Source organism: Littorina saxatilis, linkage group LG3 (genome assembly GCF_037325665.1).
Source record: "Littorina saxatilis isolate snail1 linkage group LG3, US_GU_Lsax_2.0, whole genome shotgun sequence".
NCBI classification, from domain to species: Eukaryota; Metazoa; Mollusca; class Gastropoda; order Littorinimorpha; family Littorinidae; genus Littorina; species Littorina saxatilis.
Genome location: NC_090247.1, coordinates 19,531,774 through 19,636,143, shown reverse-complemented (window position 1 = coordinate 19,636,143; position 104,370 = coordinate 19,531,774). Strand labels below are relative to the sequence as shown.

Here is a 104,370-nt window from a genome sequence, read left to right as displayed (position 1 = left end):
CTTGAGGGAGTAGCCTCGGGTCTCATCCCAGGTGAAAGTTCTGAAACATCGGCTGATATCCACCGCTTAGTCGGGGTGTCAGTGGGTGCGAAGAGCCCTGACAAGCGAACAGATGTTCCTATTCTTCCTGGCCGTAGTCAGGTTGAAGGGCATCTGCTTCCGCCCAGGGGGCAGGAAGTTGGTGGTAGTATGGCTGGCTCTGGACTTGACTCTGTTAGTCAGTACGGGGACCAGTCTCCGGAGTGCACGGAAGGGCACGAAGGCTACCTGGATGACGGTGCCGCCTCTCAGGCTGAAGGTGCTGGATTCTTTTTGCCACGGCAGCTGCCAGATGCGGTGGCTCTGGCGGCTGGAGTGGCTTCGAAATATCTCGAGGAGGAGGTGGCGGTGAACAAATCTCAGTTTGTCCATCCTCCTTCTGCCTTAGGGGATTTCAGGAGTGCTAAGGAACCGAAAAGTTCGTTCCGATTCCGGGAGTCCCCCTCTGTGGCGGTCGAGATGTCGAAGGTTTTTGCGAAAGGTCGAGCTATGTCCGATGCCTTTCCGCTGTTGTCACAGCATGGGGAGGCGCCGGAGGTGGTGGGCCCCTGGTTGGCTAAAGCGGGTCAACACGTTCCTTGTTCTGCGCTCTCAAAGAGCTCTAAACTGTCGGTTCGTCCCGTCGCTCTACTTGACTCTTTCGCTTTGCCGAGATCAGTTCTACCGGTGACTCCGGAACTGCTTTCTCTGCGGGAGGACGGGTATGCCAGGGATAGATCAGTCCCTTACACGGAGTCTGCTCTTCAGGCTTTGGAGGAGACGGGTAGATCTCTGCTCGAGTTGGGTTCCGTCTCTAGTTCTCTCCAACGCTCTTTGTCTAGGTCTATCGCTTCATCGTTAGACCCGTTTGAGTTCCGTTACGACGCCTCCCAGGAGGATGTGACAACTCTGTTGGCGACGCTTGCCAAGGTCTCTCAGGAACAATTGAGCTTGGCAGCCAGGCTTTACGGGCATGCTGTACATTCCCGCAGAACTGCCTTTTTGGCGGGTTCAAAGATCCGAGACAGGGGTACCATTGACAGACTTAAGGTATCCCCGTTTACGGAAGGGTCGCTGCTGGGTACTTCCTCTTTGGACGCTTTGCAGAAGGAAACCCAGGACGCTAGGGATCTGGCTATTGCAAGGATTGCTCACCACGGCTTTCAGAAGGTTCAGAGCAAGCCTACCTCCCAGAGTAAGGCTCAGCCTTCTTCGTCTGGGGGGGGCAAGATGCAAAATCAGTCCACCTCTTTTCGGGGTAGGGGGCGAGGCGCGCCTTACCCGAAGAGAGGCTCCTTTGGGGGTTCTCGGGGGTCGGGGCACAAGCCTCACCCCCAATGAGGGTCTCCCGAGCCACTATTCCCAGTAACCCCCGCCGTGGTGGCGGCGGGTGGCCCCTCCAGGGCCTTGGCCGCCTGGACACGCCTGGTGTCCAGCCGGTGGATTTTGGGAATAGTGCGTTCGGGATTCCGTCTCCTCTGGGCAGAGGGGAAGGCACCTCTGTCCAGGATACCTCCGCCTTTCAGATATCCCGTGGACCCGGAAGCCAAGTCAGCCGTTCATGCGGAGGTGGCTTCCCTACTCCTGAAGGGTGCGATAGAGGAAGTTCGAGATCGAGAGTCCCTCGGCTTTTACGGCAGGCTGTTCGTGGTGCCCAAAGCCTCAGGGGCATGGAGGCCTGTTTTGGACCTGTCCACCCTGAACAAATACCTACGGGTAGTCAAGTTTGTCATGGAGACTCCTCTCTCTGTAAGGGAAGCTCTGCGTCCGGGAGATTGGGCCACGTCGGTGGATCTCACCGACGCATATTTCCATGTGCTCATGCATGTTCAAGACAGGAAATGGCTGCGCTTTCTGTGGGGCGAGAAAGTGTTTCAATTTCGGGCACTCCCCTTCGGGCTTTCCCTGGCCCCCTGGATCTTCACGCTGGTCGTTCGCCAGCTTTGCTCCCTTGTCAGACAAGAGGGGGTACGCCTACGGGCGTATTTAGACGATTGGTTGAATCTGCATCAGGACCAGTACATGTGCAGGACTCAGACTGCGAGGGTTCTCGACCTGGCGGCTCAGCTGGGCTTTACAGTCAATCTAGGGAAGTCAGAGTTAGAACCATCCCAACGCTTCACTTACCTGGGCATGGATTTCGATACGGTGGAGTGGTTAGTCCGTCCCTCTCAAAAGAGGGTGGACAAGCTTCAGAACTTGGTTCGCTCGTTGAAAGGAAAGAGTGTGTCCACGGCCCGGGAGTTGTCCTCCCTACTGGGGCAGATGGAATCGATGGCTCCCCTTGTGCCTCTAGGCAGGGTCCACAAGAGGCCGTTTCAGGCGGCTTTGAGGAGGCAGTGGGACCAAGCCTCTCAGGGCTGGAATGTTCGCATAGGACTGGGGAGTTGGTTCAACAACACTACAAGTGTTTGGCTGCTCCCCTGGGTCTCTCAGGGTGTTCCGATCGTTCCTCCGGCGCCGGAGAACATTCTTGTTACAGATGCATCCATGACAGGCTGGGGTGCTCATCTGGCCGATCAGACAGCCTCAGGTCTGTGGGATCTTTCCCTAGCTCCACAGCACATAAACGTGCTGGAGCTGGAGGCTGTGTCTCTGGGTTTACAGGCTTTCCTGCCGCTTCTGGGGGGCAGTCATGTTCAAGTCCACACGGACAATACGACTGTGGCCGCTTACATAAATCGGCAGGGGGGCACACGCTCGCAGAAGCTGTCGGAGAGCGCTTGCCGTCTGTTGGTTTGGTGCAGCTCGCACAACATACTTCTCTCAGCCAAGTACCTGAAGGGCACGCTCAATGTTTTGGCGGATGCCCTCAGTCGGGGGGACAAGGTTCTGCACTCAGAATGGACCCTCTCCCACCAGGCGTTGGACCGCCTTTGGGTTCAAGTAGACAAGCCTTGCATAGATCTGTTTGCAACGAGATTCTCCACCAGGCTTCCCCTTTTCGTCTCACCGTTCCCGGACCCTCTGGCGTGGGCGGTGAACGCGTTGGATCTGGATTGGTCAAATCTGCAGGCGTATGCTTTTCCTCCGTTTTGCCTGCTAGGGAAGGTAGTAAGAAAAGTGGATCTGGAAAAGCCAGCGCTGGTGCTGGTTGCTCCTCTTTGGCCCAGCCAGCACTGGTATCCGGACCTTCTGCGGCTGGCAGTGCGCCCACCCATTCCTCTAGGCGTTCGAAGGGGCGACCTGTTACAGCCCAGGTCAGGGGTCCCGCACGAGAATCCGCAAGCGTTGCAGCTTCACGGCTGGATTCTGTCAGAATCGCTCTGCGTCGTGCCGGGGCCTCGGCCACAACTTTGAAACTGGTACAGAAAGCACACAGAGACTCAACTAGCTCCGTTTACTCTTCTCATTGGGCTGCATGGGCCAAGTGGTGCTCTGAGAATAAGGTTCAACATCTTTCCCCAAGGTCCATGGAGGTAGCCAACCACCTCTCTTGGTTGGCTAGTAGGGGGGTCTCTCCTTCTTCACTGCGAGTTAGAAGGTCTGCGATTTCTTCCACTCTTAGACAGCTCGGTCGCAAGATCAATCTTGACGGCGTCATTTCAAGCATTCTTAAGGGAGCTGCCCTTGACGCAGCTCTCTCAAGATCACAGCTCCCTGCCTGGGATCTGTTTGTGGTTCTCCGTTTCCTTGCATCGGAGGACTTTGAGCCTCTCCGGTTGGCTAGTTTACCTAATTTGACGAGAAAAACTCTGTTTTTGGTCTTGCTGGCCACGGCTAGGAGGGGTAGCGAGGTGCACGCACTTTCTGGTCTCGCTAAAGATATTTCCCTGGAGAGGGATGGCTCCTACTCTTTGAGATTTACGTCTAATTTTCTCGCTAAAAATCAAAAGCCCGGTCAGGCTTCGCCTTGCATTCGTATTCCACCCTTGAGCGATATACTCGCCCCTGGAGACCCCGATCTGTCAAATTGTCCTGTCAGGGCGTTAAGCAGCTACCTGTCTAGGTCTTCGCCGATTCGCTCGGAAACTCAGAAATTATTGTTTATATCCCTCAACACTGTGCGAGCGAAGGATATCTCGAAGGTCACCTTGACTAAATGGGTTTCACTGACCATTAAGCAAGCGTATGGATGGTGGCAACGCCAGTCTGGCGAGGTCAGGGCGGTGCTTCCTCTTACGTCAGCCAGGACGCACGAAGCGAGGGCTTGGGCGTCTTCTGTGGCCGTGCTTCGCTCAGGGCGCCTATCAGAGGTCCTGGCGGCGGCTTATTGGAAATCTGAGGACGTGTTCATCAATTTTTATTTGAGAGACATTGCTGCAAGGCGGCAAGATGGCAGTGCGGCTTTGCCGGCTCTCGTGGCTGCAGGGCAGGTCCTGCGGTCTTAAGTTGGTAAGTACCCTCCTCCTATAGTAGCAATCTGCTATATGTGAGTTGGGTAAGATATGTAATTTAATTAAAAATTTTAGTAATAAATTTTCATTTGATTAATATACTTACCCAACTCACATCGTTTATTCCCTCCCGCCTCCCCGCTGTGGGGGGTATGGGGGTCTAAAAAAGTAGTGAGTTGGGCTTCGTGTAGAATGACAAGATGGCGGCATATGCGCGCGCATATGGAAGGCAGCCTCCCTTACGGGCTGGCCTGGATACCCTTACGGGTCTCGGTCACTCTTTTTTAGAGGCGTCTTCCTTGTTGCTAAGGGGACGCGTACAGCGGTATCAGCACTGAACTATGGGTTAATTGCTATATGTGAGTTGGGTAAGTATATTAATCAAATGAAAATTTATTACTAAAATTTTTAATTTGTTTTTAATTTATTTGTGTGGCTTTTGTTTTTTGAGGGGGGGGGGGGGGGTGTTAGGTGAATGTTTTTGAAACTATTTTTTAAATTTAAATTTTGCTTTGCACCCAAGTCATTTATTTTGACCATGGAGGTATATGAGGGGATAGTCAGTATCTTATCTGACTGAAAGACAACGACCAGAATACAACTTCTCTTGCATAGACAGGGATTGCATTAACTGTAAATTTCCAGTTTTCCTATATATATACAACCCAAAATGCCAAAAATTAAAGCAACAGCTGGTCATACTGTTAGTATTGTATTTGACATATTTTTTCTGTAAATATGGTCACAGTGTAATCAGATGTGATCACTTGGCATGAGAAGAGTGACTGGGCAAGATTCTGTACTTTCAAAGCAACACCGTTTAAAAAAAATTTAAAAGCTAGCGTCATCACTGCAATAATTATGATAACTTGGTAGTTACTTGATTTTTACTTGATAGTTACTTGATAGTTGCTTGCATGAACATCAATCCAAAAACTGGAACTCTATGGTAACCAAGAAGTGTTTAAGTCTTCATAACTAAGGAAAAATACCCACTGTTGGTTGCTGTTCTTTTGTCCATCTCTGCAGTGAACTACAGTGGAGTCCGGGTACAACGAATCTCAAGGGAGATACATTTTAGTTTGTTATATCAGCAATTCGCTGTAGAGTTTTCAACCCTAAATGGCCTTAAGACAAGTTTTCCCACTCACCTTCAATTGATCGTCCCATCGATCTTTTCTTGGAGAGTACAAAAAAAGTAAATTGACCAAGGTTTGCTACCCTTCGCCAAGGTAAGTGATTCCCGCTGTTTGTTGAGTTCGCTCATCAAGCGATGTGCACTTGTGTTTGTGTATTTTTGTCTTTGGAGACAATTATTGACATCAGTTCGTTGTAGCCCTGTGACTTTTAGAGACAAAACGGCTCTGGGGCGATGAAAACGTGTTTGTTAAAAGAGGGGTTCTTTATGCAAATGAGTTCAAAAGGTTCGATGTAGCCGGAAAGTAACAAGTAAGAAATAGAAGGCTGTCTGCCGGGAAATCAATGGCAGTTTGTTAAAAGAGGGATTTCTTTATACCCAGGTTCGTTATAGCTGGATTCCACTGTAATAACACAAACAATTTTCCTTTGAACCACTTATATTTGACAACAATTTTGAAAGAAACTAAGTAGAAGTTATGGAATACAGGTTTCCTCTTTTTGTGCACACCAGCGCTTATTTGTTTTGTAGTGCAGATAATAATAAAATTATATAGTACACATATATATTTATGAAAGTAAGAGCATGTGTTGATTTTGTTAGTATCATATACATTGTAGTGCTGAAATCTCTCAGGTATCCGTGTTGAAATGCCTCTTTTCTTTTTTTTTTTTTAACAAATTTGATAAACATAATCTTTTATATCCAATGTATCAGTTACCAGATTTTGTTATAGTCATATCATTTTGATTTTATATTTGAACATTTATACAAGTTTGAAGACATATTTTAGCGGGGTTTTTTCTCTTCTATTTTGTATCAAAGAGACCGTGATTGGTGGCTAATTCTGAATCTTCTTACAAGTATTTTTCCCCCCCGCGGGTTAGGGGGAAGAATTTACCTTTGAGCTTTCCTTCACAAGCTGATATTACTTAAAAATAATAGACCGGCACGGTTGGCCTAGTGGTAGTGATCGGGAGGAAGAATTTACCCGATGCTCCCCAGCATGTCGTAAGAGGCGACTAACGGATTCTGTTTCTTCTTTTACCCTTGTTAAGTGTTTCTTGTATGGAATATAGTCAATGTTTGTAAAGATTTTAGTCAAGCAGTATGTAAGAAATGTGAAGTCCTTTGTACTGGAAACTTGCATTCTCCCAGTAAGGTAATATGCATGCTGTAAGCTCTCAACTTATTCAGCCCCAGGCACCTCCTTATTTTATGTGTGTTGTAATCTGTATCATAGTGTATGTTTCGTTTGTTCACATGAGTTTACTTTAAAAAAGGATTACCCACCATATGCAGCATGCCTTCCTGTGTGTGATTTAAACATAAGATTTACTTTGTTTCTTTGTTTGTTAATTGCAAGTAAATTTATTCACAGACCGCTAAGGTGGCATGCTTATTTCATTTTCACTTCTGTCTTTTCTGTCTGATTGTTTTTCGGCTTGAGTTCTAACAGTGAAAGTTTCACTAGTGTAGTTTTTAATTTGCTTTTGTTACTGCAAGAAAAATCTTACAACGCATTTTGTTTAGGATGCCTTGCATGTCACATTATGTGGCAAGTGCTGCTGTTATGCTAAAAAATACCCTGAAAAGCTATTTTAATAAACCAAACAATCCATGTACACCAAAATTGAAAAAGAAGTTTCATGGTACATGTAGTTGCAATCGACAATTTTCAGAAATATTACCCAGTCAGGTGTGTATGGGTTGTGAAAGAGTGAATGCCCTTGCTTTTGCTCAGACAAATAACTTCACACATGCTCCTTTCCACAAGTTTCTAATACACCCCTCTACCCCCCGCGGGTTAGGGGGAAGAATTTACCTGATGCTCCCCAGCATGTCGTAAGAGGCGACTAACGGATTCTGTTTCTCCTTTTACCCTTGTTAAGTGTTTCTTGTATAGAATATAGTCAATGTTTGTAAAGATTTTAGTCAAGCAGTATGTAAGAAATGTTAAGTCCTTTGTACTGGAAACTTGCATTCTCCCAGTAAGGTAATATATTGTACTACATTGCAAGCACCTGGAGCAATCCCGCAGTGGGGCACTGCGGTTATGAAATTAAAGGCCCCTCCTGTTTTTGGAACCGCAGGAGCTTTCTAGTTTGCTGTTAGGTAGATTTTTGGTTCCTCTTTCCTGTCATGCTCTCTTTTTCTTCATGAATTCTTTTCTTTTTTCTGCCTTCTTGCTCATTCACCTGTATTTTTTCCAAAAAATCTCTTCTCTTGCCGCTTGTCTCGCGATTCATGTATAGTTTAATCTGTTAGTGTTCTGATGTAAGCCCAGCAGTAGATAGGTTAAGCCTATTTTAACATACTGGAAACTGGTAATCTTCCAGTAGGTATTAATTTAGTTTTACTAAAGCCTGCTGGGACACAAGTAATGGGTTAGTGCATTTGTAAACAGGAATCGCTTGACAAGTGGCCCCCTTCATCCCCCCCTTCCTCGTCCTGATATGGCTCTACGTGGTCGGCTGGACGTTAAGCAACAAATAAACAAACAAACCTGGAGCAAATTTTTGATTGGTGCTTTTGTGAACAAGAAACAATTGACAAGTGGCTCTATCCCATCCCCATCCCCCCTTTCCCCGTCGCGATATAACCTTGAACGGTTGAAAATGACGTTAAACACCAAATAAAGAAAGAAAGAAAGTAATATATTGTATTATGTTGCAAGCCCCTGGAGAGCAAATTTTTTATTAGTGCTTTTGTGAACAAGAAAAAATTGACACGTGGCTCTATCCCATCTCCCCCCTTTCCCCGTCACGATATAACCTTCGTGGTTAAAAATGACGTTAAACACCAAATAAAGAAAGAAAGAAAGTAATACACCCCTCTCTACTGATTGGCCCCTCCAATGTTCGTCCAAGTAAAAAGCAAGGGCACTCACTCTTTCACAACCCATACAACCCCACAGAGTTATTTCCGGAGTAAGTGAGGTGGGTGACTTGTCTGGTTGAAGTGGTCACATTTATCTGGCGGTGATAGTTTCACCAAGCAAGAGTCGGTGAATGTGCACTTTTTTTTTTTTTTAACAAGATCATGCATGGTTCAGTAGTTGAATGAAATGTTTTTGTGTGTATGTGTTGAACTTTTGATGGTGCTTCAAAAATGGCAGTTTTTCATAAAGCTTGTAGGGGTTTACAGAGAAGAAAGTGCTATTCAAGACATATTTTAATCAGAAGTGTTTTATTTCTTCTTTCAAGTGAACGTAATATCAGTGAAATTGGGTTGTACATGTATTACTTTTTTCTTTTTTTTTTCGAGTAACAATTGAAAAGCATAGATCAACTGTGCCCAGAACGAGAGAGAAAAACGCATCCTCTAACTAAGCTAATATTGGTGTGACAGTGAAGAAATCTTTTTCTTGCGTCGGATCAAGCAGTGATTGTGTTTATGCTGCTTTAGGATACATGCACAGCCAGGCAAAGCTCTACTCAACAACAGTTTTGTTTTTTTTTGTGTTTTTTTTTCCCAACAGCTCTCTTTGAACGGCTTGTAATAGGTCCATAGCTCAGAGCGGAAGCAGAGATTTTTTTTTAATTTTTTTTATTTTCTTTTCAACAACAGCTCTCTTTGAACGGCTTGGCTTGTAAGGTCCATAGCTCAGAGCGGAAGCAGAGATTTTTTATTTTTTTTTTTTTTTTTTTTATTTAAACAACAGCTCTCTTTGAACGGCTTGTAAGGTCCATAGCTCACAGCGGAAGCAGAGATAGTACATGTAGAAAAAAATGATTGCCCACTGTAGCCTGAAACAGAAAGTGAACGGTCTCAAACATCTAACAAGTCAGGTAATAGACCATTTTCGGAAATAACTCTGTTGGGTGTGTATGGCTTGCGGAAGAGTGAATACCCTTGCCCAAACCTGACAAAAATTAGAGGGGCCAATCACTAGCGTGGGCTTATTTATAATAGCTCTACGTTTCTTGTACATTACATCGCTGGTTAGACACCTGTCAAGGTAGATAACTGTGATGGGGTCTGGCTGCTGTTGTTTCCTGGTATGCTCTTGCAAACCTTCGCTTTCACATAGAAGTTTTTATCCGGTGATTACTTTAGCTCTGAAATCTCTCTCCTGTTTCACTGGCTTTGCCTCCAAAGGTGATTTAAGAGTTCCGCGCACTTGGGTACATACAGTCTCTGTTGGAAGAAAATCTTCATTGTTTATGTTGGGAATAAGAGCACTTTTCTTGATCAGCTCTAAACTTGCTAGTTGATTTGCTGCTAAACTTTGGCTTCCTGCTTTTCTACATGCAGTGGCAACAAACATTGTGAACTATGACGTATGAACGTAAGTATCAGTGATGCCTCTGTATTAATCTCTTATTTTATCTGCAGGGACAACCCCTCTCTCCAGCCCACCCCGTTAACCAACTTTGTCACTATTTATCTGCCCTTGACAGACGACGATGCATCTTGATCATAATATTATGCAATATCATGCGTGTTGAATTTTAAGTTCATTGCAGTAAATGAGTTTATGCATGTGATTTCCTGGTATTTTTGACTCACATGCGAAGCAAAAGTGAGTCTATGTACTCACCCGAGTCGTCCGTCCGTCCGTCCGTCCGGACGTCCGGACGTCCGGACGTCCGTCCGGACGTCCGGAAAACTTTAACGTTGGATATTTCTTGGACACTATTCAGTCTATCAGTACCAAATTTGGCAAGATGGTGTATGATGACAAGGCCCCAAAAAACATACATAGCATCTTGACCTTGCTTCAAGGTCAAGGTCGCAGGGGCCATAAATGTTGCCTAAAAAACAGCTATTTTTCACATTTTTCCCATTTTCTCTGAAGTTTTTGAGATTGAATACCTCACCTACGTATGATATATAGGGCAAAGTAAGCCCCATCTTTTGATACCAGTTTGGTTTACCTTGCTTCAAGGTCAAGGTCACAGGAGCTCTTCAAAGTTGGATTGTATACATATTTTGAAGTGACCTTGACCCTGAACTATGGAAGATAACTGTTTCAAACTTAAAAATTATGTGGGGCACATGTTATGCTTTCATCATGAGACACATTTGGTCACATATGATCAAGGTCAAGGTCACTTTGACCCTTATGAAATGTGACCAAAATAAGGTAGTGAACCACTAAAAGTGACCATATCTCATGGTAGAAAGAGCCAATAAGCACCATTGTACTTCCTATGTCTTGAATTAACAGCTTTGTGTTGCATGACCTTGGATGACCTTGACCTTGGGTCAAGGTCACATGTATTTTGGTAGGAAAAATGTGTAAAGCATGTGAGTCGTATGGGCTTTGCCCTTCTTGTTTAAGTATGGAATGAAAACTAGGTATATGTTATCAATATTTTAGTTGAAATTGTGCATGGCTATGAATTAGTGTGTGAGCTGAAACAGATATACATGTATACAAGTATGTTTCAGTCATGTTTTTGACATTGTCCTACGCTATAGTCAGAGTCCTGTTTATCTGTTTTTGATCATATTAACCCCTTCACTGCCCAGCACGTACTGGATACGTGGTCATGTTTGGTTTGTCATACCCCCATACACAGGTACGTGGCATTTACATCAGCACTTTTCAGGACATTTGTGAAAACTAAATGGGAAGTAACCACTGTCCAACTTCTTGTAGGGGTTTAAACACAGTTCTTTCCCATTGACCGTTCAGATAAGTTAGTACCACATGGTAAAAACATTTTTAGAAGTTTTTTCCGATCTATAAAAGTCAAAATGGCGGCCGAAAGTCGGACATCAACTCGTAGACCTGTTTTCAAATGATACAGTGTTCTGGAAGCTCTACAAGAAGTGATTTATGGATTACCACACAGAAGAATACTGTTATAGGCTGTAATGTGAGTACCTGATGTTTGACACCAGTTTTAGCTGTGTTTTCTGCGGTTTTACGTGCTGCAGTGTGTGTGTGAAAGTTTGGAAACTGTAATTTTTGACAAAAATGGTCATATCGATTTTTACTATAACAATCACAAACAAAGTCCAATGATCATGTTATCAGATAATAGCCAAGGGTGTAAGCAAACCACATGCCAAAGATCTAAGAGATATCTCAATAAATGATTGAGCAGTGAACAGATTAGTGAACCTACCGAAGAAAGCGAAATTTGCCCTGGCGCACAGCAATACCAAAAATGCTGTTATACTGTGGCAGTGAAGGGGTTAATGCTAAAATTAAGTTCAGAACTACAGTGTATGTGATGAAGTATTTTCAGCTGCTATTTTTGAAGCTTGAATATTTTGCTAAACCCATGTACATAAACTGCAATACCTTAAAACAGAATCTTACTTTTCTCATGTTCCAAATCTGCTGCATGCAGGTGCAAGTATTGAAGCATGCATGAGAATCTCATTTATACAGTTTCATTGTTACTTATTTGCACATGCATTGTTAGCATTTACTTTTTTCTAAGTTGCATGCTTTTGTTTCTGTTATTAATAAATGCTTGATGCTGAAGTTTGGTTCTTGTATGACATTTTGTTGGACAAGAAATGTGTCAGACAGTTAAAGTTGAATGTGGAGATTTTATTTTGTTGTGGCTAAAGAAATTAGGAAAGCAGAAAAAGAACACTTATACACACACACAAACACACACACACACACACGAACATGCTATCACACCAGTGAAGAACAGTGGGCATTTAAACAAATGTACATTTGAACTTGCAGAACTTTTTTTTGAACAAGCCAGTAGATGTGCACATTTTAGAAAACAAACATGTTTAAGAAGCTAAACAGGAAATGTTAGGTATTATTTTGTTCATTAATAAAGACTATCTGACGTGATGTTGATGAACACTTTACATACTTTGAGCGACACAAAAGCAGCGCATGCTCACCAACCCCCCGCGGGTTAGGGGGAAGAATTTACCCGATGCTGCCCAGCATGTCGTAAGAGGCGACTAACGGATTATGTTTCTCTTTTTACCCTTGTTAAGTGTTTCTTGTATAGAATATAGTCCATTTTTGTAAAGATTTTAGTCAAGCAGTATGTAAGAAATGTTAAGTCCTTTGTACTGGAAACTTGCATTCTCCCAATAAGGTAATACATTGTACTACGTTGCAAGCCCCTGGAGCAAGTTTTTGATTAGTGCTTTTGTGAACAAGAAACAATTGACAAGTGGCTCTATCCCATCTCCACCCTTTTCCCCGTCGCGATATAACCTTCGTGGTTGAAAACGACATTAAACACAAAATAAAGAGAGAAAGAAAGAAAGCATGCTCACCACAACCAAATGACTCACTATTCTTTGCGTCCTCGTAAGCCTCCAGACCTATTATGGACACTGTCTTGTGATACTCATTTTGAAAAAAAAGATGCAAAATGGTGCAATCTGGTGCATTCTGAGCATGATCATTACCAGTTTCAGGCAGCAGATTTTGTCACTGATTAATACCCCAAAATTTGAAACTCAATGTAAAATAAAGAAATGCATACCTCATTCAACATAATTATAGTCTTTGCTGTCACTCAGCACTAAGCACCCAGAAACCCCCCCCCCTCCCCCCCCCCCCCCCCCCCCCCCTCGTCCGCCCCTGGGAAGGGAGGAACGCATATAATAAGTCCTAGACTGGGTGGAGATGAGATTTAAAGATCTGCACAGATCCTGCCAGAACTTGATCGTCCTCTAGATGGTTCCAGTCTACGATCGTCCTGGGAAAATAAGAATTTCTCTCTGCTGTGACATTATTCTAATGACACACATCATGAATTCATCACATTTTCGATTTTATCAAAACATATGCGACGACATAAACAAGCACGCACACACAAAAAAACAAGTAAATAGATTTGTGTGTCGTAAGTTTCTTCTTACAGCAAGCACAAGTACCGTACTTGGATTATTAGTCAGCCCTTGCTTAGCTCCCTTGTCACAGCTCTTGCGCGCGGTGAGACACGAGGTGTCAACGGTTGCTAACGCGGGTCGACGGCCATCTCTAAGGAAGCCGCAGCAGTGAGCAGACTGAGAGGAAACAAAAGGGGTTCCACTCGATAACTACCCGACCCCGTCGTTTCTTATCTCAGGCGCAGGAGGGGGAAAGACCCGTAGTTCGTCAGCCGGGCAGAGAGAAAGGCGTGTAAAGCGTGAACAAGGCCAGAAAAGATGGAGGTTACACGCGCCGCGAACGCGCTCCGAAGCACGATAAGAACAGTGAATGCAGACATCGATGATATTCTGACGAGTGGAAACTATTATTGCACGGAGGAGATCGCACGCGAGCTGACGGCCATCAAGAACGGCATGGATCACCTGAATCTGGATGGCACGTTGCTGACATCGGATGAGTGGCAGGGATCATTTGACCCTCGTAACACTGGGGCGACCCTGGCAGGTCTGTGTGTGTCTGTCTGTCTGTGTGAACTGAATGTGTCTGTATGAATATATGTATATGTCATTCTGTCTGTGTGCTTGTGTTTGCCAGTGTGTGTATGGAATCTCAGACCTAAGGAATCCAACTCTTCCTTGAGACTTCCTTGACTTCACTCCTGAATTCATGGCCGCCCCAGATGACGTCCATGGACTGTGGTCTCTTCTCAAGTCCAAGACTCATGAGATCATGGAGAACCGAGTACCAAGCAAGATGTCTGCCAGCCGCTACTCCCACCCATGGATGAACACTGACATCAGAAGAGCCATACGAAGAAAACAACGAGCCCACAAGAAAGCAAGAAAGACGGGGAAAAAGCGTGACCGCGACAGGTACAGGCGACTACAGCAAGAGGTCAAGTTCCACATCAGAGACGCCCACAAGCAGTACATGGAAGACATCGTCAGTGAAGACTTCACTACAAACAGCAAGAAGTTCTGGGCCTACGTGAAAAGCAAGGGGCAAGACTCTGCTGGAGTTTCACCACTGAAGAACGCAGATGGCTTCCTGCAGAGCGACAGCGCCAAGAAGGCGGAGATCCTGAACGAACAGTTCCAGAGGGCGTTCACCACCGAGGACACATCTCGCATCCCCAGTATGGGCGACAGCCCTTTCCCGGCGATGGATGATATCCACATTGACGAAGGTGGTGTCCGCAAGCTCCTGAGGAACCTGAAGACGGACAAGGCAACTGGACCAGACTCCATCCCAGCCTTCATCTTGAAGATGGCTGCTGACCAACTGGCGCCCATCCTTGTTCGACTGTTCCAGCTCTCGTTGGATACTGGGGAGGTCCCGCTTGACTGGCGCCAGGCCTGGGTGGTGCCTATCTTCAAGAAAGGGGAACGACACCTTGCAGCCAACTACCGCCCTGTCTCGCTCATCTCCATCACCTGCAAGATACTCGAGCACGTGGTGCACAGCTCCATCATGAAGCACTTTGACCACCATGCCATCCTTACCAACTGTCAACATGGCTTTCGGCGTAAACGCTCATGCGAAACCCAGCTCATCGTCACAGTCCATGAAATTGCCCGGCAGCTAGCAGAGGGAGCCCAGGTCGACGCCATCCTGTTGGACTTCTCCAAAGCCTTCGACAAGGTGCCCCACGCCCGCCTGCTCACGAAACTGGCTTACTACGGAGTGAGAAACGACACCCTCAAGTGGATCTCTGCCTTCCTCAGTCAACATCAACAGCAGGTGGCCCTGGAGGGCGTCCTATCGTCTCCAGTCGGAGTGCAGTCCGGAGTTCCGCAGGGGACCGTCCTGGGTCCTCTCCTGTTTTTAGCCTTCATCAACGACCTCCCTGAATCCGTTCAGTTCAGCAGCGTCAAACTCTTTGCAGACGACTCCCTACTCTTCAAACGTATATCCTCTCCAGCGGACAGTCTGCAGCTCCAACAGGACCTATCCAGCCTCGAACAGTGGGAATCAACATGGCAGATGGAGTTCAACCCCAGCAAGTGCACCGTCATCCGCATTGCCCCGAACAAGAAGAAGCCCATCCTGCCAACTTCCTACAGCCTCCATGGACAGACTCTGGAAGCAACACCATCCAGCAAGTACCTAGGGGTCTTAATCTCCGATGACCTGTCCTGGAGCAGCCATGTGCAAGCGACTGTCAAAAAGGGCAACAGAACTGTGGGCTTCTTGCGGCGGAACTTCCGGGAGTGCACCACCACCGTCAGAGCTGCTACGTACAAGGCCATGGTCAGACCGGTCCTTGACTACGCCTCGCCAGTCTGGGACCCGATCTCTCAGAAAGACGTCACGGAGCTTGAAAAAGTCCAACGCAGAGCAGCCCGTTACGTCCACAACAACTACAGCGATCGGACCCCAGGCTGTGTGACCAGCATGCTGAAGACCCTCCAATGGGAACCACTCGCCGACAGAAGACTCGCCAACCGCCTCACTATGCTCTACAAGATCAACAACGGCATAGTCGACATCAACAAGGCCGAGTTCTACACCTCTGGCGACAGCCGCACCAGAGGAGCCCAGAGACTGTTCCAGGAGAGGGCATCCCATCCTGTTCTCTTCAACTCCTTTTTCCCCCGAACACTGCGTCAGTGGAACAAGCTCGACACTAAGACCACAGTTGCTCCTTCACTGGAGTCCTTCCAAACTGGTCTGGGTCGTACCCACGGACTTGCCTCGCTGACACAGTAACCCTGCAGCTCTTCGTGTAAATAGTTTTATACTTTTAACCATCTTCTCGGAGTTATTGGGTCACCCACCACCAGTAACCAATTACTCAGTACTCCGCCGCTGGACTACAGACGTTCGGATGAACCCAGTCCATACCAAGAAAGAAGAAGAAGAAGAACTCCTGTTTTTAATTTTTAACACCACACTGTACGAATAATATGTTTTATGAAACAAAAAGTTTAGGACCATACATATTCGAGGTCTTTTTAAATGGCGATGCGCACACCACCCATTACCCCCCGCGGGTTTGGAGGAAGAATTTACCCGATGCTCCCCAGCATGTCGTAAGAGGCGACTAACGGATTCTGTTTCTCCTTTTACCCTTGTTAAGTGTTTCTTGTAGCCTATAGAATATAGTCAATTTTTGTAAAGATTTTAGTCAAGCAGTATGTAAGAAATGCTAAGTCCTTTGTACTGGAAACTTGCATTCTCCCAGTAAGGTAATATATTGTACTACGTTGCAAGCCCCTGGAGCAAATTTTTGATTAGTGCTTTTGTGAACAAGAAACAATTGACAAGTGGCTCTATCCCCTCTCCCCCCTTTCCCCGTCGCGATATAACTTTCGTGGTTGAAAACGACGATAAACACCAAATAAAGAAACACCACCCATTGGGTGGAGGCCCTGTGTACATGAGTCCAGCCATCAGGAAAATGACCTGCTACTACGGTGCCCTGAAGATTTGCTATTGAAGGCCAGTATGTGGTTCACTAGTGTAATTTTCTTATAAATACATGTAATGCAAACACTTTCCTGCTTTGGTGGGTCAGGGATCAGACCCAGGTCAGTGGATTATCACAAAGCTAACAATGCCTCCAGTCATCCACATCCACTAGAATCTAACCTACATGCTTAATTTTACAATTTACTTATTGTTCACAGTACAGAAGACATCCAGGGATCACAGTTCGTGCAGTTTCTGGCCAATACAAGCCGCATGCTCCTGTGTAAATGAAAAACAAACTTCAATCAAAACAGAACAAAAGGAAAATGACCTACCAACCCTTAATTTTGGGGCCTTGTCATTGGTAACATATAAATATTAATTTAGGTGGGCGTATTATACCTACTGTTTATGATTTCTTCTCACCCTAATTCTTTGATTGCTTTTAGTGAAATAATAGGTACAGTAATTTATCGACTCAAGGCAGAAGCATATCATTTTTTATGCCTACAATTTTCTTTTTCACTTTTATTTTCTGTTCTCCTAGTATCTTAAAGAGTTTGTATTTCAAGTTTCATGAAGATTGGTCCAGTAGTTTTCTCCAAATCGTTCTACACATACACACAGACACATACACACCCCAACCCTGGTCTGGATCCCTGGTCTACCTGAAAACATTTAACCAAAACTTGACTAAATGTAAAAAGATTGTATCTGAGTAAAATCCGAAAGACGATCACATTGAACTTGTAAAGTGGTTCAAGCTGTGGGGAAGCGCTTTATACAGGGTCCCCACTGGTTTTTAGAAACAAAATTCCATGACTTTTCCATGAGCCTCAATAACATTTTCATGACTTGATCCACAGGTCGCCATTTCCAAACACGCAAACTTTTTACGTCTTGTCACTGCCAGTTTTGACACTGGCTTGCTTTGCACTGAATTTGGGTCAGTTTCTACGCAGTGTCTCTTCGACAAGCAAGTCAAGCATTTGCTACGCAGTCAGATTATTGGTAATGTTTGCTGGTCCTGTCATTTCACTAAACTGAACCAGCCACTGTTTGTATCCATCTGCACTTTCGTAAATTCCGTTTCGTAACCGTCACTGTGAGTGTTACTTGACGAACTGTCATTTTTTTCACCGCGATACACAGTTCATTGCGAAGATCTTCCTCGGTAATTCGTTCCAATTCCGCATACTTTTTGTTGTCAAGAAACAACTCGAAAGAAAGTTTCAAACTCATCATCCTCCATCTTGCTTGTTGAAGCGCTAAAGTACTTTATCGATGCAAAAACAAAAGCAGAAAACTTCGACGAAACCAACTCAAATGCAGCGCAGATGACACGACAAGATAACGGAAGGAAGTGAGCCTCGCTTTGGCTCAAGTGCCGTTAAAAATACCGTTATTCATATGCAAATACGAACGAGAAGTTGGTAATACGAACAAGCCTTGTGCTGGCGACGCAAATCGCCGCTGGCTGGCAAGGGGGGGGGGGGAGGGGGGGAATGGCTGGGCGACGAAAATCGCCTCTGGCGTGCTAAAGGTTAATTTTTTTCTTCTTTCTTATTTTTGTTAAATTCCATGACTTTCCATGGCTTAAATTGAAATTCCATGACTTTCCAGGTTTTCCATGACCTGTACGAACCCTGTTTATAAATGTTCCATTATTATTATCAGCCCTGAAGGTCTAAAGAAAAGAGCATTAGCTTTTGGCTAGTGCTTCTCAAAATTTACCAGCCAAAGAGCAAATTTTACTTTGCCAAACCAACCATTTGTTTCAGCAGCTTAACTCGCATTTGGCGAGCAGATGATCACTTCTAATAGCCAGTTACATGTTTCTACTTACCATGGCGATTAAAATACTCGCCACTTTCAGGTAAACATTATCATTATTATCAATATTGTTATTTTACTCAACGTCATACAGTAGACCATATAATGAATTCCTCATGTCGATTGACCCACACAGGAGCCACTAGTGTGCTGGACGCGACGGCTGCGCGGCTGTTTGACTACAAGAGCCAGCTGGCGGCAGTACCCATGGGCCAGAAACAGGAGAACGAATCCCGGGAGCTGCACCAGTGGGCCATCACCACGCTCAAAGCCATCCAGGACGTAAGAAATAAACACATTAACAAATACAGTCGAACATGGGTACAGTGGAACCCCCATTTAAGACCTCAAAATATCTGAGAAAATCAGGTCTTAACCCTTAGGCTGGTTGTCGCCACATATGTTGCGCTACTTTACGTATACTGTCCCCTGGTTGTCACAACATCTGTCGCGCTACTGGCTCTGTCTGTTTGGTCTGTTCCGATTACCTCCCATGGATGCGAAAACCTATATGACCATTTTTCTTTATTTTTCTCTCTGTTAATTCACCAGTGGCTATGTAACATGTGTTACAGAATTGCACCAGTGTAAGGGTTAACAAGGAGGGAAGCTTAAAAAGGGGGTTATTCTACCCAGGTTACAACAGAAAGTTTGAGAAAAACAAGGTCTTAAAAAGGAAGGAGTCTTAAATTGGGGTCTTAAAAGGGGGGGGGGGTTCCACTGTATAATGACCATCCAAGGGGCCGCCAAAAGTGTTTGTCATTGATAGGTCGCGTTGTAAAAGTGAATAACATAGGAAATAACTCGTTACGGATCAGTATGTGTGGGGGCGCTGTGGCGGGGTGGTAAGACGTCAGCCTCTTAATCGGAAGGTCGAGGGTTCGAATCCCGGCCGCGGCCGCCTGGTGGGTTAAGTGTGGAGATTTTTCCGATCTCCCATGTCAACTTATGTGCAGACCTGCTAGTGGCTTATCCCCCTTCGTGTGTACACGCAAGCACAAGACCAAGTGCGCACGGAAAAGATCCTGTAATCCATGTCAGAGTTCGGTGGGTTATAGAAACACGAAAATACCCAGCATGCTTCCTCCGAAAGCGGCGTATGGCTGCCGAAATGGCGGGGTAAATAAACAGTCATACAGGTAAAATTCCACTCGTGCAAAAACATGAGTGTACGTGGGAGTTTCAGCCCACGAACGCAGAAGAAGAAGTATGTGGTCGTTGTGGACAGGTGGTAATTTAAATTATGGGGAGGTGGTCGGCAGGGCAGGTTTGATTGTAGATTTTTTGTTAGAAAGAAAAAGAAACAAGTCGGGTAAGGCGAAAATACAACATTTAGTCAAGTAGCTGTCGAACTCACAGAATGAAACTGAACGCAATACAACGCAGCAAGACCGTATACTCGTAGCATCGTCAGTCCACCGCGCACGGCAAAGGCAGTGAATTTGACAAGAAGAGCGGGGTAGTACTTGCGCTGAGAAGGATAGCACGCTTTTCTGTACCTCTCTTCGTTTTAACTTTCAGAGCGTGTTTTTAATCCAAACATATCATATCTATATGTTTTTGGAATCAGGAACCGACAAGGAATAAGATGAAGGTGTTTTTAAATTGATTTGGACAATTTAATTTTGATAATAATTTTTATATTTTTAATTTTCAGAGCTTGTTTTTAATCCAAATATAACATATTTATATATTTTTGGAATCAGAAAAGGATAAAGAGTAAGATGTACGTAAATTTGGATCGTTTTATAAAAAAAATAATTTTTTTACAATTTTCAGATTTTTAATGACCAAACTCACTCATTAGTTTTTAAGCCACCAAGCTGAAATGCAATACCAAACCCCGGCCTTCGTCGAAGATTACTTGACCAAAATTTCAACCAATTTGGTTGAAAAATGAGAGCGTGACAGTGCCGCCTCAACTTTCACGAAAAGCCGGATATGACGTCATCAAAGACATTTATTGAAAAAATGAAAAAAACGTATGGGGATTTCATACCCAGGAACTCTCATGTCAAATTTCATAAAGATCGGTCCAGTAATTTAGTCTGAATCGCTCTACACACACACACAGACAGACAGACAGACACACACACACACACACACACACACACACACACATACACCACGACCCTCGTCTCGATTCCCCCCTCTACGTTAAAATATTTAGTCAAAACTTGACTAAATATAAAAAGAATTCTTGAATGGTCCATGGGTTAAATGTTGTTTTGATATTGCTAAATGATCATTCCTTTTCATTATGGGGGTTAAGATGTTAGTGGTTTCCCGCAGTGGGGCACTGCGGTTATGAAATTAAAGGCCCCTCCTGTTTTTGGAACCGCAGGAGCTTTCTGGTTTGCTGTAAGGTAGATTTTTGGTTCCTCTTTCCTGTCATGCTCTCTTTTTCTTCATGAATTCTTTTCTTTTTTCTGCCTTCTTGCTCATTCACCTGTATTTTTTCCAAAAATCTCTTCTCTTGCCGCTTGTCTCGCGATTCATGTATAGTTTAATCTGTTAGTGTTCTGATGTAAGTCCAGCAGTAGATAGGTTAAGCCTATTTTAACATACTGGAAACTGGTAATCTTCCAGTAGGTATTAATTTAGTTTTACTAAAGCCTGCTGGGACACAAGTAATGGGTTAGTGCATTTGTAAACAGGAATCGCTTGACAAGTGGCCCCCTTCATCCCCCCCTTCCTCGTCCTGATATGGCTCTGCGTAGTCGGCTGGACGTTAAGCAACAAATAAACTAAACTAAACAAATGTTAGTGGTTGGTTAATAAACGCATGCACAAAAGTGTGGCATATATGTCATCAAATATTTCATCTACAGTCAAACCTGTTGATAACGAACACCCAAACATGCTATATGCCACGTTTGACTGAGTTCATCCAAGTCTTGTTTTAACTTTGTCTGCAGAATTTGGCGGCCTACACATACGGAGCCACAGACCGTATCAAGCAGTTCGGCGACCACATAGGCGTGACAGATCGCTACACTGGTTACCGTAACAACTTGACCCGAGGGTCGCGCGACCCCTTCAAAATGGAAACATCCTGGATGGACAAGGGCCAGGTCACTGGGTTCATGAACCCCCTGTCCAGGTCTCATACAAGTGAGTTTTTACCATGCTGATTTTTAAATGTTGTCCTTTTTGTGCGTGTTCTTTCTGTTTGTGTAAGCTGCATGAAACCAAACTGATAAAAGAAATTAATTTTGATGTCAGGAGTGGTGGCTTTGGAAAAATTTCGATTGTATTGACTGAGAGCAGGCAGCTTCTTCTTCTTCTTTTTCTGCGTTCGTGGGCTGAAACTCCCACGTACACTCGTGTTTTTTGCACGAGTGGAATTTTACGTGTATGACCGTTTTTTACCCCGCCATTTAGGCAGCCATACGCCGTTTTTGGAGGAAGCATGCTGGGTATTTTCGTGTTTCTATAACCCACCGAACTCTGACATGGATTACAGGATCTTTTTCGTGCGCACTTGGTCTTGTGCTTGCATGTACACATGGGGGTGTTCGGACACCGAGGAGAGTCTGCACACAAAGTTGACTCTGAGAAATAAATCTCTCGCCGAACGTGGGGACGAACTCACGCTGACAGCGGCCAACTGGATACAAATCCAGCGCACTACCGACTGAGCTACATCCCCGCCCTAGAGCAGGCAGCATAAGGTGATCAGTGGTACCTGCAATGAGAGGACACCCTGGGGACCACGTGAAACTGTCCCTACATTGGCCTGTCATGACAGGTATGTTTTGGTCAAGACAAAGGGACTCTGGACGGTGTCCTTTCATTGGAGGTGTCCACTCATCAGAGGGGCCTCACATGGCAGGTACCACTGTACTACAAAAATAACTGTTGTGAGAGGGCACCCTTTGTGCGCCCAGTGTGTTCACTGAAGGTGTCCTTTCATGAGAGGGACACTCTCTGAGCAAACAGACCTGCAAACTACACAAAGTGTCCTTCATTGTCAGGTTTCCTTTCACCACACCAAGTGACAGTCTAATCAGTTTCAAATGATTGCTGCACACACAAACACACAAGGACAGAGATTAAATTGGAGCTGATACACACGAACAGAAATTGAATACAGTGTTCAATATAAACGTAATTCATTCATTTATTCTGTCCCCTTTTTCAGGCCTTGGCATTGCCAGCAGAGAGCGTCCGCAGCTGGAGCAGTCTCGATGGGGGAGCGTAGAGCCCGACAACTTTGGCTCTCTCCAAAAGGAGGTTCGCTTCAGCGATGACCGCCCGCCCATGACAGTCTACAAAGGTAAAGAATCAATGTGTACTCTCCTGTCTTGAATATGAGTTGTTATTCTTCCAGTAGCACTTTTCACCATGCTGTGATCCGGTGATAACCGTAAGTTGAGTAGATTTCAAAACCCAGTTGCTCATGCTCAATTCAAGCTCTACTGGAAATGTCTAGTGTATAACTTTTCACAATTCTTAGTAACTATCAGTGAACCTACTTCAGACAAGCATACCATACAGTAACCCGAGTCTTTGTTGTGCCTGAACACAGAAGTACACTTGCAAAGTGTGTGTTTACATTTGGCATGCTTGTGGCGTACACAAAAAACGTGTTTTTGTCACCGTTATTTAACTGTCAGCAGACAGTAATTTGAATCTGTTCATAGTTTACAGTGTTGATCTTTATTTCTGGAACAAACGCACCTTTACTACTGGTATTGGTATTGGGTATCACAATATTATCCTGTGAGGTTACACTCATAGAAATCCCGGTTGCTTTCTCACTGGGAAAATCGAGATGCCATACACTACAGTACTGCGCTACCCATTTTTTTTTCTGTATGTGGGTATTCATGTTTCCAAGCCCTGAGACTTTCGCTGTGATCTTGGGATCTTTATCATGCGCATGCCTTGTGTATTGTTAATTTGTGACTATAATTAATGTCTTCGACATATCTTAGACATTATAGTGACAACAATACACAAGGCAAAAGACATTATGGTTGCTGCCCTACATACCAACCGGCATGACAGGCAGTAAGTAAGACATTATGGTTGCTGCCCTACATACCAACCGGCATGACAGGCAGTAAGACATTATGGTTGCTGCCCTACATACCAACCGGCATGACAGGCAGTAAGTAAGACATTATGGTTGCTGCCCTACATACCAACCGGCATGACAGGCAGTAAGACATTATGGTTGCTACCCTACATACCAACCGGCATGACAGGCAGTAAGTAAGACATTATGGTTGCTGCCCTACATACCAACCGGCATGACAGGCAGTAAGACATTATGGTTGCTGCCCTACATACCAACCGGCATGACAGGCAGTAAGTAAGACATTATGGTTGCTGCCCTACATACCAACCGGCATGACAGGCAGTAAGTAAGACATTATGGTTGCTGCCCTACATACCAACCGGCATGACAGGCAGTAAGTAAGACATTATGGTTGCTGCCCTACATACCAACCGGCATGACAGGCAGTAAGTAAGACATTATGGTTGCTGCCCTACATACCAACCGGCATGACAGGCAGTAAGTAAGACATTATGGTTGCTGCCCTACATACCAACCAGCATGACAGGCAGTAAGTAAGACATTATAGTGACAACAACACACAAGGCAAAAGACATTATGGTTGCTGCCCTACATACCAACCGGCATGACAGGCAGTAACTAAGACATTATATAGCTATTCTGATGGACACGTGGGGGAATTCGGGGGCTGTGATTGGATGGTCTCACACATCCCTTTTCCGATCATCAAAGCATAACGATACAAAAGTTGGCCATTTTTGCCGATATCCAAACGATATCGGCAATAACAAAGACGCGTGGTTCCGGTTTCTTCCACGTGTATAAAGTACACGCATACCTCGCCAGGTTTGTTTCTGTCACTCTGTGACTAGTCGACAGACGATGCCATTTGCTTTGTGTGTGTTTTTGTTGTTGCTTACTGTACATGACATAGGCCCTACATTACGTGTAAAATCCAGTTCTTTAACAGGCAACAAACCTTGCAAATTTCCAGAAGCTGCAATCTGAAGCGACCTATCTCGGATTCTAGCAGATGATCTCTCCAATGTTTAACACAAAATCAGCAAACTCTCCTGTCACATAGAACGTCCATTGTATAGTGCAATGTTGAAATGAAGTTACCGGTCTGAAACATTTCGTCGTTTCTTCTGAGACAATCCTTGTTCTCTTATCATCTACAGATTTACCGCTGTCTTCACCACGCGAATTCCCAACAGAAGTCAGACTTTCGAACATACAATCTACGTAGGCAAGCATGATACGTCATGACGTCATATGATTCCTAACATATTGACGTAATGCTAAGCATCCGGTTATCTCGAGTTTTCTCCGTAATACATGTCCGTGGGTTTTTCAATGTTCGGTTATTTCCGTGGCTTCATGCGGAAAGGGAACCGTCGTCTGCAATCAACGACATGGACCATTCTGGTACTTGTCGCTGACAAAAACATGATTCTAACACAGAATTTAATGTCAGAATAGCTATATAAACGCTATTGTGTTTTCAGCGTAGCAATAGGGTCCGATATTTAGACTCGAACAAGTATAATGCGACTCGTCTTCGACTCGTCGGCATTATACTTGTCTCGTCTAAATATCGGGCCCTATTGCTACGCTGAAAACACAATAGCTGTTAATAGTGACAACAATACACAAGGCAAAAGACATTATGGTTGCTGCCCTACATACCAACCGGCATGACAGGCAGTAAGTAAGACATTATGGTTGCTGCCCTACATACCAACCGGCATGACAGGCAGTAAGTAAGACATTATGGTTGCTGCCCTACATACCAACCGGCATGACAGGCAGTAAGTAAGACATTATGGTTGCTGCCCTACATACCAACCGGCATGACAGGCAGTAAGTAAGACATTATGGTTGCTGCCCTACATACCAACCGGCATGACAGGCAGTAAGTAAGACATTATAGTGACTTGTGTGTGAACAAGCTGCCCTGTACCTTGCAGGTTACCGCACCATCGACAGCCTGTACCCTCGCAGCAACTCCTTCACAGCGCCCGGCACTCGGGCTGGCGGCGCCCCCGGCTACAGCGAACATGTCGACAACGTTCGCTTCCTCAATGGCATGAACGCCACGCTGGCCAGCCGCCCCGGCGAGAAGAGCCAGGAGATGATGTCCACCACGGCCCGCGGCCAGCGCACCATGACTGTGCAGGAGCAGGCCGGGATCAACACCACCTTCCCCGGCCGCACGGAGTACATGCAGCGCTACGGTGCGCCCAAGAGCGACTGCAAGACCAACGACTTCCTCATCAACCCCCGCCCCAACATGAACATTCATGGCCGCCCCCTGGGGAAAGCGCGCTACGACCCTAGCTTCACGGAATACCAGACGCGCTACGATTGGCCCGACGGAGAGAAGATTGTCAAACTTCCATGGATGCGCAAGTAGAGTCGGCATTCGCACCGCTGGTAGCGGGGTTCACAAACAGAAACTCGATCTTCCGTTTTGTGTTAGCGAGGTTGACTGCTAGTGCCCAGCCTGGAGTTGTCATCTGATGTCCTGTTTGGTCAATGTCAAATATTGTGAAATCTTAAAGGTAGCTTCATGGTCTTGTTGAAGTATACTATCGCTTTGAAAAAGACTCATTACATCAGTTATCTTAGTATGATCCACACATTTAAAATGTAGCTTGTTTGACCAAGAACTTATCCTGTAGCATAAAAAATGAGTTTAAAAAGAACTTGCCATTTGCCAGGCCAAAATGTAGGAGTAATATTTTATCTTGAAAAAAACAATCTGTATTGTAAGTTATCGACCTGTAACATCCGAGTGTGGATCAGAGTTATTTGTACTTCTTTTTATGTGTGTACATACATATTAGACCTGAGAAGTTTGGATACTCTTGCTCCATGCTACATTAAAACCCAATGTATCGATTGGAGATTGGATTTCCCTTCTTTGAGTCATGTGACTTCAGAGGCCTACAAAACTTTATAATTGGGCGTTTCAGGTTGACCGAAACTTTAAAGGAACTACAAAACACACGTCATGTGTTTGATTGCATGTGTGTGTGCTGTTCAATGTCAAAACAACAACAAAGTCAGTACACGACGTGTGTTTTGTAGTTTCTTTGAAGTTTCGGTCAACCTGAAACGCCCAAATATGAAGCTTATGTGTTTGATTGCATGTTTGTGTGCCCGGGCTCGTTCAATCGTCAAAACAACAACAAAGTCATAGTACCTGAAAGGAATTCGATCGATACATAAATGTTATTTGCGTGTTTGACCAAAATATGACATTTTACACAGATCTCGACAGTCATTGTTCATCGGAGAACAATGACTGTCTCGATCTGTGTAAAATGTCATATTTTGGTCAAACACGCAAATAACGTATAATGTGAATATCCCTTTGTACTCATTTTCTTGTGCATTTTTGTTTTGTCTTGTTGCAAGATGAAAGGCAAGGGGAGGAAGAAGATTGATTTTAGAAATTTTTTAGAAAGATATTCTCCAAGAAACCTCTCATGCACTGTAGTATAGTAAAATATTCACAACTACAATCAGTATTATATTCTCATTCGTTTGTGAGAGCAAGGAGCTGACATTAAACTGTACTTGGCCATATTTTGAGAGCATTTCAATGTGTCTTTTAAAATTGAAGCAATGTGCAAATCGTGACAAAGTCTGTGATAAAATTACTGTGGAAACATGAAGTGATTGCTAACATGAACTCAATCAGAAAATAATTGGGTTTATGCAAGGATATAGATACACGTACATGTATCCATGGAAAAAATCAACAAGTTTTCATTTTATTTTTATCAAGCAAGTTTTAGACTATGCGAACAGTCCCCATTACACATGTCAAATTAAGCAAGAGTGTCTAAAATACAAGCTCAGTAAGTACTGCTTATTATTGACAGTGTGATTAAAGTTTTGATTCTGACATTAAAGCATAACTAAATATCCTATTTGATTCGTGTTTTTATTCGTTAGAATCAACCACATTTCTTTTTTTTCTGATCCCATGTTTTCCACCTGCAACATAAAATGTTTTATTTTATCTTTCTGTGTTTGTGTGAAAGTTCATGTGCTGTAATGAGATGTAGCAAGATGTGTACAGATACGTTTCCCATCCTTGTCAGCCACATGATGACATATTCCTACTCATTTCAGTGTACAGAGTGTCCTGTGTAAAGTATTGGTTTAAGTTTCTGTTCTTGTGTAAGCAGTATTGATCAAGAATTGACCGCTATGAAATAGTGTCTACTGCTGAATAAAGTTGCCAAATTAATAAGTCTTCATGTGCCTGAAAATGTTTCATTTTGTGTTTGTTTTTAATTTTACAGTAATGAATGTACCATTGTGTGCATTGTTCTGGACTGAAAAGTTGGGTGTATGCCTTGTACAGAGAAGCGCCTTGTAGTCCCACAAATAGTTGAGTGCGTGATTCATTTTCCGCAAATAAATCACGCAATCTCGCCATTCTCTTTTCCCCACAGTGTACATGTGTAACATTTTATGTCAATACACTGAAAGGAATACACTCACATATATGTGGGCGCACGCCACATTTGTTTGCACACACACACATGCATGCGCATGCACACTCTCACTCATATCGTACAGCAGTACACAGTAATTTACCATTGCATATATTCAACTGACATTGCATAAAACACATCAGCAAATACCTAATTTAAAACTATGCTGTCATTGCTTTAGTATGCAGTTTGACCATGTTGAATCAAGCTGTTCAAGTAGAAGAGACAAACACTTACATTGGCAATTTCAATTCACGCAATCTACTCTGACAAATGCAACAACATTCTAATCCAATAAAATAATTTAACTATCTGTACAATCACTGTACATTGCACTAAATAGCAAAACATTTGAAAATAAAGGAAAAGTGTACAATGTACTTCTAAACAACGCCCAAACATCATATCAACACATGACATATTTGAATAAAGTCAATACCTTATATTTTTGCTTGGATGTGAAACAGATCTTTATCTTCATATCCCAAATTGCAAAACAAAAGAATCAAAAATGGGAGACCTGCACTTAGTTGCTGATCAAATAATGTGAAAAGCAACATAGGTGGCAGCTAACAGTATGGCTGATCATGTTAATACACAAACTGAAATAAACAGTCTGAAAATACTGATATAAAATGAACTGATTAAAAGCTAGTTTAAGTTCTAAAATACGTAATGAAGCAGTTTAATTATGCTTCAACTTAAACAAAAATTACCAGTCGAATGATTGTGCATGTGTACAATTTGCAGGCATTGCTTTCACATGCATAGAAATGTGTCAGGTGATCATTTCTCTGCTCTTCACTCTTCACAAAGTTTGATACCACTGTAAAAACATTTCTTGTTAAAAGAATTGTAGATTATTGTAACATTTAATTATTGACAAAACACAACGTTACATTTACAGTATGTCGACTCGGTGATCTTTAAAGTAACCATACAGACAAACAAGTATGATACAAATAACGAACTTATCTCAAAATCGTCGATGAAACTCGCTTGCAAGATGTTGGCATCATCATGTGTATCATATGTGTTTGTCCGTCTGCCTACTTAAAAGACCACTGGGTGACGTATTGTAACTGTTATACGTTATTTGCGTGTTTGACCAAAATATGTCATTTTACACAGATCGAGACGTCGAGGTGAACAATGACTGTCGAGATCTGTGTAAAATGTCATATTTTGGTCAAAAACGCAAATAACATTTATGTATCGATCGAATTCCTTTCAGGTACTATGACTTTGTTGTTGTTTTGACGATTGAACGAGCCCGGGCACACACACATGCAATCAAACACATAAGCTTCATATTTGGGCGTTTCAGGTTGACCGAAACTTCAAAGGAACTACAAAACACACGTCATGTACTGACTTTGTTGTTGTTTTGACATTGAACAGCACACACACATGCAATCAAACACATGACGTGTGTTTTGTAGTTCCTTTAAAGTTTCGGTCAACCTGAAACGCCCAATTATAAAGTTTTGTAGGCCTCTGACGTCACATGACTCAAAGAAGGGAAATCCAATCTCCAATCAATACATAACGTTTTGTTTTGTCAGAAATTAAACTTTCCAATAACCTACAATTCTTGTTTTTTTTATTCTGAATGTCCACAACCCATACAAACCCGATAGAGTTATTTCCACACTTCGTCTGTTGTTTACAAGAGAGGTGGGGAACGGCAGTGTTGCTGGGAAGGGAATCCCTGTCGTTATGCCACTCGCCTGAATGGCACACTCAGCAGTGTCAACGCTAAACACTGTCACGTTGTTTCGTTACATATCCCAGCATGCTAGGACTCGCTCTTACAACAGACACACACAAAAACCGGGGATGTACAGTGAAACCGCCCCTTTTAACTCATTTTCTCCCAGACCCACTCATATGGCTCTATCTGACCAGGTAAGGATATATCCGCTCAGACTGTTAGCTTCAGTCGCTTACTGTAACATCCATCTAACGCCTGCATTCCAGCGTGTTGATACACAGTTTCTACACAGTTACTACAATTCTGAGTGACCTGCTGCAGCACAGCTGGTCTCGGCCAAACAAAACTTGGTCAACATAGGTGGGGTAGAAAGTGTTAAGACCCCCCAATTTCAGACTCCCTCCTTTTTTAATTTAAGACCTTGTTTTCTCAGACTTTCTGTTCTTAACCTCTGTAAAATTACCCCCATTTTAAAACTCCCTCTTTTTAAAGACCATATTTTCTCAGATTTTTGGATGTCTTAAAAGGGGGGGTTCCACTGTATCTCGAAAAGGGAACACTGCCCGTCCACAACAGTCATGCCCTTTCATGCCCACATTTCTTAATCTGCTTTTGTTCATACATCATACGCTGGCCCGAAACTGTTACTCAGGGTCACTGTGCTTGGCTGAGGGAAGTTATCAGGAGGGTGGTACCACATGAAAAGCTTAGCGAAACTCAGCCATATTGATCCTAGCTCTGGTTTCATTAAACGCACTGTGCATGCATTCTGCAAATTTTTCAGTCATGAAAATAAAAAACCACATGGCTGAACAATAGACGAATTCTAAAAATAACTCTGTCAGGTTTGTATGGTTTGTGGAAGAGTGAATACCCTTGCCAAAACCTCTGACAAACATTGGAAGGGCCAATCACTAGCGATTGGCAAGGGTATTCACTCTTCCACAACCCGACGGAGTTATTTCAGAAAATCGTCTGTTTCAACCCAATCATACATTCTTGAGGCTATCCAGTGAACAATGTTGTGTTTCTGTTGGCTAATCCTCACAGATTGCTCTCAGTCTTACGGCTTGCTTTGACGACAAGGACACTACAGTGGTACCTGTGAGGAAAGGACAGTCTTGGGACCTGCCAAGTGTCCTCACATTGCAGGTGGCCTGTCATGACAGGTAGATTTTGGTCAAGATAATAGACTATGGGACAACTGAAGCTGTCCTTTAATGGGAGGTGTCCTCCCATAGGTGGGGCTTCACATCACAGGTACCACTGTACTTGAATGAGTGCACAAAAAGGTAACAAGCCGGTGCTGCCAGAAACACTGTCCCTTTTATGTACATGCCAGAAACACTGTCCCTTTTATGTACATGTTATCACACACACAGGCATACAACAGTCTATCCCACACGCAGACACGTCTGTGCAGCTATCACCGAGGAACCTCCTTATCTGTGTTTTCCACTGCAGCCAGAGACTCTGTGCCAGGAAACACCAGTTTCTCATACAGTTCAACCCTAACTGGAAGGTGCTTGGAGATTTCGTTGGGATCTGTTAACACGTGGGCTGGAACCTGCAAAAACACCACATCATGAAGCATTAAGGGGGCACATGGCGTGATCATTTGTCAAAACCTATCACTGGTAGTTATCAATGCATCCTCATAAATCTGATAAAATAATGCACATTAATGTCAATATGTTATATGAGCTTTCTTTCTTCTTTCCATACCATCCCGAAGAAGGCAGTTACATGCCGAAATATTGATTTAAACTTACCTAACCTGGTTACTGGTGTGTTTTCTTTTTAGTTATATGAGCTTGTATGTAAAAAAAAATTTTTTTTAAATGTGCGCGAATTTGTAATTAATGTCTCCAAAACACACACTTTGTCTGACTTAACCCCAGGAATCCAAGGCTGCTCACAGTGCAATCCGTTGACAGGTAATTATTGCTGCTCCAAGCTTAAGCTACATTTGGCTTGTACCATACTCAGATGTAACTTGAGCAATTTTCACTTTTCAACAAAGCTATATCCAGAAAAAGAATAAAGCAGAACTATCTTACCCCGATACCTCTGGTTTAAGCAAGTTTAAGTGATAAAAGAATTGTGGTAAAATGCAAACCTTTAGCTTATCTGTGGTTTCATCCTTGCATGTGTACTCCCTTAAGATGTAATTCCATGAAGTCTGCACACAAAAAGAGCAAACTGAAGTTCAGTATTCAACTTTTTCCACCTTAGAAAGGAACAACCCACAGACTCCATGTAGTCATGCACACATTGCACCCTATTGTGTAGGTGTATAAACACACACACACACACACACACACACACACACTCACGCACGCCCACACCTGCATGCGTGCAAACACACAAACACATATCTGGAAACCTGAGCACTCTCTTTCACTCACTCACTCACTCACACGCACACACACTCACAATCTGGAAACCTGAGCATGCTCTTCACTCACTCACTCACTCACCCTCTCTTCTCTCTCTCAATTGTCTGGTTTTCTCTTTAATTACATCAAATTTCCACCACGATTGTGAATGGGTTGTTGGCCTATACAATAAAATCAGTGTTAGTCTCTCTCTATCTCTCTCTCTTCCCTTCCCTTTTACTTTTCCCCTTCCTAATCGTCCAACTCCAATGACGACAAAGCTTTCCACAGACCAGTCCACCCAATGAGACGTGTTTCCACTAGGCTAGCTCACCTCGTGGTAAATCCTGGTGTCAGCGATACGAACCATCACCTGGTCCACACGCATGAAGAAGCGCAACAGGACGAAGAAACTGGTGGGCATCACTCGCTGCAAGCAAACAACACAGTGTTGGTCTTACTAAAAAGAAGTGGGTGAGGACACCCCCGTCCCCCTCTCAAATAGTTCTGCAAGATACATACAAGCTGGGAAAACGTAGCATTATACACAATACACCACAACACTCTTGCTGATGGAAGCTGTCGTATCTCTCGATTGCAGAACTGATTTCAAGCGCAAAATGACTCTTCAACCAAAAATGTCAGATGAAGAAACATGGCTTTTTAAAATAACCGTAACATGCAAATCAAGTGTAGCCCCATTCTTGTGTGAAACTTTGGATTTTGTTAAAAGCGATTTGGATTAAGAGTTAGTTTCAAGTTGATTTTTCTATTGATCATCTGGATGTATTATGGGTGATTACCTGTCAAATATGTTGGAAAACATCGCTCAGTGTTCTGTAATTCTCAAGAACACTGTCGTTGATTGTCCGTTGATGTTCGGTGGTCTAATAACTCACAGGCCATCTTTGCCAGTGAGATGATACAACCACCATGAGAAGCATCTTTAACCTAAAATTCAACATCCACTCTCCCACACTTCAAGCTTGTATTCTCTTACCTCCCTTTATAGTCACCACCATTTCTCCACACCAAACCCTCACAAAACTAGTGTCCCTCTGGTTATCTTCACGCTACAGGATATCATCAAAATCAGCCTCTTACCCGTAAGATTTTCATATTTCTGTACTCACTTTGAGAAAGCTATACCCTATAAAGCCCCGTTAGAAAAACACTGACCAATGTTCTGAGACAAGCAAGAACACTGCAGTGCCCTTACTCTTACAGCATACAACAGGTTTATTTTGTTCAGCTTACATGAATACAGTGATAGCCAAATAGACCTGTAACAAAGGGTGTCTCTTTTTTGGAGGTGTCCTCTCCACAAAGCCTGACATTCCAGGTACCAATGTAATTTAAATATTAAAGCGGTCAGTGAAACTCACAATTTTGACACTTAGAATGGAGCAGCCATTGTCAGACAGTTCATCCTCAAACAGCACGATGTCATCGTAAAAACAGATACGTTCACGCTGCTTTAGCTTTTCAATGTCAATGTGTTCGGATGTTTCTGTCACCTGAAAATACAAAATCAGACACAATAAAACAAATGATCACATACCAATTTCTCAAACATCAGGCTCAGGTTTAATAACAAAATCGCATTCAGCTTATCATCTCCCTAGTACAGTCATTCACTTTGAAAACAAAACATAAACTTACAGATGTGACAGACTTTAACACCAGCAACAGGAAATATTAGTCTCCAAGAAAAAAGGTTCAAAGTTTTCCTCAACATATTCTGAATTTGTTGAGGAAAACTTTGAACCTTCTTTCTAAGAAACTTACATTGTTCTTGCACCCAGACACTGACTGATTTTGTGTTAAAAGTGATAAGGATCCATGATCAAATTTGAAGATCAAAAACAAATGCAGCATTACTTTCATTGCAGGCTTCCCACAGAGTGTGCCTTTGTAGTGTGTGCTGAACGTCCAGTCGAATGGCTTCACCACGTTCTGAATGTGTTCACAGTCAGCCCTGCAGTCATAAAACAAGCACATACCAATAGACGAATTCCGAAAATAACTCTGTTGGGTTTGTATGGGTTGTGGAAGTGACCCTGTCTTGCAAAACCTTGTACCAATAATTATTGGAGGGGCCGAAGGAACGAAATTGTACAGTAGTCAAACCCTACTACTGCCGGCTCCTGAACCACTCTGTTGACGGCATCAGGGTTTCATTCTTCTTCTTCTTCTTCTGCGTTCATGGGCTGAACCTCCCACGTACACTCGTGTTTTTTGCACGAGTGGAATTTTACGTGTATGACCGTTTTTTACCCCGCCATACGCCGTTTTCGGAGGAAGCATGCTGGGTATTTTCGTGTTTCTATAACCCACCGAACTCTGACATGGATTACAGGATCTTTTTCGTGCGCACTTGGTCTTGTGCTTGCGTGTACACACGGGGGTGTTCGGACACCGAGGAGAGCCTGCACACAAAGTTGACTCTGAGAAATAAATCTCTCGCCGCACGTGGGGACGAACTCACGCTGACAACGGCCAACGGGATACAAATCCAGCGCGCTACCGACTGAGCTACATCCCCGCCCACTAGGGTTTCATTTACTAGTGCGGCTTGCGCCATTGGCGCATAACATCTCAAAATTTCCCATTGGAATTCCCTTCAGTGTGTCAAAGGACGCATTAAGATTACGTACCACTGTGCCATCCAAAGCACACTTTTCACGGGAGTACAGTGTTCGAAAAGACCTAAGCAACAAGAAGAGCAAACGCTCGATCGAGTCACTTTCGCAGTTCTGAATATTATATGAGGCATCAGATGGACAGGAAGAAATTGCTATTCACAACACAATGAGTCACGTTCACATAAAATTTGAGCCCGGTCACTTTTATAGTTTCCGAGAAAAGCCCAACGTTAAGTTGTGTGTTGCCGAACAGAAAAGGCTAGTTATCTCCCTTGTTTTTCTGATAACGTTCGTAAAAGGCTACAGATGTAAATACTTTGATGTAAAGAATAATCCTACAAAGTTTCAATCACATCCGATGAACTTTGTCAAAGATATAAAATGTCTAATTTTTCCTTTGACGCTGACCTGTGACCTTGAAAAAGGTCAAAGGTCAACGAAACCATCGTTAAAGTGTAGAGGTCATTGCAGGTCACGACTAAACAAAATATGAGCCCGATCGCTTTGATAGTTTCCGAGAAAAGATATAAAATGTCTAATTTTTCCTTTGACGCTGACCTGTGACCTTGAAAAAGGTCAAAGGTCAACGAAACCATCGTTAAAGTGTAGAGGTCATTGGAGGTCACGACTAAACAAAATATGAGCCCGATCGCTTTGATAGTTTCCGAGAAAAGTCCAACGTTAAGGTGGTGTCTACGGACGGCCAGCCAGACGGCCGGACAGACTAACACTGACCGATTACATAGAGTCACTTTTTCTCAAGTGACTCAAAAACGCACGCCAAGCCGATCAACTTGCGAGTTTGTAAAACGCGCTGTGATTGGCTTTTAAAATGTAATTTATTAGTATTCAACTAATCCTGCGAACTATCTGTGCGGGACCGATCTGTGCTTGCGCGTTTACCTCTGTGGTATGCCCCCACAGAAAATGTTGATACAAACAAGGAAAATGGAGCAATCTGAGTCAAGAAACTTCCCCTAATACAACTTCCAAAAAGTTAATTCAAGAAGACAAATTTGGATCAAAACAAGGAAAATTGACCGATCTGGTGCAACCTGAGCCAACAAATTACCAAACTAAACCTTCCAAAACCGTAATTTAGAAGACAAAGGCCGGCTCCTAGGGGGATCCGGGTTCATGCCGCCCCATACCCAACCAAGATATGGATTAAGTCAAGTCAGAGGTTTTGTTTCACACAGCAGACCAACTCGCAATGCATGGCTTCCAACACTTTTTCCTACCACCCGCACTGAAGCATTGTGATGGCTTTTACTGAGACCCTCACCTTGCTTCTCTCCAGACCTTGGCAGCGGCGACCTTGAGGGGGTCATTGTGAGCGTCCACCATCTTCAAGGCGTCCAGCGCACTGAACTCGATGCCAAAGCCATCTTTGTGTGTCAGCGTCAGCTTGTTGCCGCCAAACACCATCTCAGGAAGCTGGGGTAGCTCAAGCTCTTTCTCAAACCTAAAAAGTTATTGGAACAATGGAATACCCCAAGTTATTGGAACAGTGGAATACCCCAAGTTATTGGAACAGTGGAATACCCCAAGTTATTGGAACAGTGGAATACCCCAAGTTATTGGAACAGTGGAATACCCCAAGTTATTGGAACAGTGGAATACCCCTTTTAAGACTTCTAAAAAAAACACGAGAAAATCAGGTCTCAAAAAGGAGAGAGCCTTAAATTGGAGGTGAATTTAAAGCGGGTCCAAAGAGAAAATCAGGTCTTAAAAAGGAGGGAGCCTTAAATTGGAGGTGAATTTAAAGCGGGTCCAAAGAGAAAATCTGAAGGTCTTAAAAAGGAGGGAGCCTTAAATTGGAGGGGAATTTAAAGCGGGTCCAAAGAGAAAATCTGAAGGTCTCAAAAAGGAGGGAGCCTTAAATTGGAGGTGAATTTAAAGCGGGTCCAAAGAGAAAATCAGGTCTTAAAAAGGAGGGAGCCTTAAATTGGAGGTGAATTTAAAGCGGGTCCAAAGAGAAAATCTGAAGGTCTTAAAAAGGAGGGAGCCTTAAATTGGAGGTGAATTTAAAGTGGGTCCAAAGAGAAAATCAGGTCTTAAAAAGGAGGGAGCCTTAAATTGGAGGGGAATTTAAAGCGGGTCCAAAGAGAAAATCTGAAGGTCTTAAAAAGGAGAGAGTCTTAAATTAGGGAGTCTTAAAAGGGGAGTCCCACTGTGTCATCACAACTGAGTGCTATCAGTTCTCTTGTTGTTGTTCATTTCACTACATGCATCTATCTGCTGTTCTTACAATTACGTGTTGACAGAACATAACATGACTGCCTCTATCACAAATATTCTTCATAGTTTGAGAGGATACCTGCTGATGTTATCTGGATATTTATTTTGTGTTTGCACATGCCTGTCTGTGTGCATGTCCCTCTCTACCTCAGAACCAGTACACCTGTGTAGAAGTACATTTGTCTGAGTAAGTACGACCATACATAAAATACATTAGCATCATTCATAGATGTGAAAACAAATGTTTTCAATGTAGTGTGTACGTCTGTGCATCAACAGTTTATGATGAAAGAGTGCCCCAAGCGTCAGACCTTTCTCTCTCAGCTCCGTCTGACTCCAGAATGTGGGACTTGATGGAAGACATTGTCCACGGGCCGAACTCTCCCTGCTGCACCTCCGGCTCTTTCCGCTGCTGCTGCTGCGCCAAGTTGTTCTGTCGACTGGCCATGGCTGTCTCCCTCACTGTGATTGGTCCTTAACTGGACATCAAAATCCACCATTAGTAATGGAGCATGAAATATTGAAAGTTCAAATCAAAAATCCTATGCCCGTTTCGTACAGACAGGAAATGCTCGGAGGCTAGCCACACGTTAGTGAAGCTATCCATGAAACGATTCTGTGCTTGCCAGGTAAGATTAAGAATAAGAATCAAATAAGATTGATTGAAATCAAGCGTTTTCAGTGTACAGCCAACAGGATTGCATCCATGGTCATCGCTATAGAGAGATGCTTGCCTATTCTCGCCACATCCTAGCCTTGCATAGTAACCACGAACAGTCCCAAAGAAATGCTTATTGAGGCCTAACGAATGACGTCTCACAACGTGCGCGGTCGTCCTTGGCGGTCAAGAAAGCCGCCGCGATCATTGCGCAGACAACACTTCTAAACCGCCAATATTTTTTGTGCGCATCACGTGCTCCACATAAATCGGCCAGAAACGAAGCAATTGGGAAAACCTGGATACATGCGTGTACCTAGCTTTACTGCCAAAACCAAGTCATTTTGCGGCTAAAAAAAAAAAGGGGGGGAGGGGGAACCTATGTCAGTATGTGTCGGGGGTTAGCGTGTGTGAGATACACTACGGTGGTTTAAAATGAACGGTTTGAATGACTCAATGAGAAAATGTTGTATATATATATCCACAACAACACATTTTGTATCCAGGCTTCAAGGTTTAATGTGGACTTTTTTAATATAACATAATTCTAGGAACACAAAAAGAAACACACACACGTGCGAAACCTTGATAAATTCTGACTTAGCATGATCGTCACCCACAACTTCACAATGACTGAGATGGATGTGTGACTTCTTAACCACGCACCAAGGATAACTTACCACAAACAATGAATGTAAATCTACGGATGAATTTTATAATGTCAATACGAAGGACAAGACTTTGTCAGCAGCCGAAAAACAACAACGACCATGCGTATCCTTCGAATATACTAACTTTGTAATGAACTTGCTGTACAGGCAACCAGGCGGAACCTAAAGCAGGCAGTTGCAAGCTCCACAGCGAGCCATTTGAGAACATATACTTTTGGAGTTAAAATTTCAGCACGGATAAAACCTTTCTCGGCAGAACGAAAGAAAACCCTTTTTTTAATTATGTGTGCAAATACGTATAAGGGAACTCTTAGAAATAATCCACAGTTGCTCGGTTTTTCTTGTTTCCCTTTTCGCAATAAAATATTTGATGCACTGCTGTTTCACTGATAAAATCTCGATCCACATTTTTGCATGACCGATGTAAACAAACAGCTTTCTACGTTTTGTGAGTAAACCTATGACCTTCTTTGCTTTATATTTTATGTAAGTAATGAGTGCATACATTTTAAGGAAAACTGAATCGGTGGTAACATGTGACGCTGATACTGGTCTCTTAGTTGATTCATATGCAACAAAAAGTTTGTTATGCAGTAAAGTCGGCCCACAGGCGGAAGGTATCGTTCACTGGACCACTAACTAAGTAGTGGTCCAGTGAACGATACCTTCCGCCTGTGGTCAGCCACTGTGCCACAAACCACACTTGGTCAGTTTCAGTCATGTTGCGATGGTTGTTTCCATCGGATAAGCTTACCAATAAACCATACGTAAAAAGTCTCCGTTCAGCTGTAGTATCATGTACGTGGTTTTCGGCATCAGAAAGCCCGAGGCGGCAGGACGTCAAGTTTAGCGTGGGCAGTGCCGCTGACGGGCCATTTTAGTTTGAGCGTGCATAGTAACGAACGGAGGTGACTGGAAAGAAATCGGGATTATATGCATTTTAATCAAGAACGCCTTTAGAGTCCAGAGGAGTCAGTGATGGGGAGACTAAAGGTACCAAGTGTTTTCAGGGCCGGACTAGGCGAAGAGGAGGGGGGGGGTTGCCAGTGGTGGCCCAGGGGGATGTCCCCCCTGGCGGCAGGGGCGGATCAGTTCATTTTATGACTGTTTTTTTTCAAAAGTATATTGTGAAGATATGGGTGTGAAGGCGCGAAGCGCCGAGCCGACGGCGCGAAGCGCCGAGCCGACGGCGCGAAGCGCCGAGCCGACGGCGCGAAGCGCCGAGCCGACGGCGCGAAGCGCCGAGCCGACGGCGCGAAGCGCCTAGCTTGCTAGGGGGGTCCGGGGGCATGCCCCCCCGGAAAATTTTGAAAAAAAGGATGCAAAATGGTGCAATCTGGTGCATTCTGAGGATGATCATTACCAGTTTCAGGCAGCAGATTTTGTCACTGATTAATACCCCAAAAATTGAAACTCAATGTAAAATAAAGAAATGCATACCTCATTCAATATTTTTATTTTTTGGCTGGGGGGGGGGGGGGTCCGGAAACCCTAGAACCCACCACCCCCTCCCCCTCGTTGTGGGGGTCAGGGGGCAAAGCCCCCTGAAGCTGACGGGTAGGTCATATTCTGAGATAGGAAAATGGTCGCTCCTTGCATGAAACGGCATAAAATAAGCAATAATAAAAAAAAATTAAATAAGTAAGGTACATGTTTAGGCTAGGGGGGGGGTTGCGCAACCCCCATAACCCCCCCGGTAGTCCGGCCCTGGTTTTCCACACAGCTCAAGCGCGACGTCTGGTCACGAGGAACAACGGTGTTAGTGTCGGAAATAAGAAGTTAATTATTTTGCGAGTAAAAAAAAAGTCGACTGATTACCTTCGCCGGAAACATAATTTCAAAAATACACTTGGAGAAGCCGAGATAACGCGGAGGGTGATCCGCACGTACAGATAACTATTGTCGCCATTTCACATCGCGCGGAGTCGGAAAGTGGCTGTGTGAAGTTGAAAATGGACTCACAAAAAGCAAGAGTATTCACTCTTTCACAATAAGCAAGTGTGAATAATTCAATACTCTTGCTTTTTATGAGTCCATTGCTCTCAAGGGTCATTGTAGGCCAATCCCTAGCGAGGGGTGTGTCTGAAACACGTGGAAACATGCGGAAAGCTTGCCTCAATAAAAGCATGAGTATTGGGTCACTCTTTCACAGCCCATACAACCCGACAGATTTTGTATCTGGAGTTCGTCTAGAGCTTCTAAGTTCAGCGGACCTTTCAAGCGTGACAGTGACTTAGGTTGCACATACATCACGGAAAAGCAGCCGACTGATTCTCATCAGTGCCGTAAAGCCGCGTTCTCAGTTCTGATCCCAACATGACTGTTAGACTCAAGGAACAGCTTTAGTGTAGTTCGCCACCCCACTATTACGTACTGAGCACGGAGTCAAGTTTTCTTATAGTTTGTATTGTATGGTCAGAAAATAAAATGTATGTCTTATGTCACGTCGTCATCGTCGTCTTTCACGCCCTTCGCAATGTTCATGTCATTTTCAGACACGATTAAACCATATTCCGAACTGACGCCCTCTAGCCACTCTGACGCAATCATGTCGAGTGATGACGTCACCGACTCTCACATCACCACCCTTCTCGATGACATCAAGCTAAACGTTGACACAGAGATGTTCAAACGTCACTTAGAAAAGTGCTCCCGCCGAAAACTTGAAACCTGGCGAGACAAAGATGACCTTGACCTCATGCATCACGCCATCATGGAAAGCAACTTCGTCGTGGTAGGAAACTTCTTCGCCCTGGGCTTTTTCAAACCTCCACACGAAGTGATGACGTCATGGCTATATGTGCACGTGGCGGCTGTGCTGGGCCAGAGGACGATCGTGTCCATGCTGCTGCAGGAACGCCCCTACGACAACAGGAAGGTGGTGCTGGACTGGCCACTCTTCCACAGGGCCATCGCCCCCAAATTGGACGTCAGCAAAGTGACCACTTCTATCGTGCCCACCGAAGAGAAAGAGAAGACTTTCGCCTTCCTGCCCCTGGATCTCGCGGCACGTTACGGGCACGTGCAGAGCGTCAAGACCATCCTAGACTTCCACATCTTCCGCGCGCACCAGTCACAAGGCGGTGTGGCTTACATAAGGTCGTCCGTTGCCAAGACAACGGGTCATATGAACATGGCGTGTTTGCTGGACTCGCCCTTCGCTCTGAGGCTCCTCCTGACGGATAAACCGGAGGCCGAGGACGCTAAGAACGCTCTGGACATCTCTCTGAAGAAGGCCAAGCCGGAGTGCGTTGATGCCTTGCTGAGATTCGGGGTGGATACCAAGCGACTGTTCGGTGGGATGAATCTCTTCCACGTCCTGTTTGCATACAGCAAGTCTTTCGAGGAGTCCTGGTTCGAGTCCTTTGTCACTGTGACGTCCGTGTTGCTACGTCATCACCATGACGTCAACGAGTGCAGACCGTCACGAACCTACCCTTTATACAGTCTACTGCGTTGCACGCGCATTGCCAAAATGAAAAATTCGGCGCCTTTTGTCATCGCCGCACTTCTTCTGCTTCTACAGGTTAGTGACATCATCATCGGACATCGTCGTCATCGTCATTGCCATCACCAACGCAACCATCATTATCGTCATCTTGTTCTTCTCCTCATTTCTTCTTCTTCTTCTTCGTCGTCGTCATCGTCGTCTTCATCATCATCATCATCATCATCATCATCATCATCATCATCATCATCATCATCATCATCATCGTCGTCGTCGTCGTCGTCGTCACCATCGCCGTCACAACCATCACTACCTCCACCATCATCTACATCAGTGAGTAATAGTAGTACAGTATAGACCGGTTGTAAGAAACCCGTGTGGACCCAAACTTTAGGTTTCTTATATCCGGTGTTTTCTGTAACCGGTTTGACCGGATATAAGAAAATATTGCAAGTCGACTTCCTTATAACCAGTCAATCGTTTTTTCTATGTAAAATTGATGAGAGAGAGAGAGAGAGAGAGAGAGAGAGAGAGAGAGAGAGAGAGAGAGAGAGAGAGAGAGAGAGAGAGAGAGAGAGACTGCAGGAGAGACGATTCACTGAACGATAATAGTTTGGATAGTCAGTCAGGGAGTTAACTGGAAGAGATACCGTCAGACATTATGACATACAACCACGACAAAAGATTGCACGTTATGAGTCAGAGAAAACGTTAGACCAACAGACCAGACCAGTCATTCTGGGATTGCAAAGGTATTGCACAATAAAAACAAGCTCTCTTGGATCTCACAAAACAGCACAAAGTAAGCATTTAGCGACAGCCTTGATGGTATCGATTTTAAGTGGGCGTCGAAACCAATAAAGGCTCGGGCGCTCGCGAGCACTGATTTTCTGTCGGAACAGACTACAACAATGAAGGCGTGTTCGCTTTTGCAATTCAGAATTCCTCCCACTTGTTTCGATAAACACCTGCTCCTCACTCACTCCTTATTTCAGGACAAAATAAAACATACACAAGAACTTCGTCCTAACGGCTCTTACGTGGACTAACAAGGGACACAACTGACAAAAAATAACTTTTGATGTGATTTATTTAAGAATGTCCAAAGAAGGTCTTATCAAATAACCAAAGGGAAGTAATCGCTCTTTATGCATACGACGTGACATGTGTAATAGAGTAAGCGAGAGTTGTATGGAACCTTTTCTCCTGGCACCTGAGAGAATAACAAGCATTGAAATGAACAAGCGACTTTCATCCTCAATAAATTAATTATTAATAATTTAAAAATAAATATTATTGTTGTCTGTTTTATCCATTTTAAAGGCCGTTAGGACGAACTTCTTGTGAATGTTTTGTTTTGTCCTGAAATAAACGTTCCAAACAATTAACCTTTCTTGTTCTAGTTTTTGTTGTCGTTGTTTTTGTATCCGTTTTTATTTTTGTATTTACTTACTATTTATTTATTTGTGTGTGTGTGTGTTGTTGTTGATTTGGAACGTTAGCAGTGTATCTGTGTCGGAACCTTGCAGGGGGGAGCAGACCCCAACTTTGACGAGCGTTTCGTGGAGGAGGCGGTGCGGGATAAGGAGCACAACACCGCGTTCGGCAGACAGCCCTACCCCTCAGCCCTCCACTGTCTCATCGACGCTGCTGTCAACTACATGGAGGAGGTCAATAACAACCTTTGTTAGAATGTTTCCGTGATTTTTTCTTGATTTTTTTTTGGGGGGGGGGGGCGGGGGGGGGCGGGGGGGGGGGGCGGGGGGGGGGGGGGGGCTAAGCTGTATAGCGTTGCAAACTGTAAATTAATAAATCAATCGTACATTTTAAATCTGGTTCCGAACGATTTTCTGTGTGGGCAACAGGTGAATGACGCAGAACACGTCATCAAATACGTGTACAAGTGTTCAGAGCTGCTGCTACGTCTGACTTTTTGATTAGTGTGTATTAAAATAAGCGAAGGCTGAATGAACTTTTCACTTTTGTATTCATCGAGTGCAGTCATTAAGATAAATTCCGCTCAGCAACTTACAGAAGAATGTCAAACCTCCTTCGCGCACACAACGCTGGGACAGCACGTGCAAAGTATCCTGACACAGATGTCAGATACTGCTTTTCTGGTTTGAGATGTAGAGGTTACATGCCGAGTCTCAGTGATTATCAAAAGTAATGGTCGAAGTTAGCGGATCATGAGAAGCTCGCTTTTTCATGACCGCGAACTGAGACCATTATTTTTGATAATCACTGAGACGAGGTATGTAACCCCTTTATTCCTCCTTTCTTCAGTTATTCAAAGAAAAGAGGAGTTTTTGTGCGAAAGTTTGATCGAATCATATTCACCCAACCAGTCTACCTGTGCAGGCGATCGATTAATGCGCGGTTGTATAGTTCCATAGTTCCGTGCAAATCATTCAATTCTGTTAACACTTCTTATCAGTTTCCATGTTTTGAACTAAAATCAAGTACACAGTTATGTTGTCATTCTGCTGTGGTGGTAAAGGCAGATAGTGTGTGTTCTGTTCATGTTTTGGTATCGCTCAGGAAATGTTCTTTCCTCGAATGTGACTAGCAGACGAAGTTTTACACACACGTGTTCCAACGTTTAAAACTGTATGAAGTTCAGTTTTCTGGGGCAAAATAGTGTATGAAACCGCGGCATGTTCTTTACGTTGATTAAATGTTTGCAATTGTGATCTGTTTATAAAATGAAATATTGTTGAAAACTGACCGTCGGATTGCAGTCTTGTCGATGCAGCCGAAATCTGGAAGGGGAACTACTCGTGTCGCTAGACAAAGTATGAGAGTTACTTTTCCTTGGAATCTTGCTAGCGATAAACGATTGTGCGCGGCAGATCTGAATTCAGAAAACAACCAAACTCATGGATTTTATATTGAGATTCATGTGTTCAAGCCTGTAGTTGCTGGTTTAAATGCGGTATGGTTGTATTGTTTGCTCCAGAAATGTATATTTTGTACATTAGAGTGTTCTGAACTTTTGAGTCGCAAAAAGTAGATCCACAATGTGTACAGTCTCTACCCATGAGCTATCGAGGATTCAGGCCCGTTGTTGGGTAAGTGATTTTGGTTGTTGGGTAAGTTACCGAAAAATAACTAGCCCTACAAGTTTACAGAGAGAAAGAAGCAGAGGGGGGAATAAGGCTCGTTATTGGCTCTGTCTGTCTGCCTATCTGTCTGTCTGACAGCTATAATTAAATTTTTTTAAATAGAACGACCCACAGGCTAAGCTGTATAGCGTTGCAAAGTGCAAATTAATAAATCAATCATACATTTTAAATCTGGTTCCGAACGTTTTTCTGTGTGGGCAACAGGTGACTGACGCAGAACACGTCATCAAATACGTGTACAAGTGTTCAGAGTTGCTGCTACGTCACGGTGCAGATGCGTCATACGTGGGCAAATACCGAGACGCGTCAGGCGAAGAACGAGAGAGACGCGGCAACGTCCTGCACGTGCTGTGTGACGCTGCGCCCCATCTGGGTCGAATGGACAACACGCTGCTGCTTCTGCTGCTGCGTCACGGTGCAGATCCTGACGCATGCGTCGACGGACGGTTCCCTCTGACGTCATACTTGGACGCAATGTTCGGTGGGTTTGAAGCCCTGGAAAGTGACAGCCATGAGAAACAAGTTTCCCCTGCAGTGAGAAGCCCCAGATCTGTTGGTTCACCTGCTCTTCAAAGGCGAGGTAACAGCACCTCAACGCTAACGAACAGGCCTGCCGCTGATGACGTCAGCGATGACGCCGAGCTGATCACTGACGTCAGACGAATGTGTCGCATGCTGGGCTTCATGTCGCTGAAGAACCAAAATATCTGTGCGAATATTGTTCGCGCGAGACTGACGTCACAGGCAGGGGAGTCGACTGACGTCAATAGAGGACTCAAACGCGCACTGGAAGAGATGGAGAAGTACACGCTGACTGCCCCGTCATTGCGGCGTTGTTGCGCCATGTTGGTGTGGCGTCACTGTCGACGTCATGTGGGCAACGTGTACGCGCTTCCCGTGCCTAAGCCTCTCATCAACGTCGTCATGAACAACCTGTGACGCATGCTTTTCACTCACTATAGTCATTCACATAGCCAATAGACCATTCACGAAGAGTGCTTTTTAGACATCATAGTGATACATACAGCCAATACACCCACCATTCAAGAAGAGTGCTTTTGTGATAGGCCAAAAATCCAGAATGATGGATCACTTGTTAACAGTGTTTTTGAAACCGAGAGCATAATCTTTAACAGCGTAGAATCAGCTAGCGATTACAGTTCTCGACTTGTGTGTGCTGAAGGGACATTAGCTTGAATGATTGCTTTCTTGCAGAGTCACAGTGAAGCACACACAAACACACACACACAAACGCGCACACCGTGCACACACACACACACACACACACACACACACACACACACACACACACGCGCGCGCGCGCACACACACACACACGCACACACACACACACACACACACACACACACACACACGCGCGCGCACACACACACACACAGGCTGACACACACACACGCACGCGCACGCGCACACACACACACACACACACACACACACACACACACACACGCGCGCGCGCGCACACACACACACACACACACATACACACATACACACATACACACACCCGCACACACACACACACGAGGATAAAACCCACTGTCTTGGGGGGAAAACATGAGGATCTTGTGACCGTCGGACAAGCTGTCATTAAGGCACGTAAGTAGAGGTTACATGCTGAGTCTCAGTGATTATCAAAAATAATGGTCGAAGTTAGCGGATCATGAAAAATGCGAGCTTCAGCGAGCTTTTTCATGACCGCGAACTGAGACCATTATTTTTGATAATCACTGAGACGAGGTATGTAACCTCTTTATTCCTCCTTTCTTCAGTTATTCAAATAAAAGAGGAGTTTTTGTGCGAAAGTTTGATCTTTATTCCTCCTTTCTTCAGTTATTCAAAGAAAAGGGGAGTTTTTGTGCAAAAGTTTGATCGAATGCGCGGTTGTATAGTTCCGTGCAAATCATTCAATTCTGTTAACACTTCTTGTCAGTTTCCATGTTTTGAACTAAAATCAAGTACACAGTTATATTGTCATTCTGCTGTGGCGGTAAAGGCAGATAGTGTGTGTTCTGTTCATGTTTTGGTATTGCTCAGGAAATGTTCTTTCCTCGAATGTGACTAGCAGACGAAGTTTTACACCCGTGTTCCAACGTTAAAAACTGTATGAAGTTCAGTTTTCTGGGGCAAAATAGTGTATGAAACCGCTGCATATTCTTTAAGTTGATTAAATGTTTGCAATTGATTGCGTGTGATCTGTTTATAAAATGAAATATTGTTGAAAACTGACCGTCGGATTGCAGTCTTGTCGATGCAGCCGAAATCTGGAAGGGGAACTACTCGTGTCGCTAGACAAAATATGAGAGTTACTTTTCCTTGGAATCTTGCAAGCGATAAACGATTGTGCACGGCAGATCTGAATTGAGAAAACAACCAAACTCATGGATTTTATATTGAGATTCATGTGTTCAAGCCTGTAGTTGCTGGTTTAAATGCGGCATGGTTGTATTGTTTGCTCCAGAAATGTATATTTTGTACATTAGAGTGTTCTGAACTTTTGAGTCGCAAAAAGTAGATCCACAATGTGTACAGTCTCTACCCATGAGCTATCGAGGATTCAGGCCCGTTGTTGGGTAAGTGATTTTGGTTGTTTTCTTTATTTTCATTACTTTTTTGTCCGATCGCTGGGAAATTCGGGTCGCTTCCTTCCAGTTGAAAGCTAGCAGCAACGGAGTCGCGCTACCCAGGTGTGCGCGTGTTTAGGTGTAATCAGCCACCTGCACTTATGGCAGAATGACCAAGGTCTTTTACGTGCCATTGTGATGACACGGGGGTGGGACATGGCTTCCGTCTCTGGGTCTGCACATAAAGTTGACCCGTGTCCGTCCCGGCCCGAATTCGAACCTGCGACCTTTCGATCACAAGTCCAGTGCTCTACCAACTGAGCTACCGGGCCCCCGGTTGGGTAAGTTGGGTAAGTTACCGAAAAATAACTAGCCCTACAAGTTTACAGAGAGAAAGAAGCAGAGGGGGGAATAATAGATATACTTATGTAAAGATGGGTCATTGGACGTCTGCGGTTTGACGTCAGGTCGGACAAGCTGACGTTAAGGCATGTTATAGATGTACTTATGTAAAAATGGGTCATTGAACGTCTGCTGTTTGAAGTCAGACCACCGTAGCTTTTGGTGCCAAATATATTTAGTCAAGTTTTAACAAATATTTTCAAATAGCCCACGAATCCAGACGAGGGTGGTGGTGTTTGTTGTGTGTGTGTTTGTGTGTGTTTGTGTATGTGTGTGTGTGTTGGTGTGTGTGTGTGTGTGTGTGTGTTGGTGTGTGTGAGTGTGTGTGTTGGTGTGTGTGTGCGTGTGTGTGTGTTGGTGTGTGTGGGGGTGTGTGTGAGTGTGTGTGTGTGTATGTTGGTGTGTGAGTGTGTGTGCGTGTGTGTGTGCTTAGCTAAATGTTTTGATAATGCTTAATGCTACTCTTTCTTTTTTTTTCAAGAAGTCTTCCAAATTTTTTTCAGGAATCATTGAGTCACTTGAGAAAAAGTGACTCTATGTAATCGGTCAGTGTTAGCCTGTCCGGCCGGCCGTCCGTAGACACCACCTTAACGTTGGACTTTTCTCGGAAACTATCAAAGCGATCGGGCTCATATTTTGTTTAGTCGTGACCTCCAATGACCTCTACACTTTAACGATGGTTTCGTTGACCTTTGACCTTTTTCAAGGTCACAGGTCAGCGTCAAAGGAAAAATTAGACATTTTATATCTTTGACAAAGTTCATCGGATGTGATTGAAACTTTGTAGGATTATTCTTTACATCAAAGTATTTACATCTGTAGCCTTTTACGAACGTTATCAGAAAAACAAGGGAGATAACTAGCCTTTTCTGTTCGGCAACACACAACTTAACGTTGGGCTTTTCTCGGAAACTATAAAAGTGACCGGGCTCAAATTTTATGTGAACGTGACTCATTGTGTTGTGAATAGCAATTTCTTCCTGTCCATCTGATGCCTCATATAATATTCAGAACTGCGAAAGTGACTCGATCGAGCGTTTGCTCTTCTTGTTTTAAATTTGAAACTGTTTCTGAATGTGCTATTCATCACGTGTTTGACGTTGGATGGTGGTGCTGTGTTCGAAGCATGTATGCTTGATTCAAGATGGACGAATCGCAGCTGTGTAAGCTAGATCCATCAATATCTATCTGTAATTAACATATATAATTGTGTATACTAACTGTAGGATAAGGTCCCGCGAGGTTCACGACGCGGGTCTGATTAGTTTAAATTGATTTTTTTTTTTTGGTCATTTCAACCAAACAGACAATGCGGCGTAATTGTTCCCACCCAGTTGGGTGGTACCCAGTTTCGCTTCGTGCACCTGGGTGGGGACTGGGTGGCCGAGTGGTAACGCACTTGCGCTCGGAAGCGAGAGGTTGCGAGTTCGACCCTGGGTCAGGGCGTTAGCAATTTTCTCCCCCCTTTCCTAACCTAGGTGGTGGGTTCAAGTGCTAGTCTTTCGGATGAGACGAAAAACCGAGGTCCCTTCGTGTACATTGGGGTGTACACGTTAAAGATCCCACGATTGACAAAAGGGTCTTTCCTGGCAAAATTGTATTGGCATAAATAAAAAAAATAAATGTCCACCAAAATACCCGTGTGACTTGGAATAATAGGCCGTGAAAAGTAGGATATGCGCCGAAATGGCTGCGATCTGCTGGTCGATGTGCTTCGTGATGTATTGTGTAAAAAATTCCATCTCACACGGCATAAATAGATCCCTGCGCCTTGAGTCCGAGTCTGGAGATACGCGCGCGATATAAGACTTCATATAACATAACCTCAGCTCAGGGCCTCGACTTTAATTTTTATCCGCTCTAAATACAGCTAAATTTAGCTTGAGGTGTAACATCCTGACTGATTCGTGTTCAGAGTTGGACTTTTGCGATGAAGTAAGCCTAATTTCGCAGATTGAGATTTATTAATTCACAGAAAAATTCCCACTCTGCACAGAAAACATCTCGGTGTCTTAATTTGGGAGTATGTTTCCAAGTGGAATAATTGCTTCAACGCATGCTCGTAAAAGATTGGTAAGATCTAAGATCTAAGATGGTGAAATCAAAAGTTTACACGTTAGGGAGTGTGCTTTTTTCATCACCTCCTGCCTTAAAACAAGTTCACATGATGATTCAACGTTTTCATTTTTGAAATTCAAAACCAACTGCGGAAGATAATTTAAAGTAACCGATGCCGATTTTTTTGATTTTTTAATGCGTAATGCATACAGCTGAACAAAAAGTGGTTGACATGGGTATCATATTACAACATGTATTCTGCACAAAATCCAATTTCAGCACAAAGAGCAGACAGGCTTTTGATTTTCAAAGTGTGTTCCCTTAGAAGGATGCCTATAGTGCATGGAAAAGCCCAGACAGAGCTGTTGGTTTAAAGGCACAGTAAGCCTCCCGTAACTTGACCATCACAGATACTGTCAGGCTTTTACACACAGTACAAACACCCTTTCATTTAAACACTCGCCGCTTGAGAACATCCTAGGTGCCCTCCGTAAAGAGCGAGCAATTTTCAAAGAATGTATTTTTGCGTGGTTTATCTTACCCCTGAGCCATCGTGAACCCGTGTGATCCAGTTTCCTTTTTTCCACAATGTAGTCGTCAGTTTGTGATTTCAATGCGACTCGCTGTAAGCTTATCTGCAATAGCATGTTATTATGTACCTCTGAATCTAAACGCAACAAACGGCTGCGATTCACACGAACTCTAGCGATGGCTTTTGACTGTTCAGAGGAACTGGCGATAGGCATAACCGTCGTCTGCTACGAGAACCACGACCTTGCGTGACTCTGCTTCCGGGCTTTTCTTTTTTCAAACTTTCAAAACTTCGAATTGTACTGATGTCTTGATGGAAAAAAAAATCTTTTATGATTTAAGAATGTTTGTGTAACGAGCTGTCAATTTATTATTTAGATTTTAAAAGTTAGGTCTAGCGCCAAAACGCACCGTCCAATTGTCTGATCAGACAATCCGCAAAATTAATTCTTTGAAAATTGCTCGCTCTTTACGTAGGGCACCTAGGATGTTCAAAAGCGGTGAGTGTTTTAACGAAAGGGTGTTTGTACTGTGTGTAAAAGCCTGACAGTATCTGTGATGGTTTACGGGAGGCTTAAGGATTCATCAAATGTTTTGCGAAATAGAATTCCGCTTAGCGTAGGTTGCATGTAGCCGGGACTAATAGACGAACTCCGAAAATAACTGTCTGGATTGTATGGGCTGTGGAGGGGCCAACCACTAGCAAGGGGTGTGTCAGAAACACGTGCTCCTGTCCGAGGAAACACAAGGGTATTCACTCTTTAGGCCCCAAAAAATAGGTCTGTTTACGGTAACATAGGGTGAAAAAATAGGGTCAGTAGGTCGGCTTTTTTTTTTTTTTCTTTTTCTCCCCTCTCTATGTTTCACAGTTCATTTCTTCTCATCAATCCCTGTTTTTGCCCAACATAACTATAAACAGTACTTTGAGCTTACCTCCCTTCTGTCGTCTGCTGTTTGAGCGCAAACAGCTCTATTTTGGATGCGTGGGGGTTTTTTTTCAGACGATCCAAAAAAAAGATTAGGGTCGGGCCTAAAAACTAGGGTCGGTCGGGTTACCGTAAACAGACCTCTTTTTTTTTTTTGCCTTAACAACCCATAGAAACTCCACTGTGCTATTTCCGAATTTCGGCTGTTGTATAAGCTTATGGGTGTGATCTAAAGGCATTCCTTCACTTCTCGAAAGTCTTTTTACTGAAAGTTCTGTGTCAAAGCTTTGTGCAGCGAGCTTCGTGAAGTAGACTTCGCCCAATTAATACCAGGCTTTAGGAATAAAGTACCATTTTGTGAACGACTTTGGAGATGCTTTATATAAGGGTTTGCTAGAATACGATGGTATCTTCAACACGCAGATGAGATATAGACAGGACCAGCTCAGCCGAGGGTTTTAACGAGAGACTGAGCTGCTTTGATGTACCCGATAATTCTGAAGAGCTGAAGCTTTCAAGACTTTTGAATAATTCTGAGACAGAAGCTTGGCGTACCACACCGTGTTTCAAATAGATATTCGCCGACATCGGCAGAATGCTTTTTGTGCTGCCCCATATACACCACTCCCAATCAATTCTCCACCGACAACGACGAAGCCTAATGACGCAAATGGCTTTGCATTGACGTCACTGCAGCTATGGCGACAAAATGGCATCCGCGCTTCTCTCTTCGACCCGGCGGCGGCCTGGTTTTGCTTTTCTTTCTCATTTCTCTTTGTACTTTCTTGTCCTTTTTTGTTTGTCTCTTTTGAATTAATAACGTATGATGACAAGCATGTTGCTGCCCTTAGTAACTTCAATCGAAAACCATGTGTGTAGGCTAATCAATTTGAAATGATGTCAAGAACTTGTTGCTGTAGCAACTCCGTGAGATACTGTATGAATCAGAGAATCAATTGAAAGCCTGCCCATGCACTATATTGTGCAACCACACCTATACTACAGTTGGCAGGGCCGGACCAAATGAGTTGTAAGGGGGGGTTCCTCCTTTTTTGGGGAGGCAAATCAGCGAAGTGGCGAAGCCACAAATAAGCGCGCCTGCAAAGCAGGCGCGCGAACTAGGGGGGTCCGGGGGCATGCTCCCCCGGAAAATTTTTGAAAAACGGTTAAAATCTGTGCAATCTGGTGCATTCTGGGCCTTGTTTTGAGGGTTAAGAGCAGCATTGTTTTGGTGCTAAAACTAGTAAAAGTCAAAGCAAGGTACATGCTTTTTCCAGGGGTGGGGTTCCGGAACCCCTGGAACCCCCCCCTGGGTCCGGCCCTGGTTGGGATAAAGGAGTAGAATACTTCGATGGCCGGTGCTTTGATACAAGCTCCTGCGGGTCTAAAAATAAATCAAAGACTATACACAAACGGTTCTTGAGCGGAATAGCTTTTTTTTTCCTGTTTAAAAATCAGGCACACAGTGTGTGTGTGTGTAATGATTTGTGTGTTTGTAATTATATGATGTGTGTGTGGGTGGGCGGGTGTGTGTGCGCGCGCTTGTGTAAGTGTGTATGTGTATGTATGTGTGTCTGTGTCTGTGTGTAGGTTTATGTACGCCCTATGACTGTGTTTGCGGACTGCGACTGTACGTAGAGTACGTGATGTGGTCTGAGTAATATTTTCTTGGCACTGATTATTTTTCATTGACATTGATGCGGCGAATGCCACCACCTGCTCCCCCAAGGGGGGGTTTGAATCACACCTTGGCCAAAGATACAGCTGCTCCGACACGTGGGATGATCGAGGTTGAAGGAAGGCACAACGCATATTATGCAGCCCTCGTGTCTTACCGCTGAAAACAACCGGAGGGCATTTATTGCACTGGAGAAAAAAATCAATCAAAAAGACTGATAACAAAACCACTACCACTCCTCAAAAAACAAAACACAACAACAAAAACAAACACACACACACACACACACACACACACACACACACACACACACACACACATACTCTCTCTCTCTCTCTCTCTCTCTCACACACACACACACACACACACACACACACACACACACACACACACAAGGGGGAAAACAACAACGATTGAAATAGAATGGTGAACAACAACAAAAATAAAATCAATTGTACATGTATATTTATATTTATATGCTTTTTTTTAAAGGCCGATAATAATTAGAAAAGACACAAGCATTCAAACACAAAACGACGTGACAGAGAGATGAGGCGGCCTACTTTAGACATAGGCATATTCAAATGAAAACACACACGAGACGGTAACCGAACCAAAACCTCTAGGTCAAAACATTGAGTATTTTGTGTATGTCCAGCCAATAGTCGATTTGTTTGTTTGTTTGTTTGTTTGTTTGTTTAACGCCCAGCCGACGGCCACGAAGGGCCATATCAGGGCGGTGCTGCTTTGAATAACGTGCGCCACAGAAGTCGCAGCACAGGCTTCATGTCTCACCCACTCACATTATTCTGACACCGGACCAACCAGTCCTAGCACTAACCCCATAATGCCAGACGCCAGGCAGAGCAGCCACTAGATTGCCAATTTTAAAGTCTTAGGTATGACCTCCCGATCACGGGGCGGACGCCTTACCACTAGGCCAACAGTGCCGGTTTTGTGAAAGAGTGAGTACTCTTGCTTTTATTCAAACTTTCCCACGTGACGTTTTAGGCCAGTCACTAGCGAGGGTTGTGTGTGAAACACCGACCTGAACATGGAGCACGTGTGAAAAGTTTGCCTCAATTAAAGCAAGAATATTCACTCTTTCACAACCCAACAGAGTTATTTCTGGAATTCATCTACTGTTGAAGGAGAATCTATTTTTATCTTACTCACGCGTCTATTGTTAGTTGCCAAAGTTCTGACCGGTTGGTCAAATTATCACACAAACTCAAGTGCTCTACGTCCGCACGCCGGAATACAACAGAGACACTGAGTCAGTTACATACATGTTACACTGAGATATAACAGTGGACAGATCAAGGTCCAGACTGATCACGTTGCGGTCTGGCTTTCGTTCTCATTTTAATGTGCATATGACGAGTGCAAGAGGCCAGAGGGCAGTGTCTTTATTGCGACAGTGACGTCAACCGGTAAGGCCGCGAACCGTTATTCTCTGAAAAGACTTCACCCACAGAAAGCGGAAAGCAGCGTCAAAGAGAGCAAATGAGTACACACTGTGTCCGAGCCGTTATTCGGATCAATTTCACAACGGTTGCGTAACCGGTAGGCCCTACAATTTATTTGCAACTCTCAATTCTTAGCAAATGTTATATGTTTTAGTGTTGTTGTTTTTTAGTGCAATAATTCTTCATTCTTAGTAAATGTGATGTATTTTATGTCTGCAACCGCCCGACACTGCATGGCAATTTTTCTTGTTTTTATAAGGACAGTAAAATTTTGAGTCTATAAGACGCCGGTATTTTGGATTCACTTTCTCCTGTTGAATCTTTCCAGAAAACACCGACAAATTTGTAGACAAAGATACACGACTTGCATTGCAGGACGTGTGTGACTTGGAAAAGCAAGTGCCAAACAAACATATACAATTACAAGTGTTACTTCAAGAAACAATACACTAGAATGATACATGTACGCAGGTGTAAAGCAAATACACACATTCACACACACACACACACACACACACACACACACACACACACACACACACACTGACACAAACACACACACACACACACACACACACACACACACACACACACACACACACACACGCATTCACACACAGACGCATTCACACACACACACACACACACACACACTGACAACAACAACAACATCACTCAACAAACATGCGAACAGATTTGCTTTTGAAACCACTTCTTGAGTAACTCAAATTCTTCAGACCTTGGAATCAATTGATTTTGGTAGGAACATGGTGATATTTTTGTCTCGTGTGAAATCTAATTTGCCGCTCCTTAGTTTTAAGTACGTTGAAATTATTTCAACACTATCGCACAATGTGTTTGTGACACTATTGTCATTTCATAACTACGCATCGTAAACAAAAAGAAAATGAGAGCGCTATCGGCGGGAATTATACTCCGCCACGTGTTTGTTGTTGAGGAAAATGAATGATTAATAAATCAATCAATATTCTTTAAAAAATAGAAATAAAAATAAAAGAATGATAAATAATGGAAATCTGCTGTACGAACTCTTACAAAATAACATGTAAAATGACTGAGCTACAAAATCTTTAAAAAGAATATGCAGAGAGGAGGGGGGGGGCAGAGAGAGAGAGGGGGGGGAGAGAGAGGGAGAGAGAGAGAGAGAAAGAGAGACTGAGGGGGAGGGGGCAGAGAGAGAGAGAGAGACAGGCACAGAGAGAGAGAAAGAGAGAGAGAGTATATAATAAATGACCGTTACTTGTGTGAACACTGGCTTAAAGTTACACCGTCATTTTGAGGGCACAGCCCGTGTCCATATCAATCAAATTATACACCACACGCTGATGTCATGAACAATCAGTTGAATGAGACAGGACACACGTACGTGACCAGACCACAGGTCACAATGACTGGACTCATCAATCGATTGACCGCATGCAGGTGCTCAGGTAAAGAATGACCAAACCGGACAGGATGACGTGCGTAATAGTGTGAGGATTGGTGCTGACCGCAGCACACTGGAGTTTTAATTATCGACTGAGCCTGCTGTGACGTAGGCGTGATAAGCTATCGGTGACGTCAGCTCGGGAACGTCAAACTAAACTTAGGCATTTGGACATTCTTATTTCACAGAAGATGACACTGCGACGGAACTGTAAGCCTTTGAAGAAAGCGGTCACTGACTGAAGCCTATCACGTACCTTAGATTAAGGTCTTTGCTTTGATGAATAATTATGACAGTAATCATGACAGGCCGGCCTCCACTGAAACACGTTGCAGTGAAGTTCAGCTTTTGCTGTCACGATAACATTTATTTGTAGATAGATATAGAAACTGTTGAGTACACAATCTATAGTCTTTGGTTAATATTTCGATTTTATTCAGTATATGTCAGACACAAGTCAACATAGATAATTTCACCTATGAGCTTTGAGTGGACTTTAGATTCTGCCATATACTGAAATTACTAACAGTGAGCAAACCTTTGCTTTATACGTTATCATTTTTTAGTGACCGTAAACAAATAAACACACACAAAAGGCAGACACAAACGGCTAAACTATGAGTATCAGTATCAAAATGTACGGGAAATCGTACGTTTACGTAAAAACGCTTCAAAGTTGACTCAGCCGGTCGTACTTAAAATGTTTATCTTATTTCCAGCATAGACACTGCGTCCGACGGGGAGAGAGAGAGAGAGAGAGAGAGGGAGAGAGAGAGAGCGCGCACGCCGTAACAGAACGCAGCGAACTCAAGACAGTTTCCGGCTACTGGATAAGGAATGCCCGGGTCCTGGACCTGAATGAAGCGGAACGGGATTGTGCACTTGAATAACCCTGAACAATTATTGTCAATGAAAGAAATCAGTTCGTTGTACGACTCTGCTGGCGTTTGAATGATGCACTGGGCTTGATGACTGCGCGCCTGGGTGAGATTTCACGTGTTTCCAACTCACAGTTACAATGTACCGTATAGATCATGTACGTAGTACATATCTCTGCAATGTCTGAGTAGACGATAAGATACGGAGAAGTTATCACCCGCATGTGCGTCGTCGGAAAGACTTAATGTTGCTCTGACGTCACTATGATGACACTCCCGCGACATTGATGTTACTGCCTGAGCTGCGTGACGACTTTACGTGTCGAGTCATGATGCCAAGTCCCGATTATGCTGTAAAGCGCGGTTGTTCTCTACTAGCTGAAAAACATACACCACAGGCGCTAGAATTAATCAAAATAACTTTTTATTGTCACTACAAGCAGATAAACAGGTATATACGCTTAGATTTTGTGGTTCATGAAAAAGGTAATCCACCACTGTCCGAGTCGGATTGTGAGTGGTTTATGACTCAAAGCTAAAACGTCGTTGTTCGAGTGCGACCCGGTCTTTGGCCCGAAAAGTGTTCCAGATAGCCTTTAACGGCATAGAAAGTGTGTAAGAAATGATAGGTAAATGAAAATGTTAGTTGGGGTCTGAAAAATGTCGCAATGATTTATTTATATTTTGACAGAGTTTAAATGGCAAGACAAAAGCACGAGCTATGTAAGCGGTACAAACAAAAGTGGGTTAAATACTTGATAATATTACTTGCAATATAGACTATAAGGCAAGAGTTGGAGCCACTGAGTTGAATAAGTTGTAATCTGTGTAGAACTCAATGGCTAGAGCATACCCCCCCCCCCCCCCCCCCCCCCCCCTCAGTGTCATGTGCCTGTGGTACAGACAGCCCTATGACGATCTGCAAAGAAGACGACCGGGCTCAGCCTGCTAATGTCATCTTAATATTGACCGGTAAATTGACACGTAATTAAACTAATTAGTTTGTCTGCTGACTTCCTTAGAGGCCTGTGCCAACTCATTCGGATGAAAACACAACAAATGTCGGAAAGATCTAACAGACAAACAACCACACAGACAAACAACCACACAGACAACCAAACACATACAAACACACACACACACACACACACACACACACACACACTGCACACGCACAGGCACACACTGACACTGCACACACACACACACACACACGCACACACACACATACACACCGTCACACCGGCACACACACACACACACACGAAGAAGGTACAGTCAGGCTGATCATCATGCAGTAAAACTTCAACAACAAGCCCGCATCCTTGAAACACCAGCAGCCTCACAAAGCATTGCTTTCTTTTATCCTTAGTGCTGTGCTGGTTTTCATCAATACTCCCTTTAAATACCAGTCAACAACAACTATTATCACGACCACAGAGTAAGGCTATTTCACATCTGCGTGGTTCAACTCTTTAACAAAAACACAAAAAATCCTCCGGCGAAACCAAAAATGCCATAAGCTCCAAACGAAAAAAAACCGTACGTATTTAAGTTCTCTTTGTGTACGTTTTCTCAACAAGCGTGGGATATTGTTAGCTTTGCGAGATTCAGGCTTCTGGCACACATTGTTCAAAGAAGATTGTATTCGAAGTAAGTATCATGAAACAATAAGAAGCAAACATCATGATTAGGGAAGCCGGTCAAGCCAGACCTTATCTTACATGGCAAAAGAGATCCAGAATTGAACGAATCGACAACATAATTATGCCAGACAAGGACAGTCACTACACTGAGGGTAAAAACAAAACAAACCAAATATAAAAACAAAACGGAAAAAAAGATACAAAAAAACACCCCACAGAAACAACCATCCATTTATGAGGATGAATGTCGCTTGTTCATTTCAATGCCGCTTGTTAATGTTATTCTCTCAAGTGCCAGGAGACTGGTTCCGTATAACTCGTACTTACTCTATTACTGACATGTCGTTTGCATTTAGAGCTCTTCAAGTACTTCCCTCTTTTTATTAGATCACAGAAACAACCGACAAACAGGGATGGAGCACCACGCATTGACTTCAGGGCCGGACCCAGGGGGGGGGGGGGGGGGGGGGTTCCAGGGGTTCCGGAACCCCACCCCTGGAAAAAGCATGTACCTTGCTTTGAGTGTTTGTTTTTTTGTTGTTGTTTTTTTAAATAAATTTTGTGTGTGTCTCTAACAAATTTTATTCAATGTGAAATCCGATGAGAAAAAGGTACCCCCCCCCCTCCACCAACTCACACTGACAGGCCTTAACCCTCAAAACAAGGCCCAGAATGCACCAGATTGCACAGATTTTAACCGTTTTTCAAAAATTTTCCGGGGGAGCATGCCCCCGGACCCCCCTAGTTCGCGCGCCTGCTTCGCCACTTCGCTGATTTTCCCCCCAAAAAAAGGAGGAACCCCCCCCCCCCCTTACAACTCATTTGGTCCGGCCCTGGACTTGTCGGTGTCCGTTTTCTAGGCCGCAGCTGAACCTGGTCAGTGGGCGTCTTTAAAAAGAAGGTGTGATACTGACATTTCACTGGATCGGAAGAGAAAAGCCAATGGGGGCTCGGAGGGGGCGGGGGTTGCCCGGCACAACCTGATGGTCTGACTTGTGAATTGATGACTCATAGCGTAAACATATTACAAATAAAAATAAACTCAATGGAAAGATGAGGGCCCCAAAGGGTTTAAAATCGTGATCGTGATTGGCGTTTTTTGACCTTTCTGTGACCGTGATTGCCGAAATGTCCATTAATTTTTCTGTGATCGTGATGTGACTTTTCTCGTGATCCGTGATGACAAAAAAATCAAGTCTCGTGATCGTGATCGTCATTTGTTTTCGTGATCGTGATGGGCATTATTGCAAAGCATTTTATTTTCAACGTACATTTTTCACAGCTGTATCACTCTATGATCCTCTATTCGTTAGTCAAGGTGTTTGTGATCCGCGTGAAAACAAAAATCAAGGTAACTGTGATCGTGAAAGCTAAAATTTCCCTTCTCGTGATCGTGATGATACCCCCCCTTTGGGGCCCTCAAAGATTGATAGGTTTGGTGGGGAGGGGGGGGGGGGGGTGAGACGGTCAATGTAAGAGTGCCGGTGTAATGCTACACCGGCCCCGGGAGACTGCCGGAAATGTCAAAGTAGGGAAAAGAATCCAGATGTAACACTAACAATGAAAACGTTATGACAACGTATCATGCTGCGTGGAAACAACTGCAAATTAGCAAGACATGATGATTTGCAGAAGCGGAAGCCAGGTTAGCTCAATCAAAACAAGTCGCGTAAGGCGAAATTACTACATTTAGTCAAGCTGTGGAACGCACAGAATGAAACTGAACGCACTGCATTTTTTCACAATGACCGTAGTCCGCCGCTCGTGCAAAACGCAGTGAAACTGACGAGCCTGTTTAGCGCGGTAGTGGTTTCGCTGTGCTGCACAGCACGTTTTTCTTCCCCATATCATATCTACTATAGTTTTTGGAATCAGGAACCGACAAGGAATAAGATGAAATTGTTTTTAAATCGATTTAACAGAAATATACCTCCCCCCCCTCCCCTCCCCCCCCCGTTTTGTCTCCCACCACGCACACCAATCACCCGGAGGCCATAGTCCTTCTGCGACTCTGAAATTGAAAACCAACCCCAGCCGGTTTGTAGACGAGGTTTATTATGTGATTCACTGTTTCCGCTGTATGTAAGGCACATCGATATCTGTGTGTGCAAACAGTCGGCCGATTCGCGCGATCAAAGGCCAAGCGTGACTCAAATCATCGATTTTCCTAGCAAAACGTGTCAAGGGCAAATTTCAAGCGCCTGTGATACATTATGAATGGCCTTTCGATTTCGCGCGGCCACCGTCAGACAAACACACCCCACTGCCAAATATAGGTCGCCTGTTTCGTCGCTGACCGAACAGACTTGCAACAATATCAGCGCTACACCTACGACCTATGTCCTTTGTGCTCGATATACCAACACGCCACTATTAGAGCGGGAAAAAGCAGAAGGCTATTTCACGGCAAGTCTACATTACTTACTTGCCGCAACAATTTTGTCGCGAAACGAAGTTATGACGTCAGATCTTTGTTCATAGTTGCGCACAGAGCATGCGCGACTGAGTCAGTACTGCATGACGTTCGCCAAGCACTTCGCACAACACGAGGGCGTGGGTCATGTAGAAAGTGGAAGTCAAGTTTTCAATGGTAGATGTTCAACTGATAAAATTGGATCGCTGGCACCTTTATGTACTCAAATATGAAAGAAAGATAATAACTTCACTCTCAAAAGTAAATTCATATGCTATTTTAAGCCGGCTGACCAGTTTCTACGCCTACTGCTCAAGGAAAACATAAGCTGACACCCCTCTCCGCTGTGAATGGGCTCTACCAGTGTTTGGTCAGAGAAGGCGCCAGGGTTGACGTCAGACGATTATCAACATGGCTCAGACGCAAGGCAGCAAAAGTGACGGCAAAACACATGTGATGGAGACACGAAAGCGGATACCGGCTCACATGTCTCCTCAGACCTCAACAGAAATGACTTACGACGATCCCAATTCGCCCAGCTTGGAGGCTACAGCTACACATATCCTGCTGGAGTTCGGTGTGACGAAAGGTTTCACCATTGATACGTTGACTCATATGACCAGGCAGCAGCTATCGGAAATTCTCAGAGACTTTTACGGCAAACTGAAGTCGAGACAAGACGATCTGCCTGTCTCACTCAAAGATCTCAGGGAGGGCCTTCACAGGTACTTTCTTAGAGAAATGGCGGTGGATATTTTTCGAGATAAAACTTTCGAGTTTGCAAACGCAACATTTGACATAGCATGTCGAACCACCACGGGCTCGCGCAAGTGTCATCGCATGCGGATTGAAATGGAGGATTTGCGCAAGATTTATTTTGGTGACGCCATGGACTTGAACAAGCCGGACAGCCTCCAAAACAAAGTGTTTTTTGACGTGAACTTGTACATTTGTGGGCGTTTCAAACACCATTTACCGTTGATGAAGAAAGACGATTTTGAAGTGTCTTCTGATGTGACGGGGAAGAGATACGTGTGGTTGAAGGAACACCCAAAGTTCAACACAGGCAACGATAAGGATCTGTTTGACGGGTATCAAGTGGGAGATCGCATGGTGGAGAGGCCAGGTACATTTTCCCTTCCGTTTTATGTCTGAAAATAAGTAATTAACTAATTTGCATGCTTTGTGTCTGTCATTGTCAAAGTGTCATGCTTGAGTCAGCAACCCAAAATAGCATCGCTTTGCAAGCGCCTGTGGTTGGCCAGGGGACAGCCCTCGCTAAAGGAGGCTAAAGCTGGTGCCAACATTTAGATCTGATGGAGATGCAGATCTTGTTGAATGTTACACACGGGATTATGTGGGTTGAGGGTGTGTCAGGTTCACAATGATTTGTTGACAAGGCACTGCATGGGTATGTCACTAAGTGACTTACTCACTATGTGTGATGTGTGCCTGTCTCAGTGTCTGCAACATAACAATTGATGTATACTGTTCAAAAAAAGAAACGCATAGTTGCTACTTGCCAAATTTGTTTTATTTTTCGAAAAAATTAACAGAAAATCCAATATTTAGATTATTTGTTTGAAATTTGGTATGGACACAGTTGAATGCACACACAGTTCATTTGCATCTTCAAATCAATCAGTCAATCAATACGATTGGGTGCCGAGGCTGTCAAGTCAGTAGGGGGTGTGACTGCCTTGAGCAGCAACAACTGCCCGGCACCTTCTGGGCATGGACTGGATCAGATGCCGGATATCTTGCTGTGGGATGGTGTCCCACTCCTCCTGAAGTGCCTGCAATAGATCGCGGTGATTTGCCGGCGCTTCTTCTCGCCTGCGCACACGTCTGTCCAATTCATCCCAGAGGTGTTCTATCGGGTTCATGTCTGGCGACATGGATGGCCAGGGAAGCACCTGGACATGGTGGTCGGTGGGGAACTGGGTGGTGAGTCGTGCTGTGTGCGGGCGAGCGTTGTCCTGCTGGAATATGGCATCCTGGTCAGCCAGAAGAGGAAGGGCGTGTGGGCGCAGAATTTCCTCCACGTATCGCTGGGCAGTTATGCGCCCTTGGACGTGCACCAGGGTGCTCCTTCCAGCGGTATTGATCGCCCCCCACACCATGACGCCTCCACCACCATGAACGGGTGCCTCATCCACACAGTTGGGCGCGTAACGTTCGTTTACTCTCCGGTAGACCCTCCTCCGACCATCATGTCGCTGGAGCAGGAAGTAGGACTCGTCGCTGAACCACACGTGTCTCCAGTGATTCCGGACGGTCCAGCGAAGATGCTGGTTGCCCCACTGCACTCGGTTCTGGCGATGGCGGCGGGTGAGGACAGCTCCTCTGTGAGGTCTGCGAGCTCTCAAACCAGCTTCATGCAGGCGGTTCCGCACGGTCTGGTCCGATAATCGGTGTGGCCCGGGGAGAGCCTGGACAGAAGATGAGGCCGACAGGAAACGATTCCGGAGGTGGCGGAGCCGTATGAAGCGGTCGTGAGCAGCAGTTGTCGCCCTTGGTCTTCCCGCTCGTGGCAAGTCAGCAACGGAGCCAGTGGCTTGAAACCTGACCCACAGTCTACTGATGGTGCTCTGGGACACGTGGAAGTGCCTGGCGATTGCACTTTGACTTTGGCCTGCTTGTAAACGACCCAATGCAATTTGGCGGTCTTCTCTGCTCAATCGGGCCATCTTTCGTCGCTGAATTGTCGTCTGATTTCTTTGTGGCGAACAATCCGCTTTTATGGGTTTTGGAAGACATGGTGAGAGCTCAATATTCCCCGAGTTTCACGAGATTACACTGAAGCATGACGAGTGGTCATGCCAAATGAGCAATTTTGACATTGTAGCCACTGATAACGCATGCGTCACGTGCAGAGCTCACTTGTGGCAATGGACGAAAGGTCGACGACCAGATAAACATTTTCTGCAGTTTGGTGGATATCCTTGTAGCCATATAACTAAATTAACCAAATATTACAAGCTATGCGTTTCTTTTTTTGAACAGTATAGATGATGAGAAATTCGAGGATGCACTTTTTTTAATAGAAATTTGTGACCAGTTAAACTTACAGTTACACTGTCACAGTTTCAGTTATACATTTAATTGAGGTTCTTCATTTGATGTTACAGTTGATGTGTACCTTCCCTTGGTGGGCAAAACGGCAGTGCTTATACAGGGGTGTTGCTAGAAATTTCATGTTGGGACATTTGGCCGAAACTGTCAGAGAGCTTTAGGACATTTCGGAAAATTTTCGGCTATCATTTTGGCTCATCGAAAGTCGCCGTAACATTGAAGCACAAGAGGTGAACACCAACACAATCATTGTCTAATGACGCACAGAGAATATTTGCATACTGCAACTAAAACAATTAACTTTGCGAATTTAACTAAAATGTACACCAATTCTCTGAAACTTGTTCAAACCTTTCAAGTTAGTTTAACTTAAATTTCTTGAAAGTAAAACAATAAAACTCTTCCAATTTTGTGCAAATCTTGACAATCCTTGGGAAACATGACTGGTAAACATCAATAAAACATAAACACAGCCTGACACTTACACATAACAAATTAACATTGTGACAGATTCTATCAAAGTTGACAAGAACAAAAATAAGAATGGCAGAACATCAGTAAAACGAAAACAGACTGTCACTGATGTGTGTCCAAAATGTGAGTGTTCTGGAGTCAGAGAGGTGTACCATGACTAGGAAACATGTGTTTGAAGAATAACGCCAGTAAAACTAAACCATGCTCAGCTGTTAGTGTTAGTCACACCATTACTGCATTGTTTCATTTTCCATAAAGATGCCATAAAATTCCCCGCGGCCACCCCCCAACCCCCTCCACCAAACCCAAATCAAAAGCACTGACTGACTGAGAAACTATCACGAACTGGCGGAGGCAAACGCTGAGAGAGTGGGAAACCACTCTGGCAGCTATAATTTTCGTAAATGGCTTCCGTTCAAAACATTGTTTCGTTTTTGGCATTCGTGAAGAAAATAAACTGCAGTAAGCTGACTAACTACATCGGCAGCAGAATTAAGCAATCAAAGCCTGATCAATAAAAAATAAAAAACCGGAAAAATCATGGCCAAATGGCCCGATTGAGACGAATAATCCTCGGACATTTGGCCGATAAGGACATAAAAGTTTCGGCCAAAGTAAAAAAAAATCGGCGAAGGGCCGACCCAAACGACACCCCTGCGTATATATATTATATCTAACTGTTGGATAATATGCTGACCTAAAAGTAAAACGTTGTCTAGGCTTTTTGTTTTGGTTAGCACACTTGGCGACTGCCTCTTTTGTCCAAATCACTGAGGCATGTGACTTTGCCCTCCTACTTCCATGTGATACTCACGGAGGAGTCACGGCTCAAGTATGCTAACTGCAGTCCTTTCATGTTCGATGCAGCATCCGCAGTGGGCATTGTGATTAGTCCAAGGTTTGATCTTGGACCATTGGCTCTCCTGTGTGGAACTGGAAGGTTCAGGGTTCAAATCCTGGCTGTGTCTGGTTGATTAAGGGTGGAGATTTTTCTGATCTTCCAGCTCAACTTATGTGCAGACGTGCTAGTGTACACAGAAAACACAAGACCAAATGTGCACAGAAAAGATCCTGTCATCCATGTCAGAGTTTGATGAGTTAAAAAAACACACTAACCATGCATATCCATCCCCCCCAACAAAAATGTATGTGACTCACTGCCTAAATTGCTTGGGGAAACCAGCCATAGAGTTAAATTTAATTTAAAACAAAACCCCACAAGTGTATGCTGGAGTTGCAGGCAACAGACGCAGAAGAAGATGTTGGCTAAAGTAGGAACAATGCTTAACGTTTTGTCACTGGGTAGCTGTCGACCTGCGTTTGTTGCAACTTCATTTTGACGTGAGTGCACACTGTAAAGAGTTTGGGAAGGGAGCGAAAAAGAAATGCATGCACACAATTCTATTTTCCACTGAGATGTGTCATGATCATTCCCAACCCCCACCTGCTATCTAAAGTTTTACACGCACACTATAGACTTCTGTCACTTTCTAACCATGCAAAAGTGTTTGTTAATGTAGTACATGATGCCTATCTGAGTATTTCTGTCCATTTTTGAGTCACTTGAGAAAAAGTGACTCTATGTAATCGGTCAGTGTTAGTCTGTCCGGCCGGCCGTCCGGCCGGCCGGCCGTCCGTAGACACCACCTTAACGTTTGACTTTTCTCGGAAACTATCAAAGCGATCGGGCTCATATTTTGTTTAGTCGTGACCTCCAATGACCTCTACACTTTAACGATGGTTTCGTTGACCTTTGACCTTTTTCAAGGTCACAGGTCAGCGTCAAAGGAAAAATTAGACATTTTATATCTTTGACAAAGTTCATCGGATGTGATTGAAACTTTGTAGGATTATTCTTCACATCAAAGTATTTACATCTGTAGCCTTTTACGAACGTTATCAGAAAAACAAGGGAGATAACTAGCCTTTTCTGTTCGGCAACACACAACTTAACGTTGGGCTTTTCTCGGAAACTATAAAAGTGACCGGGCTCAAATTTTATGTGAACGTGACTCATTGTGTTGTGAATAGCAATTTCTTCCTGTCCATCTGATGCCTCATATAATATTCAGAACTGCGAAAGTGACTCGATCGAGCGTTTGCTCTTCTTGTTATTATCTTCCCCGGGGCCCAAGGACTGTTATGCCGGGGTGGAAGTAGAGATAAGCGCCTACTTCCCAAGAATTGCTCCATATGGCTTCGTGTCTCCAAACACCTCTGACAGTCAAATCCAGCTCCTGGCCTTCACGTGGCGGGCCCTGTCTTCGACTAACAGGAGAAGGGATGCAGGCGGGTCCCTGGCGCCTTAAAACCAGCTGCTTTGGGCAGATGGGGCTCGTCAACCTTGGATGGTCGCTCATCTAGGAGAAGGACAACTCCAATTTCAAAACCCGCACTGCCTTGTGTGCGCCTTGGGAAAGGCAAAGGCTACGAGAAGGAAAACTTCGACAACAAACCCGGGTAGAGTGGACTCGACAGCCCAGCAAGGCAGCTACTCTTGGGGAGGAGGCAACCCTGAGTAAGAACCTCAACCACCGAAGACGGAAGACAGCAGCCAACTTGGCGTGGGGAGAAAATCGGCTGTCTACGCTTCCACGATAATATGGCCGTACACATCAAACGCAGAAGAAGAAGATTATCTTCCCCACATTAATAACTCTAACCCTGTTTGCTGAACTGTTCCATGACTGGTTCCAATTGGTGTTGGTTGTTGCGTATCTTGACAAAGGGTAAACGGCACTATAAACCAACAAAATCTAAGCAACAAATTAAGTGACTGTGGGTGAGATTCAGTGCCAAAGTTAAGAAACAAAAGAATTCTGTACTCACCAATACAAAGACAGCATTCATACATGTGCTGTCCTTGTATCAATTGGTGAGTACAGAATTGGTTTTTTTTTTTAACCTTGGCACTAAACCAGTCAATTCCCTTGGACTGATGTATACTGCCAGTAGATTCCAAGCTTAATTACTTGCTTTATGGCTGAGCAAACTGATGGAGTGATAATTGAGATAACTGATAAAGGTTCCATTGATATTTTTTTCTTGGATTTTGTGAAGTGGCGCATTACAATGTACAACTTTACAAGTGAACGTTTACACCTCTTGACATGTTGGCCAAGAGGTACAGTGGAACCCACCCAATTGGAGAACCCAACCCTGTCCTTTTGAAGTCAAGATTGTCTGTCCATGACTTCTGTAAGTTTACCTCCATTTTAAAACGCCCTTTGGCTTTCTCAGACACCACCACCCACCCCCCACCCACCCCCCACACACCCCCCCCCCCCCCCCCCCCCCCCCCCCGCGGGTTAGGGGGAAGAATCTACCCGATGCTCCCCAGCATGTCGTAAGAGGCGACTAACGGATTCTGTTTCTCCTTTTACCCTTGTTAAGTGTTTCTTGTATAGAATATAGTCAATGTTTGTACAGATTTTAGTCAAGCAGTATGTAAGAAATATTAAGTCCTTTGTACTGGAAACTTGCATTCTCCCAGTAAGGTCATATATATTGTACTACGTTGCAAGCCCCTGGAGCAAATTTTTGATTAGTGCTTTTGTGAACAAGAAACAATTGACAAGTGGCTCTATCCCATCTCCCCCTTTCCCCGTCGCGATATAACCTTCGTGGTTGAAAACGACGTTAAACACCAAATAAAGAAAGAAAGTTTCTCAGGTTTTGGGAGGTCTTAGAAGGGCCTAGCTCCCAGTTACCTCTGTCAAGTCTCACCAAATGATTTTTGAAATGGCAGAAACTGAGACAGATTGCTCAGATGTCATGTTTTGTACTGATTCTGGGTACCTGTAACCCTTAAGAGAAGTTTCGTTGCAAGATTTCAATTTTGCACTGGCCTTTATTTATGCAGGTGACCCCAGGTGTCCGGTGCGATCGTTCCTCAAGTATGTGGAGCACCTGCACCCCATGACGGATGCCTTCTGGCAGCGTCCCAAGCGCAATGTCAACCAGACGGACTACGTGTGGTACGACCACTCCCCCATGGGCAACAGCACCATCAACCGCATCATGCAGCGCATCTCCATCATGGCAGGCATGTACGAGAGCTACACCAACCATTCCATCCGCGCCGCCTACATCCCGCTGATCGAGACCATGTGTGCCGAGGCGTTGTCGTCGTCGGAAACACAGCCCATGTTGCCGCCCACCCACCGCCGAGCGCTGGAGAGTTTCCGAGCGGGCAGCACCAGCAGCAGTGTCTTCCAATCGCATGAGAGCAAGACGGAACAGGAGAGCTCCGGGGAGGACTCGTCGTCCGTCACGTCTGAACACAAAGAGATGGATGATGGAGACGTGGCTGATGCTAAAAGTGAGTGTGTTGACTGTGTCTTGATAATGATGACAATGACATCTTCAGTGTTGTTCCCAGACTCGGAGGACAACAGGTCATTGCGACCTGGATTGAAAGTATATACCTCATGTCCTGGCTGAATAAAAATTGCTCTGTCAGAAGACCTCTTGCTTGCAAAATTATCAAGCGGCCAGGGGTCAGAACAAGGCATCAGATCAAAAAAGTGTAAACTGAAAACTAAGGCTTGAGAACACCACTGCAGCTTATGTCTGGAGGGAATATTAACACTGACAGTCAAAATATTCTGAGAGATAGACTTGCTGTTCTATTTCTATTAATATTATTTCAATGGTTTGATGAGCAGAACTGATTATTTTCAAACTTGCTGGTTTTAATTGAAGTACAAGTAATTCATTGTGCTTGCATTTGCAAGGAAGGTATTTAGTAGCCAGACAGTTTGCCTAGCAGCAATAACACCATCTGCACCTCTCAAGACAACTGTCCCAAAGGTTTGTTTGTGTTTTGTGTCATTAGCAATGAGCATGTTTAGAATGTGAATAGTTTAAAACTGGAGGGCAATATTGTGTTGTAATAATCATACATTGTTGCGGAATGTGCATCATTTACAGGGATTGTGTCTGCAAGAGTGTTCACAGAGGCTTATTACTTTTGTGTGTGTTTGGTCCTGTCACTTATTTATGGAACGTTTTGAATCAGAAATTCAGTAGCTTCACATCTTGTCTGTGGCAGGTTTGCGAGAGGCAAAGATGAAGGTGTTGGAGCAGATACAGAACGTAACGGCTCGTGACATTCCCAGATTTGTTGACTGGCTCAAGACAGTGCGTGTGGAATATCATGGTGACAGGAACAATCGTGAGTTCACTGACTTGAAATCACTTGATTTGCTAATGCTAGTTAGTAGTTTCTGTTGGGTTATTGAAAGGCAAATAAAGTTTGTTTGTTTTTTTAAATGTGGCAATAAAGTTACTTGTGTACAGGGCTGACTGATTCTGATTCTTTGTGTGTGGTCCCTTGAGATGTTTGTCATTATGGTGTCTAATTATGAAACTTCTGTTCTTGCCAACTTCAAAGGTAAAAATGTGGGGAGGGGGGGAGGTAGTGCAACCCTTTTAATCAACATTAATTTGGGCGGTCAAGAGATGTTCATTCTGTTTTGCATAACAGAGCAATGAAGCTGTAAGTTGTGGACACAGGGCCGGTGCACTGCAAGTGTCAACAGTAATTCCATGTGTGTCACTGAAAGCTTTAAAGGTTACACGTGTTCTTCCACTTCTGGGAAAAAGTATGCAGAACCTTGTCTGCCATGGAAGCTCTTGGTTCTGCATACCTTGTCTGCCATGGAAGCTCTTTAGTCAATGTTTGTAAAGATTTTAGTCAAGCAGTATGTAAGAAATGTTAAGTCCTTTGTACTGGAAACTTGCATTCTCCCAGTAAGGTCATATATTGTACTACGTTGCAAGCCCCTGGAGCAATTTTTTGACTCGTGCTTTTGTGAACAAGAAACAATTGACAAGTGGCTCTATCCCATCTCCCCCCCCTTTCCCCGTCGCGATATAACCTTCGTGGTTGAAAACGACGTTAAACACCAAATAAAGAAAAAAAGAAAGATGGAAGCTCTTCATGATGGGTACAGTGGAAGTGGAACCTGCCTTTTCAGACCTTCAAAAATCTGAGAAAAGTAGGTCTCAAAAAGGAGGGAGTCATAAAATGGAGGTACATTTACAGAGGTTATGATCAAGCAAGGTCTAAAATTGGGGGGTCTTAAAAGGGGGTGGTTCCACCGTATTAACATCATGTGACTATTTGCTTGCAGAGATGCGGGTACTGTGCAACCCCGTGGACAAACACAACGTCGACCTGTCAGCTCACATGCCCACCCCCTCTCCCGCCGAGCGCCAGCCAAACAAAAGCCACGACCCTGCACATCACCACAGCATGAACAATGGCACACACACAGATTTTTCCGAGCTGCAAGGCATCTCCATCAAACAGGTGGAGTTCCGAGCGTTCGGCGACACGTACTGCTCCCTGTCGGAACTGTCCCCAATGAAGATCACCATTCCCACCGAAGACACGCTCCTCCTGTCGGGAATCCCGGAGAACGTTCAGCTCATGCTGCACAAGAAGCAGGGAGAGGCCGCCACCATGACCAAAGAAATCGTGTCCGACAGAATATTTTACTCAGAGAATGACATGGACGTTGCGGAAGTGGCCGCCCACTTAGGAACATTCCGGTCTCTGCAGCACAAACCACAAGAAGCGCCCGCACCGGTGGTTGTTCCCGCTCACCATCTGCCCATCCCCATCCCCGCCATCGAAGCTCCGCGGCCGGTGAGCCTCAGCCAAGTGGCCGCCACTCACCAACGGCCGATGCAGCAGAATTCCTTTGAAACGAAATCCAAAAGCGAGCTGATCAAGACCAAGAAGTTCAAGTCGGTGACGTACCTGGACACCCCGTCTGTCCCTGACCTCAAGCGGGTCTCCTCCACCGGCACGCCCAGCTTAAAGCGGCAGGCCAACGTCATGGAAAGCCCGTACGGAGAAGACCCGCTACCCAAACGAGCACACAGCCAAGATCTTGGGGGCTCGGTGTACCCGCACTTGAGGAGAGAAGAGTCGCTGGAAGCTTTGCGTCTGCGAGCGGACAGATTGGACGACTCGTTAAGGATGCATCAGGAGATCCTGCAGAATTCCCCCTTGCTAAAGAAACAGCTCGATCGCCATGGGACCGGATTCAGGCATTCCTACAATCCCGTCAAGACAGAGCCCAGTGACTCATGATTTTTGACACACGGCTTTTTCTCATTCAGTTACTGCTACTGCTTTGGTGTGCGATTTCGCATACACCCGAGTCTGGTTTTTCTGGTGATTTGGTCAGAGACTGTACTCTACAGTCTCTGATTTCATAACCTGTGTTGGAGGCAGAGTGTGATTTTTGGGGCATCATTCATCTGACTCCTGTTTTTCTGATGATTTGGTACACCCAGTTAGAGCAAGAGTGTGACATTTTGTGCTCAGGACATTTTAATCGTACTTTTGTAAAGACCATACCACAGGTCTTTACACTTGTTACACTTGGTGCAACTTTGTGCTTAAATCGGTGTGAAATCGTGTTAAGTTTATGCGTATAGCTGGGGGAAATTACGTACATTTTTGCATACAGCTTTGTGAAATGTTAAGTTTATGCATACAGGTATGTAAAATCATGTTAAGTTTATGCGTATAGTTGGGTGAAATTACATTAAGTTTATGCATACAGCTTTGTGAAATCATGTTAAATTTATGCATATAGCTGGATGAAATTACATTAAAGGTCCTTGTCTACATTTTTATACCGAAATCGCCATTATCTACAAATATCAACAATACACCCCCTTTCGATCAGGAAAGACGAAGCCAGTGTAGCCGTTTGAAAATTCATTGTAGTATTCCAGCGTAGTACTCATAGTAGGATATCCTTATTTGGAAAATGCCAAGCGCAAAACTCCTCTCAAATCCCGTGCATTTCGTGCGTTTAAAAAAAAGTGTGGACAGCGCTCCAGTGTTAAACTGTTGCTGCACTTGTTTGGGCGTGGCTATAAGCATACCGTATTTTCCGGGTTACAAGGTGCTACAGCGCATAAGGCGCACCCCCTTCTTTTTAAACAAAATTGTAATCCAGTCACCCATTGGGCGCAGGGGGCCAATAGGGCGCACCAAAATTAAAAAAAGTATACCGGTAACAAACGGTGGAAGAATGAAAATATGCCGCACATCAAAGGAAGAATACAGAGTGGAAATATGTGTGCTCTGTGTGTGCGGCGAGATCAAAGGCAGGTCCATTGTGATAGCTGGGTTGCCTTGTTTAGACACTGACCTTCTTCACAGGGGTCAATGACCCAGTTTTTGCTATGAGAGGTGGTTCCCCTGTCATAGATCTGAGAGAGGAAACACTTCCTGCACTGACCGGGGTCAGTGACCGAGTTTAACCTATGGGGCGGTCTCTTTGATGTCTTGAGAGGAAACTTGGCCAGGGTAGTACCTAGTAGCTGAAACATGCATTATCACAAGTTGTTTGACTGGTACTCAGGTGGTCTCTTTGATTTTTTTCGTATTTCATACACGGATTAGGCGCTTCGTTATATAAGACGCAGGGGTCAAACTCGAGGAACGCCTTATGACCCGGAAAGGGAAAGTACGGTAGTGACATGAATTTGATTGGTCAGTATTTTTAGGCAAAGCACATGTTCTCAGCAAACAGAAAACAAAATATTGGAAGCGTGAGTCACGCTACCCAAAAATAAAATCTTTTTTTACATATTTTTTTTTTCTATAACTTTTTTCCACATGGTTCATTCATCATCTGACATAACTTTTTAGCGAAATCTAACCATAAGATTATTGAAAAAAAGCAAAAATGTAGACGACCACTTTTAAGTTTATGCATACAGCTATGTGAAATCATGTTAAGTTAGTGCTCACAGCTATGTGAAATCACTGTGTTTATTTTGTATAGCTGTATACTGCAACATAAGTTTATGTGTGTAGTGGTTTCATGATTTACATCACATTTTTGTTTGAGTTTGACTAAGATTTAATGCTGTTACACTAGCAGTTACATTAATATTATGATATATACTGCCACCAACAGTGAGACATTTACAGCAAATCAACTAAGGTGCCTCATCACAAGTCTAAGTATTCAAACATGTTGCACTGAGATTGTTTCTTGAAATGACTGTATCTGGATTCAGTAGATTACAGATTGCAGAGTCTGAGAGCGATGGTTGTGCAGTGTGTCAACAAGGGCAATAGTGTGTGTGTGTGTGGGGGGGGTCTGTGTGTGTAAGTGTGTGTCCACCCCCCCCCCCCCCTCCACCTTAATTTAAAATGCCACTACTTTCTCTCACCGTTTTCTCTGTATCCACTCCAACACAACCCACCCTCCCCTTAATATCACCTCAGATTTTGATAAAGAAAAAAAATACTTGTTTTAAAAGAAATTTGTGACTGGTTTCAGTTGTTCTGTCTTCACTGACAAGAATTTGTTGTTGTTTTCAAACTACCTAGGAATTTGTTATTTAAAAACTGTTATTTTTGTCTGCCCTTACAAAAATGGCATATTTTGTTTCAAATTATTTTGATTTTGCTGGTCGAACCATGTTGTGAGTGTTGTGCAGTTAAGTGTAACAGTCATTGACAAAGAATGACAGTGCCATTGGCTTTGTTTTGGTTTTATGACATACTGTCGTTTCTACCTTTTAAAGAAATTGTCGCCACTGCATATTATGTTGTTATATTAAAATTATATTTTCTTATTAAAAAATGTATTCAGTTAGGGTTTGCTGTGCTTTGTATCATTGGAATTTTACCAGAAACTTGAAGTTGGATGTGATGCTTTTTTACTTTAGGCTTTTGTTTAATGCTTAACTTCAGCTTCTGAATTGAGACATGTGTAAAATATGTGTTACATAACGGTTAACTGTTCTTTAGATTAAGACTGTTAGAGGGCGCATGTGCACTGATTTTAATTTTGTTAAGAGGTAGCGACAGCCATCGCATTCCCCCAGCCCCACCACCACTCCAATTGTGTGTTTAGAAAAGTCCAGTCATTGACAGTACATTTTATTTTTGATTTGGATGGTGTGTTTTTTTAATGCTCATTGATGTAGAGAGACTGCTTTTCTCGGGGGTGATTAATGAATGTTTCAAACGCAAAACGGTTGATTTTAACTGCCTGTTCCATTTTGTATACTTTTGTAAGGCGGATGTAACTGTAATCAAGCATCATTCATGAACTGTATGATTAATTTGAAAATGCTTAATTACCGGTGCCAAGATGAAAAACCTCATTCTGATGTGCATGCCTTTGTCCCAGACACTCAAATCAGAAAACTCTCTGTTGGTGTTGTTGTTTCTTGAGAGAAGAAGAATCTTGTGAAAAATTTGTATCACAGTATGTGTGAAAACCTTCCTCTGTGTGCCATGCTTAGTTCAAGTCCCCCACACACATCCCCTTACACCCACACACACACCCCACACACATCCCCCTACACCTACACACACATCCCACACACATCCCCCTACACCCCACACACATCCCCCTACACCCCACACACATCCCCCTACACCCCACACCCCACACACATCCCCCTACACCCACACACACCCCACACACATCCCGTTACACCCACACACACATCCCACACACATCCCCCTACACCCACACACACCCACACCCCACACACATCCCCTTACACCCACACACACATCCCCCTACACACACCCCACCCACACACACATCCCACACACATCCCCCTACACCCACACACACATCCCCCTACACCCACACACACATCCCCTACACCCACACACACAACCCACACACATCCCCCTACACCCACACACACACCCATCCCCCTACACCCACACACATCCCCCTACACCCACACACATCCCCCTACACCCACACATACATCCCACACACATCCCCCTACACCCACACACACACCCCACACACATCCCCAACCCCTCCCCCCACCATATCTTCTCTTTTCAGCATTACATCTTTTGCGGTTGTTTGATTTTGAAATGCTGTGCATTTGCTCACTGTAACGCTACAGAGCGGCATTGTTCTATCTGGTTTTGGTTTTGATTTTGAAATGCTTTGCGCTGGTTGTTAAGATCATGCGGGGTAAAGTCCTTTGTGGATTGCTGCTTTGGTTGACTTTTGATTGGATATGCAGTGCATTGGTTGACTGTAGTGTAAAGATCGTGAGCGGCATTTTTCTTTGTTGGGACGCTGTCGGGAATCAGTTTTCTTCAGCAGAAGCCTGTCCCTGTGACAAGGATAATACTTGAAATTTGCAAATCTGTCAGCTGTTGTTTGCACCAACGCAACAGTTGTATGTGCCCTGTTCACAAATTCAAGGCACCAAGTACACATCATTTTTGAACATTTTAGTTGTGCATATCAATAAATATGGGATAAAAGGAGCTCCGATATGATGTTAAAGCTGAAGAATTTTGTTAAATCCTTCTGATTTTGAAGTTTGCAGATTACATGAAGCTCATTTTCTGTTTTCTGCTGTAGTTTTTATTATACCACTTTGTGAAAACAGGTCGCATACATGGACTGTACACAATATGTGACAAACCTGAAGAGAATCGTTCATTGATTGTACCAGCCAGGGAATTCTTCTCAGATCTGCGAATTTCAGAGGAAACCTGATTGGTTTCCTGAGGAAGAAAAATAATCTCAGAGAAAAAAAATTCCGATTTGGATAAAAAGATCACTCTTTATACATAGACTTTGTTCACAAGTCCTGATCAATGTGCTATGGTACACTGTCCACAAATAATGACATGTCCTGCCAGGAGAGGCCTCCTGATACCCTCCAGCAGTCCAGTAATCCACATCATTTTGTTTGGGGGGCATCTCCCACAGGGGCATTGCCTCTGGACCCCGGCCTGTTTCAGTGTTTTTTCAAGACAGTAGTTCACAGCCTGATTGTAATATGTTTGTGAAGGCTCTGCAAGCTTAGGACAAGGTATAAGGTTGCAGTGCACTGTCCCTCCTTCTCGCAATCCCTGTCTCGTTTTTTAAATTGTTTTCTGTTATATAATTATTGGTTGTTGAAAATTGTAAGTGGATTGATTGTGAACAAGTTTTTGCTGGTATCGTACAAAGAAGCCAAGACTCTTCTACAACGGAAGAAGAAAGAAAACTGAAAAAAGAGAAACGGAGACTACAACCCACAGGAAGACCCCATCAACAAACTAGACCGGAGAAGCCAAACCACCATTTTCTGTCTAAGGACAGGGCACTGTGGACTGAAGAAACACCTCAAGAGACTGGGCCTTGCGGATGACGCACACTGTGAATGTGGCTCGGAAGAGCAAACTCCGGAGCACATTCTCCAGAACTGCCCCCATCTAGAGGCAATACGCCAGAAGTTCTGGCAAGAAGAGACCAGTGTTCGAGCCAAACTCTGGGGTCCTGCCGACGAACTGCGCAAGACTGCGGACTTCCTGGCAGCCACTGGTCTGAGGATTTAGCACGGCCATCAACATCGAACGCAGAAGAAGAAGAAGAAGCTGGTATCAGAAATAGTGACTTGATGCAGCGTCAAATTTGTGTATGGAGAAGTCTAAAATGAATAAAATAATGATGTAATACAATGTATGCAGATTAGTCTTTTTCTACAAGATGTACATTCCTATTTTTACTGATCTACAATTTTGTGAATTTGTAATGTTTTGACTTTTGTATGTTTCTATGGCATAAGGGGACTGTTGTTGTTAGCAGAAGACAGGCACCCTGGACGAATATGTGTTTTTTGTTTGCATATTGGGAAGGTGTTTTTGTTGTGGAGACTTGTTTCCCTCAGGGAAGGAAGACGGGGAGTGCTTTTCTCCCTCCAGCGGGTTAGGGGGAAGAATTTACCCGATGCTCCCCAGCATGTCGTAAGAGGCGACTAACGGATTCTGTTTCTCCTTTTACCCTTGTTAAGTGTTTCTTGTATAGAATATAGTCAATGTTTGTAAAGATTTTAGTCAAGCAGTATGTAAGAAATGTTAAGTCCTTTGTACTGGAAACTTGCATTTTCCCAGTAAGGTCATATATTGTACAACGTTGCAATCCCGCAGTGGGGTACTGCGGTTATGAAATTAAAGGCCCCTCCTGTTTTTGGAACCGCAGGAGCTTTCTAGTTTGCTGTTAGGTAGATTTTTGGTTCCTCTTTCCTGTCATGCTCTCTTTTTCTTCATGAATTCTTTTCTTTTTTCTGCCTTCTTGCTCATTCACCTATATTTTTTCCAAAAATCTCTTCTCTTGCCGCTTGTCTCGCGATTCATGTATAGTTTAATCTGTTAGTATTCTGATGTAAGTCCAGCAGTAGATAGGTTAAGCCTATTTTAACATACTGGAAACTGGTAATCTTCCAATAGGTATTAATTTAGTTTTACTAAAGCCTGCTGGGACACAAGTAATGGGTTAGTGCATTTGTAAACAGGAATCGCTTGACAAGTGGCCCCCTTCATCCCCCCCTTCCTCGTCCTGATATGGCTCTGCGTAGTCGGCTGGACGTTAAACAACAAATAAATAAACAAACAACGTTGCAAGCCCCTGGAGCAAGTTTTTGATTAGTGCTTTTGTGAACAAGAAACAATTGACAAGTGGCTCTATCCCATCTCCCCCCTTTCCCCGTCGCGATGTAACCTTCGTGGTTGAAAACGACGTTAAACACCAAATAAAGAAAGAAAGTGCTTTTCTCAAACTTGGTCATAACAGTGGAACCCACATTATAAGACCCCAAAATCTGAGAAAATCGAAGGCCCGAGTTCTAAAACAAAGGTACATTTCCTGACACTAAGAACAGAACATGTGAAAAAGCAAGTTCTTTAATGGGGGGGGAAGTCTGAATTGGGGGGTCTTAAAATGGGGTTCCACTGTTTATGCAGATGTATCGCAGCTTACTTGATGATTTTCGGGGGATGTTCGGTTCCTTCTGCGCGTTTGAGTGTGATTTTTACAATCAGTCTAGCATTTTTAATGATTGTATAATGATTGCCGACCAGGAGAGTTTGGAAATCAGGTTTTAATTTGTGGAATGCTCCTGATTAACGTCTCTTTTTTTATTTTTTTATCTCAACTTCACAATGTTACCAGTTCCAGTATTGTGTATGTTGCAAAGTCCTAGCAAAAGGAAAGGGAAATAACTTTCAGTTGTGAAAAAGAAGAGACGATTCCGAAAATAATTCTGTCATGTTTTTATTGTTGTGAAAGAGTGAATGCCCTTGCTTTGTTCTCGGTCAAACATTGGAGGGGCCAATCACTAGCGAGGGGTGTGTCGGAAACAACGTGGGAGCACATGTGAAGTTATTTGTCAGAGGAAAAACAAGGGTATTCACTCTTTCACAACCCATACAAACCCGATGGAGTTATTTCCGAAAATCATCTATTGAGCGTGGCAGTAATCAGATGTGACTTTCTTCATCACACTGAATGAATCTCGACATGTTCACTCTTCTTTCAGTGATGTGATGTCATTTCCACAGGGCTGTATCTGGAGTGAGCCTTGAGGGTGTTTGTGGCTGGCTGCCTTTTTTCAGTATTTCTTGTTTTAGTTCTGGTCCGGTCATCCTGTTAAACAGTATAATAATGAACAAGTGATTTGTTAAATGCAGTCCTGTTTAGAGATTCAGCTGTTCTTATCTTTGACAAGAGGCACAATTTGACACTTATTTTGATCCACCACTGTGGAGTTGTTTCTTTTATTTTCTGGTTTGTTGGGAGCATTTCTGTTCAAGTTGTCTCCCTCCCTGGTTTATGTTTGAAGCACTGAGTGCCAGTGGTTTTGATGTGACAGCAGACATGTCTGCAAGAAATATTTTTCAATTGGGCACATGTACTTTGTGGTGCCTAGTTTCATCATGTTGGCGAGTTGTTGGTTTGAGCTAAGCTGTTGAGCAAAGGTTTTGCGTTGGGATGACCCATCATGTATAATCAACAGTGGTTTTGTACATCTGTGGTTAGGTCCTCATGTAGCAGCCCCGGACATCCCTTTGGCGGGATGCTTTGTTTTAAAATCCTCCTAAAGTGGAGTATGGCTGCCCATATGGTAGGATTACTGAAAACGGACATGCAGGTAATCTTCCCATGTGGATGACACAGTCGCTATCTCTTGACCAAGTAGTGGCACCCCCCTTCTAAGAATTCCACAAATCTGAGAAAATCAGGTCTTAAACAGGAGGGAGTCTTAAAAATGGAGGTAAATTTACAATGGTTACAATCGGAACATCTGAAAAAGCGCCCCCCGCAGGTTAGGGGGAAGAATTTACCCGATGCTCCCCAGTTCTCCCAGTAAGGTAATATATTGTATATTGCAAGCCCCTGGAGCAATTTTTTGATTAGTGCTTTTGTGAACAAGAAACAATTAACAAGTGGCTCTATCCCATCTCCCCCTTTTCCCCGTCGCGATATAACCTTCGTGGTTGAAAACGACGTTAAACACCAAATAAAGCCAGATCTGAAAAGGGAGGAAGTCTTTCATTGGAGGGTCTTAAAAGGAAAGAAGTCTTTTATTGGGGGGGGGGGGGGGGTCCAGTGTAGCCCAGTGAGTGTTAAGCACGAGTACGCTCGACAACACCATTATAGAACATGACCTTGAGATGGGAAGAGAGTTGGACATTTTGCTGCATTGAAACTCCGTTTGATGCTTAGACATTGAAGTACTGACCCTGGTAACAGGGGGAGGTAACTCCCAAAACAAAACAAAACCTTGAAGTCAAGGCCCTGGTAGTTACCTCCCCTCACCGGCAGCCCGCACATGCGCGGTACATATCGCCGGTATAGTCATTCCCAATGAAACACCACCTTCAATTATTAGCAATAATTACCGGCACGGTTGGCCTAGTGGTAAGGCGTCCGCCCCGTGATCGGGAGGTCGTGGGTTCGAACCCCGGCCGGGTCATACCTAAGACTTTAAAATTGGCAATCTAGTGGCTGCTCCGCCTGGCGTCTGGCATTATGGGGTTAGTGCTAGGACTGGTTGGTCCGGTGTCAGAATAATGTGACTGGGTGAGACATGAAGCCTGTGCTGCGACTTCTGTCTTGTGTGTGGCGCACGTTATATGTCAAAGCAGCACCGCCCTGATATGGCCCTTCGTGGTCGACTGGGCGTTAAGCAAACAAACAACAACAAAAATATTAGCAATAATTGAGTTCACAGCCTTGAAATCCACTTTCAGCAGTTACTGTAAGCATAATACATTTTTTCATGCTGCTACCACATATTTTTGTTACATTGGTAACCAAGACAATGAGGTTGGAGAGACTTTTCCGTGTTGATGATTGATGTGTCAAGTTTTTTTTTTTTTTTTTTTTTTTTTGATCGGCCAAATCAAGTGCAATCGAAATTGAGGATACACAGACCGCCTGACTAAGAATGTTGTCCGATGAGAAACGGTTTTCTTTAATATTTAGTACTTTTGAGCATGAATTTTCTGTGTATTCTGCGAATATCCTGAAAAATGTTGTCAAGCGAGGTGAGTTTGAGAAGACATTGTGATGAGTACTTTAATGACTGTTACTGATTGTTTGATGTTTGCTGTATTTTTCAACAATGATTTTTGTACCAAAAAATAAAGTTTGTGGAGATAAATATATACTGATATATGTTCAAAAATTGTTTTCTTGAGATTTTTTTTGCTTAATGCTCTCTCTCTCACACACGTGTACTCAGTCTCTCTCTCTCACACATACACACACACATATTTGTACTCGCAAACACGCACATATAAAATGTATTACTACCACATACACACATCTCTCTCTCACATTCACACACGGATTTAGTTTCATGCACTTTTTATTTGCCATAATGCCATGTCTTTTCCTGTCAAAATGTAGTAAATAAATGATAAAATAAATCATGTTAGGTCACTATTTAGCAGTATACAATGTAAACCTGATATGAAATAAATTAGCAAATTCCAGTACCATCCTCATACCAAATACAGTACAATTCTTAATAAGTACACATACATCACGTGTGATAGATTAGCAGATATGCTCGATGACGACGTCATTCTGAATGATAACTTTCACCAATAATCAAAGTGACCATTCTGAACAAGAATCTGTTTCAACAATTACAAATAAAGTGTCATGATGAGATTCGATGTGTTAGCCTCTCCCTGTTAAAAATGGATACAGTGTCAAATAAATAATCATGCATGTTTTACATCCCATTTCCCCCACACATTATCATCTTGTAACCTTTGAAACATGGATATGCACACAAAATATCTTTCGTCTCCGTGGAATGTTGAAGACTTGAGTGGAGTGACTGTCCCCTCAACAGAGCTAACTCAATTCAGTCTTGCATATTCGCCTGACTTTTGACAGCCGAATAATGTCAAGCCAAGCTCTGCGCATTTGTCAAATACACAGGCCTATCAATCCAGTCTTGCATATTCAACCTGGCTTTTGACAGTCAAATAATGGTGTCAAACTCTGCGCATTTGTCAAATACACAGGCCTATCAATCCAGTCTTGCATATTCAACCTGGTTTTTGACAGTCAAATAATGTCAAGCCAAGCTCTGCGCATTTGTCAAATATACGAGCCTATCTACTAGCACAGAACAATATCAAGATGTTTCCCTTCTTCTCCAGCACTGAACACTGCACAGACGTATGGTGAAATCCCTCAGAAAAAAAGCACACCCTCCAGTGTTGTTCCCAGGCCTCGGTCTTCTGTCATTTACGCATACTTTTTTGTTCTGACCTCAGGACAGTCGAATGTCCGATAGCTTGAACATGTAGGATGTCTTCTGACACAACAATTTTTTTACGGCCAGGACATTTTGACCGATACATAATTTTAATCCAGGTCCAACTGACATATTGTCCTCTGTGTCCGGGAACAACACGGCGTGATTTCGAGCCAAGGAATCCCTGTCTTACAAGGACACCTGTGATGTGAGGACACAGGATGCCCTCTCATTACCTGTACAGAGGTTACTTTTACATGCTCTGAAACCAATGCATATTCATTATCTAGTCCGCCTAAATATGTGTCAATTCACAAATGTGCTTAAAGCTGTCTTCAATGAACAGATGCAAAAGCTTAGACTTTGTTGTTGCTCTTGTGTGTTTTTTTGGCAAGACTGAGCTATGTTAGCTCTGTGAAAGGGACAGTACTCACAGAGTGACACAATACACAACAGTTTCAAACGCGTACATTGGCATTACACAATGACATGCAACACATCTCTTTTGTGACAAATCCTTGAGTAAACCATTGCAAACAACTTGATTTTCTAGATCTATACTAGTCTTAACCACTGGCTAAATAAGCCTGTCCACACAGATAATGAGATCTACAAACATCAGCCACCTCTGTCAGTGTTAAAGGGGCACAATGAACTTCTCACTATTCCCCATTCTTAATGTAAAGCAGGTTTTAATTACATATGATAATGCTTCACTATTACAACATACAAAATCAAAAATGAAAATGTTTATTTTGAAGCGTTTTCTGTCATTGCTGGAACTAAGAAGTGTGTTTTACTTCCCGAGCCCACAAAGCAGACATTATCTTAAGTATTTCAATGATTTATCATCCCCTCGTTAACCAATCCTCACTGGCAAGAGACTTTTAGCAAAAATTCAAGACTCATGAAAAAAAGTGAGTTCAGATTTCCCCTGGACAGTGTTTCCTCCTATTTTAACTTCTTAAACATGATATACACAATTAATTGCTCATTAAACCAGTCAGGAAAAAGAAAGGTCTGTATGATTTACAATGTTATGGATTTGTGTGAGTGTGTGTGTGTGTGTGTGAGTGTGCATTAGTGTTTAATTGTGTGTGTGTGTGTGTGTGTGTGTGTGTGTGTGTGTGTGTGCACGCATCTGTGTATGTATGGTTGTGCATTAGTTTGCGTGTTAGTGTGTGAGGCAGTGGGTTGGCATTCCAGTTCAATTTGTTTTTGCAAAAAAGGCGACTTTCATGCACACTTTAACTTGTGACCAGTTAACACACTTATGGTGCATTAAAAAACAATAGTGAGTAACATGGAATGAACTCCTGTACACAAAAATATATTATAAGTGTTGTCATATCGGCGAAAACAATCTCATGGTAATGCAAAAATATTGTATTCAGAGCTTATACTATACGGTCATATTTCCCCGAAAGGACTAGAAGTAGAAACTCAGCATAATGGATCTTTGGTTACATAAAACAGAAACAAAAGAAGGTGCATAAGGGAGGCTACTCATATGCTGTAAAACATAATGATGCTGCATATACTGACTTTCACTCAAATAAAAATATTCAATAAATCATCACTGAAGCAGTATAATCCCAACTAAAAATCAACATTTGAAAAAATGTTTCAAAACTGCCATGGTCTCCTCTGTTAAAAAGTGGAATCATGCCCTTGTTAGTCTGTAACGCTTAACACATTTTTTTTTTAATTGGTAAGGGGATGGTGGAATTAACTTACACCTTTAGAACAGCTTATAACTTACTCAGGCAACAAATCGCTCATCCACATTTGTCATATGCTACTGTAAACGGCATTTTTGTAGAGAGGGCAGATGGGCGACTACAGAAGGAAACCTTTCACAGACATTTCCGTCACAGTCATAATTGCCATGCAAATTTCAGCTGCATAAAAAGGTGTATGAGACCTTCTTCTTCTTCAGTGTTCGACTGTTGTGTCACTCATAGTCTTAAGCCTGCTGATGTTATGAACTGGAGGCCCGGTAGCTCAGTTGGTAGAGCACTGGACTTGTGATCGGAAGGTCGCAGGTTCCAATTCGGGCTGGGACGGACACGGGTCAACTTTATGTGCAGACCCAGAGACGGAAGCCATGTCCCACCCCCGTGTTACCACAATGGCACGTAAAAGACCTCGGTCATTCTGCCATAAGTGCAGATGGCTGATACCACCTAAACACGCATACACTTGTGTATCTCATCAAAAGCCATGAGGGCTTAAAACTCGAATCATATAACCCATATCTTGTCCTTACGAGGTGAAATGTTTAGCCTTAGGACATACAGCATTCCTTCTTTCCCAACTGGCAGGTTGGGCGAAGGTCTTCAACAGTTCCCCAACGTTTTGCATCTGGAGTTGTGCTCTGGTAAGGTCTGAGACCAACAATAACTAACTTCTCCTGCCTGGTCTGCCCGAGAAACAAAATGTAGCGTATGAAGAAAGGAGCTGAAAGGGAAGCATGACAACGATCTGACAACAATGCCTGATTACAATCTCACACCCAAACCTTTTACTTTACTTTATTTGGTGTTTAACGTCGTTTTCAACCACGAAGGTTATATCGCGACGGGGAAAGGGGGGAGATGGGATAGAGCCACTTGTCAATTGTTTCTTGTTCACAAAAGCACTAATCAAAAATTTGCTCCAGGGGCTTGCAACGTAGTACAATGTATTACCTTACTGGGAGAATGCAAGTTTCCAGTACAAAGGACTTAACATTTCTTACATACTGCTTGACTAAAATCTGTACAAAAATTGACTATATTCTATACAAGAAACACTTAACAAGGGTAAAAAGAGAAACAGAATCCGTTAGTCGCCTCTTACGACATGCTGGGGAGCATCGGGTAAATTCTTCCCCCTAACCCGCGGGACACCCAAACAAGCTATGTTAGTTCAGCTGTGACTTGATGGCTAATTTTCCATGCATTATTATGACAACAACGTGAATCTAAAAACTGAAAGCAGTTGTTACCTGGGAAGTGCAATAAATCAGCAGTACGTTAGTGCAGAACTGACACAGTTTTTTTCGTTTGTCATGAACTGTAAACATAAACATAACAGGGGAAGAACAATCCAAAATAAATAAATGGAAGATCATTACAGGTGCCCTCAGATGTGTAGCAATGTATGTCAGAAATAACTGTGTCACATTTTCAAGTAAAGCAATTAAATGCCATATCATAGTATCGTGCATTTTTAGAAGCGTGGACACTGAATTCTTGGATTTGCATCAAAACCGTTTACTTCTATGTATACATGTAAGAGAAGATGTTGATCAGGCAGAAGAGTTTGTCCTAACTTTCTGATAGATCCCAGAAAAAATCATTAATATCAATCTTTCCATTTTGGTTCAAGCTCAGCTCAAGTTTAAAGTGTATTGTTGATAATATAACATGGCGTAATTTCAATCATAACAATATACTGTACATCATGTGCCGTCATTTCTTACTTGTCATCCTGAAAAAGTCAGCGACTGTCCGACGAAAATTTGATGAAGAATTTACCCAAACTGGTTGTTGTTGCGTTTTCTTTTCATGTGTACTGTTGATGTATAAAACCCAGTAATTCTGTACCCAGGTTGTGCCTCACCGATGTTCTATCACCTAGTTTTTCACTACATACACTCTCCGCATGTTTTGTGTGATTTTTGTTCAGCATTGGTTTTGCTTCAAAAGATATCTGCTGTAAATGTCTGCACCTGCGACATGATAAGTACAGGGTAAAATCAGAGTTGCCATTCTGATATTTTGGGTCACCAGACATTTTCCCCATGAATCTTTCCATCACTTCAGTTTTCTGTTGACATGGAAAGTAAGAATCCTTGCGTCTCATCACTTTCCACTCTTAAAAGTGTTTTGAAAAATGAACCATTTTGATGCAAATCCCTAACTTCACAAGTCTTTGTTTCAGAAAACACACAATACAGAAACAATAAGTAGCAGACATTGCTTGCATTAGTGAAAGATGGATGACCAAACATTTTAAAATAAACAAACACATCAGTCAACCATATAAACTACATGTACACGTCATTGACATGCTCGTAAGTACAAATAATATCTTCAGTTCTCTGAGATAAAGAGTCAGCCAAAACAGATAAGATGATCAAATATCATGATTATGCCATATCAACAACACGTAACAATCCACACAATATCCCATACAATATCAACTGTCCACAAACCAGTTCTGTTATAAGTTATAACTTACACAAGCACAAACAAAAAACAAAAACAATGCCCAAAATATGCACACTGAAGGCAAAACTGACAATGCCTGTCTGTCTGTTAAAATGTGTCCTACTGCCAGAAGACTAGTCAAATCTTAATCACAAGATTGTTGGTAATGTTACAGCCCTGAAAATCTGTCAGTTTCTGTCCATGTTTTGACTTTTCTTTCCTCAGAGAGAGAGAGAAAGAAACAACTCAGCCCATTGCAGAGTACATAATTATGTACTAAGCTAGGTCAACACAGTTTTGAACTGTTTTTTTCTTTCTGTTTCAAAATCTTTCTTTTTTTACATTATTATTTATTCATCTATTTATTTTATAAAAGCCGAGGTCCACTTGACTAAGTCCAAGTATTATATGCACATTTGTATGTGTGTGCCGCGATATTAATCTGTAATCTGAATGATTTGAGGAATGAATGATGATATGATTAAAGGGACATAATCCTGACATCTCTCAACTATCAACCAAAGGTAGGTTAGAAATGGAACTGATGTTATTCCTGTTTTCAATCATAAGACACTGGCAGAACCTTCCCGATAAAGGAATAATTGACTAATTTGATTCTTGCTAAAAAGATGCCTAGCTGCTATGTGAAAGATATACAGGGGGAAAAAAACACAGGCATACAGCAAACAGAATAGGTCATGGAATAACTTCCAACAAAAACAGCAAAATAGTGCGCACACACCCACATACAAATGACTGACATAAACAAAACTATGCCAGCCCTGTCACATATCAGCCGCCAATCTGTGATTTCCTTCCAGCAGCACTTCATCTTCAAACAACTACATAACCATCATCATCATTTAACACAATAAAAGCAGACAACACAAAAATTGGGCTACCACATGAAACTTTAAAAACCCACAACTCAACCAGGATAAATCAGATCTAATTGGAAAAAAACAACTGCATAAAACTCAGAAAACCCACAACGCATCCAGATTTGCAGAAAAAATCAGATCTGGTGGGGAAAAAACTACTGCGATCAGGTGGGTTTATTTTTCCAGATCAAGGTTTTCTGTCTAAAAAAAACTAAATGTGATATGGTAAAGTGCCAGCCTTTGGCGGCCTATACCCCAGACGGGGTCACAGGCGTAGGTGAGGTGAGGAGTGCCAGCCTAAGATTCAGATAATTGGATGTAAAACCGAACTTAACATGTACATACAACAAATGACTATGCAACAACGTAACAAGATTCAGATTTATCTTCTTTTCATCATAAAAATTAAAACATGCACAAAAGTCAAGACATGACCCCAACAATTAGACATGAATAATTAAACAGAACCAAAAGGGATGGCGGTACAACAGTTAAAAAATTCATTGTATGTCATGAGTAAATCTTAAAAATGCATAAAACCCCGAATAATCTACACTTGCAAAAGCGGAATATTTACAATCACAATTTGTACATTCCATTACTGATGATTTGTGCACCTTGCGCATCATATAGCAATCATAATTTATGCATGAATGACCACCCCCCCGCCCCCCCCCCCCCCCCCCCTGCATGTCTGGGATCACAAATGCATTAAAACTATCTACCTTCGTTTCCACAGCTTTTGCGTCTGTGCTATTTGGGCGCGACTAGCTGTCAATGAAGAATATCATGTGAGGAATCTCATCTGAGGTAATGATTAAGAGCAAGGTTATACAGGCCGATGACTCCACAGCATAAAGTTCTGCAGAGACATAAAGTTCTTCAAACATAACGTTCTGCAGACATAAAGTTCTTCAAACATAAAGTTCTGCAGAGACATAAAGTTCTTCAAACATAAAGTTCTTCAAACATTAAGTTCTGCAGAGACATAAAGTTCTTCAAACATAACGTTCTGCAGAGACATAAAGTTCTGCAGAGACATAAAGTAAATGTTCTTCAAACATAAAGTTCTTCAAACATAAAGTTCTTCAAACATAAAGTTCTGCAGAGACATAAAGTTCTTCAAACATAACGTTCTTCAAACATAACGTTCTTCAAACATAAAGTTCTTCAAACATAAAGTTCTGCAGAGACATAAAGTTCTTCAAACATAAAGTTCTGCAGAGACAAAGTTCTGCAAAGACATTAAATTCCGCAAAGACGGTGTGACATTCAAGAGAAGAAATTGTCCGGAGGAAGGAAAGCGCCTTTTAGCAGCAGGTGGTGTATTGTTTATGGTTCCCCGTCACTGGCATAAGTGTGCAATATGAGATAGTCACAACCATGATTCGTTTCAGATTTAAGTACACATCAAACACGTTAATCCAGAATTTCACACTTAGCACCAAGACACTAGCTCATGTGACGTTGAAATTCAAGAGGACATACACATGCATGTCTCAAACACAATATGAGTCATTCATAACAACATTAAGTGACACACAAAATATGTATTTATACACCTTTACCAAATTCCTGCTAAATCAATTCTAAATTCACTCTGGAAAATAAAAATCATGCAACAAAATGTTCTGCAGACAACAAACAAACTGTTGAATTTTACGACTAACTAATGTCATGAGATGAAAGTAAGACATCAAAATCTTTTCTGTTGTTGAGAAAATGTCACCTCCAAATGAGTGCACAAGTTTGCAGCATGATTGATAAGCTAATAATGTACATACTCAGAATACAAACTAAAAAAACTTAACAATACCACACATAAAAATCAGCAAGGTAAAGGTCAATTTTCAAAATAAATAAAATGCATAAATTTGTGTATCTAGTCCTTTTGTAACCCGAAGACATCTTGTTATGATCGTCCGATTTGTACGTCTGTAAATTTTACAATAAAATAATTGTTTGTAATCACTTCTGCTGGTTTGATGAACCTTTGAAGTAAAACAGAAAAATAAACAATAACACATCATAATAAAATGTTTTAACTGTCAAAATATAATATCAACAACAACCAAATCTAACAACACAGATAACATTGTTTTCTGTTTACCGTTAAAAATCCATCTCTTCTTGAATGTGCACTATAAGCACTCCTTACAACAACAATAAAAACACAAATATCAACACCTACTAAACAGCATTCTTGCTTTATGCTCAGCATAACTTATCATAAATAATTCCTTTTAAAATATACAATTGCAAAATCAGCGTACCATCACAGAATGTAGACTATTAGTAATAATGGAAAGATGCCATAATAAAATACCATGCATACACATTGCACACATCTTGGGGTACAAATCCAAGCTTGACATTCAACGTTTGTGACTGGATTTTAAACTGACAAGAAAAAAATTCAATCATACAACAATTCTGGGATTAATCTTTAAATAACAACACCACCATCAGCCACTCCATACACTTGTGTAGCTGATTAAACCTCAACAAAAAGCCAACCTGCACTGGCCCGTATTTCAGAGTATTTCGTTGTGATACATTTGTAACAATTCACATTGCACAGTATTGTGTAAACTACAGCCCAAGAAAAAAATACCCTTAAACAATTTTTTAGTACTAGTTTTCCTTTATGAGGGTTGGATACAAGTTTGTGAAAGGAGTTAGACCAACTCCATTAAAATGTATACGCCAGATCTAACCCACTCTCTTAGTAAATGAGCCTGGTCAAAAACTGTTAACAGGACAGTTCATCTCTCCGTTGGCAAAGGATTGGTCTTCTGAATGTCAAAGTTACGTCTGTCCATTGTCTGGGAACAAGACCATGCAGTTATGTCATTGTGACTTTTAATGTTGTAAAACTAACGTGAGGACAAACCAGATTTCCCCAAAACAGCCTGTCAAATAGCAGATCAAATTACCATGTCATCTATTTCACAGATATATGAAGCTCATCTCCTTCTGATGGTATCCACAAACTTTTCTTCCAACCCTCCTATGTATATCACACTAATTATTGCTCAAAGCAAGTCAGATTTATCAAAGGTTTTTCCCCTCCCACTGTCACTCAGTTATTAACAGTGGAATATCAACACTTATTTGATAGACGAACCTTAAAGAAATGCCTGTGCGGTGATTTTTTAAGCGTGTACTCTCTATATACTATAAATAAGTTCAAACATAAACGCACCTTGGAAGCAACAGTGCCAGCAGTCATAATAAAAAACACCATAACATGGTGAAGGACGTTTGCACACAAAATGCATTAGATGTCTGTCTCTTTTAATCTTCTTCTTCTTTGTGCGTGGGCTGAAACTCCCACGTACACTCGTGTTTTTTGCACGAGTGGAATTTTACGTGTATGACCGTTTTTTACCCCGCCATTTAGGCAGCCATACGCCGTTTTCGGAGGAAGTATGCTGGGTATTTTCGTGTTTCTATAACCCACCAAACTCTGACATGGATTACAGGATCTTTTTCGTGCACACTTGGTCTTGTGCTTGCGTGTACACACGGGGGTGTTCGGACACTGAGGAGAGTCTGCACACAAAGTTGACTCTGAGAAATAAATCTCTCGCCTTTAATAGTTTCTGATTAATGTCAGATTCAGTGAAATATTGTTTTATTGGTGCTTCATATTTTTCTTCCTTATAATCTTTTTACAGTTTCTTCTTACAGCTTAAACCAATGATAAATTGGCCAATAGCCAGTGAATTACACTAATTATGTAAACCGTTGAATGAACTTAATTCTCTACCGTCCACGCGAAACACATTTTCAAGAACAAAACCAAATGTAAACTGAAAAAAAATAAAGAACAGAGAGTGACACAAATTTACAGAGAGACCGACATTCAAAAGCAAGTCAGATAGGCAGATGAGAACAGACAGACATGAATATAGACAGATAATGAGATACAGAGGCACAGAGAGAGAGAGTATGGACAGGAACAGATCATATCTCAAAGCAAGGACCAAAGGCCTCACAAATTTAGTGCTTTTGAGAACCAGATATTTGTTAAAAAAACACAAAAAAAACCCACCTATACAAACAAGAAAACACAAAATAGAAACAAATAAACAAACAAATAAATAAAGCAAAGAAAAGACCAAAGAGAAAGAGACAAAACAAAATGTGAGAGGATAGGTGTACTTGAGTAGCGCAATCACTCAACTTCTTGCTTCAAGTTGAGTACATGCACAAGGTCCTCATCATCCACAGAGTTAGAGTGGGCAAGAGTCACGTTTTCATCTAACTCTGCAGTGGATGACATCAGCAATCGACCTGTACGGCCCCCCGTGTCGCTGTCCGAAACTCGGGGCTTGATATGCGTCAGAAAGGCAGGGTTCAACTTGCGACGACTCCCTTCGTATTGACCAGATGACCTCCTGACCCCAGAAACGACAGCAGCGGCTGCGCTGTGATTGGCTGCGGCTCTGGAGTAAGCAGGCTGGTGGTGGTTGTAGACTGAGTTATACGGAGGCCTGCGTTGTTTGGCGGGCGAGCATTCCGGTCCAGCCGCGGAGGATGCAGAGTGTTTGTAATTGACGCCACTGGAGGAGCTGACACGGGACGTACGGTGGGAATCCGACGCAGAACTCGACCCTCCCCGCATAGAGCTGAGGGCAAGGTCGAGCGGCGAGTCGCTGCTGCCGTTGCAGTATTCCGCTCCATTCCCCGAGGTGTGCACGTCAGACTGTTGCGACGGGAATGCCGACATGGCGCTGAGGTCGGATGCACTGATGGTGGTGGCTTGCACGGTGACGGGACCTTGACCTCTCATGGCGGTGGGGGTCAGCGAGATGTTCAGCAGAATGTTCATGTTGGTGTTTTCGTTGGCGCTGCTTTCATTGTTGGTTTCGTCATTGTTGTTGAAGGTGGAGTGCCTGTGGGCGTTGGTGGCGGAGCCTCTCTTGGGATCCTTACACACAATTTGACCTGCACACATGTCAACAAATCTTCTATAACCACACAAACAAAAAGAAACTAAAATTGTAAAAAAATATTGCAAGTAAAAATTCAATTGGCTGTCTCGGTGGCAAAAAACAACAATAAGATTGCACATAATTATTATTTGTGTTAATGGCATTTCAACATTATTTTTAAAGTCTTAAGCTAAGTTTCATATAGAAAGGCCATGGCGGCTGACAAATCTTACTGCAGTGCCCCACATTTGGAAACATGCGTTCTTTGACTTTGTTTCTACCCTTGCCACCAGTTTCACTGTTTCCACTTCCTTCGTGCCACCATTGCTTTGCTGCCCTGTTTGTGTATGGCCCCTTTGAAGAAGAAACGAGCGAGGTAAAGAGCACAATATTTTTTTAAAAGTCAATAGCATTCTATCACAGTATGGAAAATTGGCAAACCTACAGAGAGTGAGAGACAACACTGAAGGACAAAAACAGAACACACAAATGCAGTTCGTACAGTGGAGTCCAGCTATAACGAACCTGGGTATAACGAAATCCCTCTTTTAACAAACTGCCATTGATTTCCCGGCAGACAGCCTTCTATTTCTTACTTGTTACTTTCCGGCTACATCGAACCTTTTGAACTCATTTGCATAACGAGCCCCTCTTTTAACAAACACGTTTTCATCGCCCCAGAGTCGTTTTGTCTCTAAAAGTCACAAGGCTACAACGAACTGATGTCAATAATTGTCTCCAAAGACAAAAATACACAAACACAAGTGCACATCGCCGCGATCGCGTGATGAGCGAACTCTGAACAAACTAACAGCGGGAGGTGCACGGAACAGATCGAACCAAAACGGACGAAAGTTGTGGTGACGTCATGACATTTTGCGATGTACGTCAGCGAAGCTCGTGCACATGTGGTCTGTCTTGCTAAAAACAATGGCTGACGAACATGGTTTCGAAATCTGGAACTGTTTTTTTGTTTTCTCCGATCCGTGACTGAGTGACGCGATATAGAACCACGCGTTCGTTTGAATCAATACTCTCCTCAGGCAGTGAAGTCTCCTAAATTGCTCAACACTGTGGACAGTCCGGAGTGCAGTTATGTCCCGTGAATGAGCGAGTCAAAGTTTTATCGTGAATACTTACGCTTTTCATGCACCTCCCGCTGTTAGTTTGCCTCTCTCTATGGATTATATCATGAAGCTGTTGAAAACATGCAGAGATTGTACTCTCCAAGGAAAGATCGATGGGACGATCATTTGAAGGTGATTGGGAAAACTTGTCTTGAGGCCATTTAGGGTTGAAAACTCTACAGCGAATTACTGATATATAACGAACTAAAATGTATCTCCCTTGAGATTCGTTGTACCCGGACTCCACTGTACAAAACATACACACACACAAACGTGCATGTCCACCTATACATGATCGTGCACCTACTCCTGTGTGTGGCTTGCTTAGCCAATGGAGAGGAGCACAGTACTGACCAGTCAACCGCGATACACAACACAGGCCAACTCATGAAAATAGTGCTTGACCAAACAAACCCATTTCCATTATTTAATTATTCCACTGCTAAGAAATTTGGGTCTCTTGGAAAGCTAGCAACAACAAGAGTAGCGTTACCCTGGTATGTGTGTGTTTAGGTGTAAACTGTAATGAGCCTCATGCACTTAGGACAGAATGACCGAGAGGTTTTAACATGCCACAGGGATGACACATGGATATCGTTTCTGAGTCTGCACATAAAGTTGGCCCGTGTCCATCCCGGCCTGGATTTGAACCCGTAACCCAAGGCTTACAAGTCCAATGCTCTACCAACTGAGCTACCAGGCCCCCAATACACACATATTGTGATATAATCATACCGCAAATGAGCTGACAGCTTCCTACACCATTGTGATTTGCAGAGACGTACGTACCTGAGAAGGAATCGCGAGCAATGGTCATGCATTTGAGACAGCGGTCAAACACTTACCTGAGAAAGAATCGCGAGCAATGGTCATGCATTTGAGCCAGCGGTCAAACACCATCATGTCCTTGATATCCATGCGCTGGATGATATCGGTCAGCAGTTCCTTTGCCTGTTCCACTCCGATGAAATCATCCGGATCATCGTCATCATCGTCGTCTGAAAAAGCTAATGAAAACAAAATGGATACATGTCCATTACTTTTGAGCTCTTCTGATTGCTATAGTATAAAGTGTAATTTATATGGTAAGCTGTATGTCATTATCTCCTACTAAATTTGTCAAAATAAATGTTCCTATATTATCATTATTTTCTATCACCCATCATCATAAACAACAACAATAAAGGGAAGGAAGAGCAAGTAGGTGAACTACGTTCTATTAAGCTGAACTGTCATTGGCATGAAGATGAAGCATCAAGATCATAGAAATATTTCCACTGCTCAAATAAAGTTGTCTACTTGATTGCACATAAAAATCAGGACCCACAGAGCCCTGAAGTCCATGCTACACAGAACAGAGAAGTAATGATGTGTATATATATATAATATATCTATATTAGTATATATCGTTTGCTAACTATCTACATGTCCCTACAAATAAGATCAACAAACCAATCAAAATCAGAAATTTCACGCTTTGGATCTCACAAAATATGTCAGAACTGTCTCACGATGACAGTGACATAAGTCAAGCAAAAACCTTTACAGCACTTTCAATCTTTGGTAATGATTTTTATCACAACTGAAAATGAAATGCAATAGTTCACACACCCAAATCCTCCTATCTACCCTAAAAACACATAAGGCCAAAAAAAAAAAAAAGTCTGTTTACGGTAACATAGGCCAAAAAAATAGGGTCAGTAGGTCGGGATTTTTTTTTCTTTTCAAAAAACCATATTTTTACGTTATTTTGATTTTTTTTTTCTTTTTCCCCCAAATGCCAAAAAAAAGTCTAGGGTCGCGCGAAAAAAATAGGGTCGGTCGGGTTACCGTAAACAGACTATTTTTTTTTTTGCCTAAGGCCAATGGGTAAAAAAACGAACAGAAACATTCAGGATTTTCTGGATTCAAACCTAGTTCAGATGACTGGGCCAACAGCTCCCTAGCTTTGGCAACGTTCATGGTCGCCACCTGGTGTTGAAAGACGTCACCCTCGTCAGCATGCCCAGTGACTGTAGAAAATGATGGAGACGCTTCCGACTTGTCCAGGTGTCTTCCAGTGCTGGGCGATTTCATGGAGTGTTCATCGCTGCTGTCGGACTCTCTGGTCAAGGACAGCGGTTGGTCAAAGGACGTTGATGCACTGACCGCCTCTCCCCCACCCTCATCAACATCAATGGTCAGTTGCGGTGACCCATTTGGTGTGATTTCTCTCCCGTCAAAATCGGAAGTGTCCAAATTGTGACCGTCCCTCGAGCTGGAGGGATCGGAGCTGGCGTTGGAAAACTCGGACATCAGAGGCAGCATGTCTTGTGCGCCAGAGGGAGCCAGGTACTGAAGAGGACTGGTGTCGTTGGAAGCTTTAAGGCCGGTGAGATCTCGGATTTGGCGCACCATTTCGTTAAGTTTGTTGATTCCCATGGCCGCGGGGCGATACCAGCTCTGACCGGCCAGAGGGTTGACCAGGTTCAAACCCAGGTAGAACGGTGCATAGGGCTGGGTCATGGACAGGGGCCGTTTTTGTGCGTAAAATTTGTACAGAGCAACAGGGTCTCTCTCCGGAACATCTGGTTCCGCCCAGACTCTAGCGTTTGCTAGTCGGTGGTTGAGTCTTTGAGAAGCGTGGATCCTACTCAGCATCTGAGGAGAGAAGGTCAGGTACTCTCGGTTGTTGTAGTCCTGGCACAAGATGATGTCGCCCCACAGTAGCTTCTTGTGTTCAGTGGATTTTCGAAGTTTGAGATACATACAGAAGAAAAAGCACAGAGAAAATATGACAGAATTAGGGTTGTAAGGTCCCATTTCATGCGACTGAAAAAGTCGTGTAATCTTTCCTTCACGAATGCAAGCTGTTTGAGGTACTTCAGCTATAGTTTTCTGTCCTTTGCCAAGGGATCTCAGCATCTGTTGTTTCAGTTTTAACACATTCCGCATGTTGGAAAATTCACTGTCCCTGGTAAGAGAAGATGGATAATTTTTCTGCCGCAGGTAACGTTCTATGCTTGCCAACATTGCCCGTAGGCTGCAGGGTTCATATTCACTCCCATCTGTTTTTCTAACCACGAGAAAGAAAGAAGAAAGGTACTTATCCAGATCGGTCGGTGGGATGGTTTCTGGAGCTCTCATCTCATTTAGTGATCGCATGTAAGTTGCCAAAATTCTCATGTCAGCACCTGTTTTTCTGTGAGTGTTTCTGTTCTCGCTACCTGAAACGATGGCAGAGTTGGCGAACTGCTGCATCGGGTCTGTGCGCAAAGAAGGTGACCTCAGCAAAGACAAATCCATTTGGTCAAACGTTTTAGCTGCATCACCAGGCTGGCAGAGCGACTTTACGTCCATCTTTACATCCACAGTTTCGTCTTGATCCTCTGTGGTATGCGGCTGATCCGAGCCCAAAGTTTCTCTCACATAACTTGGATCACTGTTAGTTCTGTCGTCTGCATGTTGCGATGAAGATGGCTCTTTTTCGCCATCATCTCCGTCCCGTGCTCCACCGCATTCGGTCTTCTGGTTATCCATCATGTGAATAAATACCAGAAAAATCTAACTGCTAAGTCATTGGAGCGGCTGTAACGGAGAACGTCGCAAAAGTTTGCAACTGGAGCTGGTTTGACAACTAGTCGACAGCCATCATAAATGTTTCTTCTGCCACCTACACCGAAAGGGAGATAACTCTCAGGTTCCTACCAGCATCAGCAGCTAGCAGACGATTTTTTTTGTAACAAAACAAAAATTCATTTCCAAAAACAAATACTCGTCAGCGCTACCGTAAGGTCGGGATCGGAGCAATTTGGAAGCAGTAATAACTGCGGAGGCTTCGTAAGACTGTGGAGGTTGGTTTCAGTTCGTGAGATAAGGTGTGCCAGTTTGGCGAACTTCTGATATACCCCCACACTTATCACACACATGTAAGAACGTCGCTTATCTCTGTATCCTCAGATTTGGTGGAACGCAGCTGCTGTGGTGTACACAGACGGACATGATAGCGAGGTGGCCCAGAACATTATCAAACAATTATCCATAGGCACTTGAAATCCGATAAATCTGTTATCAATAATCATTATGGATTAATTTCTCTTTGTTTCCCTTTTCACCCTTTTGACTTTTTTCTTCTGTTCTTGGTTTTTCTTCTTCTTTTATTTTAGATGAATTCTTGTGGAATTTTTTATTGCTTTTATACATTAATACATGTAGTTTTCTTTTGCTCTTTTAAATTTTTATTGTATTTTATTTTGTATTGATCGTTTATCAGCATCATTGTTTTCCACCCACACACTGAAACCCGCCCAAACTACGGCCAGCGGCTTGCTTCACCCACACACTGAAACCCGCCCAAACTACGGCCAGCGGCTTGCTTCACCCACACTGAAACCCGCCCAAACTACGGCCAGCGGCTTGCTTCACCCACACTGAAACCCGCCCAAACTACGGCCAGCGGCTTGCTTCACCCACACTGAAACCCGCCCAAACTACGGCCAGCGGCTTGCTTCACCCACACTGAAACCCGCCCAAACTACGGCCAGCGGCTTGCTTCACCCACACTGAAACCCGCCCAAACTACGGCCAGCGGCTTGCTTCACCCACACTGAAACCCGCCCAAACTACGGCCAGCGGCTTGCTTCACCCACACTGAAACCCGCCCAAACTACGGCCAGCGGCTTGCTTCACCCACACTGAAACCCGCCCAAACTACGGCCAGCGGCTTGCTTCACCCACACACTGAAACCCGCCCAAACTACGGCCAGCGGCTTGCTTCACCCACACACTGAAACCCGCCCAAACTACGGCCAGCGGCTTGCTTCACACACACACTGAAACCCGCCCAAACAACGGCCAGCGGCTTGCTTCACACACACACTGAAACCCGCCCAAACTACGGCCAGCGGCTTGCTTCACACACACACTGAAACCCGCCCAAACAACGGCCAGCGGCTTGCTTCACACACACACTGAAACCCGCCCAAACTACGGCCAGCGGCTTGCTTCACCCACACACTGAAACCCGCCCAAACTACGGCCAGCGGCTTGCTTCACCCACACACTGAAACCCGCCCAAACTACGGCCAGCGGCTTGCTTTACACACACTGAAACCCGCCCAAACTACGGCCAGCGGCTTGCTTCACCCACACACTGAAACCCGCCCAAACTACGGCCAGCGGCTTGCTTCACCCACACACTGAAACCCGCCCAAACTATGGCCAGCGGCTTGCTTCACCCACACACTGAAACCCGCCCAAACTACGGCCAGCGGCTTGCTTCACCCACACACTGAAACCCGCCCAAACTACGGCCAGCGGCTTGCTTCACCCACACACTGAAACCCGCCCAAACTACGGCCAGCGGCTTGCTTCACCCACACACTGAAACCCACCCAAACTACGGCCAGCGGCTTGCTTCACCCACACACTGAAACCCGCCCAAACTACGGCCAGCGGCTTGCTTCACCCACACACTGAAACCCGCCCAAACTACGGCCAGCGGCTTGCTTCACCCACACACTGAAACCCGCCCAAACTACGGCCAGCGGCTTGCTTCACCCACACACTGAAACCCGCCCAAACTACGGCCAGCGGCTTGCTTCACCCACACACTGAAACCCGCCCAAACTACGGCCAGCGGCTTGCTTCACCCACACACTGAAACCCACCCAAACTACGGCCAGCGGCTTGCTTCACCCACACACTGAAACCCACCCAAACTACGGCCAGCGGCTTGCTTCACCCACACACTGAAACCCGCCCAAACTACGGCCAGCGGCTTGCTTCACCCACACACTGAAACCCGCCCAAACTACGGCCAGCGGCTTGCTTCACCCACACACTGAAACCCGCCCAAACTACGGCCAGCGGCTTGCTTCACCCACACACTGAAACCCGCCCAAACTACGGCCAGCGGCTTGCTTCACACGCAAGGTGAAACCAAACGTTTTCAGTTCAACTTGATACCATGGAGACTGATGTCGTGCAGAGATTTTCTCTCTTTCGTTCTTTTTTTCTTTCTTTCTTCTCCTTTTGGTTTTATTTGTTTGTTTTTGATGATGTTTTTTGCTTTGTTTTTGTTTGTTATGCTGTCAGTTGGACAAAAGAAAAAAAGCACATCTTATAAAGTTTACTTGCCCACAGTAAAAGATCACACAGTTTGACAACTCACGTGACATTTACTAACTGATGTAAACATTGGCTTCTGCACAATCATCTCAAATAAAGATCTGAACATGAAAAGAAATGCAATTGTTTACAGCTTTTCTGCTTTCTGGTCAAGATATCTTGTGCAAAATCTATGTAATTACCGGATAATTTATGTCACATACACAGCGGATAGCCGGGGTTCTGTCGACAAAGACCTGGTTGTTGTGCAGTCAGTTCCCCTTGTCAAATGCATGTCATGCTGTCACTGTTTGTTTTTTTGTAGTTCAAGTGTTTTTGTGGGTTTTTGGCTCACGTAAGTGTAGCCTATGCGATGATAAACTTTGTCTGTCTGTGCGTGCGTGCGTGCGTGCGTGCGTGTGTGTGTGATAGAAACTTTAACATTTCCGAGTCTATGGATAAAGCTCGCATAAGAAGATTACGTCTCGGTCAAAAGTGTTTGACGTGTGTGATAGAAACTATTTGAAGACGTCACATTATGACGTAAGAGGGTTAGACGTCACGCAAAGGAATTACTGAAAGTCTCGGTCATTCTTATTGTGAGCGGGCCGAGACTATAGTTGACAGATCCAGGGTCTCGCTTTCTTGCACAGTTTCACCTATGCTTACTGTGTGTGTGTGTGTGTGTGTGTGTGTGACGGAGTGATTGAATTTGTGTTACTGTTTGTCGATTTCTTACGTGAGCCTTGAAGGCTTCGCCTCTTGTTTTCTTTTTCTTCCATCTGATTCATTGTTTGTCACGTAGCCTCTTGCTCGTTTACCCCCCCCCCCCCCTCCCCCCATGAGAGACGTATTAGTTCTGTACATGTTTCTGGAAACTGAGGAGGGATGTGATGGGTTACATACGTGTTCTTGTGTATCTTTAATATGCTCTCCAACGTAGTCAATTACTTTTCTCCTGCAGCTATACCCAACTGCATCAGGCTATCTCACGCCAGCGGATATTTTCGGGAAACGAGGTAAGGGAGATAATTTCCATACGCGTTGTATTATCTCCCTAACAACTGCGACTTCAAATAGCTCCTGTACGCATTGAATCTTCAATCTCACTCTTGTGCGTCTGCCTGCTTCGGTGATGGAGAACATTTGGCTTGTGTTGTGTGATCAACGTTATCAAGGTTATGTGAGTCTGTGAAAGGGTCGAATTTGTACATTTTAACTTGACTTTCTTTATCTCCCAAAGACAATAAGGCATCGAAGGCACATTTGTGTGTGTGATCTAGCCTTAAAAAAAAAAAGGCCCTGGAAAGCCTTGGTACTCAGAGCATGGCCAAATAGACTATAAGAAGATAATTGATAGCCCCGAACTGGCTTATAGTTAGCCTCAACTCAGTGACTCGAGTGAGTTCAAGTTCTTCCCCTCCTCCTTCATTCAAGTTCTTTGGAGTCTTTTTCTTTTTGATCCACAGTATGAATTATAGTTTATGATGTCATTAAGAACAACGGTGCTTTATTTTATTAGATGAAACTCTGTCACGTCTGCGCATCTAGCAAAATACACAGGCGGCAAAACAAAACTGAAACACGCAGACACACGCACGCATACACCTACACGCCTGCACGCATGTAAGCACGCACACACGCTCACACACACACACACACACACACACACACACACACACGTACACACCAGGGGCGGAGCAGTTAAGCCAGAGGGGGAGGGGGGGGTTACAACCTGGGGTCCAGGGGTAGACCCCTTGTGGGGTACAGGGGCAAGGCCCCGTTGGGGGGTCTGGAGGGTAAAGCCCCCCTGAAGCTGATGAGTTTTAGCTATTTTATGAACAATTGATGGCTTATCCTTGATTTTAAACATGATCAACTGGTGTCAGCAGCAACTCATTATTTCTTTTAAAGTTAGTATTAAATCTTTTTTTTTACAGCCGGGGAGGGGGGATTCCGGAACCCCTGTAACTCCCCCTCCCTAATCCGCCCCTGCACACACACACACACACACACACACACACACACACACACAGACTCACACACACACACACAGACTCACACACACACACACACACTGACACACACACACACACAGACACACACACACACACACACACACAATGTGTTTTTGGCGTCAAGGAGTCAAACTGGAATAATTTACGATGGACTGTCTGCACATTCAACAAAACGTAGTTGGACCTTTGTGGTAAAATGCTGCCAATAAAAAAAAAACTTCACCCCCCGAATACAAAAACAAAAATACAGCAATGAAATGCCGAAATAAAAAGGAATGGAATAAATAACTCAAGGAATAAGTAAAAACTTACAACTGAATTGCAACTGAGCAAGCAAACGAACAAGCAAACGCGGCAAAACCGTGCAGTAACAATTTTTTTTAAACAAAAAGCAAACATTCAAATTGGGAGGTGGGCGAGAGAAGCTAATAAGGGGTGGAAATAAGGAACTGGCGGACAGCAGTTGAAGAAGTCTTGGAAAACTTGATTCAAGTCAAAACAGAAGCAGCAAAAATGACCAAAATGTAAGCGTTCAGAAGTGCGGGCCGACGAATTCTCACTGGTCAGCAGTGCGGAGGGGGACCGGGTTGGGGGGAAGGGGGGGGGGGGGGGGGGGTTCAGTCGAGCCCTTGAAAAGTTGGGGTGTGGGGGGGGGGGGGGGGTGTGGGCTCTAAAACGCATAGCCAAAACTAAAGTGATGAGAGAAGTATCAGACGAGACATAACAGTGGAAGAAGGTGAGGTGGGGGTCGGGGTGACTGACACGGCCGGTCACAACCAAACGTTTCACTGTATCAGTGATCAACTGATCGTTTGGATGCCTTGGCATTGTAGACACGCCCCCCCCCCCCTCCCCTCCCCTCCGCCTCCTACCCTCTTCTCTCTCTCTCTTTCGGCTATCGATCTCTCTTACTCCCCCGGCCTCTTTTTCTCTCTCTCTCTCTCTCGGCTATATATATATATATCTCTCTCTCTTACTCCTCCAACCCCCCCCTCCGCCTCATACCCTCTTTTCTCTCTCTCTCGGCTATCGATCTCTCTTACTACCCCCCCCCCCCCTCTTTCTCTCTCTCTCTCTCTCTCGGCTATATATATCTCTCTCTCTTACTCCCCCCCCCCCCCCCGCCCAAGTTATCGATCGGGTATCTCAGTACCCATTGCGGCTCTTTGATACCCCCCCTCCCCCCCACCCCCCTTCACTAATACTGATACAGTCAGTCATCCCATCCTGGCGGCTATTAGTATTTCACATCATCACACCGAGTCCACCGGCCCACCCCATCCCCTCCCCCTCCCCCTCAGGCTCTTAATTTGTAGACCTTGAAAGCGGAGTGAGGCCTGTACCTTGTATACCCACGCTTCTTCCTGTGTGTGTGAGTTGACAGAGATAAGTTGGTATGCCTACATCAGTCGGGGCCCGTACGTTCGAATGTAGATAACCTGCATATAAAACGCTGACAACTCCTGGACTCTCTACAGCTGTTGTTGTTCCTCGGAATATTCCACGTACTTCAAATGTGGGCAAACCATCCATACGGTTCTTCCATTAAAGGAGACTTTTGACTTCTGGCCCAAAACACAAACTACGATTTTAAACTCAAAAGGCATTGGTTTACTAGATATTTGGAGAATAAAAATGCAATGGCAATGCCAATCCAAATACTCTAAAACTGTTTTTGTTTGTGTGTCTTTACTCTAATATTTTGAATAAAAAAAAAAGAAAGGTAGGTTGTTGGAACGTTTGTTATTGACAAAACAATACATTCACAGATATGTTCACAGATATACTTAAAAGACCGTTGGGTCGAAATATCTGTGAATGTATTGTTTTGTCAATAACAACAGTTCCAACAATCTACCTTTCTTGTTTTTTTATTCTGAATTTTGGAACGTTGGCAGTCTCTTTGTTTTTGGATTTTCTAACATTTTGATCTTTCTTGAAGTGGCCTGTAAGTGGTTGAACTTCTCAGCACTGCTAGATACATGAAACTTTGTTCTGTTAAGTTAGTTTCCAAAAAGGGTGACTCTTTCGTCGTCTTATTATCACTGGGGAATGAGTCAGGCTATCCCAAGATATGCATGCATTCGAAAGCACACAGAACAAGAGGCGAAGCCTTCGAGGCTCACGTAAGAAATCGACAAACAGTAACACAAACTCAATCACTCCGTCACACACACACACACACACACACAGTAAGCATAGGTGAAACTGTGCAAGAAAGCGAGACACTAGATCTAGATCTGTCTGTCTGCATGTAGCCTACTAACAGGGACACGACTGCCAACTAGTCTCGGCCCGCTCAAAATAAAAAATAACAATGACCGAGACTTTCAGTAATTCCTTCGCGTGACGTCTAACCCTCTTACGCCATAATGTGACGTCTTCAAATGACGAAATGTTAAAGTTTCTACCACAGACATACACACGCACAAACACACACACACACGCACAAACGCACAGACAGACAAAGTTACGATCGTATAGGCTACACTTACGCGAGCCAAAAACAGACTTAGATACCGGCGGACAGAAACAGAGACAGACAGGCAGGCAGGCAGACAGACGGATTGACACGCTCACACACACACACACACACACACATACACTCACACAATCAATCACACACACACAAATGCGGAGTCACTCTTATAAACACACACACACACACATGGACACTAAACCTCACATGCATCCCTCCTTTGGATAACTCATTGAAACAATTCTGCAAACAGAATTTGTACCAGTACTCAAATCTCATATAACTGTTTGTCTTATCATATCACATGATGATGAGTGGAATAGATTAGTGTCGTTTCTATACTCACCTTATATCACGATTGACCTCAAAAATAAACTGTTGTCGAACAGGTGGTCCCATTTAATATTTATTTTGTCCTGATACAGTTAAATTACACTTTGAAGCCATATTGCTACATTTAATTTTTTTTTTTAAATATTCTGAAGTTATACAGTATTGAGTATA

The 104,370-nt window shown here is 43.6% G+C and overlaps 5 protein-coding genes and 2 long non-coding RNA genes across 9 annotated transcripts; 4 read left to right on the top strand and 3 right to left on the bottom strand.

Moving 5' to 3' along the window:
• Positions 1-13,388: 13,388 nt before the first annotated feature.
• On the top strand, positions 13,389-27,854 carry LOC138961825 (uncharacterized). The gene is made up of 5 exons (XM_070333497.1): positions 13,389-13,816; positions 18,693-18,838; positions 21,475-21,670; positions 22,701-22,835; positions 25,553-27,854. Exons 1-5 carry the CDS (start codon positions 13,588-13,590, stop codon positions 25,996-25,998), a joined length of 1,152 nt encoding a protein of 383 aa, XP_070189598.1. The 5' UTR covers positions 13,389-13,587; the 3' UTR covers positions 25,999-27,854.
• Positions 27,855-28,190: 336 nt separating this feature from the next.
• Positions 28,191-38,601, bottom strand: LOC138961826 (TIP41-like protein). Of its 3 annotated transcripts, none has more exons than XM_070333499.1 (8): positions 38,528-38,601; positions 37,386-37,553; positions 36,119-36,298; positions 34,070-34,166; positions 33,574-33,705; positions 32,523-32,618; positions 31,930-31,992; positions 28,191-31,377 (listed from the first exon to the last, which is right to left on the bottom strand). In XM_070333499.1, the coding sequence occupies exons 2-8, from the start codon at positions 37,520-37,522 to the stop codon at positions 31,237-31,239; spliced, it is 846 nt and encodes a 281-aa protein (XP_070189600.1). In that variant the 5' UTR covers positions 37,523-37,553; positions 38,528-38,601; the 3' UTR covers positions 28,191-31,236. The 3 variants fall into 3 exon arrangements, with proteins under 3 accessions (XP_070189600.1, XP_070189601.1, XP_070189599.1); XM_070333500.1 differs by having other exon boundaries at positions 37,386-37,548; positions 38,413-38,574; XM_070333498.1 differs by having other exon boundaries at positions 38,413-38,573.
• Positions 38,602-40,879: 2,278 nt separating this feature from the next.
• LOC138961821 (uncharacterized) lies at positions 40,880-46,282 on the top strand. The gene is made up of 3 exons (XM_070333492.1): positions 40,880-41,929; positions 43,381-43,521; positions 45,181-46,282. The coding sequence occupies exons 1-3, from the start codon at positions 40,880-40,882 to the stop codon at positions 45,913-45,915; spliced, it is 1,926 nt and encodes a 641-aa protein (XP_070189593.1). The 3' UTR covers positions 45,916-46,282.
• Positions 46,283-61,177: 14,895 nt separating this feature from the next.
• On the top strand, positions 61,178-73,022 carry LOC138961820 (uncharacterized). The gene is made up of 4 exons (XM_070333490.1): positions 61,178-62,135; positions 68,421-68,879; positions 69,612-69,734; positions 70,696-73,022. The coding sequence occupies exons 1-4, from the start codon at positions 61,421-61,423 to the stop codon at positions 71,661-71,663; spliced, it is 2,265 nt and encodes a 754-aa protein (XP_070189591.1). The 5' UTR covers positions 61,178-61,420; the 3' UTR covers positions 71,664-73,022.
• Positions 73,023-75,390: 2,368 nt separating this feature from the next.
• LOC138961819 (uncharacterized) lies at positions 75,391-81,035 on the top strand. Its single transcript, XR_011454320.1, has 2 exons — positions 75,391-76,243; positions 76,341-81,035. It is a non-coding gene; the product is annotated as an uncharacterized lncRNA (long non-coding RNA).
• A 179-nt stretch (positions 81,036-81,214) lies between these two features.
• On the bottom strand, positions 81,215-87,881 carry LOC138961818 (uncharacterized). The gene is made up of 2 exons (XR_011454319.1): positions 81,932-87,881; positions 81,215-81,845 (listed from the first exon to the last, which is right to left on the bottom strand). It is a non-coding gene; the product is annotated as an uncharacterized lncRNA (long non-coding RNA).
• A 3,386-nt stretch (positions 87,882-91,267) lies between these two features.
• LOC138961817 (uncharacterized) lies at positions 91,268-96,919 on the bottom strand. Its single transcript, XM_070333489.1, has 3 exons — positions 95,196-96,919; positions 94,128-94,289; positions 91,268-92,168 (listed from the first exon to the last, which is right to left on the bottom strand). The coding sequence occupies exons 1-3, from the start codon at positions 96,802-96,804 to the stop codon at positions 91,396-91,398; spliced, it is 2,544 nt and encodes an 847-aa protein (XP_070189590.1). The 5' UTR covers positions 96,805-96,919; the 3' UTR covers positions 91,268-91,395.
• Between the last annotated feature and the right edge of the window lie 7,451 nt (positions 96,920-104,370).

Coding starts and splice junctions, on each gene's coding strand:
- LOC138961817 (XM_070333489.1), bottom strand. CDS start 96,804: ATGATGGATAACCAGAAGACCGAATGCGGTGGAGCACGGGACGGAGAT. Junction 94,290..95,195: donor GGCCCAGTCATCTGAACTAG/GTTTGAATCCAG, acceptor TGTTTTCATTAG/CTTTTTCAGACGACGATGAT. Junction 92,169..94,127: donor TGCTCGCGATTCTTTCTCAG/GTAAGTGTTTGA, acceptor ACATGTGTGCAG/GTCAAATTGTGTGTAAGGAT.
- LOC138961826 (XM_070333499.1), bottom strand. CDS start 37,522: ATGGCCAGTCGACAGAACAACTTGGCGCAGCAGCAGCAGCGGAAAGAG. Junction 36,299..37,385: donor GACGGAGCTGAGAGAGAAAG/GTCTGACGCTTG, acceptor ATAACTTTTTAG/GTTTGAGAAAGAGCTTGAGC. Junction 31,993..32,522: donor ACACCAGGATTTACCACGAG/GTGAGCTAGCCT, acceptor TTTTGTGTGCAG/ACTTCATGGAATTACATCTT.
- LOC138961825 (XM_070333497.1), top strand. CDS start 13,588: ATGGAGGTTACACGCGCCGCGAACGCGCTCCGAAGCACGATAAGAACA. Junction 13,817..18,692: donor CACTGGGGCGACCCTGGCAG/GTCTGTGTGTGT, acceptor TGACCCACACAG/GAGCCACTAGTGTGCTGGAC. Junction 22,836..25,552: donor GCCCATGACAGTCTACAAAG/GTAAAGAATCAA, acceptor TGTACCTTGCAG/GTTACCGCACCATCGACAGC.
- LOC138961820 (XM_070333490.1), top strand. CDS start 61,421: ATGGCTCAGACGCAAGGCAGCAAAAGTGACGGCAAAACACATGTGATG. Junction 68,880..69,611: donor AGACGTGGCTGATGCTAAAA/GTGAGTGTGTTG, acceptor TGTCTGTGGCAG/GTTTGCGAGAGGCAAAGATG. Junction 69,735..70,695: donor TCATGGTGACAGGAACAATC/GTGAGTTCACTG, acceptor ATTTGCTTGCAG/AGATGCGGGTACTGTGCAAC.
- LOC138961821 (XM_070333492.1), top strand. CDS start 40,880: ATGTTCATGTCATTTTCAGACACGATTAAACCATATTCCGAACTGACG. Junction 41,930..43,380: donor CACTTCTTCTGCTTCTACAG/GTTAGTGACATC, acceptor GGAACCTTGCAG/GGGGGAGCAGACCCCAACTT. Junction 43,522..45,180: donor CTGTCAACTACATGGAGGAG/GTCAATAACAAC, acceptor TGTGGGCAACAG/GTGACTGACGCAGAACACGT.